This window comes from Eupeodes corollae, chromosome 3 (genome assembly GCF_945859685.1).
Source record: "Eupeodes corollae chromosome 3, idEupCoro1.1, whole genome shotgun sequence".
Classification (NCBI taxonomy): Eukaryota; Metazoa; Arthropoda; class Insecta; order Diptera; family Syrphidae; genus Eupeodes; species Eupeodes corollae.
In genome coordinates this window covers 130,994,072-131,138,250 of record NC_079149.1, presented here as the reverse complement: position 1 = coordinate 131,138,250, position 144,179 = coordinate 130,994,072, and the positions used below count along the sequence as shown (strand labels likewise).

General features: G+C 34.1%; 9 protein-coding genes across 15 annotated transcripts in view; 7 read left to right on the top strand and 2 right to left on the bottom strand.

The window, feature by feature from the left end:
• LOC129948825 (dual specificity calcium/calmodulin-dependent 3',5'-cyclic nucleotide phosphodiesterase 1) overlaps positions 1-43,354 on the top strand; it is a 501,195-nt gene extending 457,841 nt beyond the window's left edge. For 6 of the 7 annotated variants that reach the window (XM_056059902.1, XM_056059901.1, XM_056059900.1 and 3 more), the window contains 3 exons: positions 34,275-34,524; positions 34,591-35,728; positions 37,382-43,354. In XM_056059902.1, the coding sequence (XP_055915877.1) occupies positions 34,275-34,524; positions 34,591-35,728; positions 37,382-37,485 (1,492 nt within the window). In that variant the 3' untranslated portion in view covers positions 37,486-43,354. Of the gene's footprint in view, positions 1-15,223; positions 15,362-34,274; positions 34,525-34,590; positions 35,729-37,381 lie in introns of all 7 variants that reach the window. The other variant, XM_056059903.1, reaches the window with a different exon arrangement.
• Positions 12,073-13,804, bottom strand: LOC129948828 (polycomb protein esc-like). Its single transcript, XM_056059911.1, has 4 exons — positions 13,551-13,804; positions 13,351-13,469; positions 13,120-13,291; positions 12,073-13,058 (listed from the first exon to the last, which is right to left on the bottom strand). The coding sequence occupies exons 1-4, from the start codon at positions 13,617-13,619 to the stop codon at positions 12,159-12,161; spliced, it is 1,260 nt and encodes a 419-aa protein (XP_055915886.1). The 5' UTR covers positions 13,620-13,804; the 3' UTR covers positions 12,073-12,158.
• Positions 43,355-47,355: 4,001 nt separating the features above from the next.
• On the top strand, positions 47,356-48,780 carry LOC129952078 (dual specificity calcium/calmodulin-dependent 3',5'-cyclic nucleotide phosphodiesterase 1-like). The gene is made up of 3 exons (XM_056064507.1): positions 47,356-47,536; positions 47,596-48,568; positions 48,628-48,780. The coding sequence occupies exons 1-3, from the start codon at positions 47,468-47,470 to the stop codon at positions 48,666-48,668; spliced, it is 1,083 nt and encodes a 360-aa protein (XP_055920482.1). The 5' UTR covers positions 47,356-47,467; the 3' UTR covers positions 48,669-48,780.
• A 4,158-nt stretch (positions 48,781-52,938) lies between these two features.
• Positions 52,939-63,129, top strand: LOC129950872 (cyclin-Y). Its single transcript, XM_056062799.1, has 2 exons — positions 52,939-53,288; positions 60,613-63,129. Exon 2 carries the CDS (start codon positions 61,268-61,270, stop codon positions 62,300-62,302), a length of 1,035 nt encoding a protein of 344 aa, XP_055918774.1. The 5' UTR covers positions 52,939-53,288; positions 60,613-61,267; the 3' UTR covers positions 62,303-63,129.
• A 3,990-nt stretch (positions 63,130-67,119) lies between these two features.
• LOC129950808 (uncharacterized) lies at positions 67,120-72,726 on the top strand. Its single transcript, XM_056062727.1, has one exon. It carries the CDS (start codon positions 67,120-67,122, stop codon positions 72,724-72,726), a length of 5,607 nt encoding a protein of 1,868 aa, XP_055918702.1.
• Positions 72,727-74,640: 1,914 nt separating this feature from the next.
• LOC129950807 (uncharacterized) lies at positions 74,641-76,667 on the top strand. The gene is made up of 2 exons (XM_056062726.1): positions 74,641-75,897; positions 75,987-76,667. The coding sequence occupies exons 1-2, from the start codon at positions 74,641-74,643 to the stop codon at positions 76,665-76,667; spliced, it is 1,938 nt and encodes a 645-aa protein (XP_055918701.1).
• A 624-nt stretch (positions 76,668-77,291) lies between these two features.
• Positions 77,292-83,794, bottom strand: LOC129949362 (nuclear pore complex protein Nup214). Its single transcript, XM_056060765.1, has 12 exons — positions 83,628-83,794; positions 83,383-83,518; positions 83,135-83,322; positions 82,053-83,072; positions 81,804-81,996; positions 81,454-81,731; positions 81,201-81,382; positions 80,805-81,131; positions 79,536-80,750; positions 79,279-79,481; positions 77,505-79,215; positions 77,292-77,436 (listed from the first exon to the last, which is right to left on the bottom strand). Exons 1-12 carry the CDS (start codon positions 83,661-83,663, stop codon positions 77,409-77,411), a joined length of 5,517 nt encoding a protein of 1,838 aa, XP_055916740.1. The 5' UTR covers positions 83,664-83,794; the 3' UTR covers positions 77,292-77,408.
• Positions 83,795-86,973: 3,179 nt separating this feature from the next.
• LOC129950251 (homocysteine-responsive endoplasmic reticulum-resident ubiquitin-like domain member 2 protein) lies at positions 86,974-97,813 on the top strand. Its single transcript, XM_056062127.1, has 4 exons — positions 86,974-87,700; positions 95,982-96,613; positions 96,680-97,240; positions 97,306-97,813. Exons 1-4 carry the CDS (start codon positions 87,530-87,532, stop codon positions 97,673-97,675), a joined length of 1,734 nt encoding a protein of 577 aa, XP_055918102.1. The 5' UTR covers positions 86,974-87,529; the 3' UTR covers positions 97,676-97,813.
• Positions 97,814-108,268: 10,455 nt separating this feature from the next.
• LOC129951393 (alpha-aminoadipic semialdehyde synthase, mitochondrial) lies at positions 108,269-126,511 on the top strand. Its single transcript, XM_056063516.1, has 8 exons — positions 108,269-108,531; positions 108,615-108,761; positions 123,458-123,634; positions 123,718-124,096; positions 124,157-124,802; positions 124,860-125,944; positions 126,009-126,185; positions 126,252-126,511. The coding sequence occupies exons 1-8, from the start codon at positions 108,439-108,441 to the stop codon at positions 126,368-126,370; spliced, it is 2,823 nt and encodes a 940-aa protein (XP_055919491.1). The 5' UTR covers positions 108,269-108,438; the 3' UTR covers positions 126,371-126,511.
• The last annotated feature ends 17,668 nt before the right edge of the window (positions 126,512-144,179 follow it).

Below are 144,179 nucleotides of genomic sequence, written 5' to 3'. Positions count from 1 at the left end.
AAAAACTGTTGTAAGATTTTTATATTTCTATATTTATATTTCTAATTCCTTCTCATCAAAAATTAACCCGTGTTCCTCAATAACTTTTGCAATTTCTTGTAAAATTATTCTTCTCCGGGTTTTTGGGTCTGGTCGTTTCTCTTTCTGCACTCCTCCAAGAAGCGCAGAATGGATTTATATTCCCAACCTTAAAAAAAGTAAAAATTGGTTCTTCTTTGGGGTTTTGAATCATCTGAAAGAATGACTCACCTTTACTTTCAGCGACCTTATTTGCTTGTAGCTCCACAAGCTGTCAGATGTATTTATTTCCACAAGATTAATATATATTCACCTGCATTTTGTTCTACCTCTGGAACATGATGAGGTTCTTTAACTTCAGAATGCTGCACACTAGACTGTAGATAACAGCTAGCGAATTGGTCATCTACTAAACGAGAACAAAATAAGTCAATTTTAAAGTTTAAAAAAATTGATCTTAATTACCTTCTAAAATTCTGAGGTAAATACCTTCTTCATCGTCTATTATGTATAGAACATCTTCAAATACAACTTCAACTAACATTTTGTATCTTTTTGTTTACCAACAAAGACAAAAACCTAAAATAAATTTTCAAGTTTCTTAAAATTTAACCATGTGTTGAATCAGCTGTTCTGTCAGATAGCTATATACCGCAGAAATTCGTGGATTCCTTTGGATTCATTTTTTGACATCTCAGCTGTTTTTTATCAGCTGTTTTTTTACACGTAAAACACTAACAGAAAGGTATCCGTATATCCTATCTGTCTGAGATTGAACGCAGCCAATGTCAAAGTCAAACCAAAAACAAATCACTTGACAGCTGACAAAATGGCTGTCAGTTAAATAAGTGATGCCAAGTTAACTTTAATTCGAAGTTAAAGAAACTCAGAAGTCATTATAAATTAACAAATTTAATACAATTAAAAAACCCATAATGTGATTTTAAATTTATAAAATTTTAGAGTTACAAAATCCTCCGGTATGTATTTTTTTCAAATTTTAAAAAGTAATACCTTAAAAACCTGAAGTGATATGATATTTTTGGAGATTTGAATTCAGGTCATCAAAACCAGGAACAAAACCTTGTCGACCAGTGTTATCAACAATAAATAATATACTCAACAGTTTGTTGTTGTTTTATTTGTTAAATGTTTTGTTTGACTCTATTTTTAACCAACAAATAGCAAGAACAATGTCCACACTATGAGTGGAGTTTATCTTCATTAATTTTTCTGTTCATTTTTTGGAATTTTTATACCTAACACTGTAAATAACGTCTTTAGAGAAGTCTTATAAAAATTGTTTTGAAAAGCTCTGTCCTATACTATTATATTCTATTCTATGTCTATTTGTCTTGTTTTTTCGTCCTTTTCCCCGTCTTGTTCTATTTCTGTATTATATAAAAATAAATAATAATCCTTCTCTTTGACATGAGTGTAAATAAATAAATAAACAATACAATACAAAATATTTCTGTCAGGTTCTTAGAACGTAAACTTTATATGAAATCATACTTCATTCTATCAACTTTTGATTGTGCATGGTTTTTTTATATGAATGTTTATGTTATTTTTAAATCTTGCTCGTCCTGGAAGAATGTTTGTTCATATTTTTATTCTTCCTTTTTTTATACATACATATTTGTAAAAATACTTAAAAAATACAAAAAATTGTAAATAATAAATAAAGAAAATATTGAGTTACATTATTGATAAGGATGTTGTTATTTTTTTGAATGATATTGACTGAGGAGCAACATAGAAATGTCATAAATTATAGATTCTACCATAACGATTTGTTTATCTTCAGAAGCTCTCTTATGGATTCTACGATTACGAGGATAACGTGAAGAAGTGGTCGTTAAGCTCACAAATAGATAGTCAGATAGTCATATGAATGCATTGTGGAATCTGATTGATAAATTTGTTTTGATTTTGATTGATGACATTCAATCAATTTTGTTTATTTTTTAAAGTGGGTGTAAGCTGTTTTAAATATTTAACGGTATTTGTGTGGATGTGGAATACAATTTTTTTCGATTGAAGCAAGAAATACTGATTTTTCTGTCGCGCTTCCTGTTTTTGTTTACTTTTTAAACGCACTCATGTATACTTTTTAAACGCACTCATGTATGTATTTTTTAGTTTCAATTTTAAAAAAAACACGATTCATTTTCTAATTTCTATAACTTGAAAAAAAAGCTTAAGTTTGTCTTTTCATTTTAACCAACATATTTCTATTGATTTTTTTTTTTCAAAAATAACCCAAAAGCATATATTTTGAAACAAATAAAAACCCAAAACACTTTTTTTCTATGCTCGTTATAAAAGAATTTAAAAAATAAACCCTAACCTGTCTTTTTTTGTTTATGTAAATAGTCATGTTAACAATGAATTTTTTAGCCTTACACAAAGTTTTTGAGTGTTCGGTTTTATTTTCTACAAATAGCTTAATAACACTGGTCGGCGAAATCAAGTTTCTTTTTGGTCCCAAAAAAAAACAAAACAATACTTTTTTGAAGGCTTGAGTTCTCCTAAAATTGAATCTTTTTTTTATAATTTTTTTATCACATCAGGTTTTTAAAATATGTTTCTTTAAAAATGTTAGACACAACCAAAAACAATGTTTTTGAGTTTTAGCCTCAAAAAACAAAAATTGTATAATGATTTTCCAAATAACAAATCTTTGTGTTCTAGTTTAAATAATTTTTCAAAAGCATTTTATCGTTGGAATTTGGATTGGATGGGCTGAAAAAAATAAATGCTGGTGTGTCCCAGGGCTCTGTCCTATCTCCGATACTTTTTCTCATTTTTATTAATGATCTGTTGGCTGAAACTTTTAATTCAGTTGCCTGCTTCGTTGGGGATAGTATCCTCATATTTTCATATTTGTTTATATATTTACAATCCTGATTTTCGGATGTAGGTTTTCAAAGCTGTTTATGTTTTAACCTAGACAGATTTGTCAAATAGTGGATGAAAAATTGAGTAGGCTACTGTAATGAAAGCATAATTTACCACCATTGTCAGCATTCATGAGTGGAACTTGCTTCAAGGAGACCTAGAGAAAACCTAACCTCGAAAATCTCGGTATGTGCATCTCCAACCACCTCGTTAGAAGGATGATAAACGCGATGCCGTCAAAATCGATGCAAGAAGAGAATTATATACGTCTAAGGCTTAAGTATGATTGCCTTCTCTGGGTTGGAGCTCTTGGAACTTTCTTAAGCCTTTTCGACGATATTAAACGAAGAGCAATGTGTCGTAAAGTTTCTTGTCTGACCTTTCTTACCGTCTTTTAAATATATTGTGCTCTAGCAAAATAGCCAGTTGCATCTGTCTCTTCAAACAATTCAACGGTAATACAAGCGCCTCCAGGAATGCTTATCAATTTACCCTTCATCACTTCTTTGGTAGTATTTATTATCAGCTCAGAGATTCTTTCTTTAGCCGTACTACACGAATGTGGAATGTCTTCATCTTTCCCCCTTAATGTAGTATTTAACAATTCAGAGCCAATGTGCACTGACACCTATTTTCAAACCATCTCTCCTTTTCCTTAAAATGTGTCTTGGCATAAAAAGGTCTGACAAAAATTGCAGTATTGTGGTCTGCATTTGAGTGTGTATAAAGTTTAGGGAAACCTTGAATTGTATGCTTCTATGGTTTTGAAAAAAAAAGTTTTGAAGATAATTTTTAGAACCCATTTCGAATCCCAGCTTCCATTTTGAACTTTTTGGTCAAATTTAAAAAATACCCGTTTTCAACGTTATTTTTATATTTTTTCAATTTACACAATTCTAAAACTATCTTACTAAACTCAATACTACTGTTTTTTTTAAAGATATACATAGAACCTTGAATTGGGGTAAAACAAGATGATATTTGTAAATTGACATGAACTTTAATGTATTCTTCGTAGACTAGAGAATAAACTAGCGGCGTTTTGCTGCGCGATCTTTCATACGAAATTACAGGTTCGTAACGTGAGACTATTCGTTTATCAAACGTTACCTCAGTAAATCACTTGGGCAGAAGCTGTGTGACTTGTTGCGCTAGGGCTTCTTTCCGAAGTCAACAATCATGACTCTGAAGTGTTGACATTGTTAGCATTATTTTTAAAGATTATAAAGACAATTGACCCACCAACTCACGAAGTACAAGACTTAAGGATTATCTTAACTCCAAATACGTCAATTTTTTTAACTGACGTATCTATCCAACCCAAAGTGAACTGAATCGCTTAACAAAATTCGTGTGATATTTTGAACAGAGCCATGATTTTCAAAAAAAAAATCACAATTGGGAAGCTTTGTTCAGACGCTAGTCTATTTATCTTAGAATGGCTGCGTTCAATCTTGTGTTGAATAGGTGGATTTTTAGATACCTTGTTGAGCGAGTTGCTTAGCTGTATTAAGATAGCTGTCAAAAAATAAAAACAACTTTTAGCTGTTCACAAAGAGCAGAGAAACATTTAAGCTTCGAAGTAAAAACTGTTGTAAGATTTTTATATTTCTATATTTATATTTCTAATTCCTTCTCATCAAAAATTAACCCGTGTTCCTCAATAACTTTTGCAATTTCTTGTAAAATTATTCTTCTCCGGGTTTTTGGGTCTGGTCGTTTCTCTTTCTGCACTCCTCCAAGAAGCGCAGAATGGATTTATATTCCCAACCTTAAAAAAAGTAAAAATTGGTTCTTCTTTGGGGTTTTGAATCATCTGAAAGAATGACTCACCTTTACTTTCAGCGACCTTATTTGCTTGTAGCTCCACAAGCTGTCAGATGTATTTATTTCCACAAGATTAATATATATTCACCTGCATTTTGTTCTACCTCTGGAACAGGATGAGGTTCTTTAACTTCAGAATGCTGCACACTAGACTGTAGATAACAGCTAGCGAATTGGTCATCTACTAAACGAGAACAAAATAAGTCAATTTTAAAGTTTAAAAAAATTGATCTTAATTACCTTCTAAAATTCTGAGGTAAATACCTTCTTCATCGTCTATTATGTATAGAACATCTTCAAATACAACTTCAACTAACATTTTGTATCTTTTTGTTTACCAACAAAGACAAAAACCTAAAATAAATTTTCAAGTTTCTTAAAATTTAACCATGTGTTGAATCAGCTGTTCTGTCAGATAGCTATATACCGCAGAAATTCGTGGATTCCTTTGGATTCATTTTTTGACATCTCAGCTGTTTTTTATCAGCTGTTTTTTTACACGTAAAACACTAACAGAAAGGTATCCGTATATCCTATCTGTCTGAGATTGAACGCAGCCAATGTCAAAGTCAAACCAAAAACAAATCACTTGACAGCTGACAAAATGGCTGTCAGTTAAATAAGTGATGCCAAGTTAACTTTAATTCGAAGTTAAAGAAACTCAGAAGTCATTATAAATTAACAAATTTAATACAATTAAAAAACCCATAATGTGATTTTAAATTTATAAAATTTTAGAGTTACAAAATCCTCCGGTATGTATTTTTTTCAAATTTTAAAAAGTAATACCTTAAAAACCTGAAGTGATATGATATTTTTGGAGATTTGAATTCAGGTCATCAAAACCAGGAACAAAACCTTGTCGACCAGTGTTATCAACAATAAATAATATACTCAACAGTTTGTTGTTGTTTTATTTGTTAAATGTTTTGTTTGACTCTATTTTTAACCAACAAATAGCAAGAACAATGTCCACACTATGAGTGGAGTTTATCTTCATTAATTTTTCTGTTCATTTTTTGGAATTTTTATACCTAACACTGTAAATAACGTCTTTAGAGAAGTCTTATAAAAATTGTTTTGAAAAGCTCTGTCCTATACTATTATATTCTATTCTATGTCTATTTGTCTTGTTTTTTCGTCCTTTTCCCCGTCTTGTTCTATTTCTGTATTATATAAAAATAAATAATAATCCTTCTCTTTGACATGAGTGTAAATAAATAAATAAACAATACAATACAAAATATTTCTGTCAGGTTCTTAGAACGTAAACTTTATATGAAATCATACTTCATTCTATCAACTTTTGATTGTGCATGGTTTTTTTATATGAATGTTTATGTTATTTTTAAATCTTGCTCGTCCTGGAAGAATGTTTGTTCATATTTTTATTCTTCCTTTTTTTATACATACATATTTGTAAAAATACTTAAAAAATACAAAAAATTGTAAATAATAAATAAAGAAAATATTGAGTTACATTATTGATAAGGATGTTGTTATTTTTTTGAATGATATTGACTGAGGAGCAACATAGAAATGTCATAAATTATAGATTCTACCATAACGATTTGTTTATCTTCAGAAGCTCTCTTATGGATTCTACGATTACGAGGATAACGTGAAGAAGTGGTCGTTAAGCTCACAAATAGATAGTCAGATAGTCATATGAATGCATTGTGGAATCTGATTGATAAATTTGTTTTGATTTTGATTGATGACATTCAATCAATTTTGTTTATTTTTTAAAGTGGGTGTAAGCTGTTTTAAATATTTAACGGTATTTGTGTGGATGTGGAATACAATTTTTTTCGATTGAAGCAAGAAATACTGATTTTTCTGTCGCGCTTCCTGTTTTTGTTTACTTTTTAAACGCACTCATGTATAGGGTAAGACCGCCTCACTAACGTCGTTTTCAAAAAAGTACGGAACAATTCCACCGCCCGGTTTAGAATTCACACCAAACGGTAACTTTTTGAGGATGCATTATCACATCCCTTCATCCAAAAATGCGTTTTGTTACTAAAGTTGATTTTTCGGCCAAAATTGTGACCTCTTCCAAAACGATTCGAAGCACAGTCAGCAAACAAACGGCGTTGTCTATGGTATTGAACTTTGAGCCCCTGGGTCAGTCCCGACGCAAAGTTCGCCAAGTTGAGGTCTGCGAAAAGCCGAGTACTTGTACACGGCGATGAATAGACTGCATCGGGTTCTGCTGTACACTTTCACCGGCCGATCTTGCGTTTCTTTGAACGTACGAGTGTTTTCTGATTATTTACAAAGTTGGTCGTCTCAAATTTGGATACCAAACTTTGAAGAGCCGACTGTGAAGGCCGACACGTCTACCGTAAAGTGTTATCATTTGAACATGCTGTTTAATCGTGTAACTTACCATGATGATTTGGCATAAACAACTGAATAACTAACAAAAGATTTGACATATGTCACAAAAACAAAATGGCCACCTCGCACGCGACGCCAAAATCTTCCCGCGGCAAAAAAACCCTATATATACTGAAATTTGACATAACACATTGACGATACGGCGTCAGGTGGATTAGAATCGTTTACAACTTCCGTTCCTCTATTTTCAAATGTGGGCTAAATGAAGTTTTGTATAACTTATTTTCAATACTCAAATTGGAACACTGTGTTCAAAAGTTCTACGTTTTTTTTTTTTTTTTTTGCAAGCGTATTTTTCAAAGGCTCACCGATTTTAGATAGCGAAATGCTTTGCGTTTACATTTCAATACTGCTTCAGAAAGTTTTCATTATTCCAGAAAACATCGTCAGGTGGCTTATGTACTTTATCTGTCAATGATCCGGGATTTATTAAGACAAGAACGTCTCAAGGCTATAAATAATGTAGCATCATAATGTTTATTTTCTACTCTTTTGCTTCTGGGGTAGCTCCAGATATTAACTGGTCATAGCAGATTTTTGCTGTGGGCATAAATCTTTTGATGATATTTTAACGATGGTCTTAGAAATTTGGAAGACCTTACAACAAACTTTGGAACCAGGACCTCAAAATTTAGAGAAAGCTGTATTTTCGGAATTCAATTTATATAGTACAGTTTTAAATTGGCAAACAAAACAACAAAGAATAATTTAAGACAAAAAACGAAAAAGCCAAAATAATTTTAACTAAATAACTGATAATTAACATTTTATTTGTGATCTTTTTTCTTTTTTCATTTTCTTTTTTTTATTTTTTCAATTAAATTCAAATAAAATAAGAACTGAAGAAAAGGGGTTCGTTCGTAGACTATGGTCTAAGTAAATGGTGTGCTCAAGATCTTCGTGTTCAGGGACAGCGCTAAATTTAAGTGTTTTTTGTTGACAATAACTTTTTAAAAAATAGTAAAACCTAATAAAACGTAGGTATGTCCTTTTCCCTTCAATTAAGAGCCAGCTTACAAAAATCAAGCTTTGATATTTCAATTAATTATTTTAAAAATACGAGGATGTTAAACTCAAAGATTATGCTAAATTTTGATTTTCTTGTGGGTGATGTTTTTTTTAAGACTTGGAAAAAACTTACTTTTTTAGATCCTATTCTGGTGCTATAGTAGATAAAAAGTTCGCACATAATTTGGTGGGCTAATCAAAATTCAAAAGCATGCATATAAAATAAATATTTTACAAAAGTCGATTCTTCAGTTAATTGGAATAATACACGAATATGTTATTAAATTATCAAAAGATAGTTGAAATAAATTATAGATAAATTCTGTTAAAATTTTAGAATATATCATACGTTTTTTAATGACATCATAATGGCTGCGTTCAATCTCGTGTTGGATAGGGTATCTTGGATAGGTGGATTTTAAGATACCTTGTTGAACGAGATGGATTGCCATATTGAGATAGTTGTCAAAAAATAAAAACAACTTTTAGCTGTTCACAAAAAGAAGAGAAACATTTAAGTTTCGAAGTCAAAATTGTTGTAAGAAAATATCAAACATTAATTGGCTAATTCAACAATAGACTGGAGGTAAGACCTAGCAAATTTGTCATCTACAAAACGAGAACAAAATAAGTCAATTTTGAAGTTTAAGAACCTAGATCATAATTACCTTCTAAGATTCTGAGACAAATAGCTTCTTCATCGTATATTATGTACAGAACATCCTCAGATACAACTTCAACTAACATTTTTTACAAAAAGCTGAATTCAAGTTTCTTGAAATTTAACCATGTATTGAATCAGCTGTTCTGTCAGATACCTGCATGCCCAGAAATTCTTGGTTTCCTTTTTTGACATTTCAGCAGTTATTTTACACGTAAAACACAAACAATAAGGTATCCGGGTACCCTATCTGTCTAAGGTTGAACGCAGTCAATGTTTTGTATATTAGACTCTACTCTACGATCACGGCCAACTAAACTTAATAAAATATCAAAAGTACCAACGTCTAAGAATGAAAACCTTGAAAATTGCCTTTGTTGATAGAGTAAAATTCAATTTTCTCCACATTAGGATTTAACTTCATCTTTGATCAGCACTGATTTTACTTAAAAATTACAAATTTTCAAGAACAATAAATGCGTTTTTTGGTATTCAATATATAGTACAGTAAGAAATTGCCAACAAAACGACGCAGTAGCCAGATTTTTGTATTTAAATATTGGTACAACTGAGAAAAAACACACAAATAGAAGAAGGTTTTGTGAAAATCAAATGTTAAAATTAACTTAGCAAAAAAACTAACTAAAACTAATAAAATGGACAATTTTCAAGAAGAAATTTTAAGAAATATCTGGAAATTGAGATTTTATAAAAAAAGTTGATTTGACAATTCCTTCAAGGAGAGGGTTTCTTCGTAGACTGCTACATTAACATGTGGTGTTAAAGCGAGCTTGAAGATCGCCTCAATTCTGTATATACCTGAATCGAGTTGAAATGAGCTTGATTAGACTCGATTCCCTTGAAGATCGGAGTCGAGTCAAAATTTACGAAGAAAAAACTGTATGGAGGAGTTGCTTTTACAGATAATGCATTATGGTCTGTTTATTTGCATATTTGTGTACTTAATCATTTTTTAATCTTTTTGTGCGCTGGAAACACCAAAAAGATTTATTTTTATTTAATCTAAACTGAGATACACCTTTGGTGAAAACATAGCAAAACTTTATTATTTGTTCTATTGTTTTCTCTTGCAAAATAAGCCCAGTTAGTCTATTTTCATTAGCAAAACTAAATAATATCAACACTAAGAGATTGATTTTTCCCCAATGGAAAACACATAATTCCAAATGCACAACTACTCAACGAACACTGCCATCGAGATACAAATGCAATATTAATCGTGCCAACATTTTAGAACGAAATAACATAAGATCCATTCGAGACTCGTATAAATGTCAAAAACCCATCCTTAGTAGGATTCTACTTTAACTTTTATCGGTAGAATTCATACTGCGGATATTGTTTTTGTTATTAGTGTAAAATCCTACTATGCTATGGATAGATTTTCCAACAAGACTCTGACGACACCAATTTTTTAAAGATCATTTCGTCGTCTGGAGTGACTCTTCTCCTATTTAACTAAACCTTGACAAAATTTCAGTATGATGTCAGAATCAAAAGATCTTCTAATATCTAAAAACAGGTTGAATAGAATATTTATATAAATAGTTGGTTTTTGGGTTTATTCGCTTCAAGGGACGCAACGCAAGATAAACTTGGGCGGTCTAGAGAAAGTTTAAGACGCATGATAATTTATTTCATTATTTGCTTCCAAAGTCTATTGATTAATGGAAATCGCGTACCAAATGACAGGAGGCATTTTAATTATCTGCTAATAATGTTACGCTCATGGAGTTTTCCATGGGTAAATTCAGATTTCCTATAAAAGTTTATATTTTTGCGTGGCATATGGAACACTATTGAACTGTTTTTGTCATTGTACAAATTATTGGTATTAACGAGCGTGGTAGAACTTTCAAATTATTGGCTAAACATATTCTTTAAAAATTATTAGTTTTGTTACAAATAGGGGTAAATCTTCAGATTTGATCTTAAATCAATTTATTTTCGCAATGGAATCCAAAAATTTGGAAAATTTGTTGTTTGACAGATCTGAATCAAGAATAAATTGATTATATTGGGCAGGTTGAGGCAACAGAAGGGACTTCATTTGCAGTCAACTTCATTCTTTGAACGTAACGAACTTCGCAAACTTCTGCTTTAAGTTCATTGTATAAAAAGTTCCAATAAAATAATTACTGTCTCCGAAACACTCCTCAGGCAGTGTATTGTAATGAAATATTAGTTATTTCTTTTTAAAACTGACAAGGAACCATCTTACAGAACCCATTAAATAAAGTTGTGCAGAAAATAACTAAATCATAAAGTAATAAAGTTCAGCTTTCATTTGAATGACAAAAAACATGATCAGCTGTCATATTGACATGAGTAGACTTGACTTGATAGTTAGGTAGATTTTTCTTGACTAACTTTCCAGTCAACTTTCCAACGAAGTTGCCTTAATTGGAAGGCAATTTTTTTCGCAGCTGCCCAATCAGGTGCTAGAAGCTTGCTTTACTTTCAAGTCCCTTATGACTCCTGAACCGCCCATTGGGTATTGAAAGCTATTATTAAGACAGATTATTGTTTAATGAAATTTTGTAAATCTATAAAAGAAACAAAATCCCACCATATATTTTGTGTTATAACTACTTGATTTTTTGCGACACCTCCAACTATTATCGTCATAATTCTGACAATTTCCTCAAAACAGAAAGAAAAAATATACAACCTAAAGACCAAGCTTTCTTGGGCACCGCTGGAAAACATAAATTAAGTATGGCCTCCTGATCAAGGCGCAAAATAATATTTCAACAACTTTTCCTTCAATTTTTCCCTCAATTCCTATCTATATTTGATCCTTTGATCCTACCTCCGTATCAAAGCCTCCTTCAATTCATTAATGTCAAAAATCTTGAACCTCCTCTTTTGACTCTATTCGTCACGAAATATAAATCATGGAAAGGTCTAGGCACCCCTAGTTTCAAGTTCAGTGCAATATTTATTATGATAAGGCCCAAATCTTCAAAAATCCATTTTTCTTTAAACCACAATCATTCGTTATTTGAAAAATACTCGTCTCTTCGCTTAAAACTTCGTTTTCTAAAACTAACTAATTGTAAGTTTCTTGGCTTTTAAGAAAGGTTAAGCAATTTATGTAGCTTGAATTAAGCTGTAAAAATAGAAGTGTTGATACATGTACCCACCTCCCCCGCCCCCCAAAATTAACAAATTTTAATTTTTTGAAAAATCTAACTCCTCTTTTCCTCGTCGAATAAAAACCACCACCATTTAACTATCTACAAATAAAATAATCAATTTATTAAAATTATTATAGAACTGATACAAATAGGTATTCCATTTTTTAATTATTTATTTAAACCCTTCGATTCCACCGCCAAACAGTTCCATCGTCGCACACACAAACCAAAACACTGGCATCCCTCGAAAACGAAGTCTGCCGCACCGCAGTATTGCATTTGAGATTATTTAAGATCGAGCATTTCGTCTGCGATGGATCGGACGCGTCCAATTCCCACACGAAAGTCTTGCCATGTTGATTGCCCAAAGCGATCACTTTATGCCAGACATTGAAATCGAATTTCACGAACCAAATCTCACACTCGCCATAATCGAAATTATGGATGATCGTGCTAGTGGAGTCCGAAGCCTTCAATTCCGACTGCGGCTGATCGATGCGTCCCGGTTTCCAACAGACAATCGAGTTCTCGCAGGATTTCGAGAGCACAAAGTCCCCGAACCACTGGACACAATCAACGTAGTTGCGATGAATGTCTCGAGTACTGAAGTCGGGGAAGTGTTCTTTGACTGTGGGGAATGGAAGCACCGTCTTGTTGGGATTGAAAGTTCGACTCTTTTCGATGGCTTCCTTGAACTCGGGCTTGTCAATGCGCCAGAGCTTGAGGGAATGGTCCATTCCACTGGACATGATACTATTGCCTCGCAGGTCGAAGTCAATACTGAGCACCTCGTCTCGATGGCCCTCCACGCCGCCGAAGATTGCGATACAGACATCTGACTGAATGTTCCACAAACGCAGTGAGTGATCCTTGCTGCCGGAGAGCAGTAAGTATGGGGTCTTTGGGTGGAATTTGAGTTCGTTGATGGCATGACCATGGCCAATATAGTGCTTGACACACTCGTGGGTTTTGGTATTAAGAATGCGAATGACGCCCCGATAGCCAGCGGCAGCCAGCAAAGGGTCTCCATTTCGGGAGTCGTAGGACCAAGCGCAGGTATAAAAATTCTCATCAACCTAAGAAAAGGAGAGCTTGGTTTTATATTGAAAATCCTAAGGATTGTGGTTTTGTACTTACATCAGGATCAGAGTAGCATTGGACAATCTTGATGCCTCCTTCTCTGGGACACTCGTAGACCGTCACTCGAGTTGTTCCGACTGTGGCAAAGACCATGGGTTGATCTTTAGCCAGGCAGTGATTGAATCTCACCCCAAAAATTGCCTGTCCATGATCCTCCTTCAAACTACAACTGCAACATGGAGATTCATTAAAGATTATCCTGGCCATAATCGTGACGGATAAACTTACTCATATTTGTATGGTTTCTTTATTACTTTGTTGGATTTTTTCTTTTTACCACGTTTTGTTCGAGGTGCCGACGGGGATTTACTCCTTGATGTGCTCGTACTAACGCTGGCAGTTTCATCCTACAGCAAAACATGCAAAAAAACACAAAATTCCTACGAATTACTTTTTTGGCCACCAAGCAAATCCCACATTCTACTCACTTCACCTGATTCTTCGCTGGCGTTTTCACTCTGGGCACTGGACACTTTTTCAGTCTTTACTTTGGACATAATTTTATAATTAATTGAGAATTATTAAAATGAAAATAGAAGGTAAATAAAAGATTCGCATGAAAAGAGATGATATGAAGATGCAAATTATGTTATTGAAAATTTTTTCAATTTTTTGGCGGCATAATTTTATTGTCAAATTCAAATGACAGCAGCGCGCTACATTATCGATCAGTGGATTGTGTTAGGTTAGGTGGTGCGAGCTAAGTGTGGTGAGTTTGGATTATTAGTATGCCGGCAGAATAAACAGGGATGTTAAAGATGTTTAAGATTTAAAAAATTTTAGAAGTTGATTTTGAATTTAAATTTGAAATTTGTCTATATTCAAAAGAATTTTTAACGTATTATTTTATGGGATGCCTTTTTTTAAAATTGTGTTAATAAATAATATGCAGTTTTAGAGCTATTGAATATTTATTTCTATTTTTAACAATTTTTAAACGTTTTACTTGTTCATATAAAACACATAAGTTGTTTATTTTGACATTTCTTTATTTTAAAATATCAAAATTAAACGCTTAATTTAGAAATGAAAAGGAGCCACTTCATTTCTATTTTCAATGATGAAACTTACTATTAAACAAATGTGATTGAATTTTGTTTCGTAAATTGTTTATTTTACAGACTTTCGATTAAGCTATGACGACACTAATTTAAATTTTTTGATTTGTATTTCCATGTGACCAACGGAATATATTAAAAGATACATTATTTTATAAAAATTCTTTTAAAGTCAAAATAAAGTTATTTCTTTCATTTCATAACTCTCTTTATTATTGTACATGACACAAATTTATAGGATTTAGAAACCGTTGTTGAATAAAAGTTCTACTCGTTATTTACTTTACTTAGATTTGAATAAAGGATCAAAAAAAAACATATTATCCAATTTATATAAATTGAACATAGAAAAGTTTGTGGGTTGTTAGGTGAGAAGAGTTTATAGAAAATCTTGTGTTGACGACGACAAATCTCTGTGGTGGAAAAAGTTTTAACAATGTAATCTTGAAAAGTGTTTTTTTTTAGGTACCTACTACATCCTTTCTTATTTTTCTCCATTTGCCAACAGGATTTGTTCATTTTTTATTGGTTTTTGATTGACATGAATTTATAGGATTTAAACTTCAAACTTAAGGTGAAGTGTTTGAGTTTTTACTTGAAAATCTGTTGTATTTAACACATTGTCGTTGCTTACAAACGTCATATATGTGTGTAAAGCCATAATGTAGTAGGCCATAATAAACAAAACAGTAAAATGTCATATTTTGTGTTGACATTTGATGCCAACATTTTTTTTAAGACAAAGAACACATTAAAGTTGACAGGAAGAATCACATTTGACAGAAAATGTCAGATAACATAAGGTTTATTCGTTCACTTTAGACTTTCGTCAAATTTAATCCTCAGTCCAGGAATTTTGACTTAAATTTTCAGAAAATCACTAAAATTAAAAAGTGTTTTATCATAATTATTCTTTGCTTAACATATTAAAGGTTTCTTCTTTCACCTGCGTCGAAAACAAAATTATCTCGAACAAACATTTAATTTGACATAAGAAATATACAATGTGTGACATTCACCTACTTTATTTATTTATTTCAAAGGAAAAGACAATTCATTAAACGCCATAAATATTCAACAAAGGGGAAAAAACAATATATTTCGGTAAAATTTATTCATGTTTCTAGAACACATGAGCTCGTTGAACGACGACGATGTAATTCTGGAAATTCTCAGAAACGGTGTGTGTGTTCTTTTGTTTATTTTCTTCTTTTTTTTCTGTATTTTGAATGTTGTATACTTTATTTATTTTTGTTGTCACTTCTTTTGAGTGTTGTTTAGGATCACAGAAAGAACTAATATTTTGCACTCCTGTCGCTTTTCTACGAATTACATAAATTCATTCACAAAGCACGATTTTTCTATACGGGATAAGAGAAGTAAAACAAACATACCTCTACACAAAAAGATTATCTGAGTTTATATTTTCCCCCTGGCAAATGTCAGTGATGATGTTCATTAAAGAGAACGTCACTTTTCAAAATTATTAACATGAAAATTCAGCTGAATGTTTGTTTTCATAGGAATTGCGCAACAATGTTTTCAGTTGAAGTGACAGATGTCACTTATTTCGTCTTATTTTTATCTTATGTGGTCTTCTTTGTATTTTTATTTTTAATAGAAATTTCAGACAGTTACAAAATAATTCAAATTTTATATAAATAACAACCACGCCATTAAAATTCCCCTCTTAAGAAAAATGTGTCAAAACTTAAGGGACTGTTAACATTATCTCTATCTACTTGTCAAAGTGAGATAAAAAGTGTTTACTTATTTTGTACACTCCACTTCTTAATTAAACCGACTGAAAGTTCTTCTTGAACTCAAATTTATCGAAAAAGCGTTAGAAATGTAAGGCAATTATTACGACGACAATAAGTCTGATCCTTCTTTATCTAATTTTTGTATCCATTGTCAAGGACTTTTCTTTCTCAATGACAAAATATTTATATAATTGATGGTCACGCACTTCCTTTTGTGCCAATAAGAGACAGAGACGCTTACATAGGTTACAAAACAAACTCAGGTTTTCATTTATATAAAATCGGTCCTTCATTCATTCATTGCGTAGGACTTCTTGGTTATAGGAACTGTTCCATTTACATTTCCGTCACGAAACCATAATTAAATATTTCTTCTTCAATAGAGGAGGTGTGGGTGGTATTGGACTTGGGTTTTGCTTCGTCTTGATACACAAGGACTTAAAACACATTTTAAAAGATTACAAAGTTTTCAATTAGGTCAGAGTGTCTGTCCCCTTTAGGCCGTCCTCACACTGCGATGATGTTATGGTACTTTTTGTCATCAATCACTTTTTCCATAAATACGTAACCTAAAACTCATTTGTAATTTAATTTCCATAACGACTATAAATCCTGTCCAGAGAGATATGCGCACAAAGCTGTACATACTTTGGCATTTAAGCTGTCCTCAGGTTAAATTTTTGAGGGGAGAGTGTGATGAGAATAACAATCAAATCTAAAGATACACTCATCCATAGAATTTCTAAATTACTATGATGTCTACGATGTAAGATGGTTAAACGATTCCTGATGATGAAATAAAGTGGTTTTCTATATAAAAGTAATGTGGACAAAATGGACAAACATAAAAGACTTCTAGAGATGCTGATGAAATTACAATAACCAGGTTTTAGAGAATTCAATTGGAAATATTAGATACTCGTATTTTGTTTTGTGTCGATTCAAACCAGCATCATCATCAACATCAGATATTGATAAATAAATAAATGAATAGGTATATTATGGGGTAATTTTGAGTCATAAATTTTGGGTAAAAGAAGTGATGAAGAAATCAGATTAAATAAATAAGAGATTAAATTGACTTTGGAAATTGGTTTCTTAATTAAATTGGAAAACAAAGGTTTTTGAAATGGTTTTTGATTGTAAAGATAAAATATACCAAGGGACTCTATAGAAATACCTTAGAAACCTAAATGACTTTAATTAATTTAAAAGACCACTTTCATTTTCTGGGATTTTATATTTCAGCTTTAAATTGGAAAATTTTCAATCTTAGGTTTGTGGTTGGCTTAAGGAAGTGGTGAAATTTGTAAACTGAGGATTATGGACACATAATTTACATTTTGAACTCGAATATTACAAATGGCAGAAGGGATGTAGACGTTGAGCTTATTATTAAACCTTAAATTGAATTGATCCATTTATCTAATTTTGGTTTGATAATTGATTTTCTGCAGTGATTTGTGTTTGAACATCAAGAATACTCTTAAACCACAATTGAAACTCAATTCAATTAAATTCTGGTACAACTTAAGATCCGTCGCACTGTCGTAATTTTATATTATTATATTATCATAGTTTGATAATTTCAAGTCTTCGATTTCTGTAAGCTAACAGAAGTTTAAGAAGGATAAAAGTACATACTTTGACTTTTACCACAATTCTTAGAGTAATTTATTTCGTGGTTTGAAGGTCAGTGGTGGTATTTGACACCTCTCAAACTTCGCTATCATTTGAATTGTTATAATATTTTTTGAATGTTTGCTCAAGTTTTAGCCGAAATATCGCTTAAATTTTGTGAAAAAGTGTTTAAAAATGAAGAGAATCAAAAGAAAGTCGAAGAGCCCAAAAAACTAATTGAAATAAACTTCACTGTTAGTAAGAAGAAGAAGTCGGGAGTGCAATCCAAAAACGCAGAACTTTGAATACAAAAACGAGAAATTTTGTTTATATTTCTGAGAATACAGAAATCACCATGATCTTAGAAAAATGAACTGGCCAATTGTATGACGTTTCATCTTTCAAATTAAATTAACTAAAAATGTCTGCCTCACTACATTATCCCTTTTCAAACACCAAGTAGGAGTGAGATAAACTGTTCAATGTTCATATATATGAGTTGTCTCATGTGAACATCGCCTTTTATGACTTTAAAAAGTCCAGTTACTTTGATATAAGCACTACAATTTCAGAAAAGTATGTTTATTTTAAAATTTAAAAAAGTCGGGAATGTAATACAAACACTTCAATTCGCAGAGCTTTGACTTTGAAAAAGGAAAATATTTGTTAATATTTCTGAGAAAACAGAATCATTAAGATCTCAGAAAAATAAACTGACCAATTTAAGACGTTTTATTTTTCAAATTAAATTAATTAAAAATGTCTGCTTCACTACCTTATCCCTTTTCAAACATCAAGTGGGAGTGAGGTACATATGTCAGAATGAGTTGTCTCATGTGAGCATCGCCTTTTATGACTTTACAAAGTCCAGTTACTTTGACATAAGCACTACAATTTCAGAAAGGTATGTTTGTTTTAAAATTTGATGCAAAATTATGTTCAAATTGTAAGAACAAAAAATCCATCTAATTTTATAAACTAGACCCTTCTCAATGACAGACTTAAAAATCATCTTACCCTTTCTAAATTTCTTGTTTTTTTCTTCTTAAAGTAAAAACCTTCGTAATCGGAAAAAGCTCTTATATTAAATGCTCCATATATTATCCCAGAGGAATATCTAAAAATAAGTAGGTAAATGCATTAGTGTAGACTTCCCTTTATCCCCCATCAAAACGAAAAAAAGGGAAAACTAACTTCCTCCTTTGATTGCTTGTAAGGGTAAGGGTTTTAGTTTTAGTCCCATATCTTGTCAAAACCTAAAGATTTATTGTCGTTTAGCCTATCCTTTCACCACTGGTGGAGTCAATGAAACGGTATAGTGATGCGGTTATATTATACATAGTGGCTCTGCTTTTGATGGATAGCAAAGAGAGGCTAGCCGAGAAGTTCTTATTTTTTCCATCCAACCTTATTGTCTAATGGTTTTTTTTCTTCTTCTTCTGCTGTTGTACATATTTGAATGAAAGCATTACTTTTTCTATGGCAGTTCTATTTTTGAAACACATTTGTATTATTTCCTGTGGCCAGAGGCTATAGCCACAGGCTACATCACTCATTCTCGCTTCTAGGGTAGGTTTATGTGTATAAAGCAATTGATTTGGATTTTTATTGAAATTGATGTAGGTATTATTATTACGCTTGGGATGAGATTTGTTTCGTTACGATTTTAAATTAGATTTTTATTGTATAAAATATTGTGTGGGGTAAGTACTATGAAAATGTCATTCAATCAATTTTTAACTCTCCTTTCAACTCCCCATAGGATTCACGTCATAGATTCACACTGGTTTGAAAATTTAAACAAATATTTTTCAAACAATAGTAAATTAAATATAAAACTATTTAAAAATATCCCACTGTAGTTAAAAAGATAAAAAGAATTTAATCACATCAATACACAGAATGGTCACTGTGGCGTATGAGTAGCACAAAATCGAAATTTGTTTGTAATTTGCGCTGATACCGTAAAAAAAAGCTGTCAAACTTTTTAGTGATCAATTAACAAAGGTATTATAATATTAAAATAATTTTATTCAAAGTCAATATTGTATTGAGTAACAAATATGGTTGAAAGAATTTTTTTATGAAACAACATTTTTGTATCTTCTCAAGAAAACATATGTTTCTTACAGGTGTTGGGAGCGTTTAAATTTTACTTGGATTTTAGTTTACTCCCAAAGAAAAGAGCTATCAGTGATAAAATAATTTTGTTGAGTTAAGTGATAAACAATAATTGGAAAAAAAGTGGCTTTGTTATGCATAAAACAAATGTAGATATAAATAAGTATACAAGTATTAAAATATCTTTAACAGTTCTATTTCGACATTTTCATGTAATTTGATCTATATTTTCCAGCACTTGCATTAGGCCTACAGACTTGACAATCTTTCATTTTTCGGATTTTAATTTAGAAGAAGAGGTTATTTGCTTAAAGTAGAATTAATTAAAATTCAGTAAAACACTTCTTAAAATACGTAAATTGCTACTCAAAGTTTAAGTGTATTTTAAGGCTCTACTCAATGTTGCATTGATCTATATTTATTCAGATAGCTAATACCTCCTTTATTCAACGTAACATAATGACTTTTCGGAGTTCAGACTATTTACAAAATTTATAAATACGGCTTTTAAAATGTTGGCGAAGAGAAAAAGAAATTAGTTTTCATAATAAAAAACAAGTAAACACTTGAATATGAAGATAAATTTGACGTTTACGACACGTAAACAAACGTCAACACAACGCAATCGTAACGTAAGCATTTATGTCCATTTTTTTAAGAACAAATATTCTGCAAAGATTCTTAGTGTCCATACAAACAAAAAACACAACACTAACTTTCTTCAAAGGCCCAAGTAACTAAGAAAAGTTAAGTGACAAGTGTTACGTCAAAGAGAGCAAACGTAACGTATTAATCGTACAAAATGTGTGTTACTTTGTATCGGGTGTTGTTTTAAGAATTAACTTACTTACTTAAGGTGGCGCTGTATGAACTAGGGCCTCACCCAACAAACTTCTCCATTTAGCTCTGTCCCTAGCTGGATGTCTCCAGTTTCGCGCTACAAATTTGGTGAGGTCCGACCAAAGGCTTTCGTCCGCTTTTGTGATAGTCCATGCTTCTGCACCCTATAGCAGGACTGGGATGATAAGGGTATTATAAAGCGACACTTTGGTCCCTCGAGAGAGGACTTTACCACTTAATTGCTTTCTTAGCCCAAAGAAACAGCGGTAAGCAAGAGTTATTCTGCGTTTGATCTCAGCGCTGGTGTTGTTATCTGTGTTTACAGCGGAGCCTAGGTAGACGAAGTCCTTGACTACCTCAAAGTTACGTTTGTCGATGGTGACGTCGTCGGTGTTGTAGGTCCTATTTTGACGACAGCATGTACTTTGTTTTGCCCTCATTAACCGCTAAACCCATTTTAGCCCCCTCGGATTCAATACTCACAAAAGCCCATTGACATCACGCTGAGTTCTTCCGATTATGTCAATGTCATCAGCATATGCTAGTAACTGGACAGAATTTTGTAAGATAGTGCCTCTAGTGTTGACGTGTGAGCTCTGCACTATCCTTTCAAGCACGATGTTAAAAAAATCGCATGACAGCGCATCACCTTGTCTAAAACCTTTTTTGACAACGAAAGGTTCTGTTAAGTTGTTTCCAACCTTTATGGAGCAGCGTGAATTCTCCATGGTCATCCTGCACAAACGGACGAGTTTGGCAGGGATGTCAAAACTAGACATGGCTCTATACAGCTCGTCCCTGTAGATGCTGTCATATGCGGCATTGAATTCGATGAAAAGATGGTAGTTGTTGAATTGGTGTTCTTGCGTTTTTCCAGGATCTGACGTAATGTAAATATTTGATCAACTGTGGACTTTCCTAGTCTAAAACCACACTGATAAGGACCTATCAAATTGTTGACGATGGGCTTTAGACGTTCACATATTACGGCAGAACGTAATATAAGAACGTTAAATAATAATACAAGACACAAATATTTATTTACCTGGATTTCATAGTTTAGTAGTCCATTATACCGTGATTTCAAACAAATCAACTATGCTTCACTTGAAATGGATCTTAGAAGCATAAACTGGAATAATATCTTGGAAATCCGATCCCCCAGCGAGCAGGTAGATTTTTTTAAAAGCAGGGTAAATAGATTATTTGAGAGCCATGTACCCGTAATAACTAAAAGCTGCGCTCCTCACAACAAACCATGGTTGACAAATGACATACGTTCTTTGATGAGACAGCGTGACTTAGCCTATAGACGGTGGAAACTCTTTCGTCTTGACAGCTTTCACCAAAAATTTACCTCTTTGCGCAATAAAACTGCTCTAAAAAAATTCGTAAGGCAAAATCCGCTTTGTATGCAACTCGCATCAACGCGTCTTTAGGAAGTAAGCAAATTTGGAAAAATTTTAAGAATATCGGTGTTGGAAAAAGTATTTTGTGGTTTGGCTGAAGACATATACATCAACGCTCTCGTTTTTGAAAATTATTTTACCAACGCTCTTGCCCGTTATTGCCCATATTTTTAATTCCATCTTGATACAAAATGAATTCCCAACACAATGAAAAAGGTCAAAAGTTTTACACATTCCAAAAACTTCAAAAGGTGACGAATTTAGACCAATCTCAATATTGGCACTTTTATCAAAAGTTTTTGAGAAAATTATACAAAAACAAATGAATCAGTTTCTTAATCTGTTCAGTCTATTAACCCCCACGCAATCAGACTTGCATTACAGCTTTGTTAAGTGTCTCGGAAGATATAAGGAAAGCCATCACATTTTTAATACTCTTCGATTTCTCAAAAGCGTTTGACATGGTAAATCACATGGTACTTTGCGAAAAACTCTTACGCCATTTTAACATTACTTCCGCCGCAGTCAGGATCTTATTTTCATACCTTACTGATTGAGTGCAAACAGTAGAGGTTAACAGAACTCTTTCCAACTTCTTACCTGTCGTTAGGGGTGTTCCGTTTACGAACTTCCTTGAACTGTAAGACAATGTTCAATGCGCCTGTATGCTGATGACACCCAACTCTATTTGAGCTGCCCATTGGGACGTATTGAACACTCTGCAGCTTGTATAAATGAGCACTTAAGCTTGATTGAGCGTGATGTCGTTTGAGAATTTTATAAATTTCCGCACAATAATCTTGTTCTCTAACATACTTCTAACCCGCCAACCTGAGGATCTTTACAATAAATTAAACTTTATCAACTCTAACAGATGTCGTGATCTACTAATTCCGCGTTTTCAGTGTCTAACATCAGAACGTCAGTTCTTTGTCAACTCAGTAAGAATTTAGAATTCATTGCCGCGAGATATAAAAAGTATAAAAAGATTAAGTTATATTCGCAAATTTGTAAAAATTTGTAAAACTTGAATTAAAATCAATTATGTAGATCGTAGCTACTGTACATTTTACAAGCTAAACTATAAATAAGATATTGTATCTTGAAGTGTAAGCTAATCAAGAAAATAAATAAATACTAAAAACAAAAAATAAGTATAAAACTCACGTCATTTGTTTTTGAAAAATGATTCCCGACATATTTCCGCCACGGCTTCGTACTACACAGTTCATTCTATCAGTCCAATTTGTCACTACTTTTTGCAATAGGTATTCCCAATACCCCAAGAGGTACAGACGTTAGTTACACAGTAAACCGGATCAAGTTTGCACCATTTTGTTGGAACTAAAAGTAGTCCGTATTTAGCTGAGTTCTTTTTGAACAAACTATCAGTAAATGTAAGTGTTGTTTTGGCATTAAACGATACATAATGTCAACACAGCTTGACGTTCTTAGCTGTCAAACCTCATAGAGATAAAAGTTCTATGTTAGTTAGTTCAGATCACTGAGCAGAGTCTGAGCGAACAGAGTAGAGTAGAGTTCTAAGCAAACTATGTTCAGAGCTCTCTGATTTAATTATGAAACAACTTGAGCACTTAACTGTCAATTGTTGAAATGTCGTCTATTTGAAGGCATTACAAATTTTCTTTAATCAAATTATTTAAAAAAAAAAAACAGTCATAGCGTTGGTCCATTTCTATTCATAAAAATGCTATTTGCAATTCGTTTTTTCAAAATTATCTTTCCTTCTGCACTAGAGCGATCAGCCTCTTCCGCCATTTTTATTGTTTTGATTATGATTTTTTTTTAATTTGACAGCTTTCAAATATCAAATTGTTTGTGTTCAGCATTTTACTCCGTTTACTGTGTTATTTTATTCTGGGATCACAGAGCGCGCTCTGAACATGTTCAGAACTATAAAAGAAACACGAATTTGAAGCTCTGAACGATCAGAGCCCAAAAAGAAACACAATTATTTTTTTGACAGTTCGAGCTCTGCTCTGAACTAAAAAAGAAAAACGCCATATTGGCGTTTGAAAAGAAAATGAAGTCAGTTGTGTGATGCGTAAGAAATGTGCAATAACCAACATTTTACACCAATTATGAAATTAACTTATTTACTTTTTTCTAGTTTCTTTATGTTACAATCATCAGGTGCTATATTTTATTACTCACGTAACATTGGACTTGTGAAAAACACAATCTTAATCAGTCCTAACACAAATAAAATGAAAAATAATGGAGAATGTCCTTTTTATTGATTAACAGGCTTTTTTTCACCCTCAATAAAGCAAGAGAAAAAAGTTGGAAAAATATAATTGCTTATTTATTATTGACAAATTAACTAAAAGTCACGCAATTTTTGGCAAATTACTTTTTAAGCCCACAGAAGTTTATCTTTCTTAATTACAGAAATGTCTATCCAAAACTATGAAACTTCCCTCTATTAAAGACTGAAAATAACTTTAACACGAAAATTGCGATTGCATTCACTTTACCTGAGTCTGGAGAAAAAATGGGAAACTTTCCACCAACCCACCAACATCGAAGATCATAAATTTTCTTATATTTGCGTGTTGCTTTTTTTCCTTAACACACTTTCAGGTATTAAAAAATTAAATTAAAAAAAAATGAAATACATTGGCTTCGTATATTTATAACTATTCAGAAAAAATAGAAAACAATGTGAAATAAAAGTTAAAAATGTGAAATTTAGCTGCAATTTGCACGAGATGTTTTCTGTTCTGTGGTATTTTTAATGGAAAAATTTCCTTTGGTTTTTGCTCCTTGTTTTTTCTTTTGTATGCGGATTATAAAGGAGTGCTTGCTTATGGTGATAAATAGTTTTATTGCACAAGCATGCAATTATAAATAGAGGATGAATAGTTATTTGAACTTAAATTGTTGACTTCTGGAATTTTTTCTGGTTGTTGCAGAAGTCAGAGTGGTCACGAATGGAGTTTAAAAGTAAGAACTTTATAATTCTGTGACATAAAACTTTAAAAGAAAACTTTTTTTGAGGCAAAATAACAGAGGTTTAGTGAAAATCACTGTGAAAAGAACTTGTTTTATAAATACATACATATTCTATAGCACGCAAGAAAACGTCAGAATAACGCAAACGTAGCGTAAATCATGTCACGCACGCAGACAAACGTCAGAACAACTTAATTTTTCTTCTGTGACTTTAAAAAAAGGTCAAGTACCAAGAATGACGGTAAAAGGATTTAGTTTATGAATACCTATTTTACATGAGTTTTGACATTTTCCAGTAGGCACGCTGACAAACGCTAAAATAACGCAAACGTAGCGTTATTCATCGTACGATATTTTTTGTTTAACGCAGGCAGACAAACGTCATAATAACACAAATGTAGTGTTTATCATAAAACGTAATGCTGGTCAAATATACGTAGACAAAAGTCAGACTTACAAAAAGTTAGCGCTAATCATCAAACGTTTTGTTCAGCGTAATTAGACAAACGTCAGACGAACATTAATTATTTGAATGACTGCACAGTATCACGGTGGAAAGATTTGTTGGTGTCTGAATGGTTATTCTAAATGTTGTATTTCGATTTACTAGTAGACACGGTGACAAGAAACATTTTCAAAGCATTAGCAAGAAATTGAGTTCTAAAAACCACCGAGAAAAGAATTTAAGGCCCAACTATAATAGACATGCTGTTTTGGATATTCACCAGTAGGCACCAACCAAACGTCAGAACAGAACAAACGTAGCATAAATAATGAAACGTAATCTTTTGTTAAACGCACACAGTCAAACGTCACATTAATTTTTTGTTAAAATCAAATAAAAAATGTCCAAACGTAGCGTAAACATGTTATTTATTGTCAAATCATTTAGAGCTTAAAAGTCTACAAATTTATGTTGAAAGAGTTAAATTTATTTATTTTTTTATTTTAACCTCTTTGGATAAGCTTTGCGATGTTAGATCCAAATTTAGAAGATTTCATGTTTAACGTAAAACGTAAAGCCCCCAAAACAACTTCAATGTTTTAACTCCATTTCCTTTAAAAAGGTAAATAAACCCTTTTTTATTCAAAGATAACATCTTTATTCAGGATAGCTTAATAATATTTATTTTTTTCTTACTCATGTTGGTTACTCCCATCAGTAGCTTTCATCAGTTCTTTTTTCCTTATTTTGTTTTCTAATTTATATTAATAGTTCCGTTCCTTGGTCTAGTTTCAGGATTTCACAAAGTATTTCCTTAGACTTACCAAAACGCTACTAAACGTTGGTAAAGTACTCTATTTGTTACCTGACATTTTCCCATTCAAATAAGGAACTACTTAAGAAAGAAAATATATAGCCTCACTTAAAGGATGGGTACATGGACTTTTATATGTAGTACAATATTAAGTTCGTGCTAACCAACATTCGTGCGGCATCAAACAAAACTGATGGAGGCAAGAATCGTCCTTTATCCTGGCCTGTTTGAAAATGTGTGTTTCATTGTGCAATTTCTTTGCCTTGCCATTTCGTGGCTTTAATCGGCAATAGTTATCGTAAGGAATTGTTGTTTGTTAATCCGTTATAAGTATAAAAATATATAGGTCTTCTTTTAGAAACGAAGGAATAGTGCCTATATTATTTTTATTCCACTGTCTCTTGCTCTTAGTTTAAACTAAACTTCCAAAGAACCTAGATCTAAAAATATAAATTCTTTCAAACGCTTAAATATTTCGCGATCTAAGGGTATCCGATTCCGTGGAGCTCGGAATATATAAGGTCCTCCTAGTGCCATTAACACTATGTTCATAAGCTCTTAAACTAAGGAGGTTTGTGGTAATTAAAATTCAACACATTTTAAGCCGACATGAGTCCTGCCAGAGGAATTTATCGCCAACAAAGTGTTATCACTGTGGAACTGATACAATTTATAATTCAATTCCGTGCCAAGGAACAACAAGATAAAAAGAAAAGGTGTGCATTTGTGGAAAAGAGTTTTAAGAGTAAACAAAAATCCTTTAAGTAGTATGTGTTTAATCATGGACCAAGTAAGGAAAGTGTGTTTAAAAATTAAGTCTTTAAAAACACCCAAACACAGGATAACACTGTACGAGTATAGTAATAATAAATTAGCACTCTTCAAGAACACTTTTATAGCTCATTGCAAAAAGATGTCCTTAATTAAGTTCTTTGGAAGAAAAGTAAATTTAATAAGAAATCATCGTCAGCATCCTTGTCTACTTGAATAAAATTCAATCAAAAGAACTTTGTGCGAAGAGAACTTTGAGAACTGAACTGTCTGAGAAAGTGTTTCCTAAAGATGTTTTTTCATCATCAAAAAGTTTTCCACTAAATGATAAAACGATGGAGAAAGTTTTGATATTAGAGCAGTTTCTGAATAAGTTTTGAGGTGAATTTCATCAGCGGTGAATAATATAAACTACAAGTTCTTTAAATGTTTCCTAAATTTCCTAAGACATATGTCAGAACTCAGAATATTTGTATATCTGTGAAAATAAATTTTCCGCATTGGTCTATCAATCATGTGAACTTTTAACTTTGTGGAACAATATTGCCAGATGTGTCATTTTCAGAAACTGTCAGATGACTTTTGAAGTTCGTTATTTAAGACATCTAACAATTGGTCACAACTGCTTCTTTCAACATCACATCAGCTAACTATTTAACCATACAATTTCAAAACCTTGTGATACGATCTGTCAATCGGTTTTCACTAAAAAGTATTTAGCCATTGACAAATCTTTGACTGGTACTGTCAAATCATTGACTAAGCTGAAAACATTTGTCCAGTTTATATTTTTAAGATCTCGGAGACTTCTATACTTTCGGAAATATAGACATAATTTCGTAGTACCTGTGGCCTATGGTATCTTAAAGTCTTTCCACGGGTACTGCCTCTTGTGAGGAATTGACAAATTCTCCAAGAGTAACTCTTGTCATGAAAAAATGCTTTTTTAAATTAGGAGTTTGGATTCGGCATATAAACTTTGGGTCCCCTCCATTCCTGACAACATTATTCGCACACACGAATGGTAAGTCACTATTCCCTAGTTCTCGACGGACTGTTGCGCCACCCAATTTATTTATTTATTATTTATTTAAACGTCTCGTTTTTGCTGTCAAAACCATAAGGATTAAATTTTGTATGATTCTCGAGTATTCTCTATCAGAGAATTAAAATAGATGGATTAGAAAAGGAAATGTGACTGAGAAAATTGTCAGAAATTTGTCAGCAAAAATTGGTTCCAAATGTCGTCAAACCCAAATCATGTCAACTGTCAGATATCGTTTTATGTTGTCAGATTTCGTTTTTAAGACATCTGATAGTTGCTGACAGCTTCTTCATCTAAAATCAAATCAGCCATCTGATAATGAAATTGTAAGACCTTCGGAGACAATCTGTCAAACGAATGAACTCAAAATTTGACAGATCCGAAAATATATTAGTTATTTGGAAAAAGTGACAGTTCATATTCTTGAAAATAGCTGCAAAAATTCACCTTCTATCCCTCTATGATTTTCTTTTTAGTCTATTTAGTTTTATTTATATCTTCATAGAGACTTTTCCAAACAAAACAAATCCAATTTCCGATTGGCACTGATTGCTGTTGATTGCTTTGTCAAGTGTTTGTGTTTTTGACGGTTATTTGTTCCTTCACAATATTTTTCCAAAAAAACTAACTAGTTTGTTAGATAGTAGTTTTGTAATTAGAGACGTCAATAGTAAATGAATTCATCAGCTTCAAAATCACCTTAACACAAAATTGACATTTGGTAGATTGAGTAGTTGAAAACTTTTCGATGAAAATTGTTACTTATCCATAAATCGCTAAGTTTGTCTAAGAAGCAATCTTATTCTCTAATGTGTCTAAGGGTTCTATAATTTATAAATTAGTTACTGATTTGCTGATTTTAACCAATCATCAGAGATAATCTTGATGAATTAAAATTAATTTAAGACATAAATCAAACCAAATGTAGCGAGTATCCGATTAAAATTAAACAGGTGTAAGGAGGAATTTTGGATGATTTTTAATTTAAATGAGTAATTCATATCCTGCCTCGAGATGAAATCGAGCCTAATCCGATTATTCTGTATAATGTGCAATTATCTATTTAATCTACTGATGATTCTGTACAGCCAGAATGAATTACAGTAACATTATATTCACTTTGGGCTTCTGTATCAAGGTTTAATCATTTTGAAATTATAATTTCCACTTTGCTGTTGCACATTATTCGAAGCGTACACATAATTTAAACAGCTTCATCCTTTAAGGCACACCACAGTGTGATGCAAGATAATATGTTTGTGTTTAACCAATAATTAATTATGGAAATGTTTATGGTTAACTATTTAGGCAGATAAGTTTATATATTTATAAATATTTAATTTACTTGCATGCAAGAAAATAGACTATCTTTTACTAAGAATCAAAACAGTCCTTTAACAAACTTACCTTTTGAAATTAACAAGTACATATTTGAGCCCTTTCCGGCTTTATTTACATTATACCGAAAACATCGGAAATTAGGATTTTTGTACTCCAAGTGTAAATATACCTTAAACTTAATTTATTTGCAACCGCGTGGCATTTAAAATAAAAATAATTAAGCTGTGATATTTATAGCTGCGCTTTATTTCCCCCAGGAGCTCATATGGGCTATCCAGCGAAAACATACAGCTATCTCTTTTTTCCTGATGTTTATTAAATTTTCTTTACATTTTCTGTCTCCTTTCTTTCAACTACAATTCACACTACCTTACCATTTGCAATCAAAGTAGCCATCATCAGCTGTCACAATGAAAACTAATTTTTAGGTTTCTAGAATCAATGCAAATACAAACCAAGATCTTACATTGTTGTTGTATTACGCCTTTAAGCCCAAATGGGTTCTTTTCGGGAATAAAACGAGCCTTCTGTTGATTTAATTTACTTAACGAAGACTTTTACTCCCGTCAAAAGTCACAAACATACATACTGTCATTTAGTTACAACATTAAAAAAAATCCTGATACATTGTTACTTCTGTTCATTGCACGTGTATTTGACAGTAACATGAAACAAATTAATTTACCAGATGCAATAATATCTTTTTCTTGAGCTCTTTCTTCATTCGTCTTCATTTTATTTTTTTAAAAAGATTTTTCTATCAACCTTAGAAATTCTGTTGCTTTTTATTTTCATTTCCATTTTTCATAGTAAAAAAAATCCTTTTGTACAAAACATATCCTTGTGTAACGTATTTTATGTGGGAGAAGAAGAATGAATTGAGCTTAGGAAAATCATTTGTATCTTTCAGTTTTGTAATAGAATATTTTAAAGTTTTCATTTTTCATTTTTCATCTTCTTTGAAGAAAAATTCAACTATAACTAAACGTATCTATTATTTATTTAAACAGTCGGTGACGCTTAGAGTCTGTTTTTTTTTAGTGATGAATTATAAACTAAAAAGAAATGAAGGTAGTGTCAAATCAAAAGAACTTTATTACAAAATTTTATGAAATAAAAAAGAAACGCATGTTTAGGAAAACAAATTTTGACAATAAAAGCAAAAAATTCTTAGACAAAATTTGAACTGGCCAAAAAGATACAATGACATCTGTCAGTTTGAGATGTCTTCTGACAATTGCTGATATTAGTTTCTGTCAATTTCACACTCACAAATTTTTAAGTTCACACGATTGCACTACATTTCCGAATTTTTTCGCTGACAGATTTTAAAATGTTTTAGAATCTGACAATTCACTTAGATGGAAATCTGTTAAATAGGCAAAAAAAGAAAATGTTATTCTAAATACATAAAATGTCACAATTTTATCTATTGCCAAACTGACAGGTCCTTTCTTAAGTTAAATTATTTTATATACAAAATTAAGCGTTGTTTCCCAAATAACAAATTTTGTTCATAACTTTTTGTTTAAGGAAAACAAAAATTGCTCAAATAATTGCATGTCGCTGTACTGTTTTAAAAATTTCCTCAACTTGGAAATTAAACTAATTAATTTCAAAGGAAAGCAAAACATTTCTATTTGAATTGATTTATTCCGAAACATTATAATTCTAACTATAACATGGTCTTCAATGCAACTATCAATTCTATTTTGTATTAAGTTTTAATATTTTCATAGAGTATGAAATAATTTTTTTAAAGCATCATATCCAATCAAGTTGGATTAATATTGAAACATTTTCAATGCGTAAAAACATACAAATAAATTCGATGTACCAGTAAATCGTAAAACGTTATGAGAATGACTTCTATTGGTTACATGTGATGCTATCGATGTTATGGACACAATTTCAATTTGTCAACAGTTCTAGCGGTCACATAAAAACCAGGACTGCAGTCTAATCTTCATCAACTTGGAAATAAAATAGGATTTAGATTTTGACTAACATTTTTAGTGAAATTTTATGGCAAGTTTTTTGACAGTTTAAGGGAAAACTAAAAGTTGGTCCGATTTGATTTTGAAACTGTCAAAAAATTAGTCGTAGTAAAATTATACTCTTTCAAAAATGTCGATATTTTAATTAGATGTTTTTGGGAGAGAGACAATTTGTAAATATTGTCCTTTTGATTTGTAAAATTCATGTGTTAAGAACAATTATACCAAGTAATGATTTGCGGATGCATTCAGAGTAATTTGTTGACACCTTTACTATATGATAGAAATGTCAAAATTGACATTTCACTAACTGTGCAGATTCTAAAATTGGTGTAAGAAATATCTGTCAATTATGTACTGTGAATAAATAAAATGGAGTCCACGGTTAGTGAAGGTTAAAATGGTAGCCATTACGATTTAATGGTTCACTCTTCTGGTCAATGGCTTAACGGCCCTTTTAATCAACCCATGCAACCACATGATGAATTTAACTGTATTGACATAAAAATATAAATTTAAATAAAATATTATATGGAAAGCAAATTGAAATGCATTCTATAACGTCGACTTTATAGATAAACTCTATTTTTGTTTCAATAATGAACATCGTAAAAAATATAAAAAAGAAATTGATTCTATAAAATAGATAACATCAGCACAAAGCTATTATATCGCTGGACATTTTGTTTTTTACTTTCAGACATATATTTCTATATTATTTTATGTAGGATAGATATAGAGTAGCAATGAATTCATTTTGTGATGAAACAGATACAAAATTTCAACTTTGTCATTTTCTCTCGTGACAAGGTTGAATAGATGTATCTAAATTGATTTTTGCCATAAAAGATCTGGCAATGTTTATAACAAAAAGCACAATTCTATGTGTAAAAATATATGTGGACTTTATTGGAATAAAGGACATTTTCTCTTCTATCACAATTGTTTGCGCCAGCAATAAATAATAAACATTTCTTTTTTTTTGAAAGTCATAAACCAAATGGTGGGCCCTTTAGAACAAATATCTATAACTACAAACGTCATTATTGTGTCTTTTAGATTTTATTTTCATTGATAACAAATCAAAATTTTATGCAAATAAACACTACATTATCAAAAAATAAAACGCTTATTTTTCTCCCTGAACATATGTATGTCAGATTTATTTTTGGTGTTGAAAATATTCCACAGCTGTGAAGCACTGTCAAAGAACTGTCATGACTGTGTTCACATTTTGACATCTCATCATTACAAACAAAATTGAAATGTCTTTCCGTTTACTTTTCTACAATCAAATATGGTAATGAGTTAAATGATAAGATGTCAGAATTAGTATTCCCAAATATATTAACACGGTAATTAAATATTGTTTTTATTTTCATACGACGCAAATTTTATACCTCAAAAGAGTCTTACGGCGTTTTTCGAATCTTTTAAAATGTCTTATTTTGACGTTTCGTGATTGTGACTCCATTGGTTATTTAAAAAAAAAAACAGTAAAGTGTGCAGAATTTATATTCCCAAACATATTAACACTGTAATATATAAATATTGTTTTTATCTTACGACGCAAATGTCAAACTTCAAAAGAGCTTTACGGCAAATGAAATGTTTTATTTTGAAGTTTCATGATCGTGACTCCATTGGTAATTTAAAAAAGACAAGAAAGTGTGCAGAATAAGGGTGCGCTTAAATGATAAAACGTCAAAATAAGTCACCTAAAAAATGTCTTTACATTAGATTAGTTTTGGCTGACACTTTTTGACATTTCGTCATTATGACACAATGGCGCTCATTTAAAAAAATGTCTGTTCCACTTTCCTGTATACATTATGAAGTGAAGTGAAAATGAAATACAGCTATTAGACGTCAAAATGAGTCGCCTCAAAAAAGTGTGAACACATCCTAACATAAAATTAATATTGTCATTAAGGTTTGTTTGTTTAGTTGTTTTCCGAAAGAACTGTCACAAATATGAATGTGTTATAGTTGCTGTTAAAAATGGCTTTTAAAAAAGGATGAGTTTGTTGTGGTGGTATTGTCCTTATGAACTGGTTAGAAGTTTATCTGTGGCATTGGAACTTCTTCTACAATGAGGATTTAGACCTCAAAACATTTTAACAAAAAAATGGTTGGTTAGTAAAAAATATGACACTATTGACATGAATGTCAAAACAAACGTTTTAAGTATTAAAAAAAGACATACAATTTACTAATTCCTAAACAACATCGTTAGTAACTAAATATTTTTGCCTTTAAGGTTAATAACTTTTAATATAAATTATATATGTAAATATATGTTATATGCAATATGTAATATTTTATAAATGTTTAGTTTTTAACGTGCATTTTGTTTGACATTGTTATCGATACATAAATAAAATGTGCATGTAAATTCTTCATCATTAAATCCTTTAAAGGATAATGTACATATACTTTGTTTAATAAAATTGGCACCTCTTTTTTCTTGCAAGACACATTTTTTCCAACTTAATTCTTTTATTGAATGTTTGAAATTTAATGAAAAATCTATATTTTCTTCTATAAATGTTAAAATACTTTTCCTATAAGCATGATTATGTATTTTTGTATCTGATTATATGTAATATCCCATTTATATTTTTACAATACCACAATATACAAAACTTCTACATTATTATATTTGTTTCTTAAATTTCTTAAATTAAAAAAGAAAACATTTTCTTATGTATTTATTAATTTAACTTCCTATAAAAACGCTTGAGTTTGTTAAAAGAAAATTATAATTTCTATTTTTCATTTTCATAGTTATTTCTTTTTAAATTTTATTTTGTTAAATTCAAAAACTAATGGACTCTCTTCTCTTTTCTCCCAATAACCTTCTCCTGGATTTTTGAAAACTCAAAAATATTCCCTTAAACTTTCCCTTCAAATGTTCCTATAAAAAAAACAACAAAAATCTCAAAAAAACAGGAGGCTCGCTGATGAAGATGATGAATTATCCGAGGTACAACCGGATGCTGTACCACCAGAGGTTCGTGAGTGGCTGGCTTCCACTTTCACACGACAATTGGCTACAACCCGGAAGCGGAATGATGAAAAACCGAAATTTAGGTCGGTGGCACATGCCATACGTGCCGGTATATTTGTTGATCGAATATACAGAAGAGTTTCCAGCTCAGCTCTCATGCAATTTCCGCCGGAAGTAGTTAAAGTTTTAAAGGTAAGTTTCCTTGCAATTCAAACCACCACACACAACAATAACAATGTTTTTTTTTACATTTTATAGACGCTTGATGATTGGTCGTTTGATGTATTCGCTTTAGCTGAAGCGGCAAATGGACAACCTGTCAAATATCTTGGCTATGATTTGCTCAATCGTTATGGAATCATTCATAAATTTAAAATCGCACCCGCTACTCTGGAAACGTTCCTGAATCGCATCGAAGAGGGTTATTGCCGCTTTCGCAATCCATATCACAACAATTTGCATGCGGCTGACGTCACGCAAACCATACACTTTATGCTATGTCAAACTGGTCTCATGAACTGGATGACAGATCTAGAGATTTTCGCCACCCTATTGGCTGCCTTAATACACGACTTCGAACACACCGGAACCACGAATAATTTCCATGTGATGTCTGGTTCCGAAACGGCCCTTGTCTACAATGACCGTGCGGTGCTAGAAAACCATCATATAAGTGCGGCGTTTCGTGTGCTCAAAGACGACGATTGCAATATTTTATCAAATTTGTCTCGCGAGGAGTTCAGGGAGCTAAGAACTCTCATTATAGACATGGTCCTGTCTACAGACATGTCGTTCCATTTTCAACAATTGAAAAACATGAAGAATTTACTCACCTTGGCCGAGCCAACGGTGGACAAATCCAAAGCGCTGGCGCTGGTATTGCATTGTTGTGATATATCGCATCCTGCCAAAAAGTGGTCCCTGCATCATCGCTGGACGATGTTGCTGCTCGAGGAGTTCTTCAGGCAGGGTGATTTAGAGCGAGAATTGGGACTTCCATTCAGTCCGTTATGTGATAGAAACAATACACTGGTTGCCGAATCACAAATTGGTTTTATCGATTTCATTGTCGATCCGAGTATGTCGGTTTGTGCGGATATGTTGGAGTGCGTGCTGGCACCCATTGCACCTATGTGCAAAAATGCCAACGCCAGCATTGATGATGGTACTACGAATACGTCAGGTTCGGGCGGGGTGGTGAGTAAATCATCGTGCGAGTCAATCAGTGAAGGAGTCGAGTCAACGGCGAATAATGGCTCTGATGAAGTGTCGTCATCAACAGCGGCGGCAGCGTCGACTGGAGCTGGAGGTGGAAAGCAGAAATTCCGTATTCGGAAACCCTGGGTTAATTGTCTCACCGAAAATAAAAAGATTTGGAAGGAACAAGCTGTCAAGGGTAAGAAGTTTACATTTTACAATATTTTCATGTTTCTATAGTGACTATTTTAATTTGATGGCTTTTGACGTTTGGGTCTTTGATGTTTGGAAAAAGGTTATAATAAGAAAATTTTATTATTATTATTTTTCAATATTGACATAAGCACAAACCAATTTATATTGTTCCTGGATATTTTAGTTTTCCAATTTATTTACGAAAAATTAATATTTTCATTAAAAATATACCTTAGGGAAAAAAGATGTGGAAAGATTTTTGTAAAGGGCTTTATGTACTTTTGCCTTTGGCTACTTATAAGAAAGAAAATATGCAAACAAAAAATATCAGTAATAAACCAGAACTTTCACCTTTGGCATTCTTTTAAGATCCACAGTTCTTTAAGATGTCAATTCTTGTAAGAAACCTTTCGTTATGGTTTTAAAGTACCTACTTAAGTATAAACTTAATAACAACTTACTGACTAAATCCTATGGAACTTGATTTTGAACAACCTTTTCTTTAGAGCTTATCATTCGTTATTTCTTAAACGGGGTTTCTGAACACGTCTAAGCAGTGCAAATTCTTAAAAAATGCAAATCAAACAAACCCTAAACTGGAGAACAGACCTATTGATTTAAAATGACAGAAACTGAAAAGTTATATGGACTTAGTGAATTAATACAACTTAATGGTATCATTTGTGGTTTTAAAAAAGTGGCAAAAAAATAAGCTGGAAAGCCGAAAAGTTTGCTGCTACTTAAAAGCGGTACCAAAAATAAACTTTGAGACCGAGTTTAAACTGCTTTTAAATTATTTTTTTAATTCATGACGTTTAAACTGAAGTCAAACGTTCCGTTTTCTCTTTGTGTACAGATTTTTGAAGCGCTACTATTTCTAAAATTCTGTTAAAATTTAAGAATGTACAATGTACATATTTATTCTCTTACATAATAACCGAACCCAATTTGCAGAATTTGTAAATTTTGTTCAGGAGTAAATCTATTCATTATAAAATATAAAAACTTAACGTATCAAAAATCAAGTGACAGTTGTCAAAAATACCAACTCCGATGAAAGCGATATTGAAAACTAGACATCGAAAACCAACACCAATTATCCAACCCAATTTATTCACCACACCAGAGTCAGTAACCGTGGTAGAAAATTCAAAAAAACATTTTTAGAGCAATTCACACACGGCCTAAGCCGCAACTATAATAGACTTAACCGAGTTTAAGCCAGCTTAAGGAAGCAACCAATTCGCAGCCTTATATGTCACTAACCATAATAGACGTTCTGCTCAGTTTCGTTAAATTTCACTAACTTTCGCTCAATTACGCAAGAGCCATTTAAATGGCTCGAGCTTAAGCAAATGTCAAATTTGAAACGCATTTCGTTTGACATTTGCTTAAATTATTTGAATCTATTATGGTTACTTTTTGTTTTGACGATAACTTCCGATAACTTTTCGTTCGATTTTGACATTAGCTTACTTTCGGTTAAGTTCCAATCAACTTGACATTGACATTTCATTTATTCAATTTGACATATGCTAAAAAGTATTGACGTACACTGAAAGAAATGAAAAGATATTTTTTTTAAGATAATATCACAAATAATTAACCATTTTGAATATAATTAAAGTTGATATTTATTTCAATATTTTGTATTCAGATGCTGAAGCTCGTGCCGCCGCTGCTGCTCTCGAAGAAAACAAAGAACAAACAACAACAAACGATGACAGTGAAAATCCATCAAAATCAAAAACTGATGATTAATGTGCTTTCTAATGTACTCGTATTATATTTTGTATTTCGATGACGTTTATATAAAACAAATTAATATAAAAGTTATGATGTGCAACATAAAACAACAATTTACACTAAAACAACAACAACAACAAAAATTTAAATATATAATTAAAATTCATAATTTTATAATTTTTAAATGTTAGAAAAAATATAGAATACTTTGCATTATTGCGTATAACCCGCATTAAAAATTAAGTTTTTTTAACCTAATATGAAATATGAAAATGATGATGATGCGCGAATACCTTTATTAAAATCTCTTATACAATTTTATTTAAATAAAAAGAAAATTTATTAAAAAAAAACAGAAGAAGAAAAAGAAAGTATAACACCATTATTGTTATTTTAAGCTATAAAAACATGCATTTTTGTAAATAGGTGATAAATATATAAAAACATAAACAAATACATAAATAATATACAATTTAAAATTTAAGTATTGGCAATAATAATGTTAATTTAATTGTTGTACAATTTAATGGCGTGACAATTTTTTTTTTAATTTTTAAATCTAACTTAGGACACGCAAAACTAAAAAAGTGAAGAATATAAAAACAACAACTTTTATTATGTACCTTCCTATACCTTTACTAAAAATTATCACAAAACTTTTTTACTATACTTTTGTCTCTAAAATTCTAAACTGTTTTTAGTTTTCATTTTTTCTTAAAAAATAGTATTATTTAAATGCATTTTCTTTTGTTATTTAGAAAATTATTTGAAAAATAAAACTGTGTGACTGTTTAAAATGTTGTTTTTTTAAATTTTTTTATTATTTTATTTATTAAACAAATAAAAAAGTTTATGATGAAATATCACTGCCGCGCCGCTTTCATTTCCAGTATTCATATGTGCAATGGATAATTTATTGTTGGAAAGGTAAACTAATTAATAAAATTTTGACATTATATGAACAAAAAATTGATTAACCATACTTTTGATTATAACTATTTTTTATGAAAAAACTGATTTTTTCAAAAAGGAACAAACAGGTGCAGCTATAAAAATTATTATACATACCATAAAACAAAACATTTATCCGCCATCTTGCAAAATATTGTCCAAAAAAATAAATCCATTAAAAAGAAGAAAACTACGCACACCAAATTAATTGATTTAAAACATAAAAAAGAACAAAAAAAACTGCTTTACAATAAATTATTAAATTTTTACTTTTGAACTAAAGCAATGAATAAAAAAACAAAGCAACAGCTGATACACATATTTTTGGAGGAGCATCTTCAAGCTTCCAAATATTTATTTTTCCAACTATAAACAAAAAAGTTCAAATAATAAACAAAAACAAATATAAAAGAAAAATATAATAAAAACTTGTACGCATACAACAACAAAAATAAAATATTTATATATTATTAAAAAAATAAACTCAATATTAATAAATACAAAAAAATTAAATATACAAAAACAAAAAACTATATCGATGTCTCCTAATTTTCCAAGGAAATTATTTTTATATATTGTAAATTATTGTTTAGTTTCGATGGAAATTTTTTCAAAATGTCTGATTGAGGGACCAGTCTTGTAAGATTTTACCATTGCTCTTTAAATAAAAAAAAGATATTACTTTGTATTTTATATTATAAGAAAAAGAAAATTAAAAATATTTGCAGTCCAATAATCTAAGATAAATTTTGATTCGTGCTTAGGCATAATTTTGAATAAAATAAAGTTAACAGTAACTTTTCAATATTTTTAAAAATTATAAGGAAAAAAGCAGTTTTCGCAACTAAATGCACAAAATATTGATAACATTTAAAAGAAAAACGTTTGATTATAACATGAATTCATTAATTGTAAACTTCTCTTAGGTACATAGTTTTGACGTTTCACATGTCAAATGGTTACTATTTCGTTACCCCAAATGTAAAACTCGCTTAACCTTTAAAAATATTTCAAATCATCATTTCAGAATGATTATAAGAATTCCGACATTTTTCAACTGACAGCATCAAAGAAATATTATCTGTCAACATTTAAACAGAGTTAGGCTACGTTCAGACGACCATATTTTTCTCGTATAGCGTATGCGGTATTTTGTGGCAACAAGTGTTATATTTGCGCGTTCACGCGTAGCCCATGCGGGAAAATCCCGTATTCGTAAAATATTTTTTTCCGTATACCGTACGAACTTTTCACTACGATTCGATAAATCTTGTATGTATTTTTATCGTATACATGATTAATAGCGTTAATCTTTATATTGTGTCGTTCACACGAACAAAATTTCATCGAATTCGTTCATTACGTTCAACGTTCATTACGTCGTGTTTTCGATTTAAAAAAATAAGTGGAATACGTGGATGCACGATAACGATTGTCGGTTGACTGCTGACAGTGTCCCCTGCCATGACACAAAACCCGTAAGTGAAAAAATTGAATCAAATATTTCTCGTGTGAAACGCCGTCTCGTATTCGATAAAACCGCATACGTGAAAAATCGAATGGAATAGTCGCCATCTGAACGTAGCCTTAAGGCTATCAAACTAAAAAATACATGCAAAATATGAGGTTACTTCTTTTCACATTTTAAAAATTGTATCTAATTTTAAATTACATATTAAAAAAAAAAAGTAATTTACCGTCAAGTAAAAGCGAGATGAAATGATGGGACGTCAATTCAATCCAATGTTAACAATGTCTCATTTACATTTGGTCAGTTTATGTTCCTTAGATCACAGAGATTTTCGTTTTCTCTGGAATATACACAAAATTTTGTATGATCCAATATCTCAAGAATTCTCCATCGCGTAATTGAAAAAGGAGGAAAAGAAATGCAAAGTTAATTTGATTACAAAACTCCCGCTCTGTCAATCCACGTGAGAAAAATCTCAGAAATCTTAAAAATATAAACTGCCTAATTGTAAATATTAGGTCTGCTCCAATTGACGTTTATAATGTCATTTAAGTTTCGAAAATAAGACTTACTCCACATTTCATTCATTTTTGAAGTACCATCATTTCCTTTTTTTCAAACATGAAATCGTTTGTAATAGTTTTTGATTTTATATGAATGTAATTTGGAAAAAGTTTGGAAACCACTGAATGAGTTTTATTTTTAAACAAATAAAAGCTATGACAGTTTAATATGATTTTTCAAATTACAGTATCTGTCAATTGAGAATAACATAATTACATATAATACGTTGTTCAGATTGAAGTCTTGTGGAAGCTACCCATTTTGACATTTGGTCGTTTTTTTTACTTTAACTGATATTCAACAAAAATGAATGCCAGCCTCATTTACAACTTCAAATTGTTGTCAAATGTAAACTAGATGAAATAATGACCAATTGTCACCTTAAATTAGATCCATTTAAACACAACCTAAAACATTCTACTTTATCTTTTTTCCGGCATGATGATCACGCTCTGAGCACTCAAAAACAGTCTTCTGAACTTAAAACAAAATAATACAACTTTAAAGCTCTAAATACTATGAACAGAACAGTTTGACAGTTCAGAAAAAGAAAACGCTCACCATAGTTCGTTCCATTTCACGAATGGAAATGGTGACACATTAAGTTTTTAGATACGTTCCAAAATTAAGACTGTGTTTACATTTTGAAGTCTCATCATTACAAAATGTTGCTAGCACTTGATTTTGAGAGTGGTATAAAATGATAATATGTCAAAAACTCCACTTAAAAAAAGTACAATGTTCATAATATGCGCACAATCCTTAAACTCGATAAAGAGTTTAAAAATTAAAGCATAAACAATTGCTAATATCTTACTTCATTTGAAAGAAATGCAAATTTATATAATTTTCAATCTGCTGTCAGGTTTCAGGAGTAATGGCCCAACTATAATAGACTTAACCGAACGTAAGCTAATGCCAAAACCGAACGAAAAATTATCAGAAGTTATCGTCAAAACAGAAAGTAACCATAATGGATTCAAGTAAATTAAGCAAATTTGACATTTGCTTAAGCTCGAGCCATTTAAATGGCTCTTGCGTAATTGCGTGAAAGTAAGTGAAACTTAACGAAACCGAGCAGAGCGTCTATTATGGTTAGTGACATATAAGGCTGCGTATTGGTTCGTTCGCTTAAGCTGGCTTAAGCTCGGTTGAGTCTATTATAGTTGGGCCTTAATTCTGATCAAATTATTATAATATTTTTAGTCATAACATCTTAAATATTGTCATTGGATTGTTTCAAAAGTCAATAACATTAACGTTAACGTTGCAAAACTCTCGTAGGAAAAACTTATTATATTTTAATTTTAAAGACGTCTTATGCCACATGCGATAATTTTTAATCTTAGGATTTTACGTCACAAACGTCAAGTCTCATTTTCACAGCATCAAATAAACTTCAATTTCAAAGTACAGAACTTTTTCAAGAACTCTTTTAAACTATTCACAATATTTAAAAATCAAAGCACGTAAACAAAAGTTTCTACGTTTTAATAATGAAAAATAAAAATAAAATCTCAGTATTTTATACAAAAGCCATCCAACAAACAAAAAAAAATAATAATTAATAAAAATAAAAGAGCAATGGTAAATTCACTTAGCAGTAAGGTACCATTATATCAGCTGAAATTGGGATCATAGCTTTATTAAGATAGATTATAATGCAAACAAACAAAAAAAAACATTAAAATAAAAATAAAAAGAAAAAACACATATTAAACAAACCAAGGAAAAAAAAACTACTAAATTTGTATAAAAATTATATAAACAAATTTAATAAGAAAATAAAATTAAAACTATAAGATATATAAGAGAAAAGCAACACATTGAACACATCGCAGCAGCAGCAGAAATTTCAGCATAATTCCATTTATAAATTTTTGTTTTTTGACAATATACAAGGAAATTTAATAAATTTTTAAAATTTAACAAAATCAAACTATAAATCTATCTCTCTTTTTAACTCTCTACTCTGCTATAATATTCTTTAAAACCTCTCTTTCTCTCTCTTACCAATTTTACATATTTTTCCTACATAAGAGATACATTTTTAAAGTACAAAAATCTTTTAATTTCTTTTCTAAATTAAACACAAATTTAAATTAAAAAAAAAAAAGAAAAAGAAAAACTAAATACAAAAATATGTTTTGTTGCTAGAAAATAATCAAGTTGCCAGATATTTTATTAAAGTCTTTACCCCCAGAAACTGTATAAAATTATAGTAAATATATAAAATAAAATAATAAAAATAAAACCATATCCATTTAAAAATGAAAGTAGTTTATAGTAAAAATTATTATTATTGTTTTTAATTAATTATTAACTGTTTTTTGAGAATGCAATATTCAAAAATAAAAAAAAATATTGTTATTATTATAAACTTACGACAAAAAGAAAGAAGCAATCATTTAAAACTAGTTTAATAAAAGTATAAAATAAAAACAAAAAAAAATATTAGGTATTTAAAAATAGTAAGACAAAATATAAAAGATACAAAATCTTAATGGATTTAGAGATCTTTTAAAGATTCTCTTCGTGCAGGTGAATGAAGTAGAAAATTTGACAAGGAATTATTAGTGAATGAAAAAATATTTAAAAAACATAAAATATTAGATTAGCATAAACACTTCATATATAGAACAAAACAAAAAGGTACTATAAATAAAATCTATTTTATTGTTTTGTTGCTGCTAACAAAAATCACATATAGTAAACTCTCTAAATAAAATAATGTTTTCTATGTTTAATTTATAATTTAAAAAAAAAAAATATACTAAAAATCCTGTAAATACCTGAATGCAAACAAAAAAGCAAGCAAAGCAAATACTTACTTATAAATATTTTATTATCTATAATCTTGTTAGAGTACTATTTATATAAATAAAAACAAAAACAATATATTAACAAGAAATTAATTTAAATTCTGAACAAAATGAAAACTATTCTACTTAACCTCTAAGCCATCAGTAGAGAAATGAATCTCTTGTTCTTTTCACACAAAAATAAAAACAACAAAAAATAATAAATTTAATATGAATGAAAAAAAAATGGGAATAACATTTAAAAGGAAATTTAAGAATTAATAAAAACTAAAAAAAAAAACTAAATGTTGTTTTATTAAAGTGACATTTGACAGCAATACTGGAGTCATTTGCACTAAAAAATCTCAATGAGTTCTCAGGCCTGTCAGAAATTGGTTTTTGGAACGAAAATCCTATCTAAGATCTACTTTTCGGAGGTTATTGACAATTTTTAGATCTGAAGGTAAATCATTACTTGCGTTCTTTTTTCCCTTTACTCATCTGTCAAAATCAATGTACGGATTTGAAATGTCATATTATGGTTAGGTTAGGTTAGGTTATAGTGGCTGTCCAAGATGGAAACGGACACACTTAGGCCAGTTTAATGGCCCATTGTGATACCACATGAATCTTGAGGCTTCCTCCTAAGCTCAATGGAACCAGCTTGAGTCCCTTACGAAACGTGAGAGGCTAATTATACCGATATGATTTAGATCGTTAAAGAAGAATTCACCTAGGTAATTCTTGCGTTTTCGAGCTAGGGCAGAGCATGTGCAGAGAAGATGAAGAACCGTTTCATCCTCTTCCTCGTCCATACAGCTTCTGCAAAAGTCATTTGAGAATACGCCTAGTCTCGTGGCGTGCTTTCTTATTAGACAGTGTCCGGTTATGACACCTATTATCGAGCTTATATGCGATCTGCTTAGAGAGAGCAAGCACCTTGAACGTTTTAAATCCAGTGTTGGCCATATGTTTTTTGTGGCTTGACACGTGGTGATGTTGTTCCACCTGGTGCCTGCCCTCCTCACAGCGTCTTGCATTAGCAGCAGTTTACAAGTATCAATTGGTATGCCAGTACTTGCCAAACGTGGTAGGATGGGCTGTACTGTACCGTTCCTGGCGAGTTCGTCTGCCTTACAGTTACCTGGAATGGCACCCAGCAAAGGTGAATATTAAGCTGTTAGCCATCTCCATTAGAGATGATCGACAGTTATGGATTGTTATAGAGTTTGTAGAGACAGAGTCCTGAGATTTGATAGCGGCCTGGCTATCAGAGAAAATACGGATATCAGATGTTGATATCACGTTTTTTTTTTCAAGAGACAAGACTTCTTTTATCGCCAAAAGTTCCACCTGGAACCCGCTACAATAATTGGGAAGGCGGAATGAGAGACTTAATTTCAGTCGTTCAGAGTACACACCTCCACCAAACCCTTCTTTGGTTTTTGACCCATCTGTGTAAAAATGGATTGACTCATCCTTCAAGAATGTCCTATCCTCCCAAAAAGATCTGGTAGGTATAGAAATCTGGAAGTTTCTGTCGCATTGTAGTTGGAGGATGGTGTGCTTTGGAATTGATTCTAAGTACCTTAGAATTACGGAGTGGCCTATGTTGTTGTTAGTCCACTCCAACGAAGCATTGAGGCGAATAGCAGAGCATGCAGCTATTTGTTTGCTAAATATGTCAAGAGGTGTATGGTAGAGCAAGGTGTGCAGTGCCGCAGACGCACGGGGTCGTGCGAAACGATTTGCTTACACATAGGCAAGCTGAACGTTGGACTTTATTTAGTTTATCCCTGTTAATACCTTTCTCTAAAGCAGTCCACCATACTGCCACACCGTACGATAAATCGGCCTGATTACCGATTTGTATAGCCAATGCGTGATTCTGGGTTGTAAACCCCATTCATTACCAATAGCTTTTTTGCAAGAAAAGAGAGCTACAGTAGCTTTTTTGACTCTTTCCTGTACGTTGCGTTTCCAATTTAGTTTTTTGTCTAAGACAAGACCCAGGTATTTAGAATCGTCTGAGAATTTTAATTGGATTCTTTAAATATAGGGAGGGTTGAAAAATGGAATTTTGTACCTCCTCGAAAATAAGACCAGATCGGTTTTGTGTGGGTTAACACCCAGCCCAAAGTATTAGTCTGTCCAAGGCATTTTGTAAGAGTTCTTTTAGGATATTAAGATGCTTTCCTGAAACTGCTATAGCAACGTCGTCCGCATAGGCCATCACTCTGAAACCCTTCGCATCCAGACTAGTTAGGATTGCATTCACCACTAGGTTCCAGAAGAGAGGGGATAGAACACCACCTTGCGGTGTCCCTCTACTAACGAATTGTCTACTAGAAGAGTTGCCCAGTTTTGAGTTAATTATTCTGCTAGTAAGCATTAAATGAATTAACTCCCGAAGCGAACTCTCTACATTTAGAGATGTCAGTGCAGATGTGATTGCAGATGTGTCCACGTTGTTAAAGGCACCTTCGATGTCAAGGAAAGCAACCATAGTGAACTCTTTATGATGGAGGGAATATTCGATGGTATTTCCACCGATTTACCTTTGCAGTATGCATGTTGAGACGAAGACAGAAGTCTTGTATCGATACGTGCCCTTAAATGGATATCAATCAATCTTTCCAGGGTTTTTAGAAGGAATGATGATAGACTTATAGGTCGTAGATCTTTAGGATTGACTTGGGAAATGTCATATTATACTTTAATGTATTATTCAATGATCGACTGTCAATTTTGTTATGGGGTTTTCCATGGTTAAAATAAATACATTAATTTTTGATTTAGATTTGTCAAAACACAAATTTTGCCTGTTTTTGCATTCCATGGGGCAAATAAATTGATTTATTGTAGATTTAGATTGGTAGTAGAATATACCTCAAACCTTTTTCTAACTGTGTCTAACTTAGATGTTAAATTTAGACTCCAGTTCAAATAGACTCAGGTTTTAAGTATGACTATGAATATGACCCAATTAATTATTATTAATAGAGAATTACTAAAGTCGTGATTTCTTGATTACAGCTCTTATTGATAGTTAATTTTCCTGATGTGTTTAGTAAACCCCCAGTTTAAGGTTGTATTCAATTAACAATTATACTTCAAATGACAGGTCAAAACAAAAAAATATTGTTGTATTTTCAAACTTGTTATTTTGCGTTGTCATTCCTCAAATTGGATACATAATATAATAATAATATTGAAAAAATGTGACTGCTTCTTTATATAAACGGTATCATTCCTAAGAATTCTTGTTGCTTAATTTAAATGAATTGAAACGTTGTTTATATATTTTTCTTTACTTGGTGGCATATTTTGCAGAACACCAAATAACTCAAACTCCTCCAAGAAATCTATATCTTCTTCACTTACGGTATCAATCGACAGTTTTATTTGATATAATTTACTTTTTCAGCTTTTCAACTCACAAACAAAAATCAAATATGACATTTGGCTGTGACAATGACAATTTAAACACAGCAATTACAATGTTTATAATTAAACCACAGATTAAGCCTTAAACATAGGTTTAAATTTATTTATAAATAGCCTAAACTCTGGACTTGAATTAATAACAACTTAGCAAGAGTTTAGCAAACATCTTTGAATATGCCCCAATGCACTAAGAGAATGCAATATTTTAAACCTTTCTTTATGTTTTTTTAACTAGTAAATTGCTAATTGCCTTTTATTGAAAAATCAGACCCCAAGCAGTCTAAAGTGACAATTCATGAAAATAAACAAAGAAAATACACTTAAACGGACCTATTAATTCGATTTCCCAACCGTTGTTGACTGGACCATTCCATCCACTGATGTTTTAAGAATAATTCATATGGATTTAGTAAGATTCTCGTTGTTGCCAAATCGGAGTTGAGTTTGTTTGCTTCTCAAAACTGACAGTTTCCATCAATTTCAGTAATCAGTTCATATTTCTAAGACAGTGTTTACATTGGTAGTTTTCAACTCATTTTAACGATTCACTATAGAAGTGATTACGATTAACACTTTCAAATTCAAACGTCAAAAGATTTAAACGTGAGTCATCTAAGAGAAATCAGAACAAGAGAGCAAGAGAATAAAATATTAGTACGAAATTTTAAAGCTCTTTGTATTTTCCATCAAAAAATTTACTATAAATAAATAATAAAAGAAAAAAGTAAAGTTTTAGCTAATTTAATCAAAAATTTTACCAATTATGACAGATAAAACTTTGAAGGATGACAAACATAGTGAACCAGATGACGCCGCCGTTGAATGTCTCAAGGTATAAAAGTACTCAATTTTTTTCGTCTTTTCTAACTGTTTCTCAATCTTTCTGCAAAGGATGTTGACGAGTGGTCATTTGATGTTTTCACTTTTGCGGATAAAACAGAAGACCAACCTCTGAAATACTTAGCCCAGAGTCTCTTTGATCGTTATGGAATTTTCCAAAAGTTTTCAATTGATCGGAAGGTTTTCGACAATTTTATAACTCGAATTGAAGCAGGTTATAAGCGTTTCAGTAATCCTTATCATAACAATGTCCACGCGGCAGATGTCACTCAAACCTTACACTCGATATTTTGTAAAACCAGGCTCAACAAATGGTTGACAGATTTAGAAATATTTGCCTGTCTTCTGGCTGCATTGATTCATGACTACGAACACACGGGAACAACCAATGGCTTTCACGTCATGACCAGGTCCGATAGAGCCCTCATTTATAACGATCGTTCAGTTCAGGAGAATCATCATCTGAGTGCCTCATTTCGTATTCTTCGGGAAGATGAATGCAATATTTTAGCAAAATTATCCCGTGATGAGTATCGTCAATTTAGGGGGTTCGTCATTGATTTGGTTCTTTCAACGGATATTGCCTTTCATTTTCAAATCCAAAAGGACATACAGAGCCGTATAAACTCAACCGAATTGAAAATCGACAAATCTAAAGCATTAGCTTTGGTCTTGCATGCATGTGACGTATCAAGTCCAACGAAGAATTGGAACCTTCACTATCGATGGTCAACTTTAATTATGACAGAATTTTTCAAACAAGGAGATCGTGAGAGAGAACTTGAGCTACCGATTAGTCCACTCTGTGATAAATACGAAACATTTATTCCGGAATCACAAATCAATTTTATTGAATTCATAGTCATACCTGTTTTCACAGTTTGTGGTGAAATGATAGAACTTATAGTGAAATCATTAATTGACAAAAATAATGATGAGAAAAATAAAAGTTGTGATATTACAAAAACATGGATGGAAGGTATCACTGAAAATAAGAAAAAGTGGCAAGAGATATCAATGGAGGGTGATTTTTTTTGTTGTTTTTATATTTTCTAACTTTAAATTTGGTCATATTTTTCTTAGATCGGTGTTTACCCAGTCAGAAAAAAAGGACTGCTTTTTGAAAATTATAAATTAAATAATGTTTTCCTTTCTTGAATAAAATTGTAAATAATAAACACGTTTGATACATTTTTAAAACTTATAAAACATAATAAAATTTAATTTAATTTAACACAATAAGAAAAAATTCTTTTTTATTGTTTTTAAGGGTCAGTTGCACAATCGAAGCTCAATATGTAAATATTCAGATCAAACTCATTTATTTGTCTTTGAATTGACTGCCGAGAATGTCAAATTGTGTTGACATTTCTACTTAGTAAGATAAGTCATAACGAATCGTTTAACGCCAGAACCATCGTTTCTATATTTTTGAAATTTTATATATTTTATTTATACCGTTTTTCTCTTTCAATTTTTTAATAATTTAAGAATGAAGAGCAAAAATTTAACTTTTACAATTAAAAAAACAAAGTCACTTTACCATGAGAATTTTAAAAAAAAAATATTATAACAATTGTGGTTTTTCATTATATTCTTTCATGAAAAGGACCAGTTTAGATTCATAAGATCTCATAAAAAACTCTGTACCCCCGGAAATATAAAAAAAGTTGTCGTTTTTGATGTCAAAACTTTGAGAAAAGAATTTTTCTATCACACAATTCAAAATGGAATATTATAAATGTATAAAGCTAATTTGATAACTATGTAGGTGGAAATGAAAAGTGAATTTTGTTTATATTTCATTCTCCTGCTTTGTCATTCTCACTGATTAAATGTTTTTAGATATATAAACTGGCCAATAAATGCATAATGCAGATAAGTAGAGGGAAGCACATATACATATGTCGAAGCCGAAAGTAGAAGGGAATACACCAGTGCAGTGGTAACTCTTTTTTACTTGCTATAAAATACTATAACTTTTTGACATTACATTTACAAAAGTGTAATGAAATAAATAAACAAACTAAACAAAAGTTAAAAACATTAATAAAACAATTTCGAGACAACCAAAAAATGTTCCTCTGAGGGAAAGAGGGAGCTATATTTAGGTACACAGTGTTTTCTGTAGTTTTAAAATGATAAAAGCTACTAATCAGCTCACTTCGAGTGAAATTCAATCGAAATCGAAATTTAAAATCAAGTGAAATTGTTTTCAGTGTTCTATTATTCGATCGATTCGTAATTTCGAATACTTTTCGAAATCACTTCAAGTGAAATTAAAGCTGCTGACACATCAGTCTATAAACAATTTTGTTCATTGTCATAATTTGTATAATTTCATATGTTCTAATTTGTTCCATGTTTTTAAAAGCTTTTTCCAAATATCGGTTGGGATAGACTCTAGTATTGAAGTATAGTTTCTGAATGTGTCGAATGTGTTATCGATAACGGGGAAGACATTTCGTGTGATTAAAAAAGTGTTTTCCCTCAAATACAAAGTAAAACCTGGAACTTTTCAAGAATAACTTTCTATCCCATCTGTCTATTTGTCTTGCTTAAAAGTTTGTATGTTTTCGTGTTGGGCTAAAAAAGTTGTCAGTTGAATTATTTTGACAAAATTTAAAATTACCAACAATATTTTTCAAAAAAGAAAAAGTTTAGTTTGAAAATCTAGTTTTGTTAAATAGATTTTTAGTCAAAAAATAATGTTACCAATTTTAGTAGCATTTCTTAAATTTTTACAAATTAGATGAACGAAATTAATTTGAGAGATATCAAGAACCGAACATAAATTTTTACCAAAAAAAGGAATGTTGAATTTTTATTTAAAAAAACTACTGAATATCGAAAACAATATTTCCTGCGAAATAAAAAGAGTTTTAAGACAATATTTTTAATTTTTTAAGAGCTTTTTGAGTCGTAAGTAAATTTTTACCAAGTTTTAGTGTTGTTTTTTTGTTAGGTTTATATTTTTTGCAAAAAAAAACTGTCAATTCCATTTTTCTCAAAATTTTTCAGAATGTTCAAAACAATATTTCTTATAAGTTAAAATAAGTTGGAAGCCATAATCTTAAATTTTTGAAAAGATATTTGAGTCGAAAAACAATTTTTACCAACTTTGAGTAATGTTTTTTTTAAGTTTTTATTTCTTATAAAAAAACTGCCAATTAGATTTTTCTCACAATTTTACTAGATGTCAAAAACATTATTTTTCGTTGCACAAAATTGTTTTGGAGATAAAAGCATTTTGTATTCGTAATCTTTTCGAAGTGACAATTTTTTTTGTTCAGTTTTTTTTTTTTTACATATTTAAAAAAAATATAAAAATATATTGTTTGGTATCACGTTATAATATATTTTATAAAATTTAATTCAAGTCTCTAGCGTTTTTGGTTCGTAAGATATTTAGAGTTAACCAAAATGTTCACCTTTGTTTTAAACTGCTATGTTAAAAAAACCGCCACGCAATTTTCTTGAAATTCACAAATCGATCCCATTACAACAACTTCTTATGGGAAGTTAAAAAAACTTAATGATTATTTCCTTAAGTTAAATTATTACTGTTTTTAAGCAATATCCTTTTGTCAAATTCAAATCACACAAACTTAATCTAGTTGAGTTCAAAAATCGAAATGTAGAACGCGTATATTCACTTCGTTTTAAGTTCGAAAAAATGGAATTTATATCGATAAAAGTGAATTTCACAACTTGAATTTATATTTTTAATCGATTGTAATTTCATTTCGAGTGAAAGTTAAGTAATACCAAAGTTTATGGCAACTCTGATGTATTCACTATAATCTTGACTTCTTCATTTCTCGAAGTTCCTATAATGCAGAACGGAATATATTCAGCATTTTGGCATTATCTCTGAATGCCAAACAAATAATTTTATATGTAGAAAAAATTAAATGCAGGCACAAATGCAAATCACAATATGGAAAGTTTCAAAATTCGATATCTCTAAAATGGGTCATTATTGTTTTACAAAATTCAATAATAAAATATTTATTAATAAGCTCATTTAGAGTTATATGCAAACAGCAAATCAAGAATTTAAAATGACAAGTGTTATATATAAAAAAAATAATTTAAAAAAACTGCTTTAACAATTTTCAAATACAAATTTTGAAATAGAAAGATATTTTTCTTTTTTTAAATTCAGTTGGAATTTAAATTTTTTAAACAAACTTTTTAAACACACTCTTTGAAGACATGAGTTTATGCGACCCAGTCATGCATCTTATTTTTAAATGTTTTAAATGTAGTCAAGCCCTAAAGCAGTATTCACATGAGCGCGACCAACGAACGACGAATGAATTACAAAATGTCAGTTTATATACGTTTGAAGACATATTTCCACACAAATTCTTAACAAAACAATAGCGATATGGTTTCTATTTGATTTATGATGCATACTTTTACTTCTCAATGTCATGTATTAATAAATTTAAGAAAACGAATGTATTCGTCGCGAAAAAAAATGTAGTTGATACGAACTGTCAAACTTTATTCGCGTTCCACATTATCCACACTCGCAACGAATAAAATAATCGCGCGTACGTAACCTAAAAAAATCATTCTTGTTTTGGTTTCGGTGGCTCCTTAGAAAATATTCGCGACGAATTAAAAACTCTCATGTGAAAGAAATGTCAAAATCGACGAATATTCGTTCATTCGTTGGTCGTGCTCATGTGAAGTGTGCTTAACACTCAAATTTACACTACCTTACCATGGCATATGTATGAATCAAGAAACATAATGGGGCATATTCAAAGATGTTTGTTAAACTCTTGCTAAGTTGTTATTAATTAAGTTCAGAGTTTTGGCTATTTATAATTAAATGGAAACCAAGGTTTAATGATTAATCTGTTGTTTAACTGTAAACATAGCTATTGCTGTCAAATGTCATATTTGATTTTTGTTTGTGAATTAAAAAGCTGAAAAAGTAAATTTTATCAAATAAAAATGTCGATTTATACCGCAATTGAAGAACACATAGATTTCTTAGAAAAGTTTAAGTTATTTGGTGTTCTGCAAAATATGCCACCAAGCAAAGAAAAATATACAAAAGACGGTTTAATTTATTTGAATTAAGCAACAAGAATTTTTAGGGATGATATCGTTTATATAAAGAAACAGTCACATATTTTGAATATTAAGCTTGTACAAGACTTTTTTCCGTAATCTTTGTTATTATTTAAACACAAATTATTATTATCAAACTAAGTCTAGACCATTACTTAAAAATAAAAACAATCTCATCCAAATCCTTTTTCCTTTTTGTTTCCACCCAAATACTCATTTCTCACCATTCAAAAAATTTTCACCACACCTTCAATTCCTACCAAAATGTAAAAAGTACACTACAAACCAAAAACCCCACTAAAAATGGCTGTCATCTGGTCTTTTGTTGTGCATTCAACTTCGGTGTAAATTTTTATTCGCGAAAAAGAAAGAAGTTTCATTTTTTTTGTCTTTTCACACTAAAAATTTCCAACTAAAAATCTATTTGTTTCGATAAAAATGAAACCATAAACTTTCTTAAAAATTACTCAAAATGAATTCACCCCAAAACACTATAAAAAGTATCTCTAATTGCATCTGAATAAAAAAAGTTCATGGAAAAAATAAAGAGTATTACAAAAATCCCACAACAGAAATTATAAAATAAGAAGACAAAAATCATTAAAATGAAACTATCGTCGTCGTCTTTGCCGTCTTTAACGTCGTTGTCGTCGGTGAGTGATTGTGCTGGAAAAAATACACAATTTTCTTGAATTTATTTATTAATTTGTTAAACAAATAAAAATAACGCCCAAGAAAAACTAACCCAACAAAAGTGTGTATAAATTTTTCATAAATAAAGAAAAGAATTAACTCGAATTGTTCGCTTCCAATGTGCAAAAATTCTTCGTCTGATAAGAAATAAGGAAGATTCTTATTTGGTTCTTCTTTTCTTTTTTCTCTTGTCTATTTGGGAAAATATATCGGTTTTGGGTCTTGGGTGGGTGATGTATTCGTATTCTTATTCGTACTGCACCTGTGTCAATGAACTGAAGTGCTGCCCATCATCGTCATCATCATCATTATCCTCGTCATCATCGACCACAGAAAGCATGAAACAACGAGCAGAGCACAGCATAGCACCACCCTACTAAATAAGTTGGCTCTAAATTAAGATTTAATTCGATTGATGAGTGGGTCTCTTGGGTTGTCGTGTTCGGTACTAGTGGTGGTAGTGGTGGTGCTGCTGCTTGATGCGACCTCGATTTTAAATTTGAACTTCTGTTGCTCCTCACTCCAGTTTAATTATTCATGCAACTTTATGGAGGAATTAATTTCAGTTTCCATTGCTGCTGCTGCTTCTGGAAGTTTATCGTTTTATTTTATTCTTGTGTCACAAAGAGCATCTCTTGTGTGTCATCTACTCCCTGCCCCTGTCCTTACCCCTTGCATTTACTGATAGTTTCTTCTTTCGATTTTTGTATCAACATTTTTTACGAGTATCTTTTGCTGCTAGAGTTGAAGACGAGATAAGATTCCTATTCATTGCAGCAAATTCTGATAGCAACACTTCGGCCTGCTCTGCCTGCTACCTAGTTCTATCTAGCAAATGAAATAAGATTACAATTACAACGCGTGGTTGGCCTTCGGTTATGTGGCACTGCCTAAGTGTGGCTGGTGTATTAATTATCATCTTTGCAGCACCAGGCAGTCAGCTTCTAGCCTAGCGGCAGCGGCAGGTCTTGATTTTTTTGTTTTGTTGATTCTAATTATCTCGCCAACTTATTAAAGTAAAGTAATTATGTTTGTTTTAGAATTCGATTAATCAGCTGTTTACTTTTCGCCTCATTTTGAATTGGAATCTTGTTTTTTGCTTTTTTTCGTGACTTTAAACTTCTAAAATAAGTTCATTATGATTCCAATTGCTTCTTCTATTGTCTGAGTAAATTTGTCTTCATTTTTGGTTCCTACCTTCCTATGTCGAACCGAAGGAATCTCATGACGCCTTTAATCAGAGTGTGATTTGCTGTGCTGTGCATGTTGATTGCAAGTTTTATTTTGCTTGTTTTGTGATTGTTTTATATAAAAAAATTCCCGAGAAATCGAAATTGATTCGGATTTTCATGCAATTGAAATAAATCAAGTTTTGTGTGAGTTTTTGTTTTCTTTTGTTTTTATTTTCTTGTTGCTTCGTCGATGTGGTTACAAAAGCTCTGTTGAGGGCTAAATTTTTTAAGTGGAATTCATACAACTCGGTATTTTTGTTTTTCTTTTTTTTTGTGTAAACAAATTTCCATTGAGACGGTTTTGTGTTGGATTACAATTTTTTAGGAACGACGTACCTAGGTCACTTTGCATATTCTTCAGGTCAATCAATACACCCGCCCAACTCTAATTGGATAATATTTGCAATTTTGTTTCTTTTTTTATTCATTAATTATTTGCTATTGTTTTGTTGTAGGTATATAGGCACTCGAGGTTTGGTGAATTAATGGAAAGGACACTTATAATGTTATAAATAGGCATGGATGTAATTCAGTAGGGAAAATAGACTTGTTAGTGGTGGCATGAACAAGAACTTATGCATGACAAAATAAAATTACCCCTCTTTTCTTTACTTGTGAATTTTATGAGTATATAATTAGTTCAAGAAATATACCCAAATTTTTTGTTATATGCTATACTAACTATAAATTAAATTCTACAAATTCCCTAAATGAGCTACAGAAACAAGAAAGTACCCAAAATTCATGAGTATTGTGAAATGTTATCAACCTTATCATCGGACTTTTGAATTTAAAAGCGTAAATAGCGGTGGGTTTGTTACTCACTAACCCCCAGTTCCACAGTAAAGGGTTAAAGTTCAGTTCAGCTGAACCTTAAACTGAGTTCATTTTTTTTTTAGTTTAACTAGCCTGATATGGATTTGTTGTTGGAACTAGACTCAGTCTTGAGATTCAACAGTGTGAGCGAGCGCATCACGATAATCCGCATCAAGTCTAAATTCACCAACATAAGCCTAATATGCGCGCATGCCCCAACAGAGGAGAAAGATGAAGACACCAAAGACATATTCTTCGAGCTCTTGGACAAGTCATATGAGCAGTGCCCTGTCTATGCCATTAAAATTGTCTTAGGAGATTTTAATGCCAAGCCGACAATGGATTCAGGCTGATCGATTTCGTTGCGGGCGAGACGTTCTTATAGCTAGTACGCAGTTCACACATCTTCATATCCACAAGGGGACATGGAAATCTCCTGATCAATGAACATTCCGAGGGCCCAACATTGACTCGGACCACTACCTCGTTGTTGCCAATGTACGGCTACGGATATCCCGATCCAAGCCAAAACAAGGAAGTACTGTGAGCAGTTTCGAAGTTAGACGGCTACAATCGCAAGAAATTGCCATGTCCTTTACCGATCGAGACTCTAATAACCTCTTAAGGAGTCCTCTGTTGCCTGCATTAAGAATTGAAAACCAGTGGCAACATTGCCTTGCAGTCATCAGAGATGCCGCCTCTGAAGTGCTAGGTTTCACACGGCCACCACAGCGAAACCCCGGTTTGACGACGTATGCCGGCAAGCGCACGCAGCGAAACAACATGCATACAAAACGGCGCTGCACAAAAGGACCAGAGCTGCTCAACGATCAGAAGAGTGGAGAGGAACACCGGCTTCTTAGATGGGGAAAAAGAGAGTATGAGAAGCGCTCGATCGAGGAGATAGAAGGATGTCACAACAGGAATAAGGTTCGTAAATTTTATCAAAAGTTAAAAAAAAACCTCCCAAGAGTACCAGCCACGAACGGAAGCCTGTAAAGACGATCAGAATCGTAGAAGAACCGCAGTCGATGTTGAGAATATGGAAAGACCACTTCTCCAAATTATATAACGGCGATGACGAACCGAATTCCGCTGAAAGGAGATAAAACCACTCAACCTAGGCGACGCAGATCTATAATTCAGCCTTCACGACCTCGACGAAGTGAAGATAGCTATATCAAAACTGAAGTCAAACAAAGATGCTGGAGCTGACTGCATCGCTGCCGAACTATTCAAAGCAGCAGGCGATGACTTGGAAGGGAGCATGCACCAACTCATCTGCAAAATATGGTCCGAAGGAAGCATGCCCGATGAGTGGAATCTCAGCATAATTTGCCAGATACATAAAAACGGAGACCCTATAAATTGCGCCAACTACAGAGGCATCTCCTTAACATTGCATACAAGATCCTCTCTGCCGTATTATGTGAAAATCTGAAGCCTTTCGTCAACAACCTGATAGGTCCATATCATTGTGGCTGCATACCAGGAAAGTCCACTATCGACCAAATATTCTCACTACGGCAGGTGTTGGAAAAATCCCAGGAGCTTCAAATCGATACCCACCATCTCTTTATCGATTTTAAACACGTGTATGACAGAATCCATACGGAAGAGCTCTACAGAGCAATGTCTAGTTTTGGCATCCCTGTCAAACTTATCCGTTTGTGCAGAATGACGATGGAGAATGCACGCTGGTCTATAAAGGTCGGAAAAAATCTTACCTATGCATTTGATGTCAAAAAAGGTTTTAGACAAGGCGACTTCTTTAATATCGTTCTGGAAAGAATTGTGCAAAACTCAACCGTCAAACCTAGAGGCACAATCTTCCAAAGGTCCATCCAACTACTCGGATACGCAGATGATATTGACATAATTGAAAGATCAAAGCGTAATGTCAGTGGAACGTTTTTGAGCATTACGACGGAAGCGAAGAAGATGGGTTGAGGGATGAGGGCATGACCAAATATATGCTGCCATCAAAAAAGGACATTGAACAACGACGTCTTGGATAAAACGTCACCATGGACAGCTATAACTTCGAGGTAGTTAAGGACTTTGTGTACCTAGGACGGCAGAATACTTTCGGTTAACTTGAACTGCAAATTGAACTGAGTTCAAGGGTTAAACGAAGCTGTGAAACCGAATAAATTCTTGAGCTGTGAACCGAAAATTGAGTGAATATTTTTCTAAAGAGTTAAGAACATAAATAACTGCCAAGTTCCCAAAAAAAGGTGAACTAATGGAGTGCAACACTTAACGCTCTGAACAATCAAGAATCCTCCCGAATTGACCACATCAATACTCTAAGTGCTATTTTATTCACAGTGAGCCATCTTTAATCCTTGAATATTTTAACCCGTACATCTTTCAAGGCACTTTTAAACCACAATTTTCATAATGAAATACAAAGTTAGAAGCGGTTATCATTGAATAATTGAAACATGGCTCACATCGCGTAAAAACACAAACAGAAATCATATTGAAAAATGTAGAAAGAGCAATAGTCAAAACGACTATCAACAAATTGACAAACAACTTACTTCTTAGCCGATTCCCATCCCTGAACATGTTCATTTCGTCGATTTGAATTTAAGAATGCTTATAAAAGGGTAATCAGGTAGTTTACAATGGGATTACTTTGCCGAAGACTATCCCGGATAAAAACATCGCTATTTTAAGACTTATATGGAGGTTTGCAAAATGAATTTGATGTCTTAAACCGACCAAATACAAATTTTGGTTTTGTTGTTGATTAGCAATGAGCTGCAGGCATCCTTGACAGACTAAAACAAATTAACTCAAGAATCTGGACTATGCAGATCCATTTTAAAAGGACGGAAAAAGAAACAAAAGTCGAGATGTTCAGCCTTGGAATCTCTCAGAACATTAAAAAAAATAGAGAATTTGCAGCCACTACACCAAATTTTCTTTATCGCAGGCGACACCCAGACGTTGTAGCCGTAGCGTTCAGGTTGTTGTCCAATGTTTAGAAAAATAACTAAGTTTAACCCAAATGTAGTATCACGTTAATAACATTAACAATGACAAGAAAGCAGTAAAACTTCAGTAATATAATGTCTACGAAGCATCTTAAAAGGTTTTTGACCAAATCTTATTTCCAATAAATAACTATTTTATTATAAATGGATCATAAAAAAGTTAAAATAATTAGCTGCGAACCACGGTGGTAACTTTTGGGGAAAATATAGGAGAGATGTCAGGCTTTGTAGAATTCTAAGAAGAATCGCTCGGTTTGAAGACATATCGAGCCCTTCCCGCCAATTTATCTTAAGCGACAAAATAAATTTTATTGTAAACGACAAATCAAAAGCTAACTGCTGGTCCCTGATACAACTTGTACCCGTAATCAGTATTGGAAATTATTATTTATGCTTAAGTTAAGACATGACAATAGCCTCTATGTGTTACTAGCAAATTTAAATTATTAAGTTGTCTTTTTCAGCAAAAAAACAAAATTATATTCAAATTATGGCCTAGACACAACTTGAAATGTGCGAAAAAGTGGTTTAAAAAGCTTCCTAATAACTGAAAGTATGGCTTTCATAGCAATAGGTCCACTGGTGATCTCATGGTTTATCTCACAAAACTGTGAAACAAATCTTTAAATTGTTTTAGAGAAAGTAAAATTATTGCACTTGATATTTCAAAACCATTTGGTAGAGTTTGGCCTGAAGCTCTCTTATCGAAAATGCGTGCTTTTGGTATTGATGAATGACTTCTTCGTTGGATTATAATTACCTTTCAAACTGTTCAATGCAAGTTGTATTGGATGGTTTTAAGTCTGAAATTCATAAAATAAATGCTGGTGTCGCCTAGGGCTCCGTTTTGTCTCCGACTCTCTTCTTTATATTCATAAATAATCTTATGTCTGCCACTTTTAATCCCTTAGCTTTTCATATTTTTTTCTAGATTCACATTCTTGTCCTTCGGATGTGAAACTTCAACGGCAGCGTATGATACGCTCATTAAATTCTGATCTTGACAGCATTTTTCAAAGGGGAATCAAAAACCGTGCAGAATTTAATGTTTCGAAAACCCAATGCTGTCTCATGTCGTTAAAGCGTAACACACTCCTGATGCCGCTGTCTTTGAGTGGCACTTACATCCAGGAAACTAATCAACTCTCAGTACTCGGTATGTGTATCACGGATCACCATTTATGGAATAATCACTAATCTGATATTGTCAAAAATGCTGCCAGGTGCTTAGGATTTCTCCGATGGTGCAAGAAATTTTTCTCCCCTTCTGATCTGGCTGTAATTTACAAAGCCTTCATCCGTCAAAAGCTTGAATACAATTCGCATATCTGGGCAGGTGCCCCTAAAACAAGTTTAAATCTCTTGGATAGAATTCGAAAAAGGGCTTTAAAAATGCTAATTTTTCCAATACACATAAGTTTAAAAATGATAAGCCATAGAACTATAATCACTCGAATACCCCCGCAATGTCTTATGCCTTTCGTTGTTCTACCGATATTTTTAAAAACAATGTTTTGTCGAATTAGCTAGTTGCATTCCCATCTCAAACAATTCAGGCGTAATACTCGTACTTCTAGGAATGCACATCAGTTTACTCTTGAGCTCAATTTCGGACATATTGCCAAGTATAGAGATTCTTTCTTAAATCACACATCGAGAATGTGAAATGATTTGGCCAACTCTGTTTTTCCCTCCCATTTTGATGTTCAGAACTGTAAATTATAAATAAAAGCTCTCAACCATTTTTGGGTGTGAGTCTTATCAGGGATGGAGGGGACCTACGGCAAATTTGAGAAAGCAATTTTCATGTCAAGAATTATTCAGTACCCGTGAAAAAACTTTAGGTGACACAGGCAGGGATTGAACCCAAGAGGTCTATGATGACAGTCTAACGCACTAACCTTCACGTCATGGGAACTTTTCTTTTCTTCGAAAAGAACGAATATTTTCGTTTAACTCAATGATCAACAATTTTGGAATAAGCATTTACTTTCGTCAAAAAATTTTTACTAAATTTGCTTCGACACTAAGTTCTTCTAGCATTTTTATGAAATTATCCTGGAGTAGTTTGATAGCACGAAAACTGTGATTTACATATATAAATATTGTACATCTTTGTTCTTTTCTTTGAAACTATAAGCTATTTTTGAATGGGCATCAATCCATCATTTAATTTGACCTTAAGATCATTTTCGCACCACTTTCAATAACATAACTTTCTCCACTTTCAGATCTGAATTAAAGATATACAGCCGAAGTAATTTACCAATCTGTTAAAAACAGAAGAAGCGCGCAACAAACAACCCAGAAGATGGAAGCAGAAATGAAATAAATACAAAAGACCACAAACAACGCTAATCTAAACTAGCAAATAAACACAATTCCTCAAACGGCCATGTCGAAGAAGTGCCAAATAAGAAAACAAATCGTACGAGATCATAAAACCAATATAATAATAAACAATAACACTAATTTAGATAAACAATTTAATTATTTTCTAACATTTATGCTAGAACCTATCACCGCCACCTCCATCGTCGCTGTCGCCGCCGGAACTCAATTCTCTGCACCAAGCCATTTATAGAGAAAAAACAATCAAATTATTCTCCCACAACTTACCACACAAAAGTCTTAAGCATACCTAAATAAATATAGATATTTATTTTTTCTACCAATAACTTTTACTAGTCAAATCCTTTGGAAAATCTTTTAGCGAAAACAAAAACAAATCAATCAATTTACGAATCTTCACGACAACGCGACGTGTACTAAGAAGCAAAAAGACACACACACAAAACACGAGACTGAGATACGATCTACATCCACAGCACCAGCAGCAGATATCACTCAATCCCCAACAACACATTAAACAGCTAAGACAACAAAATGGGTAACAAGAACTCTTGCTGTGCCTACTCGAGTCCACAGCCCGAGCGGAAAATCAAAGAAGTTCCTCCGGTGTACGAAGAGCGCCAGCCAGAAAACGAACAATACACAAACAATCTCCAGCACATCTCTGAGCGCGAAGCTCTCGAGGGTGATCTGGATCCGTCGGTCGACCCGTCAGCAGCTACAATGTTCTTAGAACGTTCGAAGGTCGAGAACGGCGGCATAACTCGAAAGCGCTCGCAGCACCAAATCGCCCAACAGCAGGGCAGCATCGGCGGCGGTGGTTTAAAGAAGAGTTCGTCATGTTCCACAATATACCTGGATGACAGCACAGTTTCCCAGCCAAATCTCAAGAACACCGTCAAATGCGTGTCGCTAGCCATTTATTTCCACATCAAGAACCGCGAGTCTTACCGACGACTTGACATCTTCGATGAGAAACTCCATCCACTCACCCACGACACAGTTCCCGAAGACTACGACATCCACAATCCGGAGCACCGACAGATCTACAAGTTCGTTCGAACGCTCTTCAACGCAGCTCAACTGACTGCCGAGTGTGCCATCATAACGCTGGTCTATCTGGAGCGACTACTAACGTACGCCGAGCTCGATCTTGGGCCCTGCAACTGGAAGCGAATGGTGTTGGGGGCGATTTTGCTGGCGAGCAAAGTGTGGGACGACCAAGCCGTGTGGAACGTAGACTACTGCCAAATTTTAAAAGACATCACCGTCGAAGACATGAACGAACTGGAGCGACAGTTCCTCGAGCTGCTGCAGTTCAACATAAATGTGCCGTCTTCGGTGTACGCCAAGTATTACTTTGATCTGCGTTCTCTGGCCGAAGCCAACGACCTGTCATTCCCCACAGAGCCACTGTCCAAAGAACGCGCACAAAAGCTTGAAGCGATGTCGCGAGTGATGCAAGACAAAGTCACCGCCGAAGCCCTCAAGAATGGCATCAAAAAGTGGTCTTCTATGGATAACATAAGTCAAGGTGGTCCGCGACGGAGTGTCGCTATACTTTCGTGATTTTACATCATCTACTAGAAGTCTCAAGAAGTCAAAGTCAAGCTTTCTACAACATAAATTAATGTCGTCAGGAAAAGCATTTTTATTGTGTTTTCTAATATTTTATGCGTAAGCCGCCGAACCTCTTTCAGGGTTCTCTTCTCTTTTTTATCTCTCTCTCTCTCCAGCACGTAGCGTAGGCAAATAAATTAATTTAAAAGTAAAGTAAATTAAAATATAAAAAAACACAACACCATCAAAAAACATAAAAAGAAGTGGTTGTCGAATTAAAAAAATAGAGATTATCCTAGTTAGCTGTAGGCTTGTAGAAATTCAAGAAATAGCAAAAAGAAACTCCAAGAACTCTTGGAAACTAAAGTGGAAGTGAAAGTGAAAGAAGTGGAGGAAGAGGAAGGGTGGACATTGGAATATACGAATATTAAGAGAATTCTACAGAACGACGAATTTAATTTGTTTCTTTCTTAATTTAACTTTGTTTTTTTTTTCTTCTCCATTGTTTTAATTTATTTAATTAATTAACAAAATATTTGTACATAAATTTCACATTATACAAGGATTATGTTTTATTCTTGCTTCTAATCAAGTTTACATAAATTTAAGTTTATATCCAAAGCTTCGATTATTATATTTATAAATATATATAAAACAAATTGTATAATGTTTTATTTTTCTTTAAATTATGCTTTTGTGTATTTTAAAACAAACAAGAAAAACAACAACAAAAGAAATAACCAATTGCAATTATGTAACACGAAAAAAATAATAATATTTTTATATACATTAAGAGAACGAGAGAAAGTAAGAAAGCAAAAACAAAAGAAAACAGAGAGAAAGAAAAACAAAAACAAGAATTTTCTCATTAAGAATTTTTTACTTTGTGATTTGTTCTTTTCATAGCGAAAAAGAATAGTTTTATTTACAATATATATAAATTGCTTCCTAAATAAATTTAATTAAAAACAAAAACACAAAAATATACATTTAACAAAAATATATATTTTCCGAAAAATAAACAAATTTGTTGCTCATTCCATGAAAACAAAAAATGCTTTTAAAAAACTCTTTTTTTTTACATGAAATATCTTCTTTGTTTTTTATTTGAATTTTAATTCGTTTTTCTTTTTGATAATATTTTTTTTTTATTCTACAATTTACCGAATGAACAATTAATTAAAAAAAAAAAAAAACAAAAAATTATTATACACGAAAAAAAATCAAAGTTTAAAATAAAAATTAAAATAAACAACAAATATTCAAACTAATCAAATTTAAAATTAAAACACCAACACCATGGATACAATATTAAAATAACATTTTTGTACTTTGACAAGAACAAAATAAAGAAAAAGAAAAACAAAAAATATGTAATACCAAAAATCTAATGAATTAAAAAAAAACAAAAAACATAAAAAACAATTTGACTAACTTAAATTAAATTTTACTAATTGAAGAAAAATTTTATTATTAAAATCAATAAAAATAAAAACAAAATAAAATAATTAACGTGTAGGCACAAGTGCAAATTGATAGAGAAAATGGAAAATTTTTATTTGTAATTTACAAAAACAAACAACAATGAATAAACAAAAAGTAATATTTTAAAAAAGTGTTTAGCGTTTTATTATATTGTTTTTATTCATAATTTGTAAGAAGCGTAACATTTTTCTATCACTAGATGAGTCAGAATGAGTGCTTGTCACATTTCACAGCTCCAGTTCTTATGGTCCCTTCAAAAAGCAAAATGTTTGTTTTGCTTTAAATTGAATTCAAAAATGACCAAAGGAATCACGTCAAAGTTTTCGTTAGCACATGCGAAACAATAAAAAACGAGAGCTTATTCATGCCTATTACCGATGTCGTCTCGTTTTTTAAGTGGGATTCTATAACTTTTTCGACGCGACTATTTTGTAGCAGATTTTTAAACGATGAAAATGTATCAGAGATCTGTTAAACTGAAATCCAATTCTAAATCATTTCATTTGTAGCCTGAATTTGCTGTGACTTATGCATGCCCGGATCATGAAGACTTTGAAGTGGTTGGGTGCTGCGATACACCAATTGCATTTCCACTCGGTCTAAACCATCTGTTTATATTTAAGTAGATTTGCAACAGCATCCACAAGCGCAGATGGGATGTGCAATTGATTTCTCCTCCTCCATTTCCTTTCACTTGTTTTTTGTTGTTCTGAACAATTTTTTTTAACTTTAAATTCAAAGTCAGCCCAAACCTGAAAAAGGTGGCTCGGACACTAACGCCCATCACACGGTATAGGGTAGCTCTGATATAAATGAGAGAGGTGAGTCCTTAATTTGATTACTTACTAAGCACTAACCTACTCATAACTAATATTGGTAATAAACCCACTTTTGTAACCAAGAATAGGAAAGAGGTACTTGATATTTCACTTACCTCTGACTCGATCCACAATATGATTTCAAACTGGCATGTCTTAAAAGAGAATTCCTTCTCTGACCACAAATACATTCAGTTTGAGCTCAAAGATGTGGCAAATACATCTACGGGTTTTCGAAATCACCGGAATACAAACTGGGAGCGATATAGGGAGGTACTAGCACAACTGCTTGATCACAACCTTCTTAAAAGCTCCTTGAGTAAAGATGAACTAGATCTTTCTGTAAATCATCTCACCGAAGCCCTGAATGAATCAATGAAATCTTCATGCCCTGTAACCATTTTAAAGGGTAAAAAGAATCCTCATTGGTGGCGTAAAGAACTAGAACCATTCAGAAAGAGCTGTCGCGAACTCTTCAACAGATCCTTCCGACTGGGACCTATACAAACAAGCTCTAAGACAATATAAAAAAGAATTAGGAAGAGTAAAAGGTCTTCTTGGAGAAACTTTTGTAGTAAAATAGAAAATACTTCCGAAGCCTCAAGACTCAGGAAAATTCTCTCAAAAAGTCCAACAATAACCAGTGCTTTAAAGACAGGAGCAGGCACGTGGACTATCACAAATGAAGAATCTCTTAATCTGTTATACACCCACTTTCCAGGTAGCTCTTACATACTCTTAACATCAGAGTCTCTAGGTTCTACAAGCGATTTAGTTGATCTAATAACGCAGGAAAAACTGCAATGGGCCATAGACAGCTTTGATCCATATAAATCTCCAGGACCAGACGGAATCATTCCGGCCGAACTACAAAAATGCTCAGACATGATCATTCCACAATTGGAAATCATTCTGACAAGCTGTGTAAAGGTTGAGATATATTCCCAAAGCCTGGAGAATGGCAAAAGTAGTCTTCATTCCTAAAGCAGGGAAACCCTCACACGTTAACCCTTAAGATCTACGACCAATCAGCCTATTATCCTTCCTTCTTAAAACTTGGAAAGATTGATTGAAATTTACATCAGACATAACTTAAAACCAAATCTCATTTCCACAGCTCAACATACTCAGACAGCCAAGCCGCTCTTAAATCTCTCGCGTGTGTCTCCACAAACTCTCAAACAGTCCACGATTGTCGATCATCTCTGAATGAGATGACGGAACAGTTTAACATTCACCTCATTTGGGTGCCGGGCCACAGAGACATTCCGGGAAATTTCAAGGCCAATGAGCTCGCCAAAAACGGAACACTTCTGCCTCATGTTAGAAAAACACATAACATAGGAACACCACTTGCTACATGCAAATATCTTCTCAAGCAATATGCTCTAGAAAAATAACGGGACACTGCACAATGACTTCTGTAGAAGCTGCATGGACGAGGAGGAAGAGGAAACAGTCCAACACCTTCTATGTACATGTCCAGCACTCTCCATTAGAAGGAATAACTTTCTCGGTAATCCCTTCTTCGATAACACCAGTGAACTGGCAACGATTGACACAAAACGTCTCTCTAACTTTATTAAAAGTACGAAATGGTTTGTTTAAGTTCATTACTCTCCCATGAGTAACCTCATTAGTGGTATCACAATGGACCCTTGAGGACTACGTGCGTCAATGACATCTGGACAGCCACTCCAACCTAACCTAACCTTTGTGGATGGACGAAAAAAAGATACATTTGTTCGGAAGTGATGGTAGATAAACCGTTCGAATGCTTCCTTTGAAAGAACTAAATCCCAAATACTCTAGAAAGGGTAAAATGGATCAAAAGGATACAATGCTGCCTTATGGTTACGAGAACATGCCTCTCAAATTTATCTACAGCAGGACAACGACCCTAAGTACACATCCAAATCTGCTCAATAGTATTTTAAAGACCAAAAAATCAGCGTATCGGAGTAGACATCCCAATCGCCTGACCTAAATCCCATAGACAATTTTGCGGGAGATTAAAAATATGCGGTTGGAAAACATTTAACAACAAATAAAGCCAAACTGTGGATGGATGGTTCAACAGGAGTGTTACAATATTTCAATTGACAGATGCTGTCGACGACCAAAAATGCGGCCAAACGAACACATCCATCGACGAACAAAGGAGCAACAAACAAACGAACACATCTTTTATTATTTATGTATGTTGGCTATCGTGCCATTTTCTTATGTTTAATTGTTGGCAACATTGTCATTTTATTTAATCCATTGTCATTTTAAAATTTAAACGTTCAAGTTTCAAGTTCAAGAAAAAGAAAAATTACCAATCGGTAAAAATATTAACAATCATTATATTTTTTAATATTATAATACCATTGTATTCATTTTTAGAAAATAAACATTTCGCCAAAAGTTTAATTTTCGTATTCTCTACTTGAACATCTTTATTTTCGATTGAAAATCGAAGGCGTCACATTGCACATGTCGAAGAAGAAAACAAGAAAGTGTGCCCGCCTCAACCCAAATATGTCCGACGAGGAAGAAAAGATCCAAAGCGAGCCAGATGACGATCATGAGGATGAACACATCAACGAGACCATCAAACCATCTGATGAATTTGATGTGAACACACGAATTGGGAATATGCAAGAGGTATTCCAGAAATCGCTGCAGGAAATGGAACAAAAGTTTTTGGCTATGTTCAACGCCATAAAGCCAACAAATGATCAGGTAATTGACATTCCTCCCCCCTTTCCCCTTGCCCAGGTTCAGGTTAAAAACACCAAAACTGCAATGTTGCCCTTCTCATCGATGTCGCCCTCCAAAGATATACAGTCCTATCAACAGCCGCCACATCCACAGTCTTCGTTACAGCCGTCTTTGCCCAACGTTCACCAGTCACTGCCATTAACGTTGAACAACCCGAACCCGCCGCCAACCCAGATCCAGTCATCATCTAAGGTACAGCCGTACCAATCACTTACGTCATATCATGCACAGTCGTCGATACAGCCGTCATTGCCCATAGTCCACGAGTCACCACCAATTTCGTTGAACCAGCCGCTGCCAACTCAGATACAGTCATCATCCCAGCCCCACCAATCACAGCTGCCATATCATTCTCAGTTTTCTATGCCACAATTTTCTCTGTCAGAGTCATCAGATTTCCAGACACCATTCTCATATAAGCCACAAGCACACCAGCTGCAATTGCACCATCCAGAGCCTGAAACACAACACCATCAAACCGAATTAAGACGTCATTTGCATGAATTGCCTAAATTTGGGGGGCTTCCAGAAGAGTGGCCAGCCTTTATCAATTTATACCGCGAAACCACCAGGACATATGGCTATACCAATCTTGAGAACCAGATGCGACTGCAGAAATGCCTATATGGAGAAGCGAAGCAGGTAGTCGAGGCATTATTAATTTATCCTAATAATGTCGCTGACGTCATTTCGGAACTTAAAAATAGTTTTGGGCGGGACGAAATTCTCATCCGAAGTCAACTAGCAAAGCTTAAAATGATTTCACCCATAACTGAGGGAAAAGTAATTGATATTGTACCACTCGCTGTCAAGGTAAAAGGGCTGGCCATTTTTCTGGAAACGTCCAACGCCACCCAGCACATAAGCAATCCGTCTTTGCTTGAAGAGTTATGCTCGAAATTGCCCTTCAGGATGCGTTTGGAGTGGACACGAACTAAAATTCACATCAAACCACACGCTACACTGCACCATTTTTCCAAGTTCCTGGACGAGGAAGCAAACGTCATTAAGGCAACAACGTACTGTACCTCATCTAGCCCTCAAAGCTTGATTGAAACAAAAAAGAACTTTGTTATGCACATTAACACGAACAACTCTCAACGAGCTTCGTGCATATTGTGTAGCCAAGATCATTTGTTGGCAGTGTGTGACAGATTTGCTGAAATGTCGGTGGACGAACGATGGAAGGAAGTGAAGGCATTAAAACTTTGTTTTTCTTGTTTGAGGCGAGGACACAACACATTTACATGCAGAACCAAATTTATCTGTAACATTGGTGGATGCCAGCGCAAACACCATAAATTACTTCACAATAACTTTAATTTTTCTCCACCAGAATCAAATATGGATATCGTCTCACAGCCTTTATGCACCTTGCATCGTCCTTCGGATGTAGAAAACACAGAATTGTTTTTCAAAATAATTCCAGTAACATTGTCTGGTGCCGCTGGATCTTCGGTGCATACGTACGCATATCTGGATGACGGTGCAATGCCTTCCTTAATTGATGAAAATGTCGCAAAACAACTGGGGCTACAAGGAAAATCTGGTAACATTAAACTTCAGTGGTTTGGAAATCAGACCATAGACTTACCAACAACATTTGTGGAATTTGAAATCCAGGGTGTCGGCAAAAAATATAAGGTGAATAATTTCTGCACAATAAAAAATCTTGACCTGCCGACACAATCCTTGAATTTTAATAAATTAATTTCCAACAACAGCTGTCAAAGTGCTGAGTTAAAAGGGTTGCCAATTTATGACTATTTTAATGTAAAACCTACTATTTTGGTGGGTATGTCCAATGCTTATTTAGGAGTAGAATCAAACCGGTTTGAACTGGGATTGAAGGGACCATTTATTGCTGAAACAAGGTTGGGGTGGGTAGTTTATGGCCCAACACATGTACAAAATGACCACTTGACTAAACTTAAAAGAATTTTGACTGTTCGTGATGCAGAATCGTATTCTCATGAAAGCGTTTTGGATAATATTCATGAAATGGTAAGAAATTATTTTACTATCGAGAACATGGGTATTTATAAACCGACGAATAAATTATTATCAAATAATGATCAAAGGGCGATAAACATTATGAAGCAAACTACTAAACAAAACGGTTTCCGATATGAAGTGGGACTTCTTTGGAAATCAGATAACTTTGAATTTCCTGAAAGCTTCACAATGGCCCTTAAGAGACTAGAATTCGTCGAAAAGAAGATTTTAAAAGATCCTGAACTTCAAGCAGCATATAGAGGAAAAATAGATGAGTATTTGGAGAAGGGATACGCATACAAAGTTAAATTGGATCCAAATAATGTCGAATCTTCCAAAATCTGGTACCTTCCACATTTTGGAGTAAGGAATCCAAACAAACCGGGAAAATTCAGATTAGTCTTTGACGCAGCAGCCAAATCTAAAGGCGTCTCCTTTAATGACATGTTGTTGTCAGGACCAGATATGAACCAAACGCTGTTGGATGTACTCTTTAAGTTCCGAGAAGCACGCATCGGAATATGTTCCGATATCAAAGAGATGTTTCATAGAATAGACATTCGACCAGAAGACCAGATGTGCCAACGATTTTTATGGAGAGACGGAAGTCCTGAAAACCAATTGGAAGTTTACCAGATGCGAGCAATGATATTTGGAGCCACTTGCTCTCCCAGTTTGGCGCAACATGTGAAAAATACGAACGCAATGCAATTCAAAGATGAAAACCCAAGAGCCGTTACTGCCATCACAGAAAGACATTACGTTGATGATTACGTTGACTCCTTTGAAACAGAAGAAGATGCCATTGATGTCGTGAAACAAGTAGTATGGATTCATCAAAAAGGTAATTTTGAGTTGGCAAACTTTGTTTCAAATTCGGAAAGAGTTCTAAAAGAGTTGGGAGTGCTTGATGAAGTGAATCGGATAGTTGACGTGAACGTTGACGTTTGTGATAAAAGAGAAAGAATTTTGGGAATGCACTGGAATACCACAAAAGACGCATTCGTGTTTTCGTTTCAATTCCATAAAGTTTCTCTAGATATTTTAACTGGCGTTCGAACTCCAACAAAACGTGAAATGTTAAGCGTTATCATGAGTATATTTGATCCCTTCGGATTTTTAGCACATTTTGTTATAAGTGCAAAAATACTATTGCAAGAAGTATGGAAGAGCGGAATTCCCTGGGATACAGTGTTACCAGATCGAATATTAAACAAATGGAAGCTGTGGGTGACAGAACTTAATGACGTACAAAACATCACAATACCAAGATGTTACTCGGCCTTTTTTAAGAAAGGACGTGTCGAATTGCATATCTTTACTGATGCGAGTGAAAATGCGTATGCCACCGTTGCTTATTGGAGAATTATTTCCAGCGATGGGGAAATAAATGTTGCGTTTGTGGCCGCAAAATCTCGATGTTCTCCAATAAGACCGATGTCAATTCCTCGCTTGGAACTACAAGCAGCTATATTGGGTGTCCGCTTAAAATCTTCTATCTTAGCTGGCCATAGCAGGAATGCGGACCAAGTATATTACTGGAGTGATTCAAAAACAGTTATTAGATGGATCAATTCCAGCAGTTGCCGTTTTAAGCAATTTGTAGAACATAGGATCTCAGAAATATTAGAAGAAAGTGAACAGACACAATGGAACTGGCTACCCACAACTGAAAATATCGCTGATGAAGCGACGCGTGCGCGGTTTCCAGTAAATTTGGAATCCAGTTCAAGGTGGTTTCTTGGCCCAAACTTCTTATATTTAGATACAAATAATTGGCCTCGGGAAAAAGTCGATGTGAGTGATGTCGAAATAGAAGAAGCGTTGGAAATCAGAGCACCATTATTCCATGCCACCGTAATCAGCAAACTAATTGACATTCACAGATTTTCAAACTTTTCTAGGCTTAAGAGAACCGTAGCTTGGGTTTTTCGATTTATTTCAAACTGTAAGCGAATTTCTTCAATGCATCATAAAAGTGGCGAACTAACACCTCAGGAAGAATCAGCAGCGGAAATATACTTGTCAGCAGAGGTACAAAAGGACGCCTATCGAGACGAATACAAGTGTTTAAAGTCACAGACATGTATATCGAAAACAAGTTCACTACTCTCACTGAATCCTATATACGATAGTCGGAATGATCTCATAAGAGCTGACGGAAGAATTTCTACCGCTTCATTTTTGCCAGCTGCTGCCCAACGTCCAATTATTCTACCAAAAACACATTATTTCACAGAGCTTCTTGTTGCATACTATCATCGAAAGTTTCATCATCAAAACCAAGACTTGATAACATGTGAAATACGTCGTAAGTTTTGGATACCATCTTTAAAAGTACTTGTACGAAAAACAAAATCAAACTGCCGAACATGTAAAATCATAAATGCCACGCCACGCCAGCCCCTTATGGCTCCTTTGCCTAGGGATCGAACAACACCGTATGTAAGCCCATTTAGTTACACAGGGGTTGATTTATTCGGCCCCGTTCATATTAAGAACCGTAGAAACCAAGAAAAAAGATGGGTTTCGGTATTTACCTGTATGACTACTCGAGCGATACATCTAGAAATATGTCATGATCAATCTACGGACGCATTTCTCATGAGCTTAAGGAATTTTATGAATAGACGAGGAGTTCCCGTTCGAATAAGGAGTGATTGTGGATCAAATTTTCTAGGAATCGACAAAGAGCTTAGAAATGTTCCCGATTTTCTTGACCATGAAGCTATGAAATCTTCCTTGACTCCACTAGGCATCGAATGGATATTCAATAGTCCAAAATATCCGAATGCAGGTGGCTGTTGGGAAAGACTAATTGGAAGTGTCAAAAGAGTATTAAGGGTTGTATTAACAGAACAAACACCGAAGTTAGAAACCTTACAAAGCGTCTTGTGTGAAGCAGAAAACATCGTAAACAGCAGGCCTTTAACTGATATTCCTGTATCTATAGATGAACCGGAACCAATAACACCAAATCATTTTTTAATGGGAAAGCCGAATTCCACTCAAACACCTGGACCTTATAACTGGAAGCACATTAACATGAGAAAACAATGGCGCATCGTACAACAACTTAAAAATATGTTTTGGAAGCAATGGGTTCGGCAATATTTACCGGATCTTACTAGACGCGCTAAGTGGTGTCAACGATCGGAACCAATAAAAATAAACGATCTCGTTTTTGTATGTGAAATTGATTCTCCAAGGTCACAATGGTTAAGAGGCAAGGTAACAGAAACTTATCCAGGCAAAGATGGCGTAATTAGAACAGTTGAAGTCACCACGGCAAACAAAACCAAATTTCGTCGCCCGGTTTCCCGGTTGGCAGTTTTGGACGTCGAGCAACATTGTAGTGAATCCAAATAACCTGTGGGCTTCACGGGGGGTGGAATGTCGACGACCAAAAATGCGGCCAAACGAACACATCCATCGACGAACAAAGGAGCAACAAACAAACGAACACATCTTTTATTATTTATGTATGTTGGCTATCGTGCCATTTTCTTATGTTTAATTGTTGGCAACATTGTCATTTTATTTAATCCATTGTCATTTTAAAATTTAAACGTTCAAGTTTCAAGTTCAAGAAAAAGAAAAATTACCAATCGGTAAAAATATTAACAATCATTATATTTTTTAATATTATAATACCATTGTATTCATTTTTAGAAAATAAACATTTCGCCAAAAGTTTAATTTTCGTATTCTCTACTTGAACAGATGCCACCGATTATTTGACTCAATGACCAACACTGTACTTAAGACTAAGGGCCAGGCTACCAGATATTAAAATAATTTTGAAATCCAGAATAGCTTTGCAGTTAATTTTTTGTTATCCGTGTATCTATATTAATGTCCACGAAATTTGTTTTTTTTTTTACATTTATGAATTTAAAATATTTTAAGTTATAATTTTAGAATAAACAATTGATAATTTTAGATTAACAGAAAGAAAATAAGAAAATGAAGACCAAACTTGAAAAAAAATCTTTTTAAGTCAATACAAAATTTAATTTTTAAAACTCTGATTGCTGTTTCTATTTTAATGTCCATATCTGTATATATTAAAGTCTATAGTGCGATTAAAAAACTGATTAAAAGTATATATTCTCCAAAATTTCATTAAAACAGTCGTTACTCGAAGTTTCGTTAGGATGCGGTACGAAAATCTTTTAGGTTTATGACCTGACCTTCCATCATATTCAGTTTGGACCATATACCATTATGAGGCTCTTGGTATATAAAGTGTTTACGACAAATTAAGGTAGAAGATTAAGACATCAAGACAAATTACGGAGCGAAAACTATGCAATTATTTGAGTGCACAAGGAGGGCAGGTGAAAATGTCGAATGCCCATTTTCGGCGTCGTTTGTCGAAACCATATTTAAAATCTGCGAGTTGTAGACTAAAAGTTGTACTTTTGCTCGGAAACGTTCCCACTTCCTGTTGGCTGATAAACGTTTCTAATATCACCTCAATTCAATCAATTTATTTTAAATCAAGATTTATTTTTGATTTAAGATCAAATCAGCAGATGTGGAATTTTTTGGCAGATTTACCCCTTTTAAAAAGAGAAATGTTTACCTGGTAGTGTGACAGCTTTAACGCACTTGGTAACACAAAAAAGAAATTATACTAATACAATGATATAAAAAAAAGCATTCAATCAAGTTCCATGCGCCACGAACAAAAATCAAATTTTGACGGAAACCTGATTTAACCCATGGAAAACCCCATAAACCTGCAACTTTAACCCTAGACCCGTGTACTGGGCACTGAGTGCCCAGTTCAATTTTCAAATCAAGAAAAAACTTATAAGTTGCTCTGTTACACGCTTAAAGAGATTTTTCCTACAAGCATACAGTGTCCAAGTACACGAAAATGGACCATTTGAATTGATTTTGTTGGTATTTGGGGCAGGTCATGTTTGCAAAGTAAAAGAGCCGATATCGTGTATGTGGGCACTCAGTGCCCATATGAGTTTGGAGTGCATTATTATATTAGATTAGATGAGAATTATTCTTTTTCAACGGTTTTTTATGTTTTGACAGCGGTATTTTCATCAAGTTTGCTTTGATTTTTATTGTTTATTATAGATTTAGGTAGGCTGAAAATAAATCAGTCAGTTAGTTGCTGCTATAGTAAGAAATCGACACAATTGTTTTACGTTTTTTTTTCATAAAATAAAGTGATTTTTTTAGATATCTAATAAATTATTCTAATGTAAGTAAAAAAGCTTGTGTAAAGTGAATTTGTTATTGATGGAATATTTTTAGAATATGGATGATATGAGTCGCATACTATTCCTGCTAAATGCATCATCAAGTCGGGATTTGACTGATGCAGAGCAGGAATTTTTTGACGAAAATTATGGTCGAGTTATGGATGAAGAAGTTGATGAAGGAGAAAGAGTTCATGAAAATAACTCTGAAGACGACGACAGTGATGATGGTGCAGATTTCTCGGATGCTGATGATCCGAACTACGAGCCAAACGAAGCTTTGCTTGACTTACGCGTCCAGCAGGTTGGGTTTGATATGGAGGAAGAAGCTGAAGTGGAACTGCAACGACAGCAAGGAACTCGCCGTGAGGAGGAGGTTGAAAGTGAGCCTGCTAACCCCAATCGAGGAATGCGGTATACGGCCCGAAATATGAAATTCAATGACATTTGGTGGTCAATGCCAGATGAAATAGAAAAAAGAAGAGCAAATCGAGATCGCAATGAACGCTTGATTCATGGGGGTGGTACATGTTCGAAGACATTTTCTTCTAAAGCTGATTGTTTCAAGTCATTGGTGACTCCAGCCATTGTGGAAAACATAGTCTTGGAAACAAATAGAAAAGCAAAAAGAGTGTATGAAGAAAATCGATTATCAAACGAACCTAAGGTAATGCGTCGGTGGTATGATACAACTGAAGATGAGATCTTTGCCTACATTGCCATACTGCTGTACGCTGGAGCTGAAAAAGCTTATGGTGTAGAGGCAAAGGATCTTTTCCATGAGAGTAATATGGCCTTTTACCGTGCAGTTATGTCCTTAGAGAGGTTTGAGCAAATAAGCAGATTCATTAGATTCGATGACGGAAGATCCCGAACTTTTCGACTCCAAAGTGATAAGCTAGCTGCGTTTAGGCATGTGTGGAATTTGTTTCAAAGTAACCTCATTAGTTGTTATCAACCTTCGAAAGAGCTTACCATCGATGAACAACTCGTTGGCACAAGGGGAAGATGCCCATTCAAAATGTACATGCCCAATAAGCCTGGGAAATATGGAGTAAAAATATTTTGGATTGTGGATGCTAAAACCAACTACCCTCTCCAAGGAGAAATATATGTTGGCCAACAACCCGGTGAAAATCGATCTGAGGGAATATCTCATCAACTCGTGATGCGACTAGCGGAAAAGTATCTGGACAAGGGTTATAACATAACGACGGATAATTATTTCACCTCTGTACCATTAGCCTTGAACTTGATGACAAGAAAAACAACAACAGTCGGCACAATAAAAAGCAATAAGCCGCAACTACCTAAGGTCTTTACACCAGCCGATAAGGATTTCAAAAGGACCAGGGACAAATTTTCTTCAATTTTTTGTTACTCTCAGTGCATTCAATTATGTAGTTATGCAAGCAACACAAAAAAAATGTACTTATGCTTTCTACAACTCATCATGAGGACAAAATAGATGAAGCAACACAAAAACCAGAAGTCATCATAGATTACAACTCAACAAAGGGCGGGGTTGATACTTTGGACCGAATGGTGACCGTATACACCTGTAAGCGAAAAACTAACCGTTGGCCGGTAACGGTATTCTATAATCTGTTGGACTGTGCTGGTGTTGCTGCTTACAGGTTGTTTGACATTTGTCAACCCACATGGTATGTAAGCAAGAAAAGATCCGATAAGAGAAAAAGGTTTTTGAAAGAACTAGCCTTAGAGCTTGCGGCCAAGCATTTACAAAATCGAATCGCCAAAACAACGCTTCAAACAAAAGTGAAGACAGCCATGAAACTCATAGGTTACGAGATTCAAACAGTAACTATGTTACCCACATCCAGACCAAATACTCTAAAACAACGCTGCGAAGTTTGTAAAGTTATAAAAAAAGATAACAAGACTACAGCAGTTTGCGATTTATGCTATACAGCTACATGCACAAAGCACTATGTAAGAGTGTGCGAAAAATATTATGTGGCTAAAGATGGCCATGGTGACGAAGATGAAGATGGTGGCACTTTTCTACCTTCGACCTCTGCGGGACAATCAGAAAAACGGCGAAGAACACACAGTCCAACTTAATTATACACATTTCAATTACACACATTATTATTATTCTTATTCATTATTCTGTTCATTTGTAACATATGTTTATCACATTTATCAATTAAATTTATCAAAACAACTTGTAAAATATTAATTATCATGCTTATTCATTCCATTTGTATTATATATTTCAATTCATTTTTCAATAAACTATCAATTAATTAGTTTTTTTTTTAAATTAAAATCGGCTTTTCAGCACAACTGTCTCACATTTTGTATGAAAATTACATTTGGGCACACAGTCCCCAAGTGCACGATAAGTAGAAATTTTATAGTACACGGGGGTAGGGTTAATATCAATTGGTTTCCTTTCAATCTGATGAGATCGAAAAATTATAAGAGACAAAGAATCGAATTCAGGAGACCTTAAACTATTAAATTATTTTTGCAGGTGCATTGGATCCATTTGTATCCAGAACAACTTCAAAAGTGATAGGCGATACATTTATATCACTCGAACACCGCCCTGTTTCTTGACTTTCGTTTTTTAATCAGTACACTGACTTACTGTAAAACATAGAGATTTATTTTTGAACCATACATCAAGAATGTGGAGATCTAATTGTACTAAATATATATAAAATGAAAAAAAAACAACCATTTATAAACTACGTATTTATTTTTCAAACAAAGTTATATTAAATCGAACAGTAAAATAAAAAACGAGACACTTCCACGCATAGTAAATTTAATTTTCCTTTATTTTCTTGTTACTATTTAAGAACGATAACTCATGAAGGAAGATCTGCAAAAGAAAATACAATTTTTAACTTCATTCTCTCTTCTTTAATTTTCTTAAATTTTGTATCTTACCCTCCAAAAGCAGGTTTCTGCTGATTGGGATTGTTGTTTTGTGCCAAATTGCCAAATGTCAGCCCAGTGTCAGACGAACCAAGTGCCTCAAACAAATTGTTATTCTGAGTCGGAGAGTTGAATGCTCCTCCGGTTGCTGCGGGTGCAGCAAAAGATCCAAAACCTTTGGGACTACCGAAAGACGGTGCTGATCCGAAGCTGGGGGGTGATCCAAAGGCAGTAGCTCCACCGAATGCTGGCTGTCCGCCAAAAACGGGCTTTGCAAAAGCCGTTCCGGAATTGGGTGAGCCGAACCCGGTTTGAGTGATGGACGAGCCACCTTGAGCGAATGAACCTCCGCCAGTGTTTGCGTTCGGCTGTGATGGTGAGCCGAAGGCTGGTGTCTGAGAGAACAAACCAAATCCTCCTCCAGCATTGCCGGAGCCAAATGTAGATGCAGCCGGAGCAGGAGACGAAAAAGCTGATGGTTTTGGATTGGCAGCATTTGCTCCACCTCCGAAAATCGATCCTCCAGATGAAGCACCACCTCCAAAGGGGCTGGTGGGCGAGCCGAAACCTGATTGAGCTTGGGTTTGTCCGAAGAGGGAACCTCCTGATTGTCCAGCATTCGAGGTTTGATCGAAGATAGATCCACCCGATGCCGTTGCAGGCTGAGTGGGAGTTCCAAAGACATTCGATGCAGAACTGGGAGTTGGGCTGCCAAAGATGTTTCCCCCTGTATTGCTACCTGCATTTCCAAATAGACTTGCCGCCGCCGGTTGGGCATTCGCGGAGCCCCCGAAAATCGAACCACCACTATTTGCATTGCCTTGAGTCCCAAAAGCGGTTGTCTGCCCACTAAAAAGACTTCCCCCAGAAGCTGCTGGATCGTTGCTAGCGGGGGAGCCGAAAACATTTCCGTCCTGCTGCTGCTGCTGTTGACCAAAAACTGATTGATCCGGCTTCGGTATTCCACCGAAAATGCTCCCCGAGCTGGACGACACAGGCGTAGGCGTTGTTGCTGCCGCTGCCGAAGCAAATAAAGCGCTAGCCGAAGTAGTGGCTGGTGTGCCGAAAGTTGGCGCTGCTGTCGAAGTTGCCGCCGCTGGACTTATAGCAGCGAATGGAGATTCTGCAACAGATGTTGGAGCAGCAGCAGGAGCAGGAGCATTCGAACTCAATGACCCAAAAATGGAAGGAGTACCTTGTGTAGATCCTGATCCAAAAGAAAGCCCAGTTCCACCGAAGAATGAAGTTCCAGATGTTGCTGTGGTGCTTGTGGCAACTGCTGCCGCTGCGAAAATCGAGGTTGCTCCAGCTGAAGACGTGGCAAAGACAGACTGAGGAGCAGCTGTACTTGCTGCCACTTGCCCAGTGGTAATAGATCCTTGGGTTGTGGACGACGATACCGACGACGCTAAGGTGGTTCCAAACGTTATGGACTGAGTGGTTTTTGGGGCGAGGTTAGTAGATGAAGTAGTTGTTGTTGTTGTGATGGAAGTTGTAGTCAAGGAGGAAGCAGTACTGTCCGCAGTTGAGGATGCTCCAGTTGCCGTCGGTTCAAAAGCAGACTTCGAGGAATCACTCGTCAAACCAAATCCTGCAAAACCACCAGACGACTCTTTGCTTGCAGGAGTGCCTTCAAATAAGGATTTATTCTCTCCTGATGATGCCTCAGTCGCAAAGGAACTGGACCCAAAGATGTTACCATCTCCAAACGCAGGTTTGAAAGCTGAAAAGGATGAAATGGGAACTTCATCAAGGACACTTTTAACAAAAAAAAAACAAGCCTTACCATTCTCAGCGGTTGTGGGTTTGCAGATGTTTAAGTTCCCAAAAAGTGAGTCCGTGGGATCAGGATTAGAAGCTGTGGATGTCTTGACAACTGTAACAGACGATCCACTGCTTGATTCTGGAGTTGAAACTGAGGGTGTTGGAGAGAGATTTGGAGTAGCCGGCAATCCCAGAGTTCCAAGGTTCAAGGAGTTGAAAGTGAATCTTTAAATAGACTTTTAGAAGAGGTCTTAAAGAAGACATACAAAAAAAACCTACCCAGTGCTATCGCCTCCATCCAAGTTCTCTGGTTTCTCTTGCTCTCCAGAAAATGCTGTGGTAACTTCCGATTTTATAGCTGCTGTTGTTGGTGTTGGTTTCGGTAGGACACCAAACATCGGAGTCTTCGAGGCGGTGGTTGCGGTCGTCGCCGAGCCGAAGGAGAACGTAAATGGAGCTCCACTTGAAGCTGTGGTCGTCTTTGGAGCATTATTTGGAGTGGCAAAGGAGAATCCTGTAGAAGCGCTTGTTCCACCGCCGATACCAAAAGTCAGAGGCTGTGCTGAACTCGTAGATAAGGAGGAACTCTCAGACTTACCTCCAAGAGGAATAAAAGAGTCTGGAATCTTGTTCTCCTTGTCCACCGGCTCGGCAGTCTTTGTTGGAGCAACTGCCGCGAAAGGAGAAGAGAAATTGGGCGTTGCGAATGGCTTATTCTCCTTTTGATCCTTCACAGATTTGTCAACCCCAACTGGTTCCTTAGCCATTTGATTCGTAGTCAAAGGCTTTGGAGCTCCAAAAGCCAACGTTGAGCTCGTCCCGAATCCTGTGAATGCCGGAATTGTCGTTGGTGTTATCGAGAGACCCGAAAACATTCCATTCGACCCGGAATTCGATGTAGTTCCAAAGCCTGAAAAAGCCGACGAACTGGATGAAGCTGGAATCGCAGCTGCTGTATTTTGTGTCGTAGCTGCCTTGAGGAACATCGGTCCGGCGGTTGATGCCACAGGTTTTACAATAAAAGGCTGCTGCTGTTGTTGTTGCGGTTGCTGCGGTCGCTGTTGGTCTTTCTTGTAATCCTCAATCTTTGTCGGACTTGGTTTCAACAGGGGACGCTGATCTCCGCCGAAACCAAAGCTTGTCGGCTGCTGCGAGATCGCTGACATACTCAGAGGAGGAGCAATTGCTTTGGTGGCTGTGGGTTTAGTCAGAATGCGCTGCTGTTCGTTTCTAATACGCTCCTGCTCCATTTTGTCCATGTTCGTGGCGGCACCATCTCGAATCTTCCGGTCACTCTTCATCTTTGTCTCCAAAATCACCTCCGACTTCAGACCCACTCGATCGGGGCGCTGGGGCTTGATGATGGTCACCTTTCGATTGGCAATCACTTCACGCAAGGCCGCCAATTTCTCTTTGGTCAATTTGGAGTTTGTCTCTTGTACAGTTGGACCCAAACTCATTGAGAGGATTGTGTCCGTTAGGGATTCAAGAGTTCTAAAAAAAAAGTCACTAAATTAACTCCAAGGGGATTCAACTTGAGGTACTCACACTTCGCCCTTCAAGCTATTCTGAGGCTGATTGTAGATGAGTCCATACTGCTTCAACTTAGACTTGAAGTAGTTAATTTTGGTTCTCTGCCTGGCGATCATGTCCTTCAGCTTGGTCATGCGTTGATAGATTCCCTCGAGATACGGAGTATGCATGTGAGTTCGGGAATTCCGCTTGACCATGTCCTGGAAGTCGGACCATTGGGAATCAATTTGATTTTGTATGATTTGGATCTGAGCCTGATTGTTGGCCAAAAGACTTTGCAACTTAGCCAACTGCCGACGATTGATTGGATCAAAGTTTGAGGCGTTCTTTAGGATTGCGATACTAGAAGAAGAATTGGAGGCATCAAAATTGAAGTCTTTTGTCTTAAACGTCTTCTCTTCCAAAACTTACTCAGGATACTTGTACATGTTTAGTTTGCTTCGACACTCGGCAACCATGGCGCAGGCTTCGTTCAAGGAATTATGGAGACATCTCAAATCGGATTCGAATTCTTTTTCGTTTGCTTGATCTACGATTTCCTGAAGATTATTCAAACGCTTCGAGTATTCCTTCATCTCTTCCATGTTTCCAACCTTTTTTTTTTAGGAAGAAAATCTCCTCCCATTCAAAATTATGTCCATTTAAACAAATCAAAGATACTCACATTATTGAGAAGTCCTCTCGATTGATGGGCCAGTTTCTTCAACTCCAGATCGAACGACGTTATTTGGAAGAGAATCATCTCGTTGACGATGTCATCTACCTCGTTTAATGGTAATTTTGCCACTTGTTGCGTCTGAGACGTTGGAGCTGATTGATTGGAAACTATGGCCGGTGGAGGGTTGAAAGTTGGCTGGACAGTGAGCAGAGGTTTATTTTTATCGGGATTCATGATGTTCGCTGGTGGTTGGACCTGAACTTGTTCCTGGGGTTTCTTTAGATCTTTGTTTTGTTGTAAGGGTGGATACGAAAAATGTAATTGTACTTTGAGAAATAGGAACTATCAAAATTTACCTCCTCCTGCTCCTCCAAATCCGAGAGTTGGTTGTGGTGTTGTCTTCACAGGAGCAGTATTTTTAAACATGGTTGTGGGAGCACTTGCCACCGGGGCGAATGAAGGCGCCCATCCAGATTGTGGGGCTCCAAACATCGTCGTTCCACCAGCAGATGGCTGAGATAGTGTTCCAAAAATTGCTTTGGGTTTTTCCTTAAAGATCAAGACCTTAGTTTTATTTATTCCTGAAAACTTGAAATAAAACTCACCAAAGCTGGTGTTGAGGTTGTTCCTCCGAGTGGAGCGAAGGACAACTCTGCTGCAGGAGGTGGTTGACTGACGACAGCCAGAGGCATCGAAGTAACTGCAGGCATCGTGATCTCGGGTTTCTTTTGACCCAGCATCTCACTCACAGGCTTAAACTGTGACATTCCCGAGGTGTCCGATGGCGGTGGAGGTGGAGAACATATATCTGGAGTATTCGGCTGCAGATTTAAGAAATTAAAAGCAACCAACTGTCCATGGGTGGAGAGGGCGTGAATCATTGGCATAACGGGCAGCTTCTTCTCGGCAATGGTCAATTGATGGGTGGATGAGGTGTCCAGGGTGAATCCAATGGGATAGGTCTCGTCACTCTTCTCAGTGAGTGGCATTTCAATCCGAGCCTCATCGAGCAGGGTATATTGTATCCATGTGGGGGCCTCACTGGTTTCCTTGGTGCCCAAAACTCCGACCTCGACTCCGTTTGCCGAAGTCACAAGAAGTAGATTCCATTGTGGGATGTGCATCAGGTTCACTTGTGGAGCTCGAGGACCTGTGAAGCTGTAGCAAATGTCGAAGTAGTTTGTATAGGTGGGATTTCCGGCTTTTGGAGCATGGATTATGTATAGATATGGAGTAGCGTCTTCGGCACGTTGAAGGAAGACAACGGCGAACTGGAAGGTTGATAACCATTGCACCGAAATGGTATCAAATGGTCCTGGATGAATGTTCGGTGGGCAGGGAATTGTACGAGCTAGTTTAAGGTCAGGCTTGTATTGAGCTAGTTTGCCATTGTGAGAACCTAGGACAATTTGTTTGCCTTTGGGACTCCAAGATCCACAAAGAATCTGCTCTTTGCTGTCCAAGGTGTGAAACTCATAGGCGCTGTTCTTGAAGTCATACATGCCGAGAGCTCCATTGCTCATGACGACGGCAAGACTCCCTGCAATTACTGGGTTCCAGAGGAGTTGCAGGGCTGAGATGTTTTCATCACCAGGCAGACGGATATGGTGTAGTGATTTGATGTTCTAGAGAAGATACTGCTCTATGAGTGATCTGTGATATGAGGAATTAGTTAAGAGGAACTTACAGCTTTTGTGAAGCTTGGGACGCTGTAAATGGCCACAAAACCGCAGCCGTTTTGAGTGTAATTCACAGCGAGCATGGACCCATCGCTACTGACTGCGAGGCAATTGGGTTGGTTGGGGAGTTGAACTTGTCGTGCATGGAGTCCTTTGCCGGATGCTTTGGCTTCTATGAGGTCCTTTATCACGATAACTAAAAGAGTGGTTTTTTGTTAGTTGATTTCTTCCTATAATTGCAAATGGGGATAATCACCTTTGAGTTCAGCTTCATTTGGATTTCCCACAAACATGAGATTATAATTGCTGGCTGTGGCTAGAAGATTCACATAGCTCCGCAGTTGTCCTGGATTGAACACAGTGAATCTGTCGTGGGTTTTGAATTGGATATCCTACAAATAGGAAAATGTGCAATTAGAGAATGAGATGAGAACCGGCGTTTTTCTTTTCCCTCCCATTCTCATTGGGCTGGTATTTAGGAAGTTAGAGATGGAAACTTACGGTCACATCGATTGGTGAGGGACGTTCGAGTGCCATTTTGGCGGATTTTATAAAGTTTTGGGTGCACAAATATAAGACAAAGAATTAAATTTATTTTAACAATTATTAAATAACTTTTTTTTATTGCGCGTCCATGAAGTCTTGAAAGCAAGGCAAGAATTACTTTTCATTGGTTTTTGGCGAAATGTCAAATTGGATTCAGTTGACAGGTGGAGTGGTTGGATTCAGTGGGGAAATAAATAACAGGGTGGCTGTTTTTGAAACTATGAGTGAAGTCGTTCAGACAAGGATTATAATAAGGATTTTTTGTTACCAAAAGTAAGAAGTAAAATTAGGTACTTATTTCTATTGTATGATTTTTGAGAATTCGATCTTCTCCTTTTTAATAACCATTTTGTTAAACAAAATGAATTATTTACAACTAAATGCAGCTTTTTATTCTTGTTTCATGTTGTACGTTTTTGATTTGTCAAAATTTAGCAGACTGAAAAATTGCTGAGTGCATTTATTATGAGCTAAATTTTGACAGATTATTAAAGATCGTAGCTTAAATGAGAAATAAAAATAAGTAAATTCTGTGGCGCAACAGTCCGTTTGAGAACTAGGGCCTAGGGCCTAGTGACTGACTACTTACAACCATTCATCAGTGCGAGTACTGTTGTCAGGGATGGAAAGGACCTACAGTTTTAAGCCGAAACAGAACGGCAAATTCGAGAAAACACTTTTCATCACAAGAATTACTCTTGGAGAATTTGTCAATACTTCGCAAGAGGCAGTACCCGTGAAAAAACTTTAGGTGGCATAGGCAGGGATCGAACCCAAGACCTCAAGGAGAAATGGTTGGAAACATTTATTTCCATTTTAAGTTAACTTTCAAAATTCACTTTTTTACATAAAACACACGCAAAAACGGTTGGTTATGACATTTCTTCCTGTTTTTGTGCTACCATGAATGATTTCTTTTGGGAGATTTCATTGATTTTGTTAATATTGTTTTCAAATTATTCATACATTTTAAACAAATTCAATTGAATTCTAGTCAAACATACTTCATTGTTACTACACCGCCCAATCAATTCGAAAAACACTTGTTTTAGAATGTGCAGTGGGTCAAAAACAAAAAAAAATACAAAAAAGTATGATTTAACCGAAAAACAAAATATTGTTGTTTATGATTTAACGGCGTTTCCTCGCCTTAATATTTAAAACATGTTGCATTAAGAACCCTACCTAATTGTACAAAATAATCGGAATAAAATTCGTGCTGCGGTAATGAAAAGTCACCCCATTAAAAATGATTTATTTACAAGCAAATGTAGAAAAAATTTAGCTTCCAAAAACATCTCCTAAAAACAAAGTCAAGCTAAGATTTAGCAAAGAATTTTAGAAGTTCTATCTAAAATTTCAAATTTTTATTTTATAGTGTACATTATTGAACTGTCATTCATTTTATGAGCTAAATTTTGACAGATTATTGGTGGTCGTAGCTAAAAGGAGGAATCGTTTGATTTGAATCGCCACAAAATAATAAAAATTATATTTTGAAGATATGCAAATAATAAAAAATATCTACCAATGAAAGAAATGTAAATAAAAAATATTTAAAAATTTGTACTTAACAAATATAGTGTTAATTTTGCCACGTCTTTAAAAAAATGGATATTGAAAAAAAGCTCGCGAAATATGTTAAAAAATTGGGTGATTCTCATGGGGCAAAGTCCCTTGATTTAGAACTTTGGGGATAGTTTCTACAAGATTAATAACATTTTCTACATAAAGTTCTTTTGTAAAAATTAAGCTAAGATCTTAGGTGAAGTTTGGAGAAAGAACATCAACTAAATTTTAAACCTGAGTTCCGTTCTACCATTAGGGGCCCTTTTTTTAGAGTGAATTGAATACTTTACGATACATATATATATAAGATAAAACAAAAGTTAACACTGCGTTTACATCTTACATAAATTCGCGATTTTGTAAGTAGTTTTATATTAAAGTTTTACTCAAAGTATTTACCGACACAATCACATTGATTTTTTTCTCATGGCCATATAACTTAACAATTTTTTTAAGAAATACTTTTGAGATAATTTTATTCTTTTTATAAAGTTCTCTTTAAAAATGGCGTTAAACCTATTCCTTTAAAATGTGTTAATCTCAAAAAACAGTATTGTAACCGTTGTAATAAGCGATATGAAATGTCTATACAACCTCCAAAAAAAGTAAATAGAGAGAAAGAGTTCGATAATTCTGCAGAATATCATAGCGTTGTAAATCTCCTTGAAGTTTAAATGTGTAATAACGATAATATTTTACATGCGTTTTTTGAGGAGCGTTGGCAGGTGACGCATCCAATTTATTTATCTTCTTTCCTTTTTAAGAAGAAAACATAAAAAAAATGTCCTTTCAGACCTAAATCTTGAAACAAATCTGAAATTGTGCCTCATCTATTCATAACTTTAGGTTTTTTCGTTTTCGAGTTCCATAGGTTTAGTTTTTCACTTTCTGTTTCAAATTCGCTATAAAAAATAATCTACTATGCAAAGGCAAATCTATAAAAAAATGTTGACACTTTGTGTCTGCCAATGTGATAAATTAAGATTTATTAAATCAAAAATATACTGACAGCAATAAAAAAAACATATTTTTGGAAGCGCTAAATGAACTTGAATATTGTTTTAATAGGAAATGGAATAACAAACCAAACAAAAACAAGATAGGAATGAAAGTTATCATTGGTTTTATGAATATTCAAAAATAAATAGAGTGGACGTCTTTCTTATGTCTTAGTTTCTGTTAGTATTTTGTATTATATTTTGCTTAAAACAACAAAAGTTTTTCAAATCATTTTATTCATATAAATTAACGTCTTCAATTTATTCTACTGTCATCATAATATTCTGGAAATACTTTTGTTTACGATGTAGATCAAGATAACAACGAATTACATCAGCGAACTACAAATTGAACTTAATATAGGTGCCTAGTAAGCGTGGGGCCTTAAGATCTTAAGCCCTGGCTCATTGGACACACTTACTTATAAGCACAGTTTGAGTGATTCTGAATCTCTTGTTGTGTTCCCCAGCAGATGCCTCTGACTAAATAATGATTTAAGTACACAAAAACAAAAACATACCTACTTAATGCAATTTACATACAAATTAATTTATTATTTAAATTTTACTTAAGTAGGTCAAATATATCGTTAATAATTAATTTACATTCCTTTAATTTTATTTACTTCAACCACCATTAATTGTTATCTTTTTCCTTTTTTCATTATAGATGAAATGAAAACAACAATATGTTTATCTCTTTCTCTCACACTTTAAATCGACCAATGAGAAATGAACAAATCCAAAATACGCTGTCAAAACAATACCCCTTCGCTCTTCACCTACCCCCTATCATCCATCAACTCAAACTGACACTGACAAAAACTTAAATAAAAATAATAAAGACAAAAAAAAGAAAAATAATTGTGATTTGTGTTTGCGATTGCGAAGACGACGACGACGAAATTTCGAGTTTAAAACGATCTGGTGGAATCTAGACGAGATAAAAATCCAAGCAAAATATAAAAGAAAAGTGTGAATACGTCTCAATAACAAATTAACAGTGTAAAAAATTAATATAATTGTTTAAGTCTTGAAGTTTTAGTCGCAGCGCAATAAAACAAAACTGGGAAAAAACGAACGAATTTTTTTTTTTAAGAAAAAGAAAAAATAGAAATCCAAAAGTGAAAACCTTGTTTGGCAAAAAAAAAATAAGACAAAAATTCATTTGAAAATCATTTTCTTCCTTTTGGGTTGGGTATTTTGAGTTTGTGTGGAAGTTTTGTATAAAATTGTGGAAGAAATTTTAAAAACTCTGCAATCATTGGTGGAAGAAACTCAATACGTGCAATGGAAGGAAACGCTCCTCCTAAATTATCATCAATCTCGGATTTGGAAGACGTTCGGTTGATTGTCAAGACAGCGAATCAACAGTTCGAGGACTTGATTGTCCATAGTGAGCCCTCATGGACTGTGCGAAGGCTCAAATTGCACCTGTGCCAAGTGCATCCTTCGAATCCGGTTCGTAGTATAGTTCCTATGTACATATTTGTATATATACTCTACTTATTGATTAGTTATCTTTTTTTTGTTGGTTTTTGTTGTTGTTATAAATTACATCATAAAAATAGAAATAAGTGGGGTGAAGGGAGAAGTGAAGCGAGCTCAGCTCATATCAGATAGGAAAGTCTTGCGTGTGTTATCTTATCGTGCGGTTTCGGAGCAGTGCTGGAACTTCAAATGCCATTGTTTTGTATTTGTCTGATTTCTAGAAGTCCATTTGATTAGAATTTGTAAATTCGCTAATTTTACCTTAAGAGGGTCATGCAAACTCAATGTATTCTAATTCTAATTCAAAATGTAAATTAGGTTTGAAAACATTGATTTTTTGTTACATTTTGAATAATTCCAGAGACCCAGAACAATACGTAATCACTCTTAATGAAATAGGTGACGCGTATTCTCTGTTTTGAAACTATAAGGTAGGAGATGGGTAATTTTGTATGTGTTTAAACAGATGATGGCTTTATTTTGCATTACTTAATCATCAGCTGAATAAATAAATAAGTCCTTAAGTAGGTTATCGTTTTTTTAATGGATAAGCTTTGGAAATTTGTTGCGAACTTTAAGTTATGGCTAATTGCAACTTTCTAGACGAAAACGTCATCAAAAATCCTTTCAACTTGTAATGGCCAATCAAACTAGCAGTTATCTTGTTAATTTGATTTATGTGACCTTGAAATCAGTTGTGGAAGTTGATCTTTATAATCTGACAAAATTGTAGAAAGTCAATGTAAATCGAAACCGTTTTTGAGGAAGCCCTAAAACTCATTAAAAAGACGATTTTATGACCGATACAACGTAGGTCATATTTTGCGAATAAGACAAAATGAAAGTAGGTATATTAGTAATATGTTACATTTATTAGAATCAGATCTGTTAATCCCAAGCTCTTACTCTTGAAATACCAACTGAAATAATCTTACTTTCTCCAAAAAACAACAGCTGGGATACCATCCAAACCAGCCGATTTATTCATGTTAAGATCTTTCAGGACTCTCGCCACAGTACGAGTGCGAAAAAAGATTGGGCCCATAGATTTACTAATGTCTCGATGACAGGCGTAGTCATAACACTCACTGGCAGCGTTGGATTGGTGGCAAACTGCCTATACAAGAGATTAGCTTTCTCTTAAGAGCAAACAAATGGAGTGTCATTGACAACGAGCGCAGGAACCGAGGAAGAGGAAGAATCCCTCATATTTTTTACAAAGGACCAAACATTTGTACTGACTTTGGGACATTGCAGTATTTTTTGCCGTAATTTTTGGGCATGTACAAATTTGGTTCGTGGAATATGGGCGTTCCAGGCCTTCCTGGCTTGCTTAAACGTATTCTAGATGTCCTCAGTTAGATTGGCTTGAGGTTAGGTTAGGTTAGGTTATATAGTGTCTGTCCAAGATGGAAACGGAAAAACTTAGGCCAGTTTAATGCCCCATTGTGATACCACATGAATCTTGAGGTTTCCTCCTAAGCTCAATGAAACCAGCTTAAGTCCATTACGAAACGTTAGAGGCTGATTATACCGATATAATTTAGATCGTTAAAGAAGAATTCTCATAGGTAATTCTTGCGTTTTCGAGCCAGAGCAGTGCATGTGCGGAGAAGATGAAGAACCGTTTCTTCCTCTTCCTCGTCCATACAGCTTCTGCACAAGTCATTTGAGAATACGCCTAGTCTCGTGGCGTGTCCGGTTATGGCACCTATTATCGAGCTTATATGCGATCTGCCTAGAGAGAGCAAGCACCTTGAAAGTTTTAAATCCAGTGTTGGCCAGATGGTTTTTGTGACTTGACACGTGGTGATGTTGTTCCACCTGGAGCCTGCGCTCCTCACAGCGTCTTGCATTATCAGCAGTTTACAAGTAGCGATTCGTATGCCATGTAGGATGGGCTGTACTGTACCGTTCCTGGTGAGTTCACCTGCCTTACAGTTACCTGGAATGTCTCTATGGACTGGCACCCAGCAAAGGTGAATATTAAACTGTAGCGCCATCTCCATTAGAGATGATCGACAGTTATGGCCTGTTATAGAGTTTGTAGAGACAGAGTCCAGAGATTTGATAGCGCCCTTGCTATCAGTGAAAATACGGATATCAGATGTTGATATCACGTTTTCTTTGAGCCAGGACAAGACTTCCTTTATCGCCAAAAGTTCCGCCTAATGATTGGGAAAGCGGAATGAGAGATTTAATTTCAGTCGTTCAGAGTACACACCTCCGCTGAACGTTGGACTTTATTTAGTTTATCCCTGTTTATACCTTTCTCTAAAGCAGTCCACTATACTGCCACACCGTACTTTAAAATCGGTCTGATTACCTATGTGCATAGCAAATGCGTGATTCTGGGTTGTAAACCTCATTTATTACCAATAGCTTTTTTGCAAGAAAAGAGAGCTACAGTAGCTTTTTTGACTCTTTCCTGTACGTTGCGTTTCCAATTTAGTTTTTTTTATCTAAGACAAGACCCAGGTATTTAGCCTCGTCTGAGAATTTTAATTGGATTCCTTTAATATAAGGAGGGTTGACAAATGGCATTTTGTATCTCCTCGAAAATAAAACCAGATCGGTTTTTTGTGGGTTAACACCCAGTCCACACCGATCATCCCAAAGTATTAGTCTAGCATTTTGTAAGAGTTCTTTTAGGATGTTAAGATGCTTTCCTGAAACTGCTATAGCAATTAGCAACGTCGTCCGCATAGGCTATAGGCAGAGGAGAGGGGATAGAACACCACCTTAGGGTATCCCTCTACTAACGAATCGTCTACCAGCAGAGTTGCCCAGTTTTGAGTTAATTATTCTGCTAGTAAGCATTAAATGAATTAAATCCCGAAACGAACTCTCTACATTAAGAGATGTTAGTACCGATGTGTCCACGTTGTTAAAGGCACCTTCGATGTCAAGGAAAGCAACCATAGTAAACTCTTTATTATGGAGGGAATATTCGACGGTGCGTACTTAAGTGTGTAATGCTGTTTCCACCGATTTACCTTTACAGTAGGCATGTTGAGACGAAGACAGAAGTCTTGTATCGATACTTGCCCTTAAATGGATATCAATCAATCTTTCCAAGGTCTTAAGAAGGAATGATGTTAGACTTATGGGTCGTAAATCTTTAGGATTGACTTGCGAGCATTTACCTGCTTTGGGTATAAAAACAACTTTAACTTCTCTCCATGCCGAGGGAACATGGACCAGGTAAAGACAGCTGGTAAAAATTGCCTCAAGGATTGGTGCAATTATATCAGAAGTCTTTTGTAATTCGACTAGTATTATTCCATCTGGTCCTGGTTTGAAGCTGTAGCTTATCCCTTGGGATCAGACTTTGTGGATATGTTGTATTTGAACTAACTTGAACGTATATAATTGTTGCAAGTTTCGGTAAGAGAACTACCAGGAAAGTGAGTGTCCAATAACAAGTTCAGCGATTCATTACTTGAATTTGTCCATGTGCCGTCTGCGTTTTTCAAGAAGCTTGGCATAGCTGGACTATAGGCTTCAGAACCAATCAACATTTCCTATTAATTGATCTTGAAATTATCATTTTATTTATCATTATGTTTTAATTTCATACTGAAAGATTTAGCTGTATCATTTACATTATTCCAACTAAGATTTGTTACCTCATTATCAATAAGCTGACTACGGAAAACGGTTTCTTTAAGTGCCAATGTCCGAATAAATTTTTTAGTAGATATTTTATTTATAAAACTTGATTCGATAAGGATTTCTAAAGATTCGTGGTCCCTGATTTTAAATTCTTTTTTCACTTTTGCCTTTGTGTTTTCAATATTTGTTATTACATTATCTATTAATTGCGTTATTTTTGTTGGTTTAGTCATTATTTCTTTAAATGGGATGTCCGATATACTTTCGAAAATTCTTTTTCTGTAAGTCCCATTAACAAACCAATCGATGTTAAAATCACCCATTATTATAACGTCTGCAAGTGAAGAACAGAGATCTTCTATTTTATCTCACACACAAAATTGTGTCATATTTATATTGTTTAAGCTCACTTTTATTACTAGCCACCAAATCATTTTACCAATGGTCAGATGAGTCCAGAGGAGATAGAACGTAAGAAACAAGTCAAGAGTGTTTTCTGCTCGACCTACCACGTCCGATATTCGAGTGGGCTCGTTGACCAGCTGAGTTAGATGGTTCAACTCAGCGAAGATCTCAGCACAAACTCTTTGGGGTGTTGTCTGGCCCGAATATTAAAGCCATGAAAAATTGCGTACATTAATGTAATAACTATTTCGGTGCGAATGGAATCAGACAAAGCTACAAATAAGCCTCCAAATTACCGTCAGACATATAACTTTCAGCTTTCCCGGTCACAGTTAATTGTTTTGAAGGAGTGTTTTTTTAAAGGTGTCAACACTACTATCTAAGTTTTAACATCAATCTTACTCTATAAGTCTCGTTACAAATAGGTTTTAAAAAAGGATTTGTTCACCCGATTCCAAAAAGTCAAATATTCGTCTCCATCAAAACTAAATTTCCTTTTTACTTGCAAAATTTTCTAACTCGAAATTTAAATAAAACATGACATGGAAAATCCAACCTTAAAATATACATGGGTACTATTTTAAAAGATACTCTTTGGCAGTAGTGCATTTTATTACCAAGGTAATGGAAACGCTTGTCAACGAACCGAACACTATTCAATATTAAAATTGTTTCGAGAAAGTAAGACTACATTGATCGACAAGGTGATGTTTTTGGCAATTTGATTTCACTTTTCCGATGCGTTTTCATAACTTAAATTCGAAAGCACGGCTGGTTTTTGAAACATAACTTTTTTAAACTGAAAAAAACACGCTGGCTAAAAATCATGAAGTAGTTTTTTTTGTTGAACAAATGTTTGATGATTTTTTATAGCAGCTTAAATATTCATAAGTTGTTAGATTTCTCCTGTCTTAGGGACCAGTTATAGCTTTCATGGACACTGAATTCCAATGACAGATTTCTGTCAGTAAAAATGTTTCGGTGCATTCAATCAGGAAATTATTTTTAATGACAGAAATTTTTGAATGATAGCTATAAACGATCTGCCAAAGAAGTTCAAATGATGTGTTTCAATGATGAAAACCAATGATAGCTATAATTGGAAATTTTAAAGGAACGCTCTGGGCCATCTACGGCTGGAATGGCGTTCGGAATTGGCATAAAAACTGCAGGTCCCCTAAATTCCTGAAATGACATACAGGAATGGTTGAGAGTAAGATATTTTTTTAAATTCGTTGTATTAAATATTTTGTTCAAATATAAGTGAAAATATAAATGAAAATGGGCATTTTTCAAATTTAACAAATAGTTAAAATAGAAGTTCTGATTTGAAGAAAATACATAAAAGCAATTGGGGGTTTCTTGAAACTTGAAATAAAGTTAAATAGGCATATCATAATTTTCTGAAACTTAGTAAAATATTGTTTTTTGGCAAAAGCATTTGATAAACTATAGCATCAAAATTTTCGATCAGAGAAAATGCATGTCTTCGTTTTTGATGAATTCCTCCTTTGTTAGATATTAGAAATTATCTTTCAGATCGTTGAATACAAGTTTTTTTTGGATGGGTTCAAGTTTAAAACTTACAAATGAAATGCTTATATGCCTCAGGGCACCGTCTATAATACCTTTTCTTTTATTGATAATTGAAAATTGAAATCTACTTAGCTGCTTTATTTAAGGATTGTAGAGTCATCGTGCGATCTAATCGTGTCTTTTATTAGATTCACAACCATACTTTTATAATGTGAATCTTTAGCTTAAATTCTCTCTAAGTCCTTTGGCTTGACAGCATTTTTAATTAGAGAATACAAAACACTTAGAATTAATGCAATCTAATGTCGTTGAGTGCCAATTCCGTCAAGGAAATGAACATTTCGTAATTCTCAATATTTATATTAAAAACTAACTCTCCTGGGACGATCACATATTGTGCTGCCAAAAATTCCCCAAGATTTGGAGGAGTTACAATTACTTTAGTAAACGATAATATCAAACAAAATCTCCTGACTATTAATAAATAATTTCCAGACACTTAACTCTCAGCGTTTTCATTGCTGAGATGTCTAAAAAAATGTGATTTAGATTTGTACGTTTTATTTACTTTGAAATTTTGATGTTGGCTCTCAGACAAGGCGTAAGAGTTTTTGTTTTATTTTCTGTACGCGTCCAACAGCTCAAGTTTATCCGAAAGCCTCAGAGAGTACTTCAAAGGTAAACTTGGATTTGACCAATTTTATAGTTTGCACCTAGTTTGATACAAAAATATGTTCTAAATTTAATTCAGTTTTTTTTTTCAGATTAAATTGAACTAGTCTCTTGAAACTGAACTTAAAAAGTCAGAGTTTTTATCCATATAAAAGATACAAAAAATCATCACTCTGAACCTTTTCACTAGGTATGTTTAAGGAATTTTCCACTTAAGAGGGTGCTCTTCATTTCTTTTCAGTTTGCAGTTAATTCGATGCTGCCAATGAGTGACATGACTCCGGCTGTACTTGAAAGCGTAAACGATTCTATGGGACGGATCTTCTTTCGCACTCGTTCAGTTACTAGAGTACTTAAAAATCTTGACATTCACAAATCCGCTGGCCCGGATAGTATCCCCGCTATTGTTCTGAAGAGGTGTTCTTCAACGCTGGCAAAACCACTGCGTAAGCTTTTCCATCTGTCCTACGCTACAGGTCTCTTTCCGAGTGGATGGAAAACTGTTCCTAAAAAAGGCGAATCCTCCTCACCATCTAACTATCGTCCAATTGCACTTACGTCCCTTCTTTCCAAGGTCATGGAAACACTGATAAATTTTCAGCTTAAGAAATATCTTGAAGAACGGAAGCTTCTTAATGACCGGCAGTATGGCTTTCGTTGCAATAGATCCACTGGTGATCTCATGGTTTATCTCACCGAACAGTGGAACAAATCTTTATATCGTTTTGGAGAAAGTAAGATTATTGCACTTGATATTTCAAAGGCATTTGATAGAGTTTGGCACGAAGTTCTCTTATCGAAAATGAGTGCACTTGGTATTGATGAATCCCTTCTTCGTTGGGTTAGAAATTATATTTCGGACCGTTCAATTCAACAAGTCTTGGACGGGTTCAAATATGATATCCACAAAATAAACGCTGGTGTGCCTCAGGGCTCCGTTTTGTCTCCGACACTTTTCCTTATTTTTATAAATGATCTTTTGTCTGAAACTTCTAACCCACTTTATTGTTTCGCTGATGACAGTAGCCTCAGCTTTTCATATTCGTTTCTAGATTCTCATCTTTGTTCTTCGGATGGGGACTACCAACGGCAGCGTATGATGAGCTCATTAAATTCTGTTCTTGACAGCATTGTCCAATGGGGAATCAAAAACCATGAGTGGTACTTGCATCGAGGAGACTGAACAGCTTTCAGTCTTAGGTATGTGCATTACAAACCACTTGTTGTGGAGTGATCACATATTTAACATCGCCAAAAATGCTGCTAAGTGTTTAGGTTTTCTTCGAAGGTGCAAGAAGTTTTTTACTCCTACTGATCTCGCTATAATCTATAAAGCCTATATTCGTCCGAAACTCGAGTACAATTCCCATATCTGGGCAGGTGCTCCTATAACCTACTTGAGTCTCCTAGACAGAATTCAAAAGAAAGCTCTAAAGATGATAATTGACCGTTGTCTAGGTTTCATGCCTGTCATTATTTTATCGCTACTTTCATAAACAATGCTCTAATGAAATAGCCAGTTGCATTCCTCCCCTCAAACAATTCAACCGTAATACCCGTTCCTCTAGGAATGCTCATCAGTATACCCTTGAGCCTAATTTCGGACGTACTGTAAAGTACAGAGATTCTTTCTTCAGTCGCACCACACGAATGTGGAATGCTTTACCAGACTCAATGTTTTCCACTCATTACAATATTCAGACATTCAAAACCAATGTGCATCGGTATCTCCTTTCTAATCCTATCCTCCCTTGTTAATTGCTCGCACTATGATTTATCATGATAAGGGTATTCATATCCCCTTGAGTGCGCGTATAATATAAATAAAAATATGTTTATTGCCTTAACTTGTAACAAAAATTCCCCAAAAAGTTTAACTGCACAACTATTAAGCTATTAAGAACTCTCAAAACCTGATATGCATTTGTTTTTAACTCTTTAGGCAATCTAGAATGTTATGAATACAGCAAGACTTTATTTCTTTTCGTTATTATTAATCGTGTATTTTTATTTCCATCTGCAGAGCCTTCCAGAACAAAAACTTATCTACTCAGGCCAATTGCTCAACGATGAACTAATACTTAAAGACATCCTACGAAGTTACAAAGATGTTGAAACCGAAAATCATATTTTTCATTTAGTTTACTTACCAAAGATTAGTGCCACAAGACCTAAATTACCAGAACCCAAGCCATTGTTGAATATTAAAAAACAAGAACAAAAATTGGAAAAACCCATAATACCCCCGCCGCCAGTGATACCATCATCAACTGATGGTCTACGTCATCGAAATGTTGCATCTTCATCATCATCATCAGCATCAACATCTGCATCAATTCCATCTGTGTCAGCGTCAACATCTGCATCAAAAACACCTTTTACAGCTGCGTCACAACAACCACAAGGAGCAGCAACATCAGCATCAGCAACGACAACTCAACAAGAGCAACAACAGCAGCAACAACACATACCAAATATAGCTTTTGCATTTTCACAACTTGCAGGCGCTGCTGGATGTCTTAGTAATATGCCCAATGTGATGCCTTACCTTTATCCGGGTCAGGCGAATATTGGTCCCCTTACGGAGCAACAGGTGGCAATGCAGAATTGGGTTCAGCAGATCTATCATAACTACATGGAACAGTGTCTTAAACTGTGAGTCTTATTTGATTTCCATATTCTTTTTATAATTAAATTGAACTGTTGTTCGTTTTTTTTCAGTGCTAATGTAACGTTTAATGAAGATCAAATTCCAAAAATTGCGCCCTGCATACCAATGTTTATGCCGATGCCACAGTTCATGCCACCAGGCTTCCCAAATCCACAACCAACAATACCTACTGCAACCAGTAGTGTGCCGTCGGCATCAGCCTATTCGTCGCCGCCGCCGCCTGCAGAATCGGACACGCCTGGTACGAGTCGAGCTGCAAGAGCCAATTTTGCTCCAAGAGTGATACCTGTGATACCGCCAACGGCAGCAGCAACCACAACAGCAACAGCAGCACAGCAACCTCAACCAGGTGTTGCTCCAACTGTGGGGACAGCAGCGGCACCAGCCGCCGCCCCAGCACAGGCTCCAGCTCCAGTTCCAGCTGAAAACGTGGAACAACCACCACCACAACCCCGTTTTCCCAATATTGTTCAAGAAGAACAAGACAATCGCGATTGGCTGGACAGTTTTTACTCAGTCACTCGCCTCTTAGCACTGCTCACACTTGTTTATTTCTACTCATCGCCGCTCAGGTGCCTCGTTGTTGCTATAATTGCTTTTGGAATTTATCTGTAAGTCTTAAAATTGCCTATGCTAAGAAAATTTGTTTTTAATTTTGTTAAAATATATTTTTTAGATATCACACGGGATTCTTTCAAACCCGGAGACAAGGCCAAGCCCAAGCCCAAGCCCAAGCTCAAGCCCAAGCTAACAACAACAATAGAAATATAAACAACAATCAAAACATCAATGACAACAATGCTCCAGCGGGAGGAGATGCAGCCGCAGCAGCAGCAGGAACAGCAGCAGCCACAGCACACGATACTCCTCCCCAAGCGGCGGCAACGACAGAAACTAATCAAAGTACTGCTGGAGATTCAGAACCATTGATTAGTTCAGCTGCACCGCCAGGATCCGAAACAACAACAACGTCGCTAATAGCATTCGTTCGAACATTCGTTGTGTCATTCTTTGCTTCATTGCTGCCCGAAACGCCAGCATTGTAATATTATATATACGAGTATATGTTATTGTAATTTTGGATCTATTTGTTGTAATTATAGTATTCTTGAATTAATATTATTATTGTACCATTTATTATTATATAATTATATAACTCACTAAATTTAGGAGTTTTAACATTTTATGTGCGTTTCTACCTTCCCCTGCCCCTTGATGGGATGTAAATTGTTGGTAAGACAAAAGATATCAACCCATTACTAACGACGATGTTTACGTTCTTTTCATTTGTTTACATATCAATAGAATTATTGTTTATTATTTTTTATTGGAAGTGGAAGTGGATTCACTTAAAGTTTTTGAAATCTTTCCAAGTTGGACTTCTTTTGTTTTTAAGAATTGAGTGATATTTCTTTGATAGATCTTTGATGATGCGCCTTCCGTCAGTCAATTATAATCGAACATGCACTTCATCAAAAAAAAGATCTGTCCTGTCATGCAATGTCAAAGGTTTGGCCAAGTTCAAGGGATTAAACTATCTTAGTTTTGAGTGAATCCGCTTTTGTTAGAAAATGTGTTAAAAATTTAGGTCTTTCATAAGAATACAGTTGTGAAAATTGCTGTTAAAGAATATTTAATTTTATTTCACTTTCAACAATTGGAGCCAGTAAAAGCTGAATTATGAAATTAATCAAAACAAGTAAAATGTTATATTTCTATTTTCTTATAATCTTTTGAAGAAAAAACAAAAAAACAAAAATCTTTTAATTTTATTATACATATATTTATATTTTAAAACAGATTATTCATTATATATTAAAAAAAAACTATTTATAGAATTACAAACAAAAAATAAAAGATTAAAAATGCTTTCAAATATTGATAACTTTGTTTTTGCATTTTTGCAATTATAAAGAACATGGTTTGTGGTTTGTTTGTTATGGATCATCATCAACTTTAACAGAGTTTCTTTGGTACGGCATTTTTTTATAATAAACACACACTCAAGGGAATATTACTACCCTTATTATGCAGAGGCACAGTGTGAGCACTAGGAAGAGGAGAGAGGGTTTAAAAGAAGATGTCGGTGCACATTGGTTTTGAATTCCTGAATATTACAATGACTAGGAAAGACAGAGTGTGGTAAGGCATTCCACATTCGCGTAGTACGGCTAAAGAACAAATTCCTGTATTTGACAGTACGACCGAAGTTGGGCTCGAGGGTATACTGATGAGCATTCCTAGAAGCGCGAGTATTACGGTTGAACTGTTTAAGGGGAGGAATGCAACATATATGATATAAAATGGTTTTAAACCTTTGTAAATTTAGAACATGGCAAATTGTTAGGTCTTACTACTTACCACGTTAGACTTGTGATTCTGATTTTTTCAAATGTGTAATACAAAAATTATAAGAAACTAGTTGTTAGCTAGAGTTGGGATCTCCATACACTTTTTCAATAAATTCAAAATGTAATTGAAGAGATTTTAAGAACTAATTCATTATCATTACAAAAAAATGTAATTAAAAAGATGCTGTGGTGCTACCAAAACTGATAACTTCACATCCCGTCTGTCGATTTGTCTTGCTTAAAACTTTAACAAAATATTCATACAATTTTGTTGTGTGAGGTAAATACATAATTTAAAGAAAATAGACAGGTTCAGGCGACATAAGGGACTTGAAAGTAAGGCACGTTTCTAGGATCTGATTGGCCAGCTGCCAAAAACTTTCATTCCAATTAAGGCAACTTTGTTGGAAAGTTGATTGGAAAGTTAGTCAAGAAAAATCTCCCTAACTATCAAGTGAAGTCTACTCATGTCAAAATGACAGTTGATCATGTTTTTTCCTTTAACTGAAAGCTGAACTTTTCTACTCTATGATTTATTTATTTTCTGCACAGCTTCATTTAATGCTTTCTGTAAAATGGTTCCTTGTCAATTTGAAAAAGAAATACTTAACTAATATTTCCTTACAATTCAAAATAAAAATCCTGATGGACTTGTAGCTTGATTGAGCAGTATTTTTAAGAAAGTAATTGTGTTGGTACTTTTTGTTCTATGAACTTAAAGTAGAGATTTGCGAAGTAAAGTTCTGAATTTGAAATTCATGACGCTGAAAAACTAACTAGCTGCCTTGGTCTAAATTTACGTTCAAAGAATGAAGTTGACTGCAAATGAAGTCTCTTATGTTGGCTGAGCCTGTCCAATATCTTTCTTTGTTCTCCTAATACTTGAGTCGAAAACCATATCTTATCATTTTCTGTTAGTTTTCCTATTATTTTTTGCAAAATTGTCAGTTGAATTTTTCTAAAAAATTAACTAAAACTACTTTTTTTTATTTTACTGAATATCGAAAACAAATTTTTTTTAAAGATGAAATTAGTTTGAAGGCAATATTTTTAATTTTTGAAAACATATTAGAGCCGAAAATCAATTTTACCAACTTTTTGGGTTAGCTAAAATGTTCCCTTTTTTTTGAATTGCTATGTTAAAAAATTAAATACTTAATTTTCTTAAAAGTTCCTTCTGAATCTTTCTGCATTATTATCTCAACTTATAACAACATTTATTTGACGTCGATATCTCTATTGGTTCTGAAGATATGGACGACGATAAGAGATTCCCGAACGTACGTGATATTACTCACAAAAATTCCTGAAGCGCTTAATCCTTTTATTTATTTTTAAGTTATTGTAATGGGTTCGATTTGTCAAATTGAAAATTTTTACATTTCTCGACGTTTCAAGGTCCCTAGAGTCGAAATAAAGGATTTTTAGAAAGATGTCTGTGCGTGCGTGTGTACGTACGTTCGTACGTCCGTACGTTCGCGACGTTTTTCGTCGTCCATAGATCAAGAACCAGAAGAGATATCGATTGCAAATAAATTATGTTATACAGATAATAAAGCAGAAAAATGCAGAAAAGGCATTCAAGAAAATTGCGTGGGTGGTTTTTTTACCATAGCAGTTTGAAAAAAAAGGTGAAAATTTTGGTTAACCCTTAATATCTTACGAACCAAAAACGCTAGAGACTTGAATTAAATTTTATATAATATATTGTAACATGATACCAAACAGGTATATTTTTTGAAAAAAATCAATATAACGGTTTTTTTTTTTAAATCAATAAAACTGAAAAAAAAATTTGTCACCTTCAAAATTTTACGACTGAAATATAATTTCATCTCTAAAACAATTTTGTGCAACGAAGAATAATGTTTTTGACATCTGATAAAATTTTAAGAAAAATCTAATTAACAGATTTTTTATAAAAAATAAAAATCTAAAAAAAAACATTACTCAAAGTTAGTAAAAATTGAATATCGATTCAAAAATCTTTTCAAAAACTTGAAATTTAGGCTTCAAACTTATTTTATCTTATAAGAAATATTGTTTTCAACATTTTGAAGAATGTTGAGAATAATCGAATTGACAGTTTTTTTACAAAAAAATAAAAACCTAAAAAAAAATTTATAAAAGTTGGTAAAAATTGATTTTCGACTCAAATATCTTTTCAAAACTTTGAGATATTGGCTTTAATTTACTTTTATCTTTCAAAACATCTTGTTGTCAACATTCAGTTAAGGTTTGAAAAAAATCGAATTGACAGTTTTTTTACATAAAAAAAATGTATAAAAGTTGGTAAAAATTGATTTTCGACTCAAATATCTTTTCAAAAATTGGAGATATTAGCTTCTAACTAATTTTTACTTATAAGATATTTTGTTTTCAACATTAGGACAAATTTTGACAATAAATACAACCTAACATTTGATAAAATTTTGAAAAAAATCGTATTGACAGTTTTTACAAAAAAATAAAACTCTAAAAAAAAAATAGTAAAACTTGGTAAAAATTTGCTTTCGACTCAAATAGCTTTCAAAAATTAAAAATATTGGCTTCAAATTTATTTATTTCTCAAAAAATATTGTTTTCGATATTCAGTAATTTTTATATAAAAATCCAACAGTCCGTTTTTTTCATAAAAAATAAAATCTACAAAAATTAGTACGCAAATCTGGTAAAAATTGATACGAGTACATATAGACAAACTTTTAAGCAAGACAAATCGACAGACGGGATGGGAAGTTATCAGTGTGGGTCGCATCCCAACCTCTTTTTTATTTTTAAGTTATTGTAATGGGTCCGATTTGTCAAATTGAAAATTTTGACATTTCTCGACGTTTCAAGGTCCCTAGAGTCGAAATAAAAGATTTTTAGAGAGATGTCTGCTCGTGCGTGTGTACGTACGTTCGTACGTCCAGAAGAACCAAAAGAGATATCGTTTTGAAATAAATTTTGTTATACAGATAATAAAGCAGAAAGATGCAGAAAGGGCTCTCAAGAAAATTGCGTGGGTGGTTTTTTTTACCATAGCAGTTTGAAAAAAAAGTTGAAAATATTGGTTAACCCTAAATATCTTTCGAACCAAAAACGCTAGAGACTTGAATTAAATTTTATATAATTTATTGTAACGTGATACCAAACAGGCATATTTTTTGAAAAAAATCAATATAAAGTTTTTTTTTTTTATAAATCAATAAAACTAAAAAAAATGTGTCACCTCTAAAATTTTACGACCGAAATATGATTTCATCTCTAAAACAATTTTGTGCAACGGAGAATAATGTTTTGAAATCTGATAAAATTTTGAGAAAAATCGAATTGTCAGTTTTTTTTATAAAAAATAAAAATCTAAAAAAAACATTAATAAAATTTGGTAAAAATTGAATATTGATTCAAATATCAAATTTAGGCTTCAAACTTATTTTATCTTTAAAAAAATATTGTTGTCAACATTCAGTAAAATTTTGAAAAAATCGAATTGACAGTTTTTTTTTACAAAAAAAAAAACCTAAAAAATATGTATAAAAGTTGGTAAAAATTGATTTTCGACTCAAATATCTTTTCAAAATTGTGGATATTGGCTAAAAACTGATTTTTTGAAAAAAATCAAATTGACAGTTTTTGTAAAAAAAAATAAAAAACCTAAAAAAAAATTAACAAAAGTTGGTAAAAATTTACTTTTGACTCAAATAGGTTTTCAAAAATTAAAAATGTTGGCTTCAAACTTATTTTATTTCATAGAAAATATTGTTTTCGATATTAATTGATGTCTACGTCCAACTTTTTCTGTCCGGTCCTATTCCACAGCTCAACGATAGAAATGGATTGCGGCCAACGGATCATCAGAATAGAGAGCAGACAACGGTTAACGAAAGCTTGTAGTCTGTTCACCAATTTTGGCATTAAAGTCCCCCATGATGATAATGATATCGACCCCTGGAACACCGTTGTACACCGAATTCTGATGAGTATAAAAAGAGGTCTTTTCGTCCGCTGAAGCCTCATTCGTTGGAGCGTAGCATTGAATAATGATGATTTTCTGATTTTTGAGCTAAGCCTCGCCGTTATAATCCTCGGCGAAATCGGTTTCCGGGATATAAGACTTTAGTCAACATGATGGCCTCTGTCTGCCTCCTCTTCGCCAGAGTACAACAATCTCGTTTGGCCCGTTTCTCACACCATAAATGCTGCTGTTATGCCAAAGCATTTCACGCTCTACCTGCTCGTACCTGTGTATCTGGTGCGTACAGGGAACAAACGTTCCATGCTCCAATCTTCGTTCGTGTTTTGTAGCCAAAAGTCCGTTTTGTTGAATCTGAAGGATTTCTTAATCTTTATTCTGATTCATTATTGGTATCATCACGATTGCCATTGTTGTATGACCCCCAAATCCGAAAGCTGGGTGACCTCTTGGGGAATTATTACCGTTCGTTTTCATATTTCATAAACAAAAATACATTCTCGCTCCAATACAGTGTTTTCCCGGTTGCGGTTAATAACACGTACCTGTATAACATATTTACTACATTATACACGCAAGCCTTCGATTCGACAGGCATACTACGACTTTTTGGATGGTCGAATATATACAGTTAAAGGCCACCCACTATGGGAAACAGAGGCCTTTTGCAGCCTCCCATTATGAGTACAGACGCTGCTTGCTGTTGCCGTTGGCCTTACAAGATAGGCTCCTCCCCCACCAGACTTTCATACCGTCGACCACCGCTTTTAGGGAGCTTCTAATACTACCCAAGGACAAGATTGTACCCTGACCAGCAATGCTGGTTTGTTTGCTTATACCGTTACCCGAACTCTACCGCGAAGAGGTGCACATAAGGTTTTTTTTTTATTTAATCTAAGACCACCGAGGTGGCGTTTTCTAGCGCTCTCCAGTACTTTTAGAGTTCAATTACAAGCAGTTAAAATGTTAATACGCCGCCGGCCGCCGCCGCAGTTATATTCGGCCTTAATTCTCTTTGCAAAGTCAAATAAAGCCAAATTTGTTTCTTTCTTTCATTAAGCTTTATTTTTTTTATTGGAACTCGGTGTTAATTTTTTTTGAAAAAATGCAATAAGACCGAATGATGTAACCCAGCTTAATTTTACTTTTGCAAAATGCAACTAAAACGAATTTAAAAATTCCCCATTTATTCGTCACCATCATAGCACCCGTGAAAAAAACATGTAATTAAAAAATGTAACGAAAATCAATCACGGAAGTAATAAAAAATAATTGGTTTTCCAAGAAGGACTGGCAATTTGACATCGCCTTATATTATCCATCGGCTTTAATTCTAAAGTCAGCTTGATAGTGTAGAAGTGTTAACCAAGATACTTATGCAAAACACAAAAGTCTAAAAAACTTTTAAGGCGCCAGTTAGGGGACAGTTATAGATTTCATTGAAATCGATCCGGGAAAATTTTTGAATATATACTGATCGATCGGAAATCACCCAAAGAATTTTTCTGAGGAAAAAAAGTGTGATTGCGCATTTGTTTTTCTCTAAAAATGTATTTTTCTATTTTCCGGACTGAAATTCATTTTCCTGAACAGCTGATACTTTTATGTTCAAAGTTGAAACGAATCGTTCCAATGATTTGTGTTTCAATTTCACGTAATTCCAATGATTGATTTCTGTCAATAAAAAATTTTCGGTGGATTTCAATCATGAAATTTTTTTCAATGACAGAAACGACCTGCCAAAAAAATTCCAATGTTTGTTTTCAATGATGAAAACCAATGATAGCTGTAACAGGCGCCTAAGTAAGACAAATCAACAGACGGGATGGGAAGTTATCAGTGTGGGTCGATTCCCACCCTTTTTTTTTGATTTAAGATCAAATCTGAGGATCAGGATTTTTTGGCAGACTTACTCCTCTTTGTACCAATACTAATCCAATTCCTAAAAAATGTTTATCTAGTAATTTGACAGCTCTACCGCATTTTTTAATAGGTATACGAAGGTAACTTAATGCAATGAGAAAAAAACACTTTCAATCGTGTTCCACGAAAAGAATGATCAATTTTCAAAAGAAATCTGAATTTATCTTTAGAAAACTTCATGCAATTTAAAAATGTAAGGCCTTAAAGATGCGGTCACTGGCGCCGAATTTGTAGAAGGTGGTCGTTAACTTAACTATCATGAAGGTTTTGAGTTTACTAAATAAATTAATATAGTGACAGTTCGATGACTATTGCAAGGGTGCGTTCAAAAACTAAATTAGAAGTTGTCAAGTCCATATTAGAAAATCTCAAATTATGCAAATTCATAACACGAAAGAATTCGCAGACGGTTATTTCTCGGGATTTGGGAAATTTTTCGGTAGCCAGAATTTAAAATTATGTTCGTTTTTTATACGTAACAAAAAATTTGATACAAAAATTATTTCCACTAATCACAATAATTTCACAGATTGGTCAATAAATTAACTCAACAAAAATAATGGCCACTCAAATTTGGTTTCTTGGGCATTCTTTGGCTTGACACGAGTCCAAATTGCTTAATTAGTGTGATTCATAGAAATCTGTCCAAAAAATCGAAATAAATAAATTAAAATAAAAATATAAAAAATAAGTCACTCTTTCTTATGCAAAAATATATTTTAAAAGAGAAAGTGGTGGGTAATTATCACGCCCTTGGCTGTGTAATGTCAGATATTCAATTTTTCCACTCTACTAACTATTTCATTATTATACAGGAATCAGAATTTGTTCCTAGTAAATGAAAACAAATACCTAAAACGTGTTGGGGGACTACGCCTTCCGAATGCACAATTTGTGTGCCTTGATTTTATTATTAACTTTACTAATTTTCCTAATTCTAAAACACTAAGAAGCTGTAATTTTAATTTGTGCCTTTTATAAAAAAGTTGGTGGTTACCACTCCCTCTAAATTAAAAGCTACCATTCTTACCGTCGTACAAAAGTTCAAGGTTTTATAACTCATAATATTGATCAAATGATCACTGTCAATCAGTTAAGGTTTTTGGAATGTTTTAAAGTCTGTGAAATTTTGTAAAGTAGATTTCCTTACCCAGTATATAAAATATTGCAAATTTAAAGGTTCTTACTTTATTGGTACTAAAGTAAGAGGGGGTCTGAAACCGGATAATTTTGTTCCCTGTAAAAAGTAAGAAAAAGGTATTAGTTCCAAAACTTGGGTGGTCACTACCTTGCCCTTTAAGATAGAATAATTTATCTGCTATATGAGTGTAAAACTTTTCTTTTATCGAGGGTGACTTCTATTTCCAATGTCGTATATTGTTGTGATCCAGCTGAGTATTGTGTTTGTTGATATTCTTCAATTTCCCAAAACAACAAAAATAAACTATAAATTATTGTCCAAACTGATGCATTCCTAAGATTTGTTTTCGAAAAACTGCAATTGTTTTTGTTTTCAAAATCATCTCAAGTAAAAAAAAATCACATTATTCCATCAAAAAATGATAACAAGCCCCCCAGCTAACTTATAATTACTTTTGTATATTTACGTCAAGTGTAATACATACAATAATATTATTAAGGTCATAAATGCTTTAATACCTTTTGGCTATAAAATCAAGCTATATCCAGCTCAAAACAACAAGTTCTTATCAAAAACAATGCAAACAAAGGCAAAATAAAAAAACAAAGAATATCGCATGGAATTGCTCTTGTAGTATATCGATATCAAAAAATCAAATCAAATGGGGTGGCGCAACAGTCCGTTGTGAACTAGGGCCTAGTGACTTACAACTCTCAACCATTCCTGTGTGCGAGTACTGCTGTCAGGAATGGAAGGGACCTACAATTTAAGGCCGAATCCGAACGGCTAGTTTTGAGAAAGCACTTTTTCATGACAAGAATTACTCTTGAAGGATTTGTCAATTCCTCGCAAGAGGCAGTACCCGCGAAAATTATTTTTTTTTTTTAATTAAGGTGGCACAGGCAGGGATTGAACCCAAGACCCCTTGCATGACAGTCCAACGCACTAACCATCATGCTACGGGTACTAGCTATTTCCTTAATCGATATAGGGTGTTTTTTTAAGCTAAATGAAAAGTTTCAATCGGTTTGACAGTTGAGAATGTCAAACTTTGTTTACATTTCTGTAAAGTAAGGTTTGGAAAATGCCTGCATCTTTTGTAAATTAATTAAAAAAGTAGTAATCCGTCCATTTACACACTAATGGCTTAATCGGGCCTCATTTCTTTAGAAATAAGAAAGAAGCCATGGCGACTGATTTTTGGTTCCAATAAGATGGCGTGCTTAGTTATCAATGTATTGCAAAATCAATTTCCTCAAAACTTTATTTCCAGAATCATTAGAAGCTAATATTCAAACTTCCTTTGGCCATTGGCATCTTATTCACGAATGAATAACTTTATAAGTAGAAAACTTTACGAGCAGTTTTCGAGACACAGCACTTCAAAAATCGCAAAAATCAAAATTGTGAAGCACATCCCGACGTCATTAAACCTATGAATTTAGCAGGAAGATTATTCTAGTGGGGCGTGATGTCTATCCACTTTTCATGAATTTTATATCAAATACTTCTGATTCTTAAAGAAAAAAAATCGAAAAATCTGAGATAATACAATTAAGGGGCGTGGTATTCGCCTACTTTTCATTTATTTATTATTTGAAGAACAGTATTTAAAATTTAATGTCAGAAATTCAAAAAAATGATAAATTATAAACAAGGAGCCAAATTCTGCTACATTCAAAAACCCAAAGTAATAAGTTAGATCTAAAAAAACCTGTCGAGTTTTTCTTAACCACTTCTTCTGTCAAAAATTTTTTTCCATAACTTCTTAGCGGCATCACCGCTTTAATATTCAGAATAACATTTTTATAAACCCAAAACTCGTCCCTTACCTTCGCAAATAAAAAGTGTGATAACAATCTTTCTCCGTTAAGTCGTCGGAATCTCCTCGAACTTATAAATAGAATTCTTCAATTTGTCCTTCAAAGTGAAGCTCATAGAAACACCTTTTTGATTTATCATCTCTGCCGAGTATCATGAGTCAATATGCTGGTGGATTAAATTTCACCTCCTTTCCATATTATATCAGTATTAGTATTAAAACATTCATCCTTATCACATCTTGAAAAGACTCTTATCACTTTTGAGAGTTACATTTTTATGTATGTTATCAGTTTCTTCCCTCTGCCGGCTTTCAATCTTTCCATGTCAGAAGATATTCTATTATTATTATTTTCAAAAAATACATAATCTTATCAAGAGTCAAAAAAAAAAAAAAAAAAAAACGAACCAGCGAAATCCTCTTTATGTTGCTTTTTGAGGCACGGGTCTGTCATTTTATCTCGGATCGTCGACGTCGTCGTCGCGAGAGCCTTTAAGTAAGTCATCAGAATTATTCAACAGTGGCGTTTATAATTTTAAAAATCCGAACTCGAAGAAGAAAAATTAAAAAGAAGAAATAGATAAGTGGAAATATTTTTCAAAACGGGTAACAAAATGATGCGAATTCTACAACAGCAGGCGGGAAATGGGTCGAAGATTTCCTCTGTTAAAGATTTGGTGCGATTGTCTTTCAATAGATGGCGACATGTAAATTATTTTTTTTATATTAAATTTGCATAAATAAAATTATTATTAATTTTAATAATTTTTATTTTTTTTGTGTGTTGAAGCAAGGAAAGGTGATTGCAATTCGTCGTGAGGATCAATCAGTATGGGAACGACGAGCTCCATTTGGACCATCCCATGTCCAGAAGTTGGTGAAACAAGGAGTTAAAGTGATTGTTCAGCCATCGAACAGGCGGGCTTATCCTATGCAGGTGAGGATTTATAAAATTGTATGATAGGTTTCCCCAGTTCCTTATTAACTTATCTATGAGACTTTTCGAAAACACTCTTGTGATGAATGATATTTTATCGGAAGCTCGAAGAAATGGGATATTTTAGAGTGTTTAAAAAATTCTGTCTTAAATAATTATAATTTTATCTAAAATTTAGATTAAGTACTCAGAAATAATATTTCAAATAGATTATCATATCTTATCGTTGGCAACCAAGGCAAATCTTTATTTAATTCCACTGTTTTGAATATATAACGACGAGATATGACTTTTTGGAAGATTTATTTGCACGTGACACAATTGTTTTAAATAAATATGCATATTGGAGACTATCGTCTAAGCATATCCTAAAGGATTTGTCCCATCTTCAAAATTTGGCAATGTGGAAAGTACCTTTTGCTTGGAGTTTATTTATGCATGTCGGGAATTAGGTTTATGAGGAACTTTAACTCTTATTTCAATGTGAAAATTTAAGCTTACAAAGAAAAGTGGACAATTATAAGAACTTCAAAATATCATCGATTGTAAAAATTTAGAAGCAAATCTTCGAAAGGCTCTCATTTCAAAATCCATTTCCACTAAAAAATGTAAAGGTTAATTTTCATTACTGTATTTTCTTCATGACCTTGGAGGTGATATGAATTTATATAATTAAGTTTAATTGAAAATCATAATCAATGAAATTTTCTATAAAAATAGGGAAAAGTACAAAATTTCAAGTAATGCAATCGGAGCTTTATGGAAAAATAAAACTGAAAATTGAGGTTGAAGTCATCGACACTATGGCATTGGTGCACGTGCTCATACGATTATTTGCGGCTCGTTTTCTAAAATGATAACAATAGTGCTTTTCATTTTCATTTTGAATTTTAATTTTAATTAATTTGTACTTGTACATTATAATTCAACTTCATTGTAGCTAATAAAAGATGCAAGAAATGAATTACTATGAATTGCGACTTATCCTTAAAAACACATTTAAAAAATGTTTCTTGAAATAAGAACTTCATTTTTAAACATTATCAATAAAATGAAATTCCACTGAGAACATTTGAGCATTGAGTTTATTAAATTATAACAACATAACACTGACCCCCAGTTTCAAAGTGGAAGTGTAAACTCCACTTTCGGTTTAAGCTTCAGTTCAAGAATTTATTCGGTTTCACAGTTTCGTTTAACCCTTGAACTCGGTTCAATTTGCAGTTCAAGTTAACCTAAAGTATTCTGCCGTTTAAACTTTAGTTCAGCGTTTGGAAACACTTCCCACGATGACATTTAAATTTTTATCAAAAGCTGAATTTGTTGTTTGTGCTCTTTTTTTTAAGTTGTCTTATTTGGTTTTCAACGCATCCGTTGTCCAGGAATAGGAATTCCTCTTCGAATTGAACTTATTTGCAATGGAATCATTGCAGAATATTCTTTATTTTCAAAATTAACTCCCATTAATAAATCTATCTACTAAATCTGCTGATGAAGAATTGCTCGTTATTTTTTTGGTACATCATTTTGTTTTAAATTTATTTCCATTTTAAAAACTACACAAAATAAAATAAACCTCTCGAGTTCGTCAAGAAAACGAAATATTTGTTGTTTTCTTTTGTTCTTTACCCCAGAGGGAGAAAGAGAAGACAAGGAAAGACAGTTGAAAAACTTCTAAAAAGTTTCAATATGGACACGTTACGTCACATTACGCATCACATTACTTATCATAAAATCTTATTGAACGAAGTTTAACTGAACTGAAGTTCAGATTTTACTGTGAAACCGGACTAGTTAAACTAAAAACTTGAACTCAGTTTAGAGTTCAGCTGAACTGAAGTTTACACCTCCACTGTGGAACTGGGGGTGAACACTACAAAGTTTTTTTTCCTGACAATTCAATGGTACGTTTAAACGTTTCTGACTTCAAAATCACTCTACCACGTCACGTTTTTGAGATAATCTTTTTTTTTAAATAAAAAAACATGTATAAGGTTTTTGAGGCTATCTAATTTCATGAAGAATTTTTTTTTAAATAAAGTTCACAATGGTGTTCCAAACATATAATCCCTATTTTCAATATTAAATTTTCATATAATTTTTAAAAACTATTCATGAGTTTTTAGATTGAATTTGTCTTATAACTTAAGGAATGGGTTCTTAACAAAAAAAGGAAAAATAGTTTGAATGCATTTTCGCTTGTAACGAAAATAACGTCTAAATAAAGCTATCCCATTAAATTTTCTAAAAATATTGAAAAAAAAAGTTGAAAACGGGTATTTTTGAAATTTGAGCAGATAATTAAATTCGAAATTCAGATTTGTAATAAACATTCAAAATCTAAAAACCTAAATCTTGGTAAACAGATCTATAAATTTAAAATGTCAGAAACAAAGAAGTCATAATATGGATTTGACAAACTATTAAAAGCTTAAGTAGTTTTTTGGTGAACTTAATTTAATTAATATTTGATAAAACTAAAAGAGTTTAAAATAAACAAAATCATCCTTTTATCTTGGGGCCATACCAAAATAGCTCCAATACTTAACTAATTTGTTTAAGGTTCTGCTATTGAGTTTCAATACAAAAAAAACTTAAGTTCATATAATTTTCATATTTCGAAAGTAGTCGAACTTTTAGTTTATTTCATAAATAATGATTTTTCTAACATATTTTTTTTAAGATGTCAAATAATATTTGAGTAATAAGTTGTGTTCACAGAGTTTTTTAGATCAGAACAGCACAAGACAGCACAGTTTCGTGAGAAACGTCAGATCAAGTTAGAACAGTCAGTTAAACGTCAGTTGTCAAAAAAAAAAACAAAACAAACTGCAAATTGTGTGAATTTTTTGTTTCTAGCTTATTTTTTTCTTTTTTTGTGTTTTAAAAAAACATTCTTTTTCAATTTATTTTATAATTATTTAATTAAACAAATTAAACAAATAGGCAAAATAATTCTATTTTCATTTTTTTAAATCACGAGAAAAAAACACAAAGCACAGCCAAATCAAAACGTAAACAAGAAACATGACAACTTCGGTTTTGACATTTCTCACGAGTCTGTTCTAACCTGATCTGACTCAAAAGCAAGAACAGAAAATCTTGTTCTAAACTGTTCTAGGTTTGTCAATGAACAGGAAAGTAGAACAGTTCAGCACAGAAAAAAACTCAATGAACAGCAAAAAGCTATACTTTTCTGTCTAGAACAGTCCAGCACAGCGTCAGTGAACACAGCTATAATGATTTTCGAAAAACTGAATTGAATTTTATGACGTAAAAGTTATGTTAAGGTTCAAATTAATAGTTATTAAAATCAACACCTTTATCGCAAGTCTTGGCATAATGAAAATTTTGTGTTAATACTCGCCTGGTTTTTTTTTAAATAAGTCTCTTTAAAAACTTCAAAGATCACAAAAAAAAGGTGTTCTTAAGGTTAAGGTAAAACAGAATATAATTCTTAACAACAAATTAAATCATCATTTAGCAAACACAAAATTTAGTTTGGTCTGGATGCAGTTTATATAATATTAGTATCTTACCTTCACTTAACATGAAGTTTTGAGAAACCAAGATTTAAATGCTTTCATTCGGTTTTGAAAAATACCTTTTGCAGATAATTTTAAGTGGCGATTTCGAAAGAGAACTTTGATTGTAATTGTTTCATCATTTAATTTAATACATTTTCTTTATGAATTTCAAAAACTTGAGTAGACGTCGGATTTTTTGGAAAAACAAACATTACTTTCAAAAAGTTTTGACTTTTTCTTTTAACAAAAGTTTTAAGCGTCTCTTTCAGATTTGTGTAAAACAGTTGAAAACAATGAAGATTTTCGAAAATTTTATAAAATACTGCACACATTTGAACTTATTTGGAAAACCATGAGGAATTTAAAAAAATTCTTTATTTCGAAAAAGTGTTTGCAGTTGCATCGGAAAAACGCAATTTTAATTCCAAGAACACTAGTCGACCATACATACTGTTAATTTAAGCAGTTTTTTCTTTTCAATATCTTTAAGAACATATGTAACTATAGTAGAATCTTATAAGGTTGCAGGTTTTGAAACTTTTGAGTTTGAATTAGTGAGAAAATTGTGTATGATTGAAAATATTTATTCACAATTTTAAATAATTCTATGGAAGAATATTAAGAAATGAAATCGCTTATTGAGAATACTCCTTTTTATCAAATCCGGTGCATCTGAACACGCCTCTGAAGTGACAGTTTGTAAACAAATTAAAATAAAGCAAACACACCTAAATCTGGGGGTTAGTTCGTTTGTTTTATTTTTTACTTGAAATGTCAGAAATAACTAAAAGTTTAAAATACATTTAATGGTATTAATTTTAGCATATTAACTAAAACAATTTTATATATTTAATTGTTTATACATTTTTCGTCCATGTATTTTCTTCTAACTTGTGACTTTGTTAGGTTTAACTATAATTTATGTTTATTTCAGTCTAATTTGCATTTAAATAGGTCACTGAAATATGTTTCAACTCCTACAAATGTTTTTCACCTAGAAAACCAAAATTTATGAAAGTAACTAAATTAAAAACCAACTGACTGCGATAAGAAACACTTCTTTTTTGTGATAAAAATACTAATTAAGTCAAGAATGCAAAACAAATTTGCAATAAAAAGTAAATAAATAAACATTAATCTAATTTAATTTTGAGTTTGTGCATTTGTTTTCAGCAACAATTAAATTATTATCTTTATCGTGTCTCGTATTTTAGTTCTGTTTGCAAAGCGTTTGTAAACATTTATTTAAATAAGCAGACGTTTGCATTGTTTGTGTTTTCCTGTTCTTATCATCGCTGCTACTTATTCAATGTTTAATTATGTACTAATATATCGCTAAACGCTTATCAGCAATTTTTTTTGGCTATGTTCAAGAGGTCATCCGGCGCGGCGGCGTTAAAATTTTCCGTTTATATAAGCGATTTGTTCATATCTTGAATTCCTTTCCCGTATTTGTGAGATATTGACTGTAAAATAGATCAGATACCTGAGTTTCTAAAAGCAGGCGTTCTTAGGAAAGTTATATTTTCAGAGGGTTTGAACAATGTTTATAGATACTTATGTCTTTGAGCGTATTGCTTACATCAATGATTAGATATGCAGCTAATTATGTTTCGTAGATTTTATAATGCGATATTTTTAGGGTTTTTAAATTTTCAACAAGTTTGTTTTGATATTTAAAGTTAGTTTATTTAAACGAATTGATAAAATCCAAACGTTAGCAGCGTCCTTGAATATTTAATCAGTTATTATCTAATTGATATGAATATATTCGTACTAAAATATTCAATTATTGTTTTTTCTTTTGCTGAAAATATATGATATAAACTAAAAAAAATATATGTACGTTCCTAATAAATTTGAAATCGATTTGCCTTTAATCACGGCGTTTGAAAAATTTGATATCACTTTTACAACGCCAACATAACTGCGTTTTATTATCGAAAGTAAGCTATCTTACGTTTCGTAGCAAAGTTGGGGCTAGTTTGTAAAACGTTAAATAAGAACAAATTGGGATCTTGGTTTTTATCTGGGCTTATTTTCAGAACCGCAAACATTTTTGTTTAAAAAATGGTAAAGTAGTGTCAACTGTAGTTGCAAGTAACCAGACAAAGAAAATTTAAAGCAAACAAACAAATTAAACATAATATAAATGTATGTAATGTTCCTAATTGCTCGAAGGAAAATCTTAAATTTAACTTTAAAAAATGCAGACTTAATGAACTTTTCAACCTGTTATGTAATATTAACTGGAAACATTTGTTTGAGAACAGTGACATTAATTTTTTATGAGACCACACCATTGCGAAAACTGTTCAGTCTTAGGAAAATGACGAGGGCAATTTTCAATATCTGCCACAAACATAAGTTTTACCAACCGTATAAAGTCTCTCTTAAAATTTACAAGCAAGCCCTTTCATCAGCCAAAAGACAAGGCTGGAGAGAATACTGTCAATCAATCGAAGACATAAAGGACTCCGCAAGGCTCAGCAAAGTTTTATCGAAGGAACATTGTAATCCTTCATTTCTAAAAAAGCCTGTTGGAACCTGGACAGCCTCTCCAGCCGAATCTCTTGAGCTACTGATGAAGACGCACTTTCCGGGTTGCGAGAGTGATTACCCCGAATCGCTTGAAACCACAGAGCTAAACGTAGCTCATGTGGAGCAAGTCAATTCCGTTATAACCAGAGAAAATATTTTGTGGGCCATCAATACTTTTTATCCATATAAATCCCGAGGCATGGATGGCATACTGCCAGTTATGCTTCAAAAGTTGCATGATGTGGCAGCTCCATGGCTGGAACAAATTTTTAAAGGATGTCTCCTTCTCAAACATGTGCCCATGTCGTGGAGACAGGTCAAAGTAGTGTTTATCCCAAAAGTGGGTAGGATTTTTAGACCAATAAGCTTAACATCTTTTGTGCTTAAAACCTTGGAGCGCATTCTTGATTACCATATTAGAGAAATCCTAGTTGGACGACCTCTCGAAAGCTCTCAGTATGCTTATCTTAAGGGCAAATCTACGGAGACTGCCCTCCATGCCGTAGTGCGTACTGTAGAACAAACAATCCATTGTAAAGAATTTACTCTTGCCACCTTCCTAGACATAGAAGGTGCTTTTAACAACGTCCTTACAGAATCCATAGAAGAATCGCTCGTTAAGTTCGGTGTAGAAGGCTTAATTCGAGAATGGATTATTTCCATGCTCAGTGGTAGGAAGATTCCAGCCTCTCTAGGCAATACAATCGCAACAAAACACGTGAGTAGGGGAACACCCCAGGGTGGTGTCCTTTCGCCTCTTCTATGGCTTCTGGTCATGGATATAATTCTCGTTAAATTAGAGAGATGTGGAGTGAAGGCGGTAGCCTATGCGGATGACTTGGTGCTATTGGTTACAGGAAAGTACACCTCTGTGATTAGTGAAATTACGGAGTCAGCTTTGAAGAAAGTTAGCAACTGGGCCACGAGTTGTGGACTAGGAGTTAACCAAAGTAAAACTGAACTGTTGCTCTTTACCACCAAAACTTAAGTACCACCCTTCTCGCTACCTCGTCTCAACGGTCAAATCCTATCATTGTCTTCCAGTGCAAAATAATCGGCAGCTATACTCGACCCTAAACTAAACTGGAAACTAAATATTGAAGTACGGGTTAAGAAGGCCTGTGTTGCCTTCTACGCCTGCAGCAAAACTTTCGGAAAAAAGTGGGGACTTCAGTCGAAGATGATTTTATGGACGTACACAGCCGTAGTACGCCCAATCTAACCATATGGTTCGATTGTGTGGTGGCCTGCTCTTAGCAAAGCCTATAATATTAATAAGCTAAAGAAGGTTCAGAGAACAGCTTGCGTGGGCACCACAGGGGCCATGCGTACTTGCCCAATGGACGCCTTAAACGTTATTTTAGATCTTCTACCAATCGACCTTTTTAATAAAATATAAATAATAAATAAATAAATTGATTCCCTCAGATATTATTTCGGTAGACACTGACTACTGCACTCCTACTTTGAACCTTAGTAAGGGTTTTAAGGTTATTTTCCCATCGAGAGAAGATTGGGAGGATGACATTGTGTCTATAGGTTTCGACACAACCATCTTTACTGACGGCTCAAAGATGGAGGGCGGAGTTGGTTCTGGGATCTTTTCTGAGTCCCTAAATGTAGCCAAATCCCTTAGGCGTCCTGACTTTGCTACCGTTTTTCAGGCTGAACTGCTGGCAATAAGGGAGGCATGTAAGATACTTAAACAAAACCCAAACCAAAACCGAAATGTGGCTATCTTTACAGACAGTCAGGCAGCTGTCAAAGCCATTAACTCGGCCATATCCTCGTCTTAATTGGTCCAGCAATGTCGCGATGAGCTTGCGAGCCTGAATATTAACCTCGGTGTCATCCTGATCTGGGTTCCGGGCCATAGTGGTATCGTGGGAAATGAACGGGCTGACGAGCTAGCCAGGCAAGGATCGGCCCTTCATAGCTCACTTGCGGAAATGGTTAACATTCCTCTTGGCGCTATGGAGGGTTAAATCTTTTCTTTCTACCAAACTGAATCAAACTGAAGGTGGAGCTTTTCTATAAATCTATCCCTTTCAATCAAAGGTCAAACGAGTTTTTGGTATCAAAACGGCAGTGCTAATTGGATCTCAAGCTAGGTTGCCTTGAGATCGCTGACGGATATCAAAAACCTGACGGATATCCAAACTGCATGTTTTTCAACAGCGAACTTAGCCATGACTCTGAAAAAATTTCAAATATGTTTGCAAATTTTTTCAAAGATGCTTTCGATGTAGCGAACTCCTGTTAAACGCCTGAGTTATTGGCCCTCTCACAAAATTTCCCTCATTTGAATTCAATTAATCTTTGGATCTCTGAAGATAAAATCGTTCGCAAAGCTTCAAAACTTGACGTTTGTTATAGCCCTGGCCCAGATGGTGTACCTTCTTATATTTTGAAAAAATGTGCATCCTATTTATCCTATCCTCTTCATATTCTTTTTAATGAATCGCTTAAATCTTCAATTTTTCCTGAAATTTGGAAAACTTCGTTCATAACACCGATACATAAAAAGGGTAGTAAAAATGAAATACAAAATTATCGTCCGTTGCAAAACTGTCGGTCATCCCTAAGTTATTTAAGTCCATTATTTGCAAAGTAATATCGTTTAATTGTAAGTCCATAATTTGTGACAGTCAACATGGTTTTGTTCAAAATAAGTCAACAGTTACTAACCTCTTTCATTTCATTTCAGTTCGTTTTGTTTAGATTCGTTTGAAAAACGGAAACAAGTTGACTGTGTCTTCACAAACTTCAGTAAGGCCTTTGATAAATTGTGTCTAGTAATTTTTAGAAATGAGCAGTCATCATATTTTTATACCAACTCTGGTGTACCCCAAGGTAGCCACTTAGGACCTTTGCTGTTTATTTTGTACGTTAACGACTTACCTTCTATTATAAAACACTCATCTGTTTTAATTTACGCTGATGACGTTAAAATGTTCAAACGTATCGACTCACTTGACGGCTGTTTACTCCTACAAGATGATCTAAATAGTTTTCGTGAATGGTGTTATATAAATAAGCTTTTACTAAACATAGACAAGAGTAAATCAATGTGTCTTACACTCAAACAAATTGTTTTGACTTTCAATTATCAATTAGACTCTTATTATTTGACTTAACTCTACTTTATCTGACCTAGGTATTATTCTTGACTAAATATTAAGGTTTACAAATCACTATGACTATATTATTAAAAAAGCAAATAAGACACTCGGAATAGAAGGAGTACAAAGAAGATTCATGTGCTTCTGCCTCCGTTTCTTCCCATGGTCCAATAGGCTCGAACTTCCACCCTACAATCATAGGCTTACGCTCATAAATCTTCCATCGCTTTTTAAACACAGAGAGAATATTCAGCTATGCTTTATTATAAAAATAATCAATGGGTCAGTAATATCACCATCAATTTTGGAAAAATTAAACTTTATTTATAGCCGTTCAAGTATTCGAAGATAAGTTACGTCCTACATCAAGCAGATCGAACCATGGTAAAAACAGTCCCCTCAACCAATTGCTTTCAGTCTACAACAAGTTTACTTTTTGGGCTCCCTGAAATTACGCCATAGGAAATTACGCCAAAAAAAATAAAATGGAAAAAACGCCAAAAATTCTCCATATAATTTTTTGGCTTTTTTTCCTAGAAAAAAGAACCCAAAGAGTTTGGTGTTAATTCCGGATTTTTTGGCTATTTTTTCCGAAAATTTCTTGGCGTTTTTTCCTTTTAGAATAATGAAAAAAGGCCAAACAATTTTTGTTTGGAAAAAACGCCAAAAATTTGCTTTTGGACTTTTTTTCCAAACAAAAAAGGAAAAAACGACCAAAAATAAACTTTTTAGTCTTTTTCCAAATCTTAAAGCAAAAAACGCCACAAAACAAACTTTTTGGCTTTTTTTCCTAATCAAATAAGGATAAAAAGCCAGAAAATTAACCGTTTATTCTTCCAAATCAAAAACAAAAAAGTACATGTTTGTCGAATGTATTCATATGGTATACAAAATTATATAACGGCAAATAACAGTATTTTACATGTTTTTCACGAATTTTGAAGAGCATATTTTGTTAAATTTTTTAACGTGATCAGTAGTGATTGATAGTTTGTTGTTTCCATACCGTTAGTAGAAGAGCATTTTGATAAAGCAATGGACAAAATGGAAAGTTTTGATTATGAAATTATAAGTGGTAAACAAAAAAATAGCAAACTTTTGTACGTAACAGAACATAAACAAATACACAAAAAAAAAAATTTATATAAAAAAGATGTTCTTTACATTTGTTATATTAACAATTGTGGTGCTAAAATGAAAGTAAAAAGTGATGGATTGTGTGTAAAAGCAAAGAACTTCATTGACCAATGTCCGTGTTGTCGGGAAAATGTGGCAGATGTCCTTCAGGTTTACATTTAATACCTATACAAAAATTGACAAATTGAAATAAACAAAGTTATAAGAAAATGTGTTCTACAAAACAAATGCACAACTACCTATGATATAATCAACGTCGGGGGAGGCAGCGCGTACGCGTCGCGTTCGCCGTTGCGGCGCGACGCGCGTGGCGCCGAGCCACGCGGGTTGCACCGCGCCGCCATGTTACGTCGTACGTTCAGATTCTTTTATAGACTTTTTGGGCTTTCTGTTCATTCTTTAAAGGCTTAATTTCCAATACTAATTTGGAAATTACACCAAAAAGTTCTTATTCTTATATTGGCGCTTTTTCCATTTTAGTATTTTGGCTCTTTTTCCAAAAGTTTGACGTAATTTCCACACTTTTTGGCGTATTTTCCTTTTTGTTTTTGGGCGCTTTTTTCTATTTTTTTACGCCAAAATTGTTTGGGCTTTTTTTCCAAAACAGTTTTTGGCGTAATTTCCTATGGCGTAATTTCAGGGAGCCACTTTTTGGTATATTCTGTAAGCGATGATTTTAAAAGTAAAACATTTAAATTACATTTTTTCAACACTTCAGTTTAGCTTTTCTTTTTTTTTTGCAAACTGCTTAAAGCATTGTAAAGCTACTAATCTCAGAATAAATGTAATACTAGTCTTAAGTTGTAACGTTAGCTTGTTTAACGAATTCAATAAATAAGAAAAAGAAAGACAGCTGTTTAAAACTTTTTTAACTTGTATAAATATCGTTTTGTAGCCTATAAGGATAATGTTTCTTGTCAATTCTTTTTTATTGATATTTTTATAAACAATGTTATTTCGAGTTACCATCACATTGCACTCAAACAATGTTCGTGTAATCATTTTTCAAGGAATTATCTATTTGTTTATTAGTATAAAGATTATTTTTTTAGCCGCACATCAAGAATGTGGTATACTTGTTTTGAGTTGTCACCTCGAAAATTTTACGAATACAACATGATGCGACCCACACTGATAACTTCCCATCCCGTCTGTCGATTTGTCTTCCTTAAAAGTTTGTCTACATGTATTTTTACCAAATTTGCACACTATTTTTTGTAGATTGTATTTTTTATGAAAAAACGGACTGTTGGATTTTTAAATAAAAATTACTGAATATCGAAAACAATATTTTCTGTGAAATAAAATAAGTTTAAAGCCAATATTTTTAATTTTTGAAAAGATATTTGAGCCGAAAGTAAATTTTTACCAACTTTAAGTAATTTTTTTTAGATTTTTATTTTTATAAAAAAAATTGTCAATTCGATTTTTCTTAAAATTTTATCAGATGTCAAAAACATTATTCTTCGTCGCTCAAAATTATTTTAGAGATGAAATCATATTTTAGTCGTAAAATTTTGAAAGTGACAATTTTTTTTTGATTTTTTTTTTGATTTATAAAAAAACCGTTAAATGGATTTTTTTCAAAAATATAGGTAGAAATGGCGATCTCAAGGCAACCGTGCTTGAGATACAATTAGCGCTGTAGTGCGCCGCGCCGTTTTGATACCAAAAACTCGTTTGACCTTTGATTGAAAGGGATAGATTGATAGAGAAGCTTCATAGCGATTATGTTAGAGCCATTTTGTAGTGTCAAGTTCGTGAAAGAATGCTTTTCCAAAGCATTTCATTCTGGTGTTTGCCAAAGCAAGACATTTGCAGAGGAAATGGATTATGATTTCACTTTCTCTTTGGTCACTACAGCTACGGCAAAAGGTGTTGTAAGAGATACCCAACTTCTCTGCATGAACTCCTATAGGCCAATGTCCGGTACAAACAACAACAATCCTGGCTATGTCTTGCCTTGGCCTGCATAGAAGATCGTTTGTACGGGTTTTATTATAGGTGGGTCATATCTTCCTAGATATAATGCAGTAGAGTAAATCGCGCCCCCTTCAGTTTGATTCAGTTTGGTAGAAAGAAAAGATTTAACCCTCCATAGCGCCAAGAGGAATGTTAACCATTTCCGCAAGTGAGCTATGAAGGGCCGATCCTTGCCTGGCTAGCTCGTCAGCCCGTTCATTTCCTACGATACCACTATGGCCCGGAACCCAGATCAGGGTGACACCGAGGTTACTATTCAGGTTCACAAGCTCATCGCGACATTGCTGGACCAATTTAGATGAGGATATGGCCGAGTTAATGGCTTTGACAGCTGCCTGACTATCTGTAAAGATAGCCACATTTCGGTTTTGGTTTGGGTTTTGTTTAAGTATCTTACATGCCTTCCTTATTGCCAGCAGTTCAGCCTGAAAAACGCTAGCAAAGTCAGGAAGCCTAAAGGATTTGGCTACATTTAGGGACTCAGAAAAGATCCCAGAACCAACTCCGCCCTCCATCTTTGAGCCGTCAGTAAAGATGGTTGTGTCGAAACCTATAGACACGATGTCATCCTCCCAATCTTCTCTCGATGGGAAAATAACCTTAAAACCCTTACTAAGGTTCAAAGTAGGAGTGCAGTAGTCAGTGTCTACCGAAATAATATCTGAGAGAATCAATTTATTTATTTATTATTTATATTTTATTAAAAAGGTCGATTGGTAGAAGATCCAAAATAACGTTTAAGGAGCCCGTTGGGCAAGTACGCATGGCCCCTGTGGTGCCCACGCAAGCTGTTCTCTGAACCTTCTTAAGCTTATCAATATCATAGGCTTTGCTAAGAGCAGGCCACCACACAATCAAACCATATGTTAATATTGGACGTACTACGGCTGTGTACGTCCATAAAATCATCTTCGACTGAAGTCCCCACTTTTTTCCGAAAGTTTTGCTGCAGGCGTAGAAGGCAACACAGGCCTTCTTAACCCGTACTTCAATATTTAGTTTCCAGTTTAGTTTAGGGTCGAGTATAGCTGCCGATTATTTTGCACTGGAAGACAATGATAGGATTTGACCGTTGAGACGAGGTAGCGAGAAGGGTGGTACTTTAGTTTTGGTGGCAAAGAGCAACAGTTCAGTTTTACTTTGGTTAACTCCTAGTCCACAACTCCTGGCCCAGTTGCTAACTTTCTTCAAAGCTGAATCCGTGATTTCACTAATCACAGAGGTGTACTTTCCTGACACCAATAGCACCAAATCATCCGCGTAGGCTACCGCCTTCACTCCACATCTCTCTAATTTAATGAGAATTGTATCCATGACCAGAAGCCATAGAAGAGGCGAAAGAACACCACTCTGGGGTGTTCCCCTACTCACGTGTTTTGTTGCGATTGTATTGCCTAGAGAGGCTGGAATCTTCCTACCACTGAGCATGGAAATAATCCATTCTCGAATGAAGTCTTCTACACCGAACTTAACGAGCGATTCTTCTATGGATTCTGTAAGGACGTTGTTAAAAGCACCTTCTATGTCTTCTTCTATTTAAGATGGCGCATCTAAAATGTACAAAACACTGAATAGCGGAGCAGACGTTAAGGTTCGAGTTAAAATTTTGTCTTGTCTCTGGTTTAACAAACCTGTTTCCGATTAACTTTTGTTAAGCTCTTAAGTGTTTTTGAATTTCTCAACAACAAAAACACAATTTTTAAATAAACATTTTGTATTTAAACTATTAAAGCTTCTTATTGAGCACACACTCTTCTCTTCTTTTTTAATCTCCCGAAACACTACTTTTATTGTCCCTATAAACTTAACAATGGATAATACCCCTGCCTTATGCCACCGCGCCGCCTACCTTAACTACCTTCCCAACAAATAAATTCTCCTACGATCAACAACGGAGGAATTATTAATTAACATCAGAATTGTTATGCCAATGCGTGCGTTTGTTGTATCACAAACGCCAGGGATTTCGAAATGCGGCAGCAGACGCGTCATAAAGAGTAAAATTAAAAGCTTAATCTGTAGATGAATATCCCAAGTCCGTGCCTGGGTTTGAGTTTGGGTTTTGAGTGGGGGTTTTTGGTTTGGGTTCGGATTCGTGTGTAGGCTGTTTTTGGTAGAATTGACTGCATTGCAGCAAAGGACAACCAAAAAAACAGGATTATAGATTAAAAAACGTTTTAAAACGACCATGCAATGCGGCTTACGACAATGTCCCTCTGTAAGCTTCATAAATGCCACACAACATGTGCAATATTTAATGCACCATCCAGCATCCCATATGCGTACATACCCGTACCTATACCATGTGTATGTACTGTCATATCCTTGACAGAGATCCCCACACATTTAATATAGTATATTGGGTCTTTTATCTCTTTTGAATCAGGCATACTTGAGCTCCGGTGCTGTTATCCAGGAGGACATTAGTGAAGCGTCCGTCATTTTTGGCGTAAAGCAAGTTCCTGTCGAATCGCTGATTCCGGGAAAAACCTACTGCTTCTTTTCGCACACAATTAAAGCCCAGGAATCAAATATGCCCCTTTTGGATGCTGTTTTGGAGAAGGTGAGTTATATTGAATGATGAAGCAGGACGAAATGGTTTGAAATTGAGTGATAATCCTTTTTATTAAATGCATTCCTTTGTAGAAAATAAGGCTTATCGATTACGAGCGAATTGTCAATGAAAACGGATCTCGTCAGGTTGCGTTTGGCAAATATGCCGGCATTGCTGGGATGGTTAATATATTGCATGGAATCGGATTGAGATTATTGGCGCTGGGCCATCATACACCCTTTATGCATATTGGACCAGCCCACAACTATAGGAATTCGTCGATGGCACGCCAGGCAATTCGTGATTGTGGTTATGAGATTGCATTGGGAATGATGCCACGGTCGATTGGACCATTGACGTTTGTATTCACGGGGTCGGGTAATGTTTCGCAAGGTGCTCAGGAAGTTTTTCAAGAGCTGCCAATTGAATATGTTCCACCAGAGACTCTGAGGAAGGTTGCCGAACATGGAAGTAAGTTTGGTCTTAGTCTTAAGAGCTTTAACTTTTTTATTGATATATTCTAAATTTCAGGTCAAAATAAGCTTTATGGATGTGAAGTAAGTCGTTCAGATCATTTGGAACGCCGCGAAGGAGGAGGCTTTGATCATCAGGAATACGACGAGTTTCCTGAACGGTACATATCGACTTTCAACAAAACCATAGCTCCTTATGCCTCTGTTATCATAAATGGAATTTACTGGGCTGTGGGAAGTCCAAAGCTCATTTCCATTCCCGACGCCAAAACTCTGCTTCGACCAGCGAACACTCCATGGTTACCAACAAGCAAGGGTTCACCATCATTGCCTCATCGGATGTTGGCAATTTGTGATATCTCAGCTGATCCAGGCGGTTCCATTGAGTTTATGAACGAATGTACAACAATTGACACACCATTTTGCTTGTACGATGCCGATAGGAATAAGGACACCAAGAGTTTCAAGGGACCTGGAGTACTGGTGTGCTCGATTGATAATATGCCAACACAGCTACCTCGTGAGTCAACAGATCTCTTCGGAGAACTTCTCCAGCCATATGTTCATGATATCATAAGAAGTGACGCTAAGAAACCATTGGAAGAGGAGAACTTCCCGACACCTATTCACTCAGCTATAATTGCTAGCAATGGAAAGCTCACAGAGGGCTATGAGTACATCCAAGAGTTGAGGGATAGTAATGCGTAAGTTTGTTAAAAAGCTAGAGTGAATCATTTGTAAATTTATTTTCCTTCTTTTAGGATGAAATCCCGTCATAAGGTCGAAGGAAGTCAGGAATACCACAAACGGATTCTAGTCCTAGGAGCTGGCATGGTTTCGGCCCCACTGGTTGAATGGCTTCATCGTGAAAAAGGTCTATCGATCACTGTTGCTTCTCAGGTTAAAGATGAAGCTGATCGACTTGCTCAAAACTATCCAGGGGTGGAAAGTCAATACATCAATGTCACCGAGAGTACGGCGCACCTCCAAGAACTATGTGGAAAGGCTGATGTTGTCATATCCCTCCTTCCGTACAGCCTTCATGGAATTATTGCTCGCTATTGTGTGGAGGAAAAAACTCACATGGTAACTGCCAGTTATTTGAACGATGAAATCAAGGAACTCCACGAAGAAGCCAAGAAGAACGGAGTGACAATCATGAATGAAGTTGGTCTTGACCCAGGTATTGATCACTTACTAGCTCTCGAGTGCATTCACGATGTGCAAGAACATGGTGGAGTTATTGAATCCTTCGTCAGTTTCTGTGGTGGATTGCCAGCTCCTGAACACTCAGACAATGCTCTGAGGTATAAATTTTCATGGTCCCCACGAGGTGTCCTTTTGAACACACTTTCCGCTGCAAAATACCTGAACAAGGGACAAATCGTAGAGATCTCTGGAGGTGGCGATCTAATGTCAAACCCAAAAAGTCTCGAATTCCTGCCAGGATTTGCCCTCGAAGGCTTCCCCAACAGAGATTCCACTAAATACTCCGAGCTCTATGGTCTTGGTAGAGATATTCACACTTTGGTTAGGGGAACAATTCGTTACAAGGGCTTCTCAGAATGCATTCAACCAATGCAACTTCTGGGACTTATTGATCCCGAACCACATCCAATGTTACACCCTGGAGGACCCGAAGTGACTTGGAGGCAATTGGTCATAAATCTCCTAGGATTGGCAGACTCGAGTATTTTCTACGAAAATCTTAAACAAAAACTAGTTGATCGTGTGGGAAATGCTGATGGAATTGAGAGCTTGGGACTGTTAGATGATACTCCGGTAGTTAAGTTAAATACACCTTTGGACACTTTGAGTCATTATCTTTCAAAGAAGTTGCAATTTGGTAAGTAATTAAGGTCATTTTCGAAAGAAGGGAAGAATACAATTTGGTTTTTCTTAAAATCTAGAAACTTCCGAACGTGATTTGGTGATTCTTCGACACGAAATTGGTGTCCGTTGGAATGATGGACGTCGCGAAGAACGTGGTATTAACTTTGTGGCTTATGGACAACCAAATGGACATTCAGCGATGGCAATGACTGTTGGAACGCCTGCAGCTATTGCTGCTAAAATGATTTTAGATGGTAAAAACTCCTATTTTTCAAAATTTAAAGTGAAGTTTTTAAAACTCTTGTCCATTTTTCTTTTAGGTGAAATTCAAGAAAGAGGTGTCATCTTGCCATTCACCCCTGACATCTATAGACCAATGTTATCACGACTGAGGCAAGTTGGACTGACAGCTACTGAAACTTCAAGATGGCTGAATTAACCAAAAATAACAACTTTTAAGATTTAAAGCAATAATTTTGATTTTTATGAATTTAATGTTAGTTTTGTTTATTGTTTAAGCTTTCGTATTTAACTTATTTGTAATGTTGGAGTTTTCAAGAAATGAGAACGAAATTTTGTACTTGATGATGTTTTTTTTTTAAAGAAGTTCGTTCCATAAAGCTTTAAGCGTTTCTTTGATATTTAAGACCAATTTCAACTTGAACTTTTGATATATAAAATGGTCTTTAAAAACCTCAGGAACGCAGTGCGGAGACCGAGTGTGATAACTTATTCCACATTCGCGTTGTACAGCTCAAGAACGAATATCTGTACGTAACAGTACGACTGAACTTAGGTTCAAGGGATCGACATTCTTAGGAGTTAGGTTATTACGTTTAAACTGTTTAAGGGCAGGAAAGTCCTTTAAATAAAAGTCAAATAAGAGTGATTAATTTTGAAGTTTGAGCCTTTTTTAAAAATATTTTTCAACGTACTTACTCGCCATAAACACTTAATTACCTTTAATTAAATCAAATAACTTCAAAAGAAAAAATATTCACCCATTTCAAAAAAAAAAATTCTTGTCATTTTGACTCGTTTCCGGTTAAGCTAACATCACACACTCCAGACCATATTTAACTTTGCCGCAACTTGGCTAATTCAACGTCCTACGCTCGTGTAGCTTTTTCCAAAAACCAACTCATAGTCAAATATTCATACAAGACCACTAGAAGCTTGTTTTTGGAAATCCCTACCGCCTACCCGCAGCTAAGCCTTCTAATCCTCCAATTAAAAGCGGTCACTGAACATATATACAGTAGATATCCACAGTTCGGGCAGGACATGGGGCATGCCTAGATGCAAAGCTCCATTGCTTGCAACTCACCATCAAGCGGTCGTCGTCGGTCGGTACAGGAGGTGCTGTGTCGGTACAGTGCTGGTGTAGCAGACAGGACGGCCGACTAACAGATTTATTTGAGCAAATAAAAAAACCGACTAAGTCTCGTGTGCCATGCCAACAACTACCAGGTCCTAGCTACAGAGCGCTAGGGAGCTAACCATGTGCTTGAATTTAGAAAACGCAGTGCAAACGAACGAGGACGACGACAACAGAAAGTCGAAGAGAAAAATGTAGATTTTTCGCAGAAACAAAACACCCACAAAAAAAAGTAGGAATCTCCAAATTCACACGAATCTTCAACATTGCCTCTCGTGCTCCACGTCGTCGTCGTCATCACCACCACCTAAGCTCATTCTCCTCCTCCACCGCATGACCATAGCAATCCACAGTCACATGGTAAATTAGATTCTTGAAATGTATGAAGTAGTCCCATATTTTTCTTAGTCCTTTGGCCCAACAAAACGTTCCAGACTCCAACTCAAGTATCATCGCATCGTATTGCCCTTTAATTCCGTGGCAGGTCGAAATGGGGGCTTTGGTCCTTTTCTTTGTTTTTTCGTTTCTTTGGATTTTTACTATTTGGCCACTTTTGTGTGTTAAAGTGTTCGTCGTAGTCGTCCATTTATACGAGTGTATACACTTTGAATGGAACCCCAGAATTCATTAGGACAGTACAGGGTTGGTGGGGGTTTGAAAGTTCATGCGGCGCGTTAGATAAATTGCTAAGAAAGTGCAGCAGGGCAATATATATGGTACTTCTGGTTCCGCACTTTAGTAGCAAATGCTGTTTCACATCATAAATCTCGTTAGTTCGTACATTCTTATAGTTCACATTGGCCATGCAACGTAGTGTTGCCAGATGAGCAGTGATAATGTAAAGAATTTTAAATTAAAAATAAATATTTACCTTCCTTTCCCAATGGAATGCTAGAAACACATAAAACTTAAAGTTTTCAACAAATGATTAGCGGTCAATTAAATAAACTTTCACTGGATTTGCTAAGTTGACATTAAGTTAAATAGGATTAAAAAGATAGACGACATAGTGGCAAGTATCACAATTAACTAGTCATAAGTTAGTTTATACTCGGTTTTTAAGTTAAGTTATAAAAGCAAATTCAAAACCATAGAAAACAGATTGGCAAATTAAAACTGTCAAAACTAACTAACTGTTGTTTGACTGAAATAAAACTCTTCATTTAGGGCTGTACTACGTTAGATGAGGCTTTGACACATGCTTTTCTTTAGTCATCTTGTTTAAAAATTCGTGAATAAATTAACGTCCAAATGGTGGTTTTCTGGTATTTAAAACATTTTGGAAAAGGTGTCATAAAATCTCGTGTCTAAGTCGTAAACTATGGAACGCTAAATGGCTGAATTGGAGCAAAAAGAGAAGGAAGTTTAAGACTTTTTTTTAAATTAAATTGTTTGTGACAAAATAAAATTTCACAAAATAGAGATTTTTGTCTTTAAAATATTTAAGCTTCTAAATAGTTGCCTAGTCTTTCATCAAAAAGTACAGCATTCCATCAGCATTTAAACCGCCTCTTTTTACAAAAACAAGAATTGTTGGGCTTTAACTTAGAAACCAAGTAACGAGCGGTGCGCTCCAAAATAAATTCCTGAATGCCTAATGTCTATAACAACCCTTTTTCAGCAAGCACTGCGTGGGTAATTCTTCTCGTCACAACATATCAATTTCAAAATTCATCTGGCTCCAGAAATTCATATTTAAGCACTCAGCTCCATTACTGGGATTCAAAACCATGTCTTTACCATTATTTTAAAAAAGACTCGGCTTAAATTAGATTTAAAGGAAAAAGTCGATTTTGGGCAATATTTTTTTCACGTTTAATTAAATTTCCAAAAATAACTGCGTACTCTCTGCCCTCTATCTCCAAAATAGTTGAGCTTAAGAAAAACTGATCGGAACAAACATTTTAGCAAATTTGATGGTTGACAATTTTGGGTAAAATGTTTAACATCATTTGACCTATAGAAACGAAGATAACCACAAAAACGCGATATTCGTCGCTTTTACACGATGCAAGATCTTATGTAATTTCCACAATGTTTGGAACACCAAAAGGAAGGTAAATTACAAAAAGAAGAACAAAATTCTTAGAAAAAAACATTAGATTATGTCCTCGATTTAATGGAACCAGCTGTAGTTCTTAAACATTTTAAATATAAGCCAAAATTCATTTCTGTGTGCAAACTCAGCCTTAAATAAAGTATTTCCACCTCACAATTTTACTCCTTTTGTAAATTAAATGCACTTTAAATTATTGCTTTTTTTTATTTAAAACAGTTGTTGGTAGCACTGCATAATAAATTAAACGAAACACAATTTTACGAAACTTAAGGTTCTACACACTAGAAAAGTTTAAATTTCAGTATGTTATATATATTTTTTTGTCAACCATATCTCAAGAACCAAGTGTGTTATCGACTTTTAATTAATTTTTTCACAGATAACAACTTCAAAATATGTAGAACAGTATTTTGAAAAAATTCAGTTTGTATTTTATTTTTATTTTAGCAATTTAAAAAAAAAGTTTAAAATTTACTTGACCCCAAATAACTTACAAAACTAATAATGCTATCAACCTCAATTAAAATTTAAATTACAAATTCTGGCGTCATATTGACATTTTGTTTAAAAATCAATAAAACTAAACGAAAATTGTCACATTAAACATCTTTTTGAACAAAATATGATACAACTTGCAAAATAATTTGATGCAAAGAAGAACAACGTTTTTGACATTTATATAAAATGACAGTTAAAAAAAAACTTTAAAAAAAATTGTCTTAAAATTGGTAAAAATAAGTTTTTTATAACTTGTTTCATTTTAAAAAATTATTGTTGTCAACATTTATTAAAATATCATAAAAATTAAATTTTGCATTGATTTTAAAAAAATGTTATTCCTAATTAAAATATTCATATATCGTCCCGAATTTTTGACAGAAGAAAAAACGTAGACTTCAAGTTTTCATTTAACCTTTTCAATTGATAGTTCCTCTCAAAAAAAGATCACTTGAAAATGATTTTTTAAAACATTTGTTGAGACCGAAAAGTATTTTTATATATATGTATGAAGACTAGGACTTAGGTAAGGTATTCCCACCTTAAATTTTTGTCATATTTTCCGAAATTATGAATTGTTTTAAATTAATGGTGGTTGGCAATGCTGTTCGCTGACTTAACGAAACATAATTTAAAGAAACTAATTATTTCCTTGTGTTATGTAGTTAAGCCCGAAAACACACTGAATTGAATTAACTAAATGAATTTGACGTCTCGAATTTTCGAGAGAAAAAAACTTATATTTTAAATTAAATATAAGTTGGGATGCGACCCACACTGATAACTTCCAATCCCGTCTGTCGATTTGTCTTGCTTAAAAGTTTGCTTATATGTACTCGTATCAATTTTTACCAAATTTGCGTAAAAAAACAGACTGTTGGATTTTTATATAAAAATTACTGAATATTGAAAACAATATTTTCTGTGAAATAAAATAAGTTTGAAGCCAATATTTTTGATTTTTGAAAAGCTATTTGAGTCGAAAGTAAATTTTTACCAAGTTTTAGTATTGTTTTTTTTTAGAGTTTTATTTTTTTTAAACTGTCAATTCGATTTTTTTCAAAATTTTATCGAAAAATATTTCTTTTCAAATTTTTGAAAATATATTTGAGTCGCAAGTGAATTTTTACCAACTTTTGTTAAATTTGTATAGGATTTTAATTTTTTGTACAAAAACTGTCAATTCGATTTTTTACAAAATTTTACTGAATGTTGACAACAATATTTTTTGAAAGATAAAAGTAGTTTAAGCCAATATCTACAATTTTTGAAAATATATTTGAGTCGAAAATCAATTTTTATACATTTTTTTAGGTTTTTATTTTTTGTAAAAAAACTGTAAATTTGATTTTTCTCAACATTTTTCAAAATGTTGAAAACAATATTTCTTATAAGATAAAATAAGTTTGAAGCCTAAATTTCAAGTTTTTGAAAAGATATTTGAATCGATATTCAATTTTTAGCAACTTTGAATAATGTTTTTTTAGATTTTTATTTTTTATAAAAAAAAACTGTCAATTCGATTTTTTCCAAAATTTTATCAGATGTCAATTCTTCGTTGCGCAGAATTGTTTTAGAGATGAAATCATATTTTAGTCGTAAAATTTTGGAGGTGAAAATTTTTTTTTTTAGTTATTCTTTTGATCTATAAAAAACCGTTAAATGGATTGTTTTCAAAATATATACTTCTTTATCACTTTATCACGTTACAGTATATTATATAAAATTTAATTGAAGTATCTAGCGTTTTTGGTTCGTAAGATATTTAGGGTTAACCAAAATTTTCAGTTTTTTTTCAAACTGCTATATTAAAAAAACCACCAACGCAATTTTATTGAAAGCCCTTTCTGCATCTTTTTGCCTTATTATCTGTATCACGAAATTTATTTGAAATCGATATCTATTTTGGTTCTTCCGGACGTACAAACGTATGTACACACGCACGCACAGACATCTTTCTAAAAATCTTTTATTTCGACTCTAGGGACCTTGAAACGTTGAGAAATGTCAAAATTTTCAATTTGACAAATCGCACCCGTTACAATAACTTCCTATAGGAAGTTAAAAAAACACCATTTGCAAATGTTTTTATAAACATGAGGCCGAAAAATACTTTTATATGTTGACTCCGATTTAAGTAAGGTATTTCCACCTTAAATTTTTGTCACATTTCCGAAATTATGAATTATTTTTTATAAAGAGTGGTTGGCAATGCTGCTTATTGACTTAACGAAACATATTGTAAGGAAACCAATTATTTCGTGGTAATATTTAGTTAAGGCTGAAAACACACTGGATAAGAATAAATGTATTATTTTTTTTAAATTCAATTTTCAAATTGAATCGTCAGTTGTGTGAACGGAATAAGTCCATTTTTTTCAAAATTCACTTTTTGATGCAGATGTTACTTTAGACGTAGACACATCTTCAAAGTCGCGAAGCACAAAATAAAAAAAATATTTTGGTTGTCGAAGTTACAGGGGGTGAAAAATTTCATAATTTCCTAAAACTTATTTAATTTCGTGTACATTTTTGAGTTGTAGATTTCTTCAAGATTTTCTCGGAATCATTTCTTGTAAGAGAAAACTATTTTTTTTAAATTTAGCCTTGTCAGGTCACCAGGAAAACGTTTTGGAATTTATCAAGTTCTGTTAATGAAATGTAAGATTTTACCTCTTAGAAGGGTAATAAAACCCTAAACTATTTTAAGTTTTAGAGTTTTTAAAAAACAGTAATTTTTGCTTTTTAAATAAGTATTTAAAAGGTATGTAAGTGTAACATTTAAGCGGTGATGAGGATTTTTTCTTGCAAAATTGTCTTCTTGGAAAAAAATGTAATTATTCCCAGAAATGTCTAGTGACTCCAGCAACATTGATGTACCATTTACAAGTAAGAGGAAGCGAGGAATAAGGAGATAACATTTATATAAGCAAGAAGCCCAAAGGTTACACCGCTTACGCGGTGAGCCCTACAAAAGCATTAGAACTGGAAGGGTAATGGATGGAAAATCTACTACGGGCCATCATTGTTCTTGCAAGCTAAATTGTACGAGAAACATAGAGACAGAAAAAAGAAAAGAAATACTGCAAAACGTTTACAATGGTCGACTAAAGAATGAACAGGACACATATCTTATGGGACTTATAGAATGCATGCCAGTGGATCGAAGACAGGCTCGGTTAGGCACTGAAAACCCAGCACTTCCTGCTACTAGTTTCATTGGGCCGTTTTAAGGCTATTCATTTATACTTTCCTGTACGGGGTCACTCATTCCTGCAATGTGATCGGAGATTTGGGACAGCAAAAACGCTCACAAGAAGAACTGATCGGATATACACTCCCTGCGAATACAACACAATGATATCCAACGCAAAACAAAATGGATTATTTAGAGTAACGATCATTTAACAAATTGGCGAAATTTTTACAAGAAAACCAGTAAATGATTCCATGTTTATGATTTCGAAATACAGACATCTGACCTACAGCTGAACACAGAAAGTCTCTCAAGAAAATTGCGTGGGTGTTTTTTTTTAACATAGCAGTTTACAAAAAAGGTCCAATTTTTGTTTAACCCTAAATATGTTTCCAACCAAAAACGCTTAAGACTTGAATTAAATTTTATATAATATATTGTAACGTGATATCAAAGAATTATATTTTTTTAAAACAATCCATTTAACGGTTTTTTTTTATAAATCAAAAAAACTGAAAAAAAATTGTCACCTCCAAAATTTTACGACTAAAATATGATTTCATCTCCAAAACAATTTTGTGCAACGAAGAATATTGTTTTTCGAATCTGATAAAATTTTGAGAAAAATCGAATTGACAGTGTTTTTTATAAAAAATAAAAATCTAAAAAAACATTGCTCAAAGTTGGTAAAAATTTAATATCAATTTAAATATCTTTTCAAAAAGGTGAAATTTTGGCTTCAAACTTATTTTATCTTATAAAAATTTTATCTTAGAAATATTGTTTTCAACATTCTGAAAAATTTTGAGAAAAATCGAATTGACAGTTTTAAAAAAAAATTAAAAAACTAAAAAAAATGTATAAGACTTGGTAAAAATTTACTTTCGACTCAAATAGCTTTTCAAAAATTCAAAATATTGGCTTCAAACTTATTTTATTTCACAAAAAATATTTTTCTCTATATTCAGTAATTTTTATATAAAAATCCAACAGTACGTTTTTTCATAAAAAAAAAAAATCTATAAAAAATAGTACGCAAATTTGGTAAAATTGATACGAGTACACATACCTAACTTTTAAGCAAGACAAATCGACAGACGGGATGGAAAGTTATCAGTGTGGGTCGCATCCCAGCCTCTTTTTTTTTAAATAAATTATGTATTTCTTTCATTAAAATTTGAGTTTAATTTGAAATTTCAAACCCTAAGTTGCAAGAACGGAATAAGGCCAAAATGTCCAAACCGTCTGGCTACCAGAACCGGCTACAAACAAAATTTGTATTTCATTCCACTCTATCTACTGGCCTTGCATCTCAAAAAAGTAAAATAAAGACGCTATTCAGTATTTTTGCGTTTTTCCAACACTTTTCCAAAATGGACTTATTTCGCTCTCACAACTGACGATTCAATTATGGTTCCAGATTTTTTAAAAAATTCTTTGTTGATGGGATTAGCAGAAGTTCCTGGATAAAATTGTATTTCCTGAAAGTTGTAGTCAATTTCTAATGTCAGATATATAACGTATCTGGCAACACTGATTTAATATTCTATGTCAGAGGGTGGTCGCAGTGAAACTGCTGAGTGAAGAATCATTTCTTTTTTTTTATATATATTTTTCGTTCTTTTTTGAAAAAAAGGATTTCACTCGCTTGATGAATGGGAACAAAAGGAAGAGAACCAGAGAATAATGTTTTGATGAATCTTCTTTTCGGCCACAAGAGATGTGTTGCAATGGTAGTGAAAAATCGACATTTTGAAATTTAGAACACTGCTGGTCGTCGTCGTAGTAGTCGGAAACGGTGACGATGCTGCCGGGGGTGCGGGTTTTGTGTAAGGCGAGGGCTCTAGCTCTGGCTTAGAGCTCTGAATATGATTGGGAAGGAGATGCAAACAAGGACACCAGCCGCGACGAGGAGTATGAGGACACTAATTTGTGTTCAATTAAAATAGAATTCAATTCGCGGAAACCGCAGCAGCAGAAAATGAGTCTTTTCGTATTCATTTGTGGTTTGCTTAAGGGAATTGGATTGCTTTTTTTTTGTTGTTCGATTCAAGGTTGAAAGGACAGATTTGAATAAAATAATTCAATATTGTCCTGGGGTAAAAAAAATTCCATTAAATTTTTTGACAAAGAAAAAGACTCTTTTCTGGATGTAAAAAAGTGACCTTGATATTCAGATGGAAGATTTCTTCACAAGTCTTTATTTCAGGGAATTGACTCTGTGTACTTATAGGTAATGCAATTTTTATAAATAATTGAATTTAATTATAATTTTTAAAAGTATGCATAAAAATACTTAGAGAGACATGAGTTCCGGGTCAACGAAACTTTATACACCACGTGACTTCGTCTTTGATACTCTGAGATATTTTAATCAACATACAGATTAGCAAATAATATGCTTTTCTATATTATGACGGTTACGAAGCAAAAATAGTTTATCAATGAATAAATATTATTTCAATTTTATTATTTCTTATTTTTCCTGCGCTAACTGATAAGGTTCAATAAAAACTGTTAAGAGAGTTTAAACGTGCAATTTTTGTTAATTTTTGTAACAAAATGGAATAAATGAATATTGAAGATAGCGCTTTAATAGTATAGAAGACGACTTCGCGCTAATAACCTTTTGATAACATTTGAAACAAATTGAAATATATAGAATATACGTTTATGTATCTGTAAGACCGACAACGACGAGAGAAAAAGTTTTTCATGACCTCTCGCTGTTAAGATTAGATACGAATACTGGTGTACAAGGTACATAAATATTTTGCAAATATATGTCTTTTGAAACACTATGTTATGTACATATATTCCTAATTTTACTTCTATAATAAGGGTTAAGCGCAAAATTAAGTTAAATACTTTGAAGTTGTTTTAGAAATAAGCTACTTAGGTGGTTTAAGTTCACTAATTGGTACAAACATATATTGAACTTTTAATGTTTTTGATGACTTGTAGTTGATAAGGAAGCCGAATAAACTTTTGGACGGAATGTTCATAAGCCACATATGAATATAATATATACAAAGATTTATATTAAAAACAAATGTATTCCATTTGACATATTTTAAAGTTTCAACGTAAGGCAGACAAATTTTTAGAATTTAATAAAATGCAAAAAGTGCGCATACGCCCCAGTGTACTTTTGGATATTTTACTTGAATGTCGTCTTTAAGAAGATCATATACAACTGATGTTCAAATGGTAGACATGTCCATTTAAGAGGACACAAGCGACCACAGATTTTTCTCAAAACCAACCTCTGTCTATCAACTCCTACTCTCACCTCAACGTGGTGAACATCGGGTTCCTAGTACCTCAATTGAAGATTGGGTTCCAAACCCAGTGGAAAGTTGTTGGTGCAGCAAACGAGAAAGGGGGGAGAGGTGTTTCCACTAAGGCACCTCTCCTTATCCAGACGGCAGCGGAGGAATTCCCGAGATGGAATCAACGGTGGCGTCTACAGTTCCAGTAAGGTTGAACTACTTATTGAACACCTTATATAGGGCTTCTACGACTTATTCGGAGTCCAGGCCTATAAGGAGCGGGTTTATCCTGCTCCAAATCCCTGGAGTTATACTTAGGATCTGGCCCTCCAGGTTGGGGGTTGTGCGTCGGGGTGACTTCCTGGCCACGTAAAAGCTTTCATAGTTGCGAAGCACCAACAAGCCTCGGAGTCGGACGGATTTACTGTTGACAACCCACGCAAACAAATTAAGGACAGCCAACTTTGGATATGCACGTGGAATGTTAGGTCCCTTAACAGACCACGTGCGGCCGAAGAATCAGCGGAGGCCCTAGACCGCTATAAAGCAGACATCACCGCCATCCAGGAAATACGATGGGATGGGCTGGGCAGAAGAGAGGATGAAATCTGCGATATTTACTATGGTGACTGCTACCACGAAAGCCAACAGCGCTTATTTGGATGCGGCTTCGTCATTGGAGCCAGACTTAGGCAAGAAGTCTTGAGGTATAGGTGCATCAATGAGCGCCCCACAGAAGAAAAACATGACAACAGCAAAGATATGTTCTTCGAGCTCTTGTACAAAACATATGAGCAGTGTCTTAGCTACGAATTTAAAATAGTCCTGTACGATTTTAATGCCAAGCTAGGAAGGGAAGACATCTTTGGTGGAATAATCGGGAAGAACAGCCTGAACGACAATACTTCCGACAACGCATTCAAGCTCATTTATTTTGCTGCGCGGCGAAACGTCATGGTAGCCAGTACGCGTTTTCCACACCTCAACATCCACAAAGGAACTTGGACTTCTCCAGATCAATCTACCGTCAACCAGATTGACCATATTGCGATCGAAGCCAGACACGCTTCCAGCATTATGAATGTACGAACTTTCCGAGGAGCTAACATCGACTTGGACCACTACCTCGACCCAAGGCAAAACAAGGATAAGCTGGGAGAAGGTACAACGTCGAACGGCTAGAATCGCCAGAGATCGCCAAATCCTTTTCCGACCGAGTTACAAGTAACCTCTCTCGAAGTTCTCTGCCACCAACACAATGTATCGAAAACCAGTGGCAACATTGCCAAGAGGCAATCAGAGAAGTCGCCTCTGATGTGCTGGGTTTCAAGAAACCACCAACAAGGAACCCCTGGTTTGATGAGAAATGTCGGCAGGCAAATGCAACCAAACAAAATGCACGCAAAGTGGCGCTTTATAAATGAACGAGAGCTGCTAATGAGCTCTATGAGAGAAGAGGCGAGAGGAACGCCGACTTCTCAGGAGGAAATAGAGAGGGCATGAGAAGCATTCGGTCGAAGATGTTGAGAGGTTTAAAACCAGGAATGAAGTTCGAAAGCTTTATGAACAAGTGAAACGAAATTCACAGGTACATAAACATAGAACCGAAGGCTTCAAAGACGAAAGTGGAAACATCATAGTGAAACCGCAGTCAATGCTGTGGATATGGAATTACCACTTCTGCAGACTATATAACGGCGACGAAGAACTGAATTCCGCTGTCAGGCAGGATGATCCATTCAACATAGACGACGAAAGCCAACAATCCCGTCCTCCCGTCTTAGACGAATTAAAGATTGCCATTTTAAGCTGAAGCCTTATAAAGCCGCTGGAGCTAATGGCCTGAATGCCGAACTCTTTAAAGCAGCATGCACCAACTTATCTGTAAGATATGGTCGGAAGAAAGCATGCCCGATGAATGGAACCTCAGTATTGTTTGCGCGATCCTGAAAAAAGGAGACCCTCTAAACTGCACCAACTATAGAGGAATAAGTCTACTTAACATCGCTTATAAAATCATCTCTGTCTTAATATGTGAACGTATAAAGCCCATCTTCAACAACCTGATAGGCCCTTATCAGTGTGGTTTTAGACCAGGAAAGTACACATTTGATCAAATATTCACATTACGGCGGATTCTGGAAAAAACCCAAGAACACCAAATCGACACCCACCATCTTTTCATCGATTTCAAGGCCGCACATGACAGCTTCAACAGGGACGAGCTATATAGAGTCATGTCTAGTTTTGGCATCCCTGTCAAACTCGCCCGTTTGTGCAGAATGACCATGGAGAATTCACGCTGCTCCATAAAGATTGGAAACAACTTAACAGAACCTTTTGATGTCAAAAAAGGCTTTAGACAAGGTGATGCGCTGTCATGTGATTTTTTTAGCATCGTGCTTGAAAGAATAGTGCAGAGCTCACACGTCAACACTAGAGGCACTATCTTTCAAAAGTCTGTCCAATTACTACCAAATGCTGATGATATTGATATAATCGGAAGAACTCAGCGTGATGTCAATGGGGCTTTTGTGAGTATTGAGGAAGAGGCGGCAAAAATGGGTTTAACGGTTAATGAGGGCAAAACAAAGTACATGCTGTCGTCAAGAAAGGACCTATAGCACCGCATCTTGGTCAAAACGTCACCATCAACAGACGTAATTTTGAAGTAGTCAAGGACTTCGTCTACCTAGGCTCCGCTGTAAACGCAGAAAACAACACCAGCGCTGAGATCAAACGCAGAATAACTCTTGCTAACCGCTGTTTCTTTGGACTAAGAAAGCAATTGAGTGATAAGCCCTCTCTCGAGGGACCAACGTGTTGCTTTATAAGACCCTTATTATTCCCGTCCTGCTATACGGTGCAGAAGCATGGACCATGACAAAAGCGGATGAAAGCACCTTGGGTCGCTTCGAGAGAAAAGTTCTTTGTGTGATTTACGGTCCCGTATGCATCGAAGGAGAGTGGAGGAGGAGATGGAACGACGAGCTGTAAGGTCTGTACAGCAACAAAGACTTAGCCAGAAGGGTAAAAGTCTAATGACAAAGATGGCTGGGTCACGTAGAGCGCATGGAAACCAATGCTCCGGTCCGGAAAGTCTTCGAATCCACACCCACAGGACAGCGCAGTAGAGGAAGACCGCGGATCGGGTGGCGCGCGCAAGTGGAAGGTGACCTCACCCAACTTGGAGCGTGTAACTGAAGACATCTAGCTAGGGACCGAGCTAGTTGGAGAAGTTTTTTGGGTGAGGCCCTAATTCACACAGGACTCTAGCGCCACCTTAAGTAAGTAAGTTTATACAACTAAGGTGTCCGGTCTTCAGAAATGTTTTCCTTTGTTTTACCTCAACTGCTCTGCTATATTTTTTTTCGTACATGGCAGAAACTGTAGAAAAAATATTAAAGAATAATTTTTAAAGACCTTTGCACAAAATCGATCGAAGATTGATATTTTTAGAGAAGTTTCCGTAGCACTGAATTTTCATAAATTTTCAAACCAAATTTTAGTTAATGTGGTAAAATTCGACGACTAATTTCTTAAAATATAAATCTTGAGAGTTTACATTTCAAAAAAGATTGTTGTAAACATTTTTAAATACATCAATATTTAAAGAATTAAAAATGATATTACATTTAGCATAAGTAAGTCTTGTTACTCAGTTTCAGAACTGAAATTAAGATTTAACTTTTTAAATAAACTCCGCACAAACATCAGTAATATTTTTCAATTTGAAAATGTTGATAGTTTTAGACGTTTCAAACAATTTAAAAAAAGAGTCTTTGATGTGACCCACACTAATTACTTCCCATCGCGTCTGTCTATTTGTCCTGCTTAAAAGTTTGTAGGCTTTCGTGTTGGGTTAAAAAAGTTGTTAGTTGAATTATTCTTAAACATTTTTAAACTACCAACAATATTTTTCATTTAAAGAAATAGTTTAGTTTGAAAATCTAATTTTGTTAAATAGATTTTTAGTTGAAAACAAATTTTTAAAAATTTAAGTAGCATTTCTTAAAATTTTACAAATCGGATGAATGAAATTAATTTGAAAGATATCAAGAATCGAACATAATTTATACCAAATTTTCGTACCATTTTTTGTAGATTTTATTTTGTTTAAGAAAAAATGGACTGTTCTGAAAATGTTTATAAAAAAACTACTGAATATCGAAAACAATATTTTCTGTGAAATAATAAATGTTTGAAAAGCTATTTGAGTCGAAAGTAAATTTTTACCAAGTTTTAGTATTGTTAGCTTCCCATAGGAAGTTATTGTAATGGGTCCGATTTGTCAAATTGAAAATTTTGACATTTCTCGACGTTTCAAGGTCCCTAGAGTCGAAATAAAAGATTTTTAGAAGATGTCTGTGCGTGCGTGTGTACGTACGTTTGTACGTCCGTACGTTCGCGACGTTTTTTCGTCCTCCATAGCTCAAAAACCAGAAGAGATATCGACTTCAAATAAATTTGGTTATACAGATAATAAGGCAAAAAGATGCAGAAAGGGTTCTCAAGAAAATTGCGTGGATGGTTTTTTTACCATAGCAGTTTGAAAAAATGGTGAACATTTTGGTTAACCCTAAATATCTTATGAACCAAAAACGCTAGAGACTTGAATTAAATTTTTTATAATATATTGTAACGTGATATCAAACAAGTACATTTTTTTGAAAAAAATCCATTTAACGGTTTTCTTTATAAATCAAAAAAATTGAAAAAAAATTGTCATCTCCAAAATTTTAAGACTAAAATATGATTTCATCTCTAAAACAATATTGTGCAACGAAGAATAATGTTTTTGACACAGTTTTTTGTACAAAAAATTAAACACCTAAAAAATTATTAAACAAAAGTTGGTAAAATTGATTTTCGACTCAAATATCTTTTCAAAAATTTTAAATATTGGCTTCCAACTTATTTTATTTCACCGAAAATATTGTTTTCGATATTCAGTAATTCTTACATTAAAATCCAACAGTCCGTTTTTCATAAAAAATAAAATCTACTAAAAATAGTACGCAAATTTGGTAAAAAATGATACGAGTACATATAGACAAACTTTTAAGCAAGACAAATCGACAGACGGGATGGGAAGTTATCAGTGTGGGTCGCATCCCAACCTCTATGTTATTTATTTATTCAGCTTAAATTAAGCTATAACTTAACATAACTTAACTTAACACTAGCTTAACATTTTTTTTTTATTTTTTTAAGTTCTTGTTATCAGTTTTCAACATAAATTTATGTGGGCCTTAGGGCTCTTTAATGTATAAGAATTAACACTTTTGATTTTATTAGACTTAAAATTAAAAGGGAAGAGGAATTCGGACTCAAAAAGGGAAAAGCTAAAGGGTATCTTTCAGATGGGATTTGGAAATTTGAAGTCGAAGACTAGCATAGCAGCGTTGCAGTGACGAAGAATTCTGAACATTGGTTCAAAGTGCCCGAAATTAGTGCGGTGATGAGGGATATAAAAAAAGGGAGACAGATCGCAGATTTCGATGGTAGGTGTTAAGAGGAATATCACTCAGGAATGCTGGGGTATCTATATTAACCATTAACAATTGGTGACCAAATAATATATCAGCGTTTTTGCGTCTAATATAATATAATAAGGGCTGCAAACCCATCAGTTTTAGTGGATCGGTTTCGGTGTCGATAGTTTTCATAAAAGGGAGACCATACTTGGCATGCATATTCAAGATGACGACGGACTAGGGAAATGTAAGTTACATAGGGGTATAGGAAAATTCTTTTGACCATCTCTTAATAAAACCGAGAGATCTATTAGCTTTATTAATAATTTGGTCAAATGGGAATGGAAATTCAGGTGTTTGTCACACCAAGATCTCTAAAAGAGTCGACTACTTTTACGGCGTCAGGAAGTAGTGAACTCTATGAGATGGGATTTGTTTGCGCGAAAAGGTTATTTGCTTACATTTACCTACATTTAAATCTAGGAAATTATGTATGCACCAAACAAAAAAGATATCAAGATCATTTTGTAAAAGTAAAGAATCAGATGGTGTAGAGATAGTCATACGAATTTAGTTTTCAAGAAAGTTTAAATAACCGCTTTTTATGCGAAAGCATCCTTTTCTAATCACATTATTTTTAAATTCAATATATTTTTTAAAAATATAAATAAATTGGTTTTTCGTATAGCTTCAAACCCAGATTTTTAGGAGATTATTTAAATAACAGATTTAACTAATTTTTCAACCAATCAAATTTCTATTTTTGCCAAAAATAGCTTCGGAAATGTCGATGAAAATTAAAAATAAGGCACAGATAGACACAGGTCGTTACTCAAAGTTTCCAATTCAGGGATTTTCGAAATATTGTTATTGAAGCGTTAGAGATAAATGCTAGAATCATAAATTGGGATACGACCTATAACCTGCCCTCGTACGATCAAAAGTCGTAGAAGCGGCAAATCAACCTTGGTTAACGTTGCATATCCGTTCCCTTATGAGAAAGCGCTATCTTGCATATAAGGCGTGGGTACGATATCGAGTATTAGAACTAAGGCGCACTGACTGCTCGCTACGTAACAAGGTGTTGACCTAAATAAAAAATGCCAAAAGGCGTTGTTTTTCAAATTACCTAAGCCATTCGCAAGGAGGTCGAAAATTATGGTTAAGTCTGCGAAACTTTGGTTTATGCAAGAGTAAATTGTGCCTCAGCTCTGAAATAGATAAAAATATGCTGAACGAAAGATTTGTTAGTTCTTCTGTTGAAACCTCAAGTTCTTCAAATCCTTAAAACCATGAAGTTGCTGGGCTTGCATCTATAGAATCAATTACCATCTCTGGTTTCGGTTTTTCCTCCGTCAACTCTGCCGATGTTGTTGAGTCAATTCTCTCAATTAAAGCAAAAGCCGTTGGCATTGACGATATACATCTATCTTTTCTCAAAATTTTACTGCCTATTCTTCTACCGTACTTAACCCATATTTTTAACTTCATCATCATGTCTGGCCACTATCCTATGCAATGGAAAATCTTACCTAAACCAAAAACTTCCATTATTGGTATTTTGTCCTTTCTGTCTAAAGTCTTTGAAAGACTCATTCAAAAACAATTAAATAATTTTCTAAATGCCAACAATCTTATTACTCCTATGCAATCTGGTTTCCGCAAGAAACTTAGTTGTATCACTGCCCTAATCAATGTTATTGAAGACTTGAGGATGTCAATGGATAAGGATCATGTGTCCTTTTTAGTCCTCTTAGATTTTTTTGAAAGCTTTCGATTCAGTTGAACACACATTATTACGCAGTATAAGTTTACTGCGAATTTAATTTTTCGTCTTTGGCAGCAAAACTTAATTTTTCCATACCTCACAGGTAGATCACAAGCTGTGGAAATAAAAGGGTGGCTATCAAATTTCATACCGAATTTAAATGGTGTTCCGCAAGGCTCCATCCTTGGTCCATTGTTGTTTTACTTAAATTGTCCCCTCGGTTTAATTTAACACTACATTGAATGCTTAAATGAGGATCTTGAAAGGATTCAGAATTGGTCCACAGCAAATAGGCTACAACTAAATCCTTTAAATACTAATTGTATAGTTATTTCCCGAACACCTCTTGTTTATGGACAATGGACACAGGGCTCCATAAGTTTTACCAACTATTGTGTTAATGTGGTTGTCCCATGTTAAAAAACGATTAAATATTATTCCTAAATTTTTAGCCGTCTCAACAATTTCTATCGGGGTATGGTTCATGACAATACAAGGAAAGTTAGATCATGAACCATACCCCGATAGAATTTGTTGAGACGGTTTAAAATTTAGGAATAATATTTAATCGTTTTTTAACATGGGACAACCACGTTAACA

Bases quoted from the DNA above. Each gene is read 5' to 3' on its own strand.
- LOC129948828 (XM_056059911.1), bottom strand. From the start codon at position 13,619: ATGTCCAAAGTAAAGACTGAAAAAGTGTCCAGTGCCCAGAGTGAAAAC. The intron at 13,470-13,550 runs GTGAGTAGAATG...GTTTTGCTGTAG, and splicing joins CCAGCGAAGAATCAGGTGAA to GATGAAACTGCCAGCGTTAG. The intron at 13,059-13,119 runs GTAAGTACAAAA...TCCTTTTCTTAG, and splicing joins AATGCTACTCTGATCCTGAT to GTTGATGAGAATTTTTATAC.
- LOC129952078 (XM_056064507.1), top strand. From the start codon at position 47,468: ATGACAGATAAAACTTTGAAGGATGACAAACATAGTGAACCAGATGAC. The intron at 47,537-47,595 runs GTATAAAAGTAC...CTTTCTGCAAAG, and splicing joins CCGCCGTTGAATGTCTCAAG to GATGTTGACGAGTGGTCATT. The intron at 48,569-48,627 runs GTGATTTTTTTT...TATTTTTCTTAG, and splicing joins GCAAGAGATATCAATGGAGG to ATCGGTGTTTACCCAGTCAG.
- LOC129950872 (XM_056062799.1), top strand. From the start codon at position 61,268: ATGGGTAACAAGAACTCTTGCTGTGCCTACTCGAGTCCACAGCCCGAG.
- LOC129950808 (XM_056062727.1), top strand. From the start codon at position 67,120: ATGTCCGACGAGGAAGAAAAGATCCAAAGCGAGCCAGATGACGATCAT.
- LOC129950807 (XM_056062726.1), top strand. From the start codon at position 74,641: ATGGATGATATGAGTCGCATACTATTCCTGCTAAATGCATCATCAAGT. The intron at 75,898-75,986 runs GTCTTTACACCA...TCAATTATGTAG, and splicing joins ATAAGCCGCAACTACCTAAG to TTATGCAAGCAACACAAAAA.
- LOC129949362 (XM_056060765.1), bottom strand. From the start codon at position 83,663: ATGGCACTCGAACGTCCCTCACCAATCGATGTGACC. The intron at 83,519-83,627 runs GTAAGTTTCCAT...TCCTATTTGTAG, and splicing joins CCTCACCAATCGATGTGACC to GATATCCAATTCAAAACCCA. The intron at 79,482-79,535 runs GTAGGTTTTTTT...GTCTATTTAAAG, and splicing joins GATGGAGGCGATAGCACTGG to ATTCACTTTCAACTCCTTGA.
- LOC129950251 (XM_056062127.1), top strand. From the start codon at position 87,530: ATGGAAGGAAACGCTCCTCCTAAATTATCATCAATCTCGGATTTGGAA. The intron at 87,701-95,981 runs GTTCGTAGTATA...TTCCATCTGCAG, and splicing joins AAGTGCATCCTTCGAATCCG to AGCCTTCCAGAACAAAAACT. The intron at 96,614-96,679 runs GTGAGTCTTATT...GTTTTTTTTCAG, and splicing joins ATGGAACAGTGTCTTAAACT to TGCTAATGTAACGTTTAATG.
- LOC129951393 (XM_056063516.1), top strand. From the start codon at position 108,439: ATGATGCGAATTCTACAACAGCAGGCGGGAAATGGGTCGAAGATTTCC. The intron at 108,762-123,457 runs GTGAGGATTTAT...CTTTTGAATCAG, and splicing joins GGCGGGCTTATCCTATGCAG to GCATACTTGAGCTCCGGTGC. The intron at 126,186-126,251 runs GTAAAAACTCCT...TTTTTCTTTTAG, and splicing joins TGCTAAAATGATTTTAGATG to GTGAAATTCAAGAAAGAGGT.